This window comes from Magnolia sinica, chromosome 18 (genome assembly GCF_029962835.1).
Source record: "Magnolia sinica isolate HGM2019 chromosome 18, MsV1, whole genome shotgun sequence".
Lineage (NCBI taxonomy): Eukaryota > Viridiplantae > Streptophyta > Magnoliopsida > Magnoliales > Magnoliaceae > Magnolia > Magnolia sinica.
In genome coordinates, this window is record NC_080590.1 from 38,325,519 (window position 1) to 38,469,697 (window position 144,179).

The 144,179-nt window shown below is 39.8% G+C and overlaps 2 protein-coding genes, 1 long non-coding RNA gene and 1 pseudogene across 3 annotated transcripts; 1 reads left to right on the forward strand and 3 right to left on the reverse strand.

The window, feature by feature from the left end:
• Positions 1-12,713: 12,713 nt before the first annotated feature.
• Positions 12,714-39,723, reverse strand: LOC131233878 (ankyrin repeat-containing protein ITN1-like). Its single transcript, XM_058230709.1, has 5 exons — positions 39,649-39,723; positions 39,244-39,450; positions 20,274-20,522; positions 15,317-15,636; positions 12,714-13,492 (listed from the first exon to the last, which is right to left on the reverse strand). The coding sequence occupies exons 2-5, from the start codon at positions 39,272-39,274 to the stop codon at positions 12,881-12,883; spliced, it is 1,212 nt and encodes a 403-aa protein (XP_058086692.1). The 5' UTR covers positions 39,275-39,450; positions 39,649-39,723; the 3' UTR covers positions 12,714-12,880.
• A 17,372-nt stretch (positions 39,724-57,095) lies between these two features.
• On the reverse strand, positions 57,096-77,080 carry LOC131233877 (uncharacterized). Its single transcript, XR_009165387.1, has 3 exons — positions 77,024-77,080; positions 57,409-57,433; positions 57,096-57,280 (listed from the first exon to the last, which is right to left on the reverse strand). It is a non-coding gene; the product is annotated as an uncharacterized LOC131233877 (long non-coding RNA).
• Positions 77,081-79,033: 1,953 nt separating this feature from the next.
• On the reverse strand, positions 79,034-80,170 carry LOC131233094 (uncharacterized). The gene is made up of 5 exons (XM_058229697.1): positions 80,030-80,170; positions 79,720-79,958; positions 79,407-79,616; positions 79,232-79,324; positions 79,034-79,149 (listed from the first exon to the last, which is right to left on the reverse strand). Exons 1-3 carry the CDS (start codon positions 80,166-80,168, stop codon positions 79,446-79,448), a joined length of 549 nt encoding a protein of 182 aa, XP_058085680.1. The 5' UTR covers positions 80,169-80,170; the 3' UTR covers positions 79,034-79,149; positions 79,232-79,324; positions 79,407-79,445.
• Positions 80,171-117,794: 37,624 nt separating this feature from the next.
• LOC131232357 (probable protein phosphatase 2C 33) lies at positions 117,795-136,276 on the forward strand (annotated as a pseudogene).
• The last annotated feature ends 7,903 nt before the right edge of the window (positions 136,277-144,179 follow it).

Sequence of the window (144,179 nt, forward strand, 5' to 3'; positions counted from 1 at the left end):
GGACGGATGGAATGGATTGCACATACATCACGGTGACCCCGAGCTGCTGCTGCACGTGCAGCAGCTATTGGCCCGCCATACATCAAACGTACAGTGTGGATAGGGTCCACACAGCAGTACCACATGCTGCTGACGTCAATATCACCAGCCATATAGCTAGTGTACGTTATACCAGCCAATCCGCTTTCTAGACAAGTGGGTCCCACATGGGCCATTCACATATGCATATATTTATATAACATATATTATATTATATACATGTGTGTTGTTTGTTTGTTTATTTTTTTTTAAAAAATGGCCAGCGCCTTTTATCGTCCGGAGTCCAGCGTACACGGATGGCCTGGATGTAAGACACATCCATCATAGGTCCCACGTGGACGGTGAGTGTGTGGACCCCACACGCATGGTGGTTCCCTTAGATGGACGGTATGAATATAGCATAAGCATCAAGGTGGGTCCACGTGGTGGACAGTGCACTCCACCTGAGATTTAAATCTGACTCATCCGGCCAGGGAGGCCTGGATGGACGGTGTGGGTCCATACACATATGACAGAGGGCCACGTGGATGGAATCCACGGACGGACGGCATGTATGAAATACACACGGGAGGGTGGATCCCACCGTTCAGAGGGCTGGACGGTGAGGATGGTGTGGATCTCACACTTAAATCATTGCAGGCCCCACAAAACTTGGTGACGTCACCTCAGACAACTGTCAGTAGCTAATCCTAGTCCGTGCAAGTTCATCTGGTGGGTCTCACTTGTTGGGATGTGGACCGAAATTCAAGGGGTGCATGGACGGTGTGAGTATCACACATGCAGTGAGGTGGGTCCACGTAATGGCCCACCAAAATTTAAATCAAGCTGATATTTGAATTTCACTTCATCCACATCCGTCCTCAACGGACAGCCAAGTGGGCCTTGATGTACGAGGCAGCGGTGCGGGACCCGTTTGGTGGATGGCCTGGATAACATACATGCATCATGGTGGACCACAAGAAGATGGAAGGAGAGGGAGAGAGAGAAAGAGAGAGAAACGGATGGAGGAGGGACCCCGCCATTATGGGCCCCTCTATACAATGCTTTCATCAAAATGGGTCCCACCACAAGTGGGCCCTCAAATCATCAAAATCAAATCACAAATCACCCACCTTTGATCTTCTTGAACTTCATCTTCCATCAACACATCCTAGAGATCCGGGGGATGCATTTCAACGGTGGAGATGATCTTTGGATGGCGGGATTGGGTGGTAGGGAGGTGGGCCACACCTAGCTTCTCCATGGAAGCCATGGACGTTGGGTGCTTGGGTTGCTTGAGAGAATGATTAGAAAATGAGAGAGAGAGAGAGAGAGAGAGAATATGTAAGGAGAGCGGGATAGGATGTAAGGCCCGTACCCTAGTCCGTACCGTTCTGTTGGCTTCCGTGGTCCTTCCGGGCGAATTTCGGCAATCCTCGACCTGTATCCGACGTTTGCGCACGATCCTAAGTCGGGTCCTGCATACCGAAGTTGGCTCGAACCAGAACTTGTATTATAGCGACCGCGTCGTCACTGCAGTTCCAACGCCATGACTCGCGCACCAAACCGATGCCAGGCCAGGAGATGTGGGCCAGCGTTTGTTCCGAAGAAACGTCGTGCGTTGCGAATTTTGAGGGAATCTCTGCAACATGTCTCATCAATCAATCAATCAATGTCAAGTACAACCATACCCCTAAGTACAACAACCCATCCCTCCTTTCCCATAAGTCAACTCTCTCTTTCCCCTCACCATTCCCCTTTACAAAATTTCAACCACAACCATCCATCTTTTACAAAAAATAAAACAAACCCATACCTCTTCATTACAACCACCACATCACCCATCCCTTTAATATATTTTTTTCTCTCTTTCCCTCATTCTATCTCCTCTCCTAAGCTCCATACGTCTAAGCCTTACCAAGTAATTTCAAGAGCAACAAGTGTGACCCATTTTTCCACCCTCTCATCCCTCATCCCCACCATCAAAATCTCATCATCCACTGTCAAAGGTTAAGCATAGGAGCTAAGGAGGCTAGGGGAGCAAGAAGGAGGCTTAAAGGTGGATGATCTACCGTTGTTTTCGATTTTAAGGGCCCACTTGTTGTGGGACCCACTTGATGTATGCATTGTATTTGGGAGGGCCCAATAGTGGCGGGGTCCCTCCCCTTCACGTGTCATTTTGTCTCTCTCTCTCTCTCTATCTATCTATCTTTCCCCTAGAATGATGTGGGCCCCACCAAATCGTGTTAAATCTACTCCATCCATCAAACGGTGTGGCCCACCACATTTCAGGTGAAATCCACCATCCATTTTGGGATGGTGGGAAGTCCCACATGCTATATAATATATTATGTTTATTTTATATTAATACACACACACACACATACATGCATGGTGGGCCATATACATGTGGCACCCACCATGGTGCATGTGTTGTATCAACGCTGTCCAGCGTCCAGGGACGCTGAACGCGGCTCCACCATGAAGTGTGAATTGTCGTGAGGGGTGGGTAGCTAACAGTGAAGTGTAAACTGACGTGGGGTGTACTAGGCTTGGGGTGGGCCATGCATGCAGGCCCCACCTTGATGTATGCATATAATCCAAGCCGTCCATTCCGTTCCCCAGTTCATTTTAGGCGTTGAGCCGAAAAATGAAGTTGATCCCATTTTTTGGCAGGCCATATCATATGTAATAGTGGTGTTTACTGTTGAAAATCACCTGGATCTTTTTACTTGCCAAAAACAGGCCACATATTGGACTCATTTGGTCAGTCTTGGACCGTAGAATCCAATGGCTGGAGTGAATTCATCTGATGCGGGCCCCACATGGAAAAAAACCACAGAATTTCTGATTTCAAAAAAAAAAAGAACAAGGCGTTGCTGCCGCCGACACACTAGAGACGTGCAGGCATTGCCTGTGGTGTTTGGCGGACAGACAACAGGGACCGTTGGGTCCCAGCCGTGGGCCCCACCATGATGTGTACCACACATCCACACCGTGCATTTTGATGGGGTCCCTTAGGGCTGTGATCCCTCCAAAAATCGGCCGTATACATCGCTCAGGAGGCCCACGTCATAGGAAACAGTGGCGTTGATCGTCTACCATTGGAACCCCTTCTGGTTGTCACAGAAGTTCCGGATCAATATGAAATTTATTTTCCCTCTTCATACGGGTCTCTGTGACCATATCAACGGATTGGATGTGAAATAAACATGACGGTGGGCCCCAGGTCCACGTGACCTTATCAACAGATTGGAGGAAAATAAACATGATGGTGGGCACCAGGTCCACGTGACCTTATCAACAGATTGGAGGAAAATAAACATGACGGTGGGCCCCAGGTCCACGTGGCCTTATTAACAGATTGGAGGAAAATAAACATTATGGTGGGCCCCAAGTACGTGTGACCTTATCAATAGATTGGGTGGAAAACAAACATTATGGTGGGCCCCCATGTCAGTGTGACCTTGTTAAGAGGCTGGATGGGAAATAAACGTTATGGTGGGCTCCACATGGGACCCACTGATGTATGTACTGTAATCCACACCTTCCGTAGTGTGGGCCCCACCATGAGGTATGTACCTCATTTATGCCGTCCATCCTTTCCATCCATATGGGATCCACCATGATGCATATGTTTCATCCCAACCGTCCAATCATTTTGGAGATTATTTTAAGGCCTATGATGGAATAAAAATTATATATATATATATATATATATATATATATATATATAAGACAGATTTAAGATCATGTGGACCACATTATAGAAAACAGTGGGTTTGAACGTCCACCATTAAACCCTTAGGAATTCTAATGGTGGAAATTCTTATCACCACTTATATTTGAGTGTGGTCTATTTGATATACACGTGGCCCGTGTGGTGTGACCCACTTACCATATTTATGACCCATTGTTGAGGTCCACCTTGATTTGTATGAGGTCCGTTGTTGAGGCCGCCTCAATAGATATGAGGCCCATGTTATAAGGCCCATTGTGACGTACGTAAGGCCCATGTGATTAGGCTCGACTTGATGTATTTGTGGCCTGCCCACTGAGGCCGACTTTGATATATATGAGACCCATGGTATGAGTCCCATTTGATGTATTGGAGGCCCATGGGCCGAGGCCCAATAGGAGGTACATAAGGCCCATTGTAGTATAACTCCACCATGGTATATGTGTTGACATTTATAGCGGGCTATGCCTTGGGAGCAATGATAGTTTGATGTCCACATTGTAAGGATAATGTTGGTTAAATGTCTACATTATGACTCTCCATAGGGCCCATTGATAGGCCCATACTTGTAGCATGTAGGCCGTCTAGGCCCATCTTCGTTATGATCAGAGTCCATCACCATATAACATGTTTAGTATAGATCCATGATTCATGATCATACGCATCATATGTATGCTTGATATGAGAAGTGACTGATCATAGCATATGCCTTCGGGCAGATTGTTTATGGGCTCCCTGATAGGCGGAATTACCCTTCATGAGCGCGCGGTACGTGCAAGATTGATGCATGACTGGTAGTGTAATTCATGCACTTTGCATTTGTATGGTATGATTTCTATACGCCTTATCGACATTAGGGTTATGACCTTCACAGACACATTATGGATGGTAGGATCGGATACCGAAAATATTGTTACTAAGCATCAGGGCGCCATAGATGCCCTTAGGTGAAAATTCCTAAACCCGATGGTACCAGAGGATGATTCCAACATCGAAACCGAGTGGATATATGAGCGCACGAAGGCTGAATACCAAGAGGCCACGTCTCCCAATGTGTTGTGGTTGGTTAGAAAGGGGTGTGGCCTTACTCGCCTGAGAGTAGGGGGGAATACTAGGCTGAGTTTGACCAGCTCGTGAATGGATCTGCTATCGATGTGCCGGATAGGTATTGGCAGACTATCGGCTAGGCGGATAGTGAGGTTTCTTACGCTCACTTGGACTGTGCGACTGAGAGAGCGGCAATGCGATTTGGAGTGTACTAAACTTTGGTGAATATTCAGAATGAGAACTGTATTGATATATGATGAGAATTGGCATGCTTGAGTTACATCTCGCATCGCATGGCCGTGTTATGGCCGATAGCATTCATATCTTGCACCGCATAGCCTTGGTACGGCTGTTTGCATTCATGTACTCATCAGCATGATTTCGCATTACTCTGACCTTACATTATGAGCACGCTCATATTGCGCACATACTTACACCACCCTCTGAGCTTTCTATAAGCTTATGCACGATTGATGCGTGCAGGTGACGCCAGGATGCAGCCATATTCTCGCCATGGTTGGAGTCGCAGTCGAGCTTTTGGAGTTTCCATTATTTGCATTATCTTGTATTTCCCCTCAGACGCATTGTACTCAAAAGTTTTTGATCATAGTAGATTTTGTGATGGTGTTCTTGTGGTTATTATTCGTGGGTTATGCTTGTACGGAATCAAAATCATATTTGAAATATTCCTTATAGGATCCCAGGATCAGAACCTGGTGTATAGATGACGGGAGCCGAGAATGGGGTACTACGGAGGCTGTCAGCGCCGGATTCGGCAATCGAAAATTTTGTGAGCCTAGTTTCCGAATTCGGGGCATGACATAGGAGGAATGGGTGATGGGTGTAAGGAATGTTGACTTTGGGGATGTGGGAGAGAGGGGTGCTATGCTTTGTTGGTAAGAGAGGCATGGGTGTTATACTTATTATACTTGAATGATGTGATTGATTTGATAGATTCTCTTAGGAATTACAACGTGTGGTGTTTTTCTCAAAATAAACGCAGGCCCACATCTCTTGGCGCGGGTATCGCCTTAGTCCGCGAGATGCGGCGTCGGAACCACAGCGACGGCGCAGTCGCAATGATACAAGTCTTGGGCTGAGCCAATTCAGATCGATAGGATGTAACTCAAGGTTGCACACAAACACCAGTTTCAGATCGCGGGTCACCGGAATTCGATAGGGAGGACCGCATAAGCCTATGGAACGGTATGGGCTAGGATAAGGGTCTTACAATCGTTAATTGACTTTTATCACAAAAAAACTTATGATCATCTTCATCGACCTTTTTCGATGATAGAAAACTCTTCTGCAGGTTCGATACGTTCTGCACATAAAAATATATACATGTGATACCATCAAACATAGTAATTACAACATCTCCAATCCTCACAATTTTCATGTTTTATCTTCACATATGTAAATTGCACCGCATCACATGACTGATATATGTAAAAATAATATCTGTGTGGAGCCATATGAAACGAAGTGCCCGAACTTAAGATCCATTGATGACTCAAATTCTCTCATGGAATCACTATAGATAGTACATTCCCGTCTTCAGATTAATTATATTTTTCAACTAAGTTTTATTGGTAACCATTTGAATATAATGTTTGATCGTGTGAATCAGGTTTGTAATTTTTCTAATGTGCTTTCTTAAGTTTATAATTTTTGTGTAAGTGACCATTCTTTTTGCAATTCCAACACTTACATGTTTCGTGCCCTTTCGACTTGCATTTTGTTTGATATCTTCTACCAATACCCTTCTCAGTAGATCTTCCTTTAACCATCATAGCATCACTAGAAGATTCCCTATGCATTTTTCTATAAGACTCTTCGGTAATCGACATGAACATGGCTGACTCCATACTGAGATATAAACCGTTGCTAAGATTCATTATCAAATCATCACGAATCTGGTATTCAACAAAGAAGAAGTGTAACCTTTTCTTTATTATCAATCTTCACATCGACCACCTCCAATATGTTAATTAGGGTATTAAACCCATTAAAGTTTTCATGTAAAAGAGGACCCCTACTTTATCTTCAAGTTGTACAGTTGCTGTTGAAAGAAGATTCTGTTTGACATCGATTTTCCTTCATACAAATTTCACAATTTATCCTACAAACCTTTTGCAGTGGTTTGATTGGACACGTTGAACAAAATTGAATCATCTAGTGTAAGAAAAAGGTCTGTCATGACTAATTGATTTTTTTACTCAAATACATCGTCGTTCATCTCTACAAGATATTTTTTTTTCTTGAATCACAATTGCACATCATTCCTTCACCAACACCGTATTCATCTTCAATTTCAACAATACATAATTAGATATGTTGAACTTTAGCACATCGAATCGGGTAGAAATTAATCCAATCATATGAAACATAATTACAAAATAAATGCAAAAACTGATTACACACACACACGCATATACACATAAAAAAACATATAATTACTAATTATATAAATCAATGATTAACACTATACACAAATCTATCACACATATAAATGTTCACACCTTATATAGATTTATTGAGGTGCGTATGCATGAATTGTTGGATGAATGGATTGATTTATGCATGTATACTTCCATGAATGCAAGTATAAATGTATGCGTATACATAAAGGTGTACAAAATGTCATGCCCTAAAATTTGAATACAAAGTGTACACCCTCAAACCTGAGTTATGGAATATGACTTATACATAAAGTGTACTAAAACTTCATATGTTGATTGGTTTAATTAGAGGTGGGAATTACATTCATTCTAAGTTCCATCCAAGTCCATCAATTTTCATTCACACATACATAACTCTTAGCAACATTCAACCATGAACATATAGATATCCATACTTACTCAAATAATATTAATTCTAAACATTATTCATTGCTTTTAGCGACCAACTAAAAATCTACTCATTCCGGTATAAAAATTTCTAAATGAAATAGAACCAATTGAAATTCTCAAAATCTAATAATTATTACTACTATGCGAGATGATAAAATCAACTATCCTAAATAAAATAAGATGTTTAAAAATGTTCTAATGCTGTCAATTCATCTTCGGACAAATACAACCACGATTCACGTGGGTCATGTTCGGGTTCCACTGCATGCTCTAGATTCTGAGCAACTTCATTAACTGTACCTTCATTTGTATGATTTTCATCAATAAACGGGTAAGCTGGTCAGGCTTAGTGAAATACCCCAGCATAGTTTATGCACATACTAATTAAAATAGTACAAGATATATAATGCAATATGGCATGAATGCACATAATATATGAATGCATTAGATGGGGTGATCATTAATCTGCTTGGGTTGGATAATCGTCAACCTGCATCTACTCGTTGAGTAGGCTTCTACATTTCGATAGGCATAAGTATAACTCATATCTAGTAACGATTCTACCAAGATTGATGTTCTTATAAGGAGGTCCCCAAGATCAACAATGCAAAGTATTTATGCGGTGGATGATGTACGATTTCATCATTTCATAGCTATTCATAATTCTTGTCTTATTAGGGATCTAGGTATGAGATTCCATCATGTTCCAATAATCAAATGTGAGATCATAGATTAGCATGTGTCACAATTTCATATATTATCACCAATTAAATTAACAAAACAATACATTAATTGATATAACACATCAATCAAACAACTACACAATCAATTCTACTTTAATTTCCATGAACATGAGACATGTTGGAATTACTCACCTGAGTCTAGTAATGAAAAGTTCACAAGATGATTAGATTGATTTGAATTGAAAATCCAAACAATCATATACACCACATTATTATTTAATCCAATTTTATCACATAGTGGGGGGCCTACCTTTGATTAATCACCTTAGGTGGCTAACCACTATTCAACAAACCTTAAATAATTTATACATTTTTAATAAGTTCTTGATTGAAGATTAATTTAATATTGTAAAAGTTTTTCCTTTATTCTCCGATTCAGCGGTTATTTACTTCTTTGGATTAGATTCAAACTGTTTATTGGCTTCCACTTGATCAATTTAAGAAAAAGCCAATAATTATCTAAATCTAGACTATCTAAAATCCACAATTCCGTTAAGATCATGTTAATAATAACCCTTCTTACGATCATTGTGGCCCACCAGACGATCGAAGTCATCCACAGTTCCAGATGTCATGATAGATTTATCTAAGAATGTATATAAATGGTAGGAATCAAATCTGATATGTAAGATCACCTATCTTAGAATAAAAAATACAAATTAATGTCTATGATTAGGTCTAATTAGGGTAGCCCATCCGATGGTCAGATTGATTTGAAAGTTATAGCTCTTGTATATTTTGGCCTTAGGGATCGTATGATCTGTACAAATTTGACGTGGCATAATCAGATGCACACAAAATCAATCCCTGCGATAAGAAACTTCATATGGAATCTTAACTTTCTATCATCTTTATATTGTATCTATCCACAGATCAATGTAATGAATGCATGGCCGATTCACACCGTTCATTGCATAGATCGAGTTAAATGAAAGAAAGAACATAAACTTGCTGAATCTAAGCTCTCTAAGCTCTCCTTACGAAACATTTCTTAAAAGGAAAGGCTTATTGGGAGGTTGATAGGTATGGGGGGAGGGAGAGAAAAATGGAGAGGGATTAGGTAAAAAGATAAGACTAGAGATTACGATTAGATAGAAGACTAATGATAGGATACTAAAGATAGGGTTTTGGATAAAAGGGAGAGATGGGATATAGAATCTCTCTCTCTCTCTCTCTCTTAATTTTAAATTTAAAATAATAATAATAATAATAATAATAATAATAATAATTATTATTATTATTATTTTAATTTATTAAAAACCATGGGTGTTACACAAAATCTCAGGTCACTAGATTTTTCGGGAGGAATAGTTGCTGAAATGGAGGTAAGTAATTGTTAGAGAGGAGAGGGGTGCCATATGATATTCTATCATTAGTTGAAAGGAGTGGCATGGAGTGTAGAAAGAGGAAAGAATAGGTTTATTTTAACTTATGGGAGATCATTTCATTTTTCAGGTGAAATTTACTTTACACATCAACCCACAATTATTGCTATCGAAGCTCAAGCCATACCACATGGTAGGATGCACTTGAAGTGTCATCTCTTATGTGCTTTAGCTTCATTTTTCGGCAACAGACTTGTTTTGGCTTCTTGACCTCCAAAACACTATGGTTTGGGCACTGGTAAAGTTCTTTAGAGTATTAGGTTGGGATTTGGGCTTGATTCCTGGTTCTAAATTTAGCTTGAATTGTTGTGCAGAAGCCCAATTTTCAGTCCAATCAAAAATTCAATCAATCCAACCAAAGATTGGAATTCGGGCTCATTGCCCACTATAATGTTTTGGACAATTTCGGTTCGATCGAAAGTTTGCACTTTGGTTCAATTCGGTCTAACTAAAAATCTATTCGGTTCGACTAGACTTAATGCATAAGTGCGGGTTTTGTTTTTAATTGTGTACATAGAGTATATCTCTTGTAAGCACAGATTAGGGTTAATACAAAACATTTAAGAACAGGAGAGGGCTTGAGGTTTTGGAGGGAGGAAATTAGAGTTTTTAAATCTGTAAGTTATTCCATCTCTCGTAACTTTTTGATGTAGTGGATTGTTTGTCGCTTGGTGTCGTGGTTTTTCCTACAAGATTTTTTCCATGCATATGAAATTTGTGTTTTATTTGTGGTTGGTTGAATTTTTTTTTTCTTTCCCTATTGTGTCGTGTAATTTCCTCTGAGGTTATTGTTGCATCAGAAAAATCATGTTAGGCCTTGTTGCATCCCCAATATGAATTTGGTCTGAATTTGCCTTAGATTTAGCCTAATTTTAGGGTGGGCTAAGGCTTAGCTTTGGCTTGGGTATAGACTATGGCTTGGGTATAGGCTATGGCTTGGCTTTTGGGTATTTAGGAAATATCAATGCTTTAAATGTTCGTGATCTTAAGTTGCTTGCTTGGGTGGGGTGTCTATACTAGTGCAGTTGAAGATTATTGTTGGAAGTTATTCAAAGGTAGATAGGTAGTTGTCTTGGGAGAGGATATTGTAGGGCAGAGACCCTTTCTTGATCCTGCCCTCTTCTCGAGGAGCATGGGAAAGAGGTTATGTTGGTGTTGGTGTGGGGAGGATATGAGTATTTTGGGGTTCTCTTTTAGCTTTGGCTATAACACACCATTTAGCCTCTCAGTGGTTTATGGAGAGGTTTTGGTGGATGGATATTTAGGTAATGGACCTATATTTTGTAAGGAGTGGTGTTTGTTTAGATCAATTGGCAACATGCTTAGGTTTTTCCACTGTGAGTCTTCTTATTTATTTTAGTTGCTGCCATGTGAACATCTTTCTCTTTTTTTTGAATTTTGATTCTATTTTGTCAAGCCTGTGGCCATGTGCTAAAATGTTGATGTGGTGTGTAGATTGAGTTGTGGAATAGCAGATGTTAGCAAGTTGCGGTGCTCTTTTGATAGGGAAGGCTCAACTAGTTTGGATAGATCGACGATGGGGTTTGCGTATATCAGTGGGTCAGGTGTGGCAGTATGTTAAGAGTTGTTGCATCTGAATCAATAGAGTGGATGACCAAATTGATGGCGGCCTGCAACTTTGCTAGGGTTTCTTGTTGGGGGGGCACGGAAGCAATATCAGAGTCGAATCACACAAGTAATAGGAAAACAAAAACAAGCAACTATAGAGAACACAAGAATTTACGTGGAAAAATCCTTGCAGGAGAAAACCACGGCACAAAACGATAAACAATCTATTATGAAAACGAATTACAAGAGATGGGATCAACTTATGCGAAAACCCAATAAAAATATTCTCGAAACTCTAGATTTTCTTTAGAACGAGTTCTCAATACCCTAATCCCATGTTACACCTGTGTACATAACCCCATATTCAGAATTAGAAACAAAAACCCACACTTACGTAGAAACTGCGTGATCTTACCATCGGTCAATCGACATCGATCGAGAATCCTTTGATCAATTGATCCCACAATGTTCAATCAATCGAACATGCTCAAAATTATCTAGAGAGCTAACATGATATTTTAGAGTCATCCCGATCGATCGAGCCTCAATATATGTTCAGTCGATCGAACTTGTCCAAAACTATCCAGAGTGTTAATTGAAATTTTGGAAATTTCTCGATTAATCGAGGCTAGAGTCGATCGATCAAAATCTCCTATTTTTCACTTGATTGAAGGCACCAATTTCAACATTTCTGACCTTTTATTTCTCTTTCGGTTGTCTCCATGCATGTTTTTACTTGTTTTCTTCCTTTCATATTGGTGCTGCATAGTTTATATAAGCTTTTTGTAGAGCCTACCCGAATGAGGTTAAAATCTTAATTGTCAAATTAATTAACAAAATTACGGTTAGCGTGCTTTCATTAAAAAAAAAAAAAAACAAAACAAAATAGTGGCATCTTATTCACATGAGTTGTTTTATCTACTTACAGAACCCTAACCTACTAGGACTTGGACAATGATTCTCAGTAAGAGCATAAGGTAATTCCACGTTTCAAGCTAATTCCAAAGAGAATTATACATCCGCACACTAGCTGCAGTGAAGCAAACCAAACAACCAAAACAATCTCAAGTTACAACACCGCAAGGCCATGTAGCGGAGCATCCATCTCCATTTCAAACATCTTAAGACAAAACCACCAAATTGGATATCCCATCCCCATCCAACACACGTGTCAATATGGCTTATATGAACCAGATCCAAGCACATCCTATCAGGTGGGCACAGAAGCCCGGGGCCACAATGTTTGAAACAAATGCGGAGTGAAAACATTTTATTTTGTAACCATCCATTTATATTTTACAATTAATGTAACCTAGCCGATCGGGAGGAGCTAAGCGGCCTAAATTCTCTGCAAAAACATATAAACGGTGCAGCCCACCTGGCTAAAATTTCCGTACTCACACAAACGTGCCATATATATGCTTGGCTGTAGATAGGCAGGCCTCTTCAAGTGTTTTTTTTATATATAAAAATATATATATATATATATATATATATAGCTTACATACATACACATAAGGTGATGAGCTAGAAAGAAAGTATCTTATACGTACGTTGCGGAACATGTTTGATGATCGACCTGAGAAGATCTATATAGAGCGGAAACTGTGCTAGTGCGAAGAATGTGACAGGCAAACATGTAAGTCCATACAAAGGATAGGATGCATACTTTAGCTTGTCTTTGAGCACGAAGAAATGGCCAGCACAGAAGGAAACCAACATGGAAGCAATCGAGATGAAGAGAGAGGTGAGTCCTATTATCAGCTTCACAGGCAAATCCCTAGCAAAATCTCTCTCTTGGTATCTGGAAGTGAGAATTGCCAAGAACATGATAAGCGAGGTGACGGAGAGGCATAGTGCGATTAGTGAGGAGATGGCAAACACTTCGAATGCTGGCTTGCCTTCTAACGTGGGGCTGCCATTTTCTTGATTCACACCACCAGGCAATGCCGTTGCAGTTGCAAAAGCAACTGTGGCGATGAGAGCTGCCACGACCGAGCACGACTGGGACGTGTTGGTTAGCCAGTTACCACCTTGTTTGATTAGTTTTTTATGCGTCTCGGTGAAGGTCTCTGTCGGAGTCTTTCCATTGTTGTTATGTTGTAAAAAGAAATGGCGAGGCATGGAGTCCTGGACAAACTGGTAGAAACACAACTGTTTAAGTTAAAACACGGCGAGAAATAGAACAAACACAACAACATTAATGTATTTTGATCTATTATAGTATTTTCACATGCTATTGAATTTAATTAGCATGTTCATAAATTAAAACCAGGTGTACAAAGATGGAGCCTATGGTGTTTTCAGAGATCTAGGCCATCAATTAGGCAGGTAATTAATTACTGTGAACATGCCATTCATTGGACTACTGTTGATCAACTGATCGGGCAGGTCAAACTGGTATGGGAAAAATGGGTGAATTAAGAAAAAGTCGACGGTAGAAATAGAAAATTCACCCTCTCTTTTAATTTATTTAATATATTTACACGGTAGTATTGAGCTAAATAAGCTGATTGGTAGGGTCTTGGCCTTCAAGAAGACATTAATTTAATTCGAAGCTTTGTATGACCCACCCAGATGTCTGACATAGGGATGGACGTGATGAGGTAGATCATCGTCTTCCTCGGGGAGCTCATGGAGCTTCTCTGGACTCCTCATAGAGGTTTCTTGAATCCATGAGGAAAATAGGAAAATAAAAATAAATTTTAATAAAATCAAAAATAAATTAATTGATGATAAAAATGAATTTATAATCCTTTAAATAGTGATATCAAACCTAGGAAGAAGTTTGTCCGGCGGCAGAGGTCTTTACAGAGGTCCTCTTGGTAACCTCCTCTTTGCATTTTCTAATGGATATGGGGTGGGTACTAACAACACTGTTGAGGTGTGAGCAGTGTTAGATGAACTGCTCCTCTGTTTCAGTTACGGTTTGTGTTTGGTGGAGTTTGAATCTGACTCTAAGCTAGTGATAGACTCCCTCATGGGCAGGTCTAAGCCATCGTAGAGATGGACCTATTGGATGGCTCGCGTAGCTAGTCTTATGAAAGTGGGGAATATCTGTTTTGCCCACATTGTTCGGGAAGCTAACAGTCTAGCGGATGGTCTGGCCCGAGAAGGCAGCAGTGTCCAAGGGAGCAGTCTATACATGGAGACCGCTGATCTCTCTCCTCCTATTCGGGGAATGATTCTGCTAGATAGGGTGGGACTGGGCGCAATTAGGGAACTCTAATTTTGTATAGGCTTTATGATAGGTGACCATGGGTGCCTTTTTTTGTTCCGTGGGAAGCCCGAATGTCTAAATTTTGTACATCTTTTCTCATGAAATGAAGGTCTTAAAAAAAAAAAAAGCCCTAGTAAGATGGTTCAAAATCAAACTCAAACTCAAACATCCTAAAAAACGTGACTTACTATATATAGTTTATTATTTATAAATGGTCATGATTCCTATTAGACTTCATGGTATTTGGCCAAAAACAATAAGTGTCAAATATGGCCTAACTGTGTTTTTCTCCTAATTTTTCTAAGCTTTTCATGTTGGGCACGACGCTTAAAACTCAAAGGATCAAAAGTTATGATCGAATTAAAACTTACTATTTATAGTAAAAATGGAAATAAAATGAACTTTCGACCTTACATCTAATGGAATCCTGCAAATACGGCATGGGCAACCCGATGTAGTGGGTCGGTTGGCTAAAGTAGCTTCTCCTACCCCCAAATCTCCACTCATTTCAGGATGAGAGCCCAGAAAAAAAAAAAAAAAGGCAGGTGCAAGACTCAATTGTAGGCCATGCACAGGAAAGTGGGGATGGAAATTGCCACCATTAAAACCTTCTTAGGCTCACCGTGGTGTTTATATGCCATCCAACCCATTAATAATGTGTTTCACAGAGAGAGAGAGAGAGAGAGAGAGAGAGAGAGAGAGAGAGAGAGAGAGAGAGAGAGAGAGAGAGAGAGATGTCGGACCTTGAACCACTTGATCTCCCATTGCATTTGAAGAGCGGCACCGGGAATAAGCCAGGGCCGATTTTGGGTCATTGTCGCAGCTAGATGAAGGGCGCTGTTCCCCTCATGGTCCACTTTGTTAAACACAGTCTCTTGCAAAAGCTTCTTCTTTAGCAGAAGCTGGTACACATGGGGCTGCCTGTTCTCCGCTGCCAACAGCACTATGTTCTTCTTCTCATCGTTCATGTCATGTACCGCAATCGGGAAAACTTCTAAGATTTTCTCCACCACCTCTGCCACACCCATCTTCGCAGCTAGTAAAATTGGTGTCTCCTTTGTCCCTGTTAACATAATGGAAACATAATGGCCAGTAGTGAAAGTGTAGGTTTATCTAACCTAATCTTGTAGTACGCTCATATATTTAATTTTCATTTAGTCATTTAAATCGACCCCTATTGTGCATAGGAAGGCATTCAAGACTCAGACCCAATCCATCTAGTAATGTGACTAAGCCTCGGGTTGCCTGCAGTTCATATTAGCCATACCAAGTATGGCTCACCTAATGGATGATCTAGTTTAGTGGCTCATTGTTCTCATAAACAATGGTGACAACCAATGAAAATGAACATGTCTTAATTGTAGTGAGTCAGAAATGATACCTTCTGAGAAATACTTCTTTTTATTAGAAATACCTCAACTGGTGGGGTAGCTAAGTCTAAAAATCAGATGGATGATCATTTGTAACATATACAACAAAATCAGAAATAAGAAAAAGGGAGATTTTGCAGATATACCTTTCAAAAGTTGCAGTACTACCATGTGTGGCTTAGAGTTGAAGCAATGTGTAGCGCTTTGAATGTGTGAATAAAATAAGTGTGCCATGGGTTAAATAAATAAGGGAGTGTGATTAGGAAAGAGGTAAAAGATTAACTTGAAAATAAAAGATTTTAGAATCTAATCAAGCATATTAATTGATATGAAATTGCCAAAGTAAACTTTAAAATTATTTCTTATAAAGTCAAACAAAAATCAGTCAAAGATCGCTATTGATGATTTGATTATTTATTATTAGTATTATTATTATTATTATTATTATTTTCAAAATGAATGAATTCGGTCCAAGTTTTCATGACTTGGTGGATCATCCCAGACAATGCGAAACTCATCAGAGTTGTCCAAAACTGGGCAACGATATAGAAAAGATCCATACCATGAATTGGCCAGTTTTTTGCCCCATCCGAGTCGGACTAGGTTGAGTCCTTGTTGACCTGGAGAGGTTTCAAATAATGAATTACACATTTCATGAATTCAGCAAATAAAACATTGCCAAATTCATGAATTATTTCTTTCCAATCGAAAAACCAGTTACTTAAAAAAATAAAAAATAAAAAAATCTTACTATAAACTCTATTAACAATAAATGAGGAAACAAATGCAAAATTTCATGATCTCCTTCCTCATCTTTTTATCCCCCTTAGTTACAATCATTGAATGTATTCTTGCAACAGAAAAATTTTAGGTTACTATAAAATGGCCTAGCTGGGGTATTTTACTTTACATTCAAATTTTCAGTTTTTACAACTCTCTTCTTGGAGTATATCATGTAAGCAGGTGTCTTAGCTGTGCCAATAGCTCGATTAGGGATGATGCCCCCAAACCTTTTAAACGGCACATGGGGACCTATCATCGATCTCCATTTGAACTATTCATTCATTCACACAATTAGAAGCAATTCATGGTGCAAGAATCATGCTGATTGGGTGATCCTAAACCTTTTGATAGGGCTATTTTTTTTTAGCCGTCAGTTGTTTATGAGCCAAATCATCAAATCAAAGTGTTATTTTAGAATCATAAGAAATAGAAAGTGGGATCTATCTATTAAATGTTTCAAGATGATGATTGGAGCTATTTTATTTCTCCAATTGATCTTGACTGTCTATTTTCATGCTACCAGATGACCTGATAGTCATGATTCTTGCACCATGGTTTTTTTTTTTTTTAATAATAATTATTTTTATTTAATCTTAGTTGTATGAATGAATGATGGTTTGCATCGATGATTAATTACCCCATATGCTATTTAAAAGCAACGGGTCGTTGCTATGAGCCGACCTCATGGGAGCTTCCCATGAGGTCGAGACATCCACCCTCTGCATTTGGTAGGCTCCTTCTAGGTTGTGGGATATGCTAAAATTCAGCTATATATATATATATTGAAAACCCGGGTGGGGGATATCATATATGAAATCATGAAAAATTTTGCCTGATACATCTAAAAGCACTCTGTGAGACTCACTTGAGTTTGGAAATAGCCTAAAATTTGGTGTGACCCCTCATCCAATTGGAACACACACAATGGATGGGTTGAATGTCTAAACCAAATCTCACTGGCCCTACATACAATCAGGAAGGGTTCAATGTGTGGGCATCGGCTCTCAAATGTTGTTTGTGGTGTGGCCCAACTAAGACATGGATTGGCTTGACTTTTAGGTTCATGGCTCACGATGGAAGGGTGTATTGGATTAATGGGATGGATGTATATCACACATCAAGGTAGGGTCCATAAAGCTCATCCTTATGGGAAATGGTACTATGAGGTCGACCTCACAGCAACTTCCTATAAGGTTGAGCTTTGTGGGCCCAAATACAGTAAGGTAGGTTCCCACGTGGGGCCCACCAATATATATATATATATATATATATATATATATATATATATATATATATATATATATATATATATATGTATGTATGTATATATACATATACATATATACATACATACACACACACACATATAGTCATGCTCACCTGCGCACCTACACACATGCACACCTTTACACACATGTCATGGGCATATAATCCGAACGGTCCATGTGATGCGGAATCCCATGAAACTCTAAGGGACAAATTTTCATCCTGGTATAAAATTTTGGTGGGCCATAGAAAAGAGAAATAAAAATCAAGGAAGGAGACTATTTTCATTTGTCATGGCCCACTAAAGTTTTGGATCGTAGTAAATATTAGGCCCGGGGGGTTCCATGAGGTGTTGCTTCACTCGGACCGTTCATATTTTGGAGTCACATCATGTATGATGAGTTCTCGAAAAAGTTTCCACGAGTTGCGCTGGACCCTCACACACACACACACATATGGAAATGGTTCTATGTTCTAGAACTCATGGGAAGGGTTGAGCTGTGTGTGCCCCACCGTGATGCGTGTCAACATCTGTCCCATCAGTCAGATGCACCATTCCATGGTGGACCTTCGGCTTAAAAATCAAGTCAATCCATGACTTTTGTGGGCTACACCACGTACAAAAGTTAAGAGGGGTTACCCTCCCATTAAAACATTCATAATCATTTGCTGGGCCTATTGAGATGTCATTCACAAATCCAGCCCATCCATTATGTGTGTCCCACTTGGATGAGGGATCATAACAAGTTTTAGAGGCATCCAAATTTCAGGTGGGCTCCACCAACTGCTTTTTTATATTTTAGGCATGTCTTCATATGATTTTAGATGGTATGGCCCACCTGAGTTTCTTATATGGCGGATTTTTGGGATATCTCATAATTTAAAGGGGACCCATCAAATGCACGGTGTCGATGTTCGACACACATCACGGTGGGGCCCACGCAGGCATAGAACCTTTTTCCTATATATATTTCCCTAGGGAAAAGGTTCTATGCGGTAGACTTCATGGGAACTTCCCATGAGGTCGAGCTATGTGGACCCCACCGTGAAGTGTGTCGAACATCGACACCGTGCATTTGATGGGTCTCCTTTAAATTATTGGATATCCCAAAAATCAGCCGTATACGGAACTCAAGTGGGCCATACCATCTAAACTCATGTGAAGACAAGCATAAAACATATAAAAGCACTTGGTGGGGCCCACCTGAAAATTGGATACGTTTGAAACTTGGTCTGACCCCTCATCCAAGTGGGACACACAGAATGGATGGGCTGGATTTGTGAAGCACATCTCAGCTGGCCCAAAAAATAATTATGAATGTTTTAATGGAGGGTAACCCCTCTCAACTTTTGTATGTGGTGTGACCCACACAACTCACAGATTGACTTGATTTTTAAGCCCTAGGCCCACTATGGAATGGTGCATCTGATGGGGTAGATGTTTGATACGCATCATGGTGGGGCCCAAACAGCTCGACATCCCAGGGAGTTCCCATGAGCTCGACCTAATAGAACCTTTTCCCATGGCTCATTAGGTAGCTAGTGACTCAGAACTGTGGGCCTCACTGTGATGTATGTGGAGTATGCCTACACCGTCTATCCATTTTTCCAGCTTATTATCGGGCATGAGCCCAAAAATGAAGCAGATCAAAGCTCAAGCGGACCACACCGAAGGAAGAGTAAGGATAATAACACCCACCCTTGATCTTAGGGCCCACTGTAATGTTTGTTTGCCATCCAACCTGTTGATAAGGTCACACAGACCTGGATGAAGGGAAAACACAAATATCAGATTGGTCCAAAACTTTTGTGGCCCTCAAAAAGTTTTTGATGGTGGGTATTCAATCACAACTTTTTCCTGTGGTGTGGTCCACTAGAGCTTTAGATCTACTTTATTTTTGGGTTCATAAAACACATACATCATGGTGCCCCCATAGCGCCCAGCACCAACTAGCTTGGCGGTGTTGGAGTCACCACCCAATCCGCGTCCAAAATCTAGGTAGTTTGAGACTTTCAGTGGATGGCCATGCACCAGAAATCATCCCGACAGCGAGAAATCTTCACCATAGAATATTGTCTTTTGTTGGTTCAATGGTAGGTACGTTTCTATATCTTCTTCTTGAAAGTTTCCTTATCGCCTACTTACAAAAAGTTTTCGGAAATTTCGTTGATTTTTTACGGATGGTCCAAAATAGCAATGGCTTGGATCACAGAAAATGAGCCCAATTTCACAAATTGAAAACAGGAAGGTATTGTGCAATCTCGGTCTCTTTTGTATTACCTCCATCTTTTTCCTTCATAGATGCATTTTCGGGTGTCGGACTTGGACTCTGAGACGTGTGAGAAGGATCTTCGTCCGGTTTGATGTGGGGAATGATGGGCGTTGCTTCCTCCTGTGCTGTGAGTAGAGGGTTCCTCCCATCGTTGCCGTACTCCCAGTTAGATGCATGGGAAACAAGTTCTTCCATTACTTGAAATGCCCATGTGTGCTTCTGTTTCTTTTCTATGATGTCGTTTATCCTCCAATACCCTAAAAGCTCAAACATGGAATTTCAATTTAATAATCGATAACAGTAGAAAAAGAAGTGGGACTATTTTATGAGAAAATCCTCAAGAAACCTGAATTTTTGTAAAATGGCCTTGACCATTTTTTAATTTTCAAAATGATACATCATAGAAAACATCATTGGATTTTTTTTTATATTATAAAAATCCCAAAAGAATTGGTTGAATTGAATGAGGAAATATACTTACTGAATTTTCAGTAAATTAGAACTTCAATCATATGTAGTTAGATATTATTAACAAAGACAGTTATGGTTTCTTCCTGTCTCTTAATCCAATCCAAGATGGTGAGGTATCTCATGCTATGGTTTTGATTTCTTAGAATTTACATGGATTGTTCTTAAACTCTTAGCTATATCTTCCTCTCAATTCAACTTTTTAAAGATTCTTTTTAGGGTTTGTGTTCTTCAAGTTTCTTAGATTTTTGTTTTTAAATTCTTTTAGGGCTTCTTTGGATGCCTGTAAGTTTTATTAGTTGTAAAGGGTTTATAGGTAAATCACATGCGGTGTTATATATGGCCTCTCCAAGACAGCATACATAGGTAAAGTATTAGAGAAATTCTCTATGACCGACTCCAAAATTTGCAACGTGCCTTTTAAGGACAATGTTACTATCTCGGGGAAGATATCCCTAGACTTTGGAGGAGTGGCAAATCATGAAGAATCTTTCCTTCAAATCTGTTATAGGGAGTTGGATGTAGGTTATGCTTTGTACAATGCCAAATATTGCTTATGTAGTGTAAGAGTTCAGCCAATATAAAAGAAAACTAGGCATGAATCATTAGATGAAGGTTAAACAAAGATGAACAATCTCATCTTGGTATATGGGCAGGAGGATCTATCTGTAGTTAATACACCAAATGTAGACTTTCTGACAGATCCTGGTGCTATGCATTTGATAAGTAGGTATATCTTCTCGATGATAGTTGGTGCTGTGAGTTGGTGTAGTACCAAACAAAAGTACTTCTTGGATTCAACCATGGAGGTAGCTAGAGTATGTGATCTTGAGTGATGTGATCGAGGAAGTTACATGGCTTAAGTACTTTGCCTCCAAGTTACGAGTTTTCTTAGGGGTTGATAGGTCATTGCCTATATACACTATGAAAACAATGTGTGATTGCAGTGCACAACTGAAGGAGCTTCAATACCATACGAAGGATAAGCACATTGATAGGCAATACCACATCGCACATTGATAGAGGTTATGTGGGTAGCATCGACAGATAATGAGGCAAATCCTCAGAATAGAGGTTATGTGGGTAGCATCGACAGATAATGAGGCAAATCCTCATGATAGAGGTTATGTGGGTAGAACTACAATTAGTAATAGTACACGGTTCTATGTTATGTGGTTATGGTTTAGATAAAAACAATATTTTCTTCTTAAAAAAAAAAAAGAAAAAAAAAAGAAAAAAAAAAAAGCTTTTGTTCTATTCATCCTTTTAATGCTCATGTATTTAATATAAGATTGAATGTAGATGTCGATTAGCTTTATGGTAAGTTAGAGATTGTTGGGGTTGTTCCCTAAAAAACCAATATTTTATTGATTCTTTACTTAATTTTATGCATTCATTAATCATTCATTCATTAGGTTAGTTAATATGTGCAGAACATATTTATTTTTATGAGTTTGTGACATTAACATCTATTGTCCATAGGTAGATTAGACACAACTGTCAGTGGGCTGAGGAGAGTTGTGATCCATGGATCTTAGTGCCTTAAACATGACCACAGTCCTTGGACATGACCATATAGGTCCCTGGACATCCTATGCCATTCATATTAGTAACATTATGTGAGGGGACTGAATTTTATCGGGATGAATAATCTCCTGTTGGGTCTGTGATGCAAGGGAGGACGTGAGGTCGAACACTGTCTTCCTCAAGAGGATAATTATTCCGAATCCATGGAACTTCTTTGGACTCTCATAGAGACTTCTTGAATCCATGAGGAAAGAAAGCAAGAAAATAGAAATAAATTCTAATAAATTTGAAATTAATTAATGAATAATTGATAATGTATTTCCTTACACCATTACTAAAGAAAAAATAAATCAAAATTCATAATTATCAAAAATAACAAAATTTCAACTCTAATAAAAAACCTAATTCTAATAAAACTTTTCTAAAGGCTAATTTCTAAAAATAAAAAATTCTAAATAAAATTTCTCTAGAAGAGTCCTAGTATAATTAAAAGTTATTTCTAAAAGGAAAGAAAATATAAAACTCTAAAAATAGAAAATATATTTAAAAATTAGAATTACTAAAAATAGTAAAATTTTACAAAAAAATTGTTTTTGAGCTGAAAGTGGCGTTTTCTGACGAAATGGACAGATTCGATCCAATTTGTAGGTTGGTTCACCTCGGATGGCCCGTTTTAGTAAAGATTAATAGGTTGTGCGCCCCGTAACAATACCCGGATCAAAAGTTACGGTCAATTTACGGTCCACCTTCTTTTGGCCCAACCATGTTAGGAAAGTATCTGTGACATGTTCGACATCAGTCTGACTTGGTGTTGGTGTGTCTTTGCTTTACCCTTCATGAGTATGTGAGTGTGACTGGATGGTTTCTTAAATGGGACCTTTTATCACTTACAAGAATTGTTTACAAGTATCTAGACTAGGAGACCTATCATGCCCATACTAAAAGAAACTTGTCGTTGCACTAGCTCCCTTAAATCCCTTGACCTGAGGATATGCGGATGGAATGATCCTAATGCATATTAGTTTGGCTCATTTTACAAGGCTACTACATGGTCGCTAAAAATATGGATATGACGGGGTGGTTTCATCATGTCATTGAAATTCACATGATCTAATATAGGATTCACTTGGTTTGCCTAGGACATTTGTAGGTATGTAGGCAGATCGTCTAGTTTAGAAAGTCTAACAAGTGTTTAAAAGGCTAGCCAACACTTTTATAATTTTTGATTGATTCATCATGAATTTTCAACTATTAATCTTAAGTTTTAACCATCAAATTTTTGATAGACCATACTTGATGATGATCCAATGACTAAGATCTATTGATCAATTCCTTGAGGTGGCATATGATTACCTGAGGATAGTGACTATGAGTAGTGGAGGAATTTAGATATTTGGGGTGCATGGATTATGAAGGTAAAATAAGCTTCCTTCACAATAATGTACGTAAAAGTCTGTCGGGTATAACAACATATTATGGTGCAACTCCTGAAAGTCCAGCCACTCTTTCTACATAGATCCCATCAAAGTGTTGGAGTTATGCCTTGGAAAATCAATGTGCACCTACTCTACTAGCTCTATGGATGTGATAGGGCCTACCTTAGCCCTTGATGCTTTTAACCATGGGTCCTTTAAGATAAATGTGATAAACTTTAACTAATATCTAATGTCACTTTTTTTTTTTTCCCAAAAGGAGAGTATATATTCCAAGAGAAAACTATACAACTCATTTGGGCTAGGAGCCAGGTGAACAAAGAGGCTCAGGCAGCGGCCTATCATAAAAAGGAAAACAAAAAAATAGAATACTATCTAGTGGGGCCGAGCCCTGATGGAGGGGCCACTTGGATGGCTCCAAGACCCACCTTATCAAGGAAAATCAAGCCTCTAATCTTGGGCGGGAGTCAACAACGTGTCGAGTCAGGAAGGACTGTTGGGGGTCGGATCCTAAACGGGTCATCCCATCTGCTGGGGCAGTTCCCTCCTTGAGGACGTGGCTGAACGTGAACGTCCTGGCTGCCCTCAGACTATCTATCCTTAGGAGCTAGTATTCCCAATGCCAGCTAGGCTCCATCGATCCATTAAGGAGAGCCACCACAATCCTAGAATCTAATTCAACCTCTACCTTTCTTAAGCCGAACTCTGAGCAAAGCCGCAGGCTGTTGTACACTGCCCTAAGCTCGGCTCTAGTGTTCGAGCCGATGTCATAGCCCACTGAGAATGCGAATGCGAACTTTCCGTTGTCATGCCTACATATGCCACCACCTCTTGATTTCCCTGGGTTACCCAAGGTAGAACCATCAACGTGAGGCTTAACAAACCTGCTGCTTGGCCTAGCCCATTTCACAATTTTTGGGGTGGAGTGGGGAGAGGAGGGAACCCGGATGCCAAGTCTCTCAAGCCAAGACTGGAAATAACGAGATCATCCTCTATTCGAGGTGACCAACGACCACATTCTCCACTTAACCTTGGCAACCACCGAAGAAGCCAGTGGCTGAACCCCGTCAAATCTGGTCGCGTTCCTAGCTAGCCATAATTCCCATAAAATTAGGCAGGGAGCGAGACCCCGAAGGAGGGAGATGTGAGCTGAAGACGCAGGGGGAAGCCACCATCTCGACACCCAATCCGAGACTAACAAGAATGGGGAGCGGGCTAGGACAAAAACAGATGAAAAGAAACCCCATACCCTGGACGCCAGATTGCAATGAAGGAAGATATGATCTAGAGATTCAACTGAGGACCTATTGCCTTGATTATCTAATGTCACCTTAAACTTGCATGAATATAGGTCATGTAAGGATTAATTCCTTTGTAGTCCTTGGGAACATAAGATCGGACACAATGGTTATTGATCGGAGAGAGTTGTGGTCCATAAATCTTAGTATTTTGATGTGTCATGACCATCACAGATACTTAGGACACTTTTGAAGACATCATTCTGTGCACTACCAAAAAAATGGGCAAAGGCTACGGACTTAATCCGTAGCCTTAGACCTAAGGCTACGGATTAAGTCCGTAGCTAGTCCGTAACACGACCGTCGTCGTAGGTGCCATAACGATAGGTCTGGAACCTATGGCTACGGATTAAATCCGTAGCCTTAGGTCTAAGGCTACGGATTAAGTCCGTAGCCTTTTCCCCTGTAGCAAAAAAAATAAATAGCTATAGATATTATTTGTAGCTGAAAGTCCGTAGCAATAGGCCAAAATTTAAAAGGCTACACCTATCTGATTATTGGCTACGGATTAAATCCGTAGCTATATGTTAAATAGCTACAGATATAATCCATAGCAATTATATCTGTAGCAAAAACTTCAAACAGCTACGGATATTATTTGTAGCTGAAAGTCCGTAGCAATATTCTAAAATTAAAAAGGCTACACCTGTCTGACTAGTGGCTACGGTCAGTATCCGTAGCAATTTTGTACATTGAAAAATTAAATCACCTGTTCATTCAAATACCACCTGTTCATTCAATTACCACCTGTTCATTCAAATACCACCTGTACAATCATTCATTCATTCAATTACAATTACAATCCTTCATTCATTCAATTACAATTACAATCCTTCATTCAATTAATTATAATTACAATCAATTACAGTTACAAATACAATAATGCTGAAAATACAAATCTTGGGCTTCATTAGAGAAATGTGCTCGACTTCACCGAATTTCAGCAGCTTCGTATATTCCATCATCCTACAAACAGTCATGTCATTCATAAATTAGAATGCCCATTAGAGAAAAGAAAGACAGTGAAAGAAGTGCATCACGTATAACCACTTTTTTTTCTTAATGAATTAAAAAAAAAAAACTCAAAGAGGAATGAAATTGACACAAAAGAAAGGGTCTCACCATATGATTATAGGTTTAGGTTTGGTTTAGGTTTAGGTTATAGGTTTAGGTTAAGGTTAGGCTATAGGTTATAATTAAATTTAGGTTATAGGTTAAGGTTTACGTTATAGGTTTTGGTTTAGGTTTAGGTTAAGGTTTAGGTTATAGGTTATAGCTTTTGGGAACTTGATTACAGGTTAAGGTTTAGGTTTAGGAAATCGGGTTCGGGTTCGGGATCGGGTTTAGGTTTGGGCTTTCAAGTTTAGGTTTAGGTTAGGGAGTTGAGATTAGGATTAGGTGTAGGTTTGGGTTTAAGAATTTGAGAATACATTTAGGTTTTAAGTTTAGGTTTAAGTTAAAGGTTTTAGGAAAGGTTATAAGTTTAGGTTAGGTTTATGTTTAGGTTTAGGTTTAGGTTATAGGCTATAGCTTTAGGGAATTGAGAATGGGTTATGGTTTAGGGAAAGGTTAGGTTTAGGTAATAGGTTTTGGGATTTGGGAATAGTTTTAAGTTATAAGTATAGGTTTAGGTTAAGTTATAGGTTAAGGTTTAGGGATTTGAGTTTAGGCTATAAGTTTAGGTTTAGGTTTAGGTCTAGGTTGAGGTTTACGGAATTGAGTTTAGGTTATAGGTTTAGGTAATAGGTTTTGGGATTTGGGAATAGTTTTATGTTATAAGTATAGGTTTATGTTAGGTCATAGGTTAAGGTTTAGGGATTTCAGTTTAGGTTATAGGATTAGGTTTAGGTTTAGGTTTAGGGATTTGAGTTTATGTTATAGGTTTAGGTTTAGGTTTTATGTTTAGGTTTAAGTTTATGTTTGAGTTTTGGGATTTGAGAATGGGTTCGAGTTTAGGTTATAGGTTTTGGAATTTGAGAATGGGTTCGGGTTTAGGTTATAGGTTTTGGAATTTGAGAATGGGTTCGGGTTTAGGTTATAAGTTTTGGTTTTGGTTTTGGTTTAGGTTATAGGTTTTTGGATTTGAGAATGGATTATGGTTTAGGTTTAGGAAATCGGGTTCAGGTTCGGGATTGGGTTTAAGTTTGGGTTTTCAAGTTTAGGTTTAGGTTTAGGTTAGGGAGTTGAGATTAGGATTAGGTGTAGGTTTAGGTTTAGAGAATTGAGTTTAGGTTATAGGTTTAGGGAGAGGTTAGGTTTAGGTAATAGGTTTTGGGATTTGGGAATAGTTTTAAGTATAGGTTTAGGTTAGGTTATAGGTTAAGGTTTAGGGATTTGAGTTTAGGTTATAGGATTAGGTTACGGTTTCGGTTTAGGTTATAGGTTTTGGGATTTGAGAATGGGTTCGGTTAGGTTATAGGTTTTGGTTTTAGTTTTGGTTTTGGTTTTGGTTATAGGTTTGGGTTTAGGTTATCGGTTTTTGAATTTGAGAATGGGTTCGAGTTTAGGTTATAGATTATGGTTTTGGTTTAGGTTATAGGTTTTGATTTAGGTTATAGGTTATAGGTTTATGTTAAGGTTTAGGTTTAGGTTAAAGGTTTTGGGATTTGAGAATGAGTTCACGTCTAGGTTATAGGCTTTGGTTTTGGTTTTGGTTTAGGTTTAGGTTTAGGTTTAGGTAATAGGTTTTGGGATTTGGGAATAGTTTTAGGTTATAAGTATAGGTTTAGGTTAGGTTATAGGTTAAGGTTTTGGGATTTGAGTTTAGGCTATAGGTTTAGGTTTAGGTTTAGGTCTAGGTTAAGGTTTAGGGATTTGAGTTTAGGCTATAGGTTTAGGTTTAGGTCTAGGTTGAGGTTAGGTTATAGGTTTAGGTTTAGGTTTAGGTTTAGGTGTCGGTTTGGGTTTTGGGGATTTGAGAATGGGTTCGGGTTTAGGTTATAGGTTTTGGTTTTGGTTTAGGTTATAGGTCTTGGGATTTGGGAATGGGTTCAGGTTTAGGTTATAGGTTTTGGATTTGAGAATGGGTTTAGGTAATAGGTTTTGGGATTTGGGAATAGTTTTAGGTTATAAGTATAGGTTTAGGTTAGGTTATAGGTTAAGGTTTATGGATTTGAGTTTAGGCTATAGTTTTAGGATTAGGTCTAGGTTGAGGTTTAGGGAATTGAGTTTAGGTTATAGGTTTAGGTTTAGCTTTAGGTTGAGGTTTAGGGAATTGAGTTTAGGTTATAGGTTTAGGTTTAGGTAATAGGTTTTGGGATTTGGGAATAGTTTTAGGTTATAAGTATAGGTTTAGGTTAGGTTATAGGTTAAGGTTTTGGGATTTGAGTTTAAGCTATAGGTTTAGGTTTAGGTCTAGGTTGAGGTTTAGGGAATTGACTTTAAGTTATAGGTTTAGGTTTAGGTTTAGGTTGACGTTTGGTTTTTGGGATTTGAGAATGGGTTCGGGTTTAGGTTATAGGTTTTGATTTTGTTTTAGGTTATAGGTTTTGGGATTTAGGAATAGTTTTAGGTTTTAAGTATAAGTTTAGGTTAGGTTATAGGTTAAGGTTTAGGGATTTGAGTTTAGGCTATAGGTTTAGGTTTAGGTCTAGGTTGAGGTTTAGGGATTTGAGTTTAGGTTATAGGTTTAGGTTTAGGTTCAGGTTTAGGTGTCGGTTTGGGTTTTGGGAATAGTTTTAGGTTATAAGTATAGGTTTAGGTTAGGTTATAGGTTAAGGTTTAGGGATTTGAGTTTAGGCTATAGGTTTAGGTTTAGGTCTAGGTCTAGGTTAAGGTTTAGGGATTTGAGTTTAGGCTATAGGTTTAGGTTTAGGTCTAGGTTGAGGTTTAGGGAATTGAGTTTAGGTTATAGGTTTAGGTTTAGGTTTAGGTTTAGGTGTCGGTTAAGGATTTGGGAATAGTTTTAGGTTATAAGTATAGGTTTAGGTTAGGTTATAGGTTAAGGTTTTGGGATTTGAGTTTAGGTTATAGGTTTAGGATTAGGTCTAGGTTGAGGTTTAGGGAATTGAGTTTAGGTTATAGGTTTAGGTTTAGGTTTAGATTGAGGTTTAGGGAATTGAGTTTAGGTTATAGGTTTAGGTTTAGGTTTAGGTTTAGGTAATAGGTTTTGGGATTTGGGAATAGTTTTAGGTTATAAGTATAGGTTTAGGTTAGGTTATAGGTTAAGGTTTTGGGATTTGAGTTTAGGTTATAGGTTTAGGTTTAGGTCTAGGTTGAGGTTTAGGGAATTGAGTTTAGGTTATAGGTTTAGGTTTAGGTTTAGGTTGAGGTTGAGAGAATTGAGTTTAGGTTATAGGTTTAGGTTTAGGTTTAGGTTTAGGTAATAGGTTTTGGGTTTTGGGAATAGTTTTAGGCTGTAAGTATAGGTTTAGGTTAGGTTATAGGTTAAGGTTTTGGGATTTGAGTTTAGGCTATAGGTTTAGGTTTAGGTTTAGGTCTAGGTTAAGGTTTAGGGATTTGAGTTTAGGCTATAGGTTTAGGTTTAGGTCTAGGTTGAGGTTAGGTTATAGGTTTAGGTTTAGGTGTCGGTTTGGGTTTTGGGGATTTGAGAATGGGTTCGGGTTTAGGTTATAAGTTTTTGTTTTGGTTTAGGTTATAGGTCTTGAGATTTGGGAATGGGTTCAGGTTTAGGTTATAGGTTTTGGATTTGAGAATGGGTTTAGGTAATGGGTTTTGGAATTTGGGAATAGTTTTAGGTTATAAGTATAGGTTTAGGTTAGGTTATAGGTTAAGGTTTAGGGATTTGAGTTTAGGCTATAGGTTTAGGATTAGGTCTAGGTTGAGGTTTAGGGAATTGAGTTTAGGTTATAGGTTTAGGTTTAGGTTTAGGTTGAGGTTTAGGGAATTGAGTTTAGGTTATAGGTTTAGGTTTAGGTAATAGGTTTTGGGATTTGGGAATAGTTTTAGGTTATAAGTATAGGTTTATGTTAGGTTATAGGTTAAGGTTTTGGGATTTGAGTTTAGGCTATAGGTTTAGGTCTAAGTTGAGGTTTAGGGAATTAAGTTTAAGTTATAGGTTTAGGTTTAGGTTTAGGTTGAGGTTTGGGTTTTGGGATTTGAGAATGGGTTCGGGTTTAGGTTATAGGTTTTGGTTTTGTTTTAGGTTATAGGTTTTGGGATTTAGGAATAGTTTTAGGTTTTAAGTATAAGTTTAGGTTAGGTTATAGGTTAAGGTTTAGGGATTTGAGTTTAGGCTATAGGTTTAGGTTTAGGTCTAGGTTGAGGTTTAGGGATTTGAGTTTAGGTTATAGGTTTAGGTTTAGGTTCAGGTTTAGGTGTCGGTTTGGGTTTTGGGAATAGTTTTAGGTTATAAGTATAGGTTTAGGTTAGGTTATAGGTTAAGGTTTAGGGATTTGAGTTTAGGCTATAGGTTTAGGTTTAGGTTTAAGTTAAGGTTGAGGTTTTGGGTTATAGGTTAAGGTTTTAGGTAATGGGTTTTGGTTTAGGTTATAGGTTATAGGTATAAGTTAAGGTTTAGGTTTAGGTTTAGGTTTAGGTTTAGGTTTAGGTTATAAGAAATAGGTTTAGGGAATTGAGAATAGGTTAAGGTTTAGGTTTAGGAAATCAGGTTTGAGTTCGGGATGGGGTTTATGTTTGGATTTTCAAGTTTAGGTATAGGTTTAGGTTAGGGAGTTAAGATTATGATTAGGTGTAGGTTTAAGTTTAGGGAATTGAGAATACATTTAGGTTATAGGTTTAGGTTTAGGTTCTACGTTTTAGGTTAAGGTTATATGTTCAGGTTTAGGTTATAGGTTTAAGTTAAGGTTGAGGTTTAGGTTATAGGTTAAGGTTTTAGGTCATGGGTTTTGGTTTAGGTTATAGGTTATAGGTATAAGTTAAGGTTTAGGTTTAGGTTTAGGCTATAGGTTTAGGTTATAAGACATAGGTTTAGGGAATTGAGAATATGTTAAGGTTTAGGTTTATGATATCGGGTTTGGGTTCGGGATGGGGTTTATGTTTGGGTTTTCAAGTTTAGGTATAGGTTTAGGTTAAGGAGTTAAGATTAGGATTAGGTGTAGGTTCAAGTTTAGGTTTTGGTTTAGGTTAAGGGTATGGTCCCTGCAAAGCAAATACAAATATAAATACGGCCATCCGACATAAATGCCAGGCCCTTCCAATGCTGTCCGTAAAAAATGGACGGCTTCATCATGGTCATAATAGCGGTTCCCTCTTTCTAGGGAACCCCGCTCTTCCGAATAGCTCCGACGCACATCCGGGTCTGCTCCATTAATTTCGATCAAATACATAAACATGGCTTATCCAAATGGCCAGGCCCCTCCAATGCTGTCCATAGGAAATGGACAGCTTCATCATGGTCATAACAGCGGTTCCCACCTTCCAGGGACCCCCGCTCATCCGGATAGCTCCGACGCACATCCGGGTCTGCTCCATTAATTTCGAGCAAATTTAATGGAGCAAATACGTAACCACTTGGTCCCAAATACTTACTTTATAAAAGAAAATCTCCCATGTTTTCTCAAATTTTCTATTTCGATCTTTTTTAGCTCAAATCCATATCAATGCATGAGAATCATACATAAACATGGATTTTAAGCAAAATACATGAGAGAAATTACAACATAGATATCATGCACACGATATCACATAATGTACTGTTTAATGAACTACACATGTGCATTCTTGACAAGAGACGTACCAGATGTTTGAATTTGAAATATGCAGCTCCAACCTTCCCACATGCAATATCCACCTGAAAGAATGCACATAACCGTCATGCTTGAGTAAGAAGGGAAGTACAGGCTCCACCAATGAGGTCAATCAATCACAGTGTGAAGAGCATCGCACATCAGTGTCTTATGAATATCTTTTGCAGTCTTGAGTTCCAAAAGGATGTTAATATATGTTTTCCAGAGCTAAGATTTTCTTGACGTAAACAAGTGTAAGTAGATCCATTAGAAAGAAATCCCAGATGAATAACCATATTTGGTTGTATCAGTGTTGGAAGGTCAACTAGTAACTGCCAGATAAGTCCTAGAATATAGAAGACATGCATAAAATCAATAAAAAGTTATGAAGAGACTTAGATCTAGGTTGCTCCCTACGGTTCCAAGTTCCAATCGCATGCAGCGGCAACAAGTTTAGTTATAGGGGTACCTTGGTAGGCACACCTCTTTCCAAAGAAAATTGCACTTGTGCCTTGTGTGAGTCCCTCAGTGCAAAGGACATTGCCAATACATTTCTTTTCAACAGGTAAGCACCCCAGCTTACAACTTGTGCACAGTTTCAAAGTCAGCTGATAAACTACAACTAATGCAGTATCCTGGAAACTGTCGTGTACTAAAAAAACTGGCTCAGTCAGATCGACTCCATCCAACTTAGCTGACTTTAATCAGTAACTTGGTTAAAAATTAACCAGAATTGGTTAGAGCACATTCCATCCAAGGTGTGGTCCATCAGATCAACAAGCTGGATCACCGGACCATGCCCGCACTTGTAAATAGGTATAATTGATTTCTTCTACATGACCATTTAAGGCTATTGACATTGACAGCCATTAAAGTATTCCAAGAACTTTTTTTTAAAGTAGTACAAGAACATAGATATGAACTTTAAAAGTTAGTAGCACTAAGTGATGAATAAAAAGGAATGAGCTTTCAAATCTAGTACACAAAGAATTGAGATACCATACCTTGAAGTAGCAGACATGAGAAGGCATTGGTAGCATCAAGGGACATGTGGGATAAGGGCTTTTAAGTCATCTTCATAGCCATATGACAAAAGGAGATCTGCCTGGAATCAAATATAAATCAAGTATTATTCTTGCAAAAGAAACCACACACAAAAAAAAAAAACCCACATTCTATAGTTGAATAAAAGAGGAGACAAGTAGGTAAAACTTAACATCAATAAAACCTTGATACCATCCAATATAATTTGAAATGCATTCAAATAAAAAAGATAAATATGGAGAAGCTTTTCAAAATTAACAAGATTTAAAAATTAAAACAATTCAAGCTTCGACTAATATGAAGCATGTGTAAGTGTCAAGTTTCTAAACCAAAAACCAAACAACAAGCTAGGCACCATATAAACCTCTTGGACAAAATCAACCTAACACTAAAGTTTGGAGATGCTAAGCACAAAGTTATATCGTGCTAAAAACAAGAGTAAGAGTGATTTTCTTAGACAGTGGTTGGTAAGTGTGTGAAATGGAATGAACTGAAAAGGCATTTAGAAGAATTCAACATACCCCAAAACCAGTGTCTAGTGCAGTCCTGACAGTCCCGTTGGTAATTGAGTTGACAGAAGCAAGTTGTTTGATGAGCCTCAGTAATGACCGGTGTTTACTTACCTGGAATGGACCAGACTGTCGGATTGGTTGAGATCAGAACTCATCACTGAAACAGGACGGGTTTTGGCTGGGACTGAAACTCCTCAGTGAAATGGGTCAGTTCACTAAAAATACAAGAATACCATTTTATTTAGAACATGAAAGTTTACCAGTCAAAGCTCAAACACAACATGCATTCACAAGAGACAATACAGGTCAGGCAACCAGATCAAAATCTAATTGAACTTGAACTTAATGATGTTCTATAAGGAAATAATCGATACTTAGCATGCATTTGACTTAACACAACACAACATAGATCAATACCAGAGGAAAAAATATGCAACAAGACCATGTAAAAGAATAACAAAGAATCCACTAATCTAAATTGAAGAAGCCCCATACCTGCTAGTAGCTTACCTCCAACAAAAGAGGGTGTATTTTGACATGAATGGGCAATGTGGACACAAAACGCAAACATAACCATGAGACTTCATCACTCCATGAAGTTAAACATCTATTAGATGTCTTTCTCCACAATAAATCCACGTAATAAGGGCCAAGTGAATAGCCAAGCAACATGTGAACAACAGATTGATGTTTAACAGCAGCGTCAGTTATAACTTGTAAATGCATACTCATACTCTTCACATGATCTTTAGCAACTTCACAAGTAGATATATATTTTTTTAAAATACCTAGTATGTCCAAGATTATTATTTTTTCATGCATACTCATACTCTTCACATGATCTTTAGCAACTTCACAAGTAGATACCACATTTAGTAGCATCTCAAGCAAGAGATTGGCTGACAATTATTTTAAGGAAAAAATCATGTGTAAAGGAAATTAAGAATCAACATTATCCAATTTGTATTACATTAGAAACTTTCAAGCAATTCCCTTCATTAGGGGAAAACTATATATACATGTCTATTGGAAGATATAGACAGTTTTAGGTGCTAACTTGGTTGAAATGTGAAAAAACAAATCCCAAACAAATGAATTAATTTCATATATTATCGAATGCTGAGAATTTATCAAAGCCAAATAAAAGGTTTTTTTTTTTTTTTTTTTTAAAAGGGTCAGCATATTAAGAATTTAGTTAAAAACTGTCTAAGAAAATCATCTCACATGCAAATCCATACCTAAGAAAATAACATTAAGTTTCATAAGAGGGAAGTATTTCAGCATTCATTGAGTATATCCATAGGAGCTTTCCAGTTGTGCAATGAACAATGGTCCATTACCAACTCGACAGTAAATGTGGCTATACAGTCAGTGAATCCTGACTGTCCAAATGGTTGGCACTAGTATGGATGGCCCATGGTACAAAGGCCAATCTAACTGAAAAAATAATAGCAAGCAGTTAAAAAACTTCCCCCTTTCTAATACAGAGTTAAAAGGACTTGAATCAAGGATACAATATCCTCAAATACTATTACCTACATGGACTTGAATAAAAAAAAAAAAAAAAAAAGAAGATACAATGGAATATTGATTTTTGGTTGAATGTAACCATGGTTATACTTTCTTTCTTCCCATTGTAATTGTTGGCCACGATCTTTCCATCTTGGAGATTTTGGTTCATGCCAATCTAAAGTGTGGCCATATATTAGTAGTCCAGATCACTAAATCATGGGCCCCAATTGTACGAACCAAAACCTAGAACAATATGGTGTAAGCATTCTTTAATAAATCAAGTAATAACCCCAGCCAACATGCACACAATGAATGGCAAAACATAGTAAATAGAAGGCTAGTTATATGAGCAAAGAACCAATGTCATCTCTTACTCAAATGGACATGCCTTAACAGCTAAAATACACCATTCACATGATCTTGACCATTGGATTGAAGGACTTCCAACGGTTATAAATGAACAATTACAAAAGATTCGGCCAAGGGTCCACATTCAATAGACAAAAGTCACCAAACAGGTACTTGGGAAAATCTTCTCTTTATCCATGAGATTCCCACCACCTCTCTTCTCGACATTTCTTCAAACAAGCAATGTGCATCATCCATCTTCCCACAACTTGTGTATAGTTCAACTTGTGTATACTCAGTTACCACTAGCATTCTTATGGTAATTATGCGGAGTTTAAAAAGTAACTCATACTCCTCATTTGTGGCACTGATGTACGGGTTTCTGCATCAAATGGTGAATCCATTGGAACTGTGAATATTTAAATTCACACTAATAGAGCAATCCCAACCAATGAGAACCAAATACCCAAAACAAACAATAGGGGACTCAAGTACAATTCCACATACAACAAGGAATAACCCAAGGAAATAAGCAAAAGTAATATTAAAGTAGCACCAAAACAAGAGCATTAAAAACAAATCTCATGAAATGCACAAAGATATTAGATGAAAATGCACAAAGATATTAGACGAAAATGCACCAAATATCATTATTAATCATTCTAATTTCAGTACAAAATCTCATGAAATTTTATGATATTTGAATCAACACAAAAATTGAAGCAAATTCAAAACTCAAGTGGGCAGATTGAACGCCCACCATTGAGAAATTCTTGAGGCCACAAGTTTTTCATCATGCTAAAGTTGTCGTGTTTTAAATTCATGCCAATGAGAATGACCTTGTGAGCAATTTGAATGCACATAGACATTACAATAGACCTCAGAAAGGTTTCAACAGTAAGCTATTATCTCCCACTTTTTCCCATCGAATGGTCTACTTGAGCTTTGGAACCACCTCAGTTTTGGGCTCATGTATGGCACTGCAAGAAAAGTCCATATGGTAATGCCACCAGCCTCACTAAGCCACGGAAGTTTTCGATTGTGAAGATAAATTTTTTTCTTCCATCTTTTATCTCATGAACAGGTTGGATGGCATATAAACATCACAATAGATCACTGGAAGTCTCCCTTGGTGTGGCCCACTAAGTTGTGGATCTGCATGATTTTAGTGCATCATGTGGCTCATAATCCAAGATAAAAGCTGTGAAAATGGGGAACTGATTTAGGAGGAATTACATATGTGGCGCCATGTGTCTGCTGATGGTTCAATAATCTAGACCATTCATGTCCATTTCGTCCATGGTTAAAAAGACTGATCAGCGACTCCCATCAACTCATTTGGCCCTGAGTCCAGTTCCCACTCGCCCAAGTCAGAGCTGACTCAGTCTGTCTTGCTTGAGTTAAGGGTAACTCAGATTTGACTTGTGTTGTCAAACCGGATTGGGTCCAACTGAGTCAGCGTTGACTCGTCAGAGTAGCACTCCACACAGATGATTCCTAAAACCATGATTCCACAGTTGGGATTTGAGCTAGATATATGCAAAATTTATAGACATTATGTCTACAGTTCATTTGAAGTGCTCTATGACAGATCAACCACCATAAATAATTAGAAGAAAACGGAATAGGGTTTGGACATTCAATATTCGAGAGAGAGAGAGAGAGAGAGAGAGAGAGAGAGAGAGAGAGATACCAAGGACGACGAGGGGCTGACGGGAAGAAACCCTTTGTTTTTACCTGACGGGAAGAAACCTTCCGTCCACAACGAGAGTGGCAGCGAGATGGGAAGAAATGCTCTGTTTTTTCCTGACAAGAAGAAGGCCTTCCGTCCACAAGGAGAGTGGCAGCAAGATTGAGTGAGCGAGCACGAGAGAGCGAGAGGGAGAGGGAGACGGCGAGGGAGAACGAGAGAGCAAGAGCGAGAGCGAGAGCGAGAGGGAGAGGGAGGGTTTTTTGTTCTTTTGGAGCGAGAGGGAGAGGAGAGACAGAGGGTTTAGGCGGCCAAAATTCTAATGACCGCCAAAACGGTTTCAAGGGCAGGCGTTCAATCCTTCACTGCTTTATACAGTGTGGTCCACTTGATTTTTTAATCTGTCTTATTTTTTGTCTCAAGCCTTACGACAAGGTCACCAAGTGGATAGACGGTTTGGATATAACTCATACGCTATGATAGGACCCACACAACTTGGTGACGTCAACACACCAAATCACATGTGTGCGCCAATCCGCTTCTAAGCTTGGGCCATATTTTGGATGGTGATCTTTAGGGCTACGTGGGGGCCACCATGATGGATGTGTCTTATCCATGCAGTCTATTCATTTATGCAACCATGGATAGGACAGGAAACTAAAAATGAGGCAGATTGAAGGCCCAAGTCAACCACACCACTCCAAAATAATTTTCAACAATCTGCACATAATTTTCAGTGTTTACTATTATGTGGTCCACTTGAGGCCTCAATATGCCTCCTTTTTTGGGCAAATACACTAAAATACGATATCAAAACAGATGGACGGCTTAGATAAAACAAATACATTACGATGGGCCCCACTGAGACCCCTATGAGACTGTAAAGTGTGGTGGTGGGTAGTAGGCTATAGCTACGGATTTAATCCGTAGCTATTTAGCTACGGATTAAATCCGTAGCCATAGACCTCTATAGTCTGTAGCCTTTGTTCATTTTTTTGGTAGTGGTGAGATGTACGGTAATCCTTTGTAAGGGGATTGACTTGAATTAGGATGGATGATCTCTACCATAAGAAGCCAACTTGGTGTTAGTAATGCCTTCATCTTTACCTAATAAGGGAGTATAAGTGCGCCATGGATATGAGATCTTGGTATTGGACCTTTAGACACTTGCATTGGAGGATCGAATTTAAGTCAATAGTCAAGTGACCTATTAGTTTAAATTATGGTCATAGTGATTGAGGACTTATTGTTACTCGAAAAATAATCAATCCTTAAACCTGAGGATGTGTAAGGATCATGATCTTAATTGAATAGTTTTAACTCACTGCACATGGTTTCCTAAAGGCCAGTTTTAACTCACTTTACGTAGTTTCCTTAGGCCAACATGGGATCCATTGGGTTTACATTTAGACTTGTTTATAGCTTAAATTTGATTAGATTAAAGACTTATAAAGTGATTTTTTCTATGGGCCCGATATTTAAAAGGTTTCAATAAACTTTACAAAGGTTTTCAACTATTAAAGTTATGTTTTAACCATTAAAATTGTTATGATCTCTTAATGATAACCTAATAGCTCAGAGTTGATTGTCTACTACTTAATCAACATGGGATTTGAACATATGATGGATGGTCTAAATAATGGAAAGATTTGATCAAGAATATTATTTCTATTCATTTTTCGTGTTTGGCCATTTTTACTAACTAAATATGTAAAACATAACGAACCAAAATTTTAAAGATATGGTGAGAGAGTAAGAGGTTGTTTGGATGCCTGCTAAATCCTTTAGGGCCTGTTTGGTTTGGTGAAAGCACAACAAAAATATAGTAAAAGCATAATAATGAGCAGGAGTCTATTTGAAATATTGGCTGAATTGCATATCAAATTTCACATAAAGCTCAACCTCATAAAAAGTAAAAACTATATGGGCCCCACCGCGATGTATGTGTTATATCTAAGTAGTTCATTCATTTTCTTATATCATTTTAGGACATGAGCCCAAAAATGAGGCAGATCTAAAGCTGAAGTGAGCTACACCACTAAAAACAGTGGTTTCAACGATGACATCATTATTCCCATTGCTTCCTTTGGTGTGGCCACTTGAGCTTCCGGTCTGACTCATTTTTGGGCTCATGTCCTAAAATGACATGGCAAAATGAATGTACGATGTGAATATAACACACATTACGGTGGGGCCAAAAGAGTTTTGCCAAATAGACATTGTGATTAGATACGCAAGTCTTGGATGGTTTTTTAAGTTCTTGAAGAGGGGCTTGCAACTAGTGGTCTTCTCTATTCTCTTCCCAAACACACACTCTGGGTGTGTGTGTGTGTGGGAGTGTGTGTACGCACTTAATAGCTTAAAGCCAAATAAGATAAATGGTAAATCCTTTATACCTGAAAAGAATTCTCGGTATAAAATGTTTACAACAAAATTTTTTAGAGGCATCCAAATAACCCCAAGTAACGAATTTCCAATAAAACATGATATGGTAGATACCTAATCCAAGTAGAACTAGCAACATCTTCATGGCGAGCTTGAACGCAAGGAAGCACGTGCCATAGTTGAGCGGAAGCACTTGAACTGGCTTTGAAGACGGAATGGGCAGTATTTTTTGGTTTTCTATGCCAACACGTTTAACAAAAAGATGCCCTTCGGGTCCGCCAACACCTTCTATTAAAACATGCCCTTCACCTCTGCCAACAACTTCTTCAATGAAAAACATGCCATGGAGTCAGTAAACAGAGGATGCTGCATGCCTTTGTATAAGGCCTTGGGGCGACTCAACTCGTTTGGTCCTCAGTCAAGTGGCAGCTCGGTATAGTGACGGAGCTGAATCATTTGCCTACGTATACAAAATGAAGATAATTCCTTCTATGTGATGAACCATGTAAACATTTTTACCTGAAGGCTGTGGGTCCAAATGAAAGTCTCCGTGGCTGTCATGGCCACGCTGTTCTACATCTCTTCCTGTTTATATAGTAACAAAATGCATTAGAAAAAAAAGAGAGAGTATATATTAATGCAGCAAACAAAAAGAGGAGTTGTAGAATGTCACTTGCCAATTCCATGCACTGATTTCTTAGCTTCTGTGCCGTCGGACTTGGCACTCTTGGATTCTCTCCTGCACTTGGCAACTGGATAAATAAAAAGGAACAAAGAGAAGGTGAGAAAAAGAAGAAATGACATTGTGGGTCCCACGTAGTGTGTGATGTAGAGCGGGTCGCAGACAGTTTTATGGCTAAGATGGATCAAAAAAGGCTAGGTCGATGATAGAAGTGATCCGGACCGTCGGACCTTAAATCAAGCATATCTTGCAATCTGGAATGAGTTATCAGATGTAAAATATATGATTTTGGGGTAGAACGAGCTACTTCAACCACCCAACCCCGCTATACCGGGTTATGCAAGCTGGATTTATGAAATACCATCGGATTGACAGTTGTTTCTCTTTTTTAATTCCATTTTTACTATAAACAGTAGGTTATATTTTGATTATAACTCTTTAACTGTTGGACTTTAGAGTTGCACCCAACGTGAAAAGTGCTTAGAATTATTAGGAGAACAAAGTGGTGAAGCCAAATAGGACACTTATTATTTTTGGCCGAAAACCTTGCGCACTAATGGAAATCATGACCATCTATAAATAGTAAGTTGCGAATTTTAGGAGTTTTAGTTGTAGTTTGATTCTGAAACCTCTCCCATTGCTTAGTATCCCTGTTTAAAGGGTTGTGAACTCTTTTATTTCAATCATCAATCAAATTATGAATTTTATAGAATTTATTTATATTTTTCAACTTTTTCCTTGTGGATTTGAAAAGTCTCTGTGAGGAGTTCAGGTAAGCTATGTAGATTCGAAGTAGTTATCTTCGAGGAAGACGGTGATCGGCCTCATCACGTTCATTCCTGCATCTCAATGACATCCAACCTGAAAAACATGGTTGTGCTACCCACCTTTTGATACAAATAAAAAATTAGGCCTGTTCAATGGTCAAGTAGGCAATCCGACCTAAAGTAATGTACACCACCCAAAAACAACAAATTCACGTCTAGTCCACCTGATGCTTGAATCGGTTTCAACTTTTCATTTGACTGATCATTATGGTAGGGTACACCTTTTGAATGATTTGGATTCTTACATGAATCATGTATCCCACTTCTCTTTTTACGAGGGAAAAAAAAGAAGGTGCAGGCATGTGGTCGTAAAAAAAGGTGCAGCATGTGGTCGTAAAAAAGGTGCGGGCATGTGGTCGTTTCAGGTGCTGGATGGACATGCTCCAAAACCCTCAGGAAAGCTTCCAAGAACCAATCCTTGAATTTTATTTTCTTTTTCTTTTGTTAATTGAAACCAGATGAGTCGGCCTGACCCTGTTTTAACTCGTTTAGGTCCAATTTCACATAGTTGTTTAACAAGGGAGTCCAGTCAGTTCGGGTCCACCATTTTGGACGTGGTTAAAAGTAGATTGGATTAAATTTAATAGTAATATCATATAATTGAGGTAACAAGGGAACAAGCTTGCTCAGGTCTATGATCTAGCGTATCCATTCAAGTGGGCCAACCATGTGAATGCCTGTATCTAACATGGCCATGACCCATTCCCACTTGAAAATTCTGCCATGTTAGGAAACAATGAATTTCATGCCAAACATTGGAAATCAAAAAGGGTTTTCCTTTTATTCAATTATTTTAACAACTTGAGTTGTTTGGACAGAAAAAGAAGTAGATTCCATTATACATTCACAACACTTTTCTATATTTTAAATCCTAAGAATAAGAAACTAGGTGTGATGTAGAGCGGGTCGCAGACACTTTCATGTCTAAGATGGACTAGAGAAGTCCGGTCGAAAGTGAAAGTTATCAAGACCGTCAAAACCTTAAAACATGCATATCTCGCAAACCAGAATGAGTTACTCGACATACCTGAATGATTTTGGGGTAGGACGAGCTACTTTAGCCAACCAACCAGGCAAAGCCAGGTTGCCCATGCCGAATTTGTGAGATTCCATCATATTGATGGTCGAATTCCATGTTTATTTCCATTTTTACTATTTTTAGTAAGTTTTAGTTTTATTATAACTCTTCATCCTTTGAGATGTAGGGGTTGTGTCCAACATGAGAAGTTCTTATAAAAATTAGGAGAATAGCGTGATTAAGCCACATAGGACACTTACTATAAATAGTAAAATTATTATTTATTGTAAGTTATGAATTTTAGGGAGTTTTAGTTGTAGCTTAATTTTGAAATTTCTTCCAATGCTTGGTATCCCTATTTAAAGGGTTGTAGACTCGTTTATTTCAATGATCAATTAACGAATTTTCATGAATACTATTTCTATTTTTTTTGCTTTTTCCTCATGGATTTGAGAAGTTTTCGTGACGAGTCCAAAGAAACTTCGTGGATTTGAAGTAGTTATCCTTGAGGAAGACGGTGATCGATCTCTTCACACTCATCCTTGTGTCAAGGTGGATATTGTGAGAGGAATATAATTAAGATTTCTCACTTCCACACTTCAATAATTTTCATGAAAATCATTATTTTATTAAATTTTCTTTCTTTTCCTTGAATTCCATGGATCCGAAGATACCCTAGGGGTGGCAATCGGTCATGTAGCTTGGCTCTGCCTTAATACCACTGCCTTATAGGACTGAGGTTTTGGCCTTAAACATCCTGAGGGCTGGACCCAGGCTTGGACCCAACCCAGCCCATTGGCTGATCCAATCATCAAGTTTGGTCACTATTGCACTGTAGACATAGACTAAAGTCATAGTGAGCACTCCCATTCAACATCCATGTGTAGAGTAAAAGTATTTTTAAATCCCAGCTCATGTTTTTATGATCAAAGCTATTCATAGAGCCATCTTGAGCCTGGCCCATTGCCACCCCTGTACCTGGTTCCCCCCTGTACCCGAATCCTGAAAGACAAGATAGGGTTCTGAAAGGACCTGAATTGGATCTATTCGAAAGGACCAAATCCTATATTATATTGAGTCCAGCAACTCTAGGACCTGACCTGAACCCAACTACTTGAGCATGACTCGTCCTGGACTCAACAAGACTCTACTGGCCCAATAAAGTCCTTTATTTATTTATTTACTAAATGAAAAAAAGCAAACAATAAAGCCTTGTTGCGTTCGGCATTGTAATTCTATTTATTTTATTATGTACAAAAAGTTTAATATTAACCATCAAATCATGTATGGTTTGTATTTAAGTGTGAAAATTGTAGTCAAACACCTTATCTATGGTATAATTACAATTATGCACCTATAATTACCATACGAATTTTTTTATCAAAATTTTTATATACTTGGTTAAGGGTTAACAAAGAAAATTCATTTAAAACACAAAAATATCTGTTTTTTTTTTTTTTTTTTTTTTTTTTTTTTTTTTAAAGAAAAAAGAAAAAAGAAAAAGGCAAAAAAGATTGAGTTGACAAAAATGGTTGCCTCACTCTGTAGGGGCAGGACTATTCACTTGCATAGATGGATGATTTTGTGTGGAAGAGATCTACCCCCTCCATTATGTCGCCACCCTATATTAGGCCTTGATCTCGAATATCACAATGATCCAAAACTTAGGGGTCGTCATCATAGGGAATAGTGTAAATTCTTCCTGAAACCTTTTAAAATTCACATGGCCCGGTCTACCTAAGTTTCAAAATAGCATGGTTTCGGAAGAGTAGCTCCATTGCGGTGAGAAGAGTCACATGAATGGATTGGATGGCATATATAAATTACAGTGGGCCGCACACAACTAATGGCAAGCATCTCATCCCAACTCTTAGGGTGTTGCTTGGAGCTAGGCAGGGGATGACTCGACTAGGCAAACTCGACTTGTTTGACTCGTTGAGACCCCACTCAATCCGAACCAAGTAGACTTTATCTAATTTGGTATCAAACCGAATTGAGTTCGGGTCACCTAGTAACTCGACTCGACTCGACTCGACTCGACTCGACTCGACTCGACCCGACCCAAAATCCAACTCAATATTGACTAGACTTGATCCAAAACTCGACTCACACACACACACACACACACACACACACACACACACACACACATACATACCAGATTTGACATCATTTCAGATATGAGACGCCATGTAGGCAATGGAGAGGCTGCAACCTAGGTTTTGAGTTGTGATTTTAGCCTTTGCATAACCGCTGCACCTAACCCTGCTTGGTGCCAACATAGTACCTGTGACGGGGTTGGACTCGGTCGGGATTAGTCCAAGCCAGACCCGGACTTGGATTGGGTCAGGCATGATGGACTCAGTACCGAGTTGGGTCAAGTTTGGGTTAAGTCTATTTCAAAACTGGATCCAGTTGGGTCGGTCCTCTAGCTCTAGTGTTGCCTACCTGGATTTGGTTCAACCTGATTTTTAGCTTCCATGGTGAATACAAGTGAGCATGATGGGCAGCGTAGATCTCATGCATGTCCTGTACGTAGTGCAAGTACGTTGTCCTGTACGTAGTGCACGCTTATATGTAGGCATGCCCCCATAACAATCTGTACCGAGGCAAGCAATGGATTTTTAGGCCCCATCGTAGAACACCCAAGCTCTTTGGGGCCAGCAAGTTGTATAGGTGAAAACTACTCTGTCCACCAGGTGACGACCCTTATTTCACTGGACAAATGAAAGATGAGGGGCATAAAAAACTAAGCTAGGTGACACCCATGAGAACAATATAAATTTTGACTTAAACACAAGCTCACGTGGTGCGGTCAGCATGAGTTTTGGACCAGGCTAATTTTTAATATTTCACGGTGAGTCACACCTGATGAAAGGATTTGATAAAAGATATGCAGCATGGTGGCCCAATACAAACCCATGGTTGGCGTCCCATCCGGTTCTTGCCTGTGGTACGGATCACCTGAGTTATGGATCTGACTTTTTTATTTTTTATTTTTTATTTTTATTTATTTTTATTTATTTTATTTTTAACTCTGGGTCATATCATCAAGGAGCTCACCTATAACGGACAGAGTGAATTTCATATACAGCATCATCGGCCCCAAAAAGAACTTAGGTGTTGTAGGTTCCACGTAAAAAGATATAAAAAGGGGCATTGATCGGTAGGAATTGGGTCTGTTAGCTTTACACACGAGTATAACACTGAAGCTTCATGGACCATCATATTGTTTGAAGCCCCTTAAAGCTTGGCCGTGCAGCAAAAAAATCAACTAGAAACCATAAGGTGGGCCACGCCACTGAATAATATGTATGGGATGCAAACCATTAGTTTATGTATAGGGCCACAATGGTGTTTATATTTTATCAAAACCATTCACCCAGTGTGACTAACCGGGGCGAAAGGAAATAGTGATAGTAGCTTTACCTAACCGGATGGGCTAGCCCGATTGCGTGGCGAGACCAAATGGGGTCAATCTTTCCATCTAAGGACTCCCTTCCAACCACCTCCAAGGGATATCTGTTTATGGACAAAGTAGGTTTGGGCTACCTAAGAGAGGTCTAATCCTCTCAAGGTCTTTTTGCTTTCCTTAGGCGTCCCTCTTTTTTGTCGTTGGCCCCACTGGAAATAGTACTGGCACTGTACAGCCTGTGCTAACTCTATTATGGAATGCAAATTACTTCTTGAATAATAATAATAATAATAAAAGTTTTAACCTAAACCTGGGACTGGACACAGCTCGTTAAGTTTTAAGGAATAATTTTACATTATTTCCACTGGTGTGACCCATCAAAGTTTTATACAGAGCTCATCTTTTGAATAAACAGTCAAACATAAGAGTATCGGACAATGGATATAATGTCAAACATGCTGCGCTTGGTGGACAACTATTGAACGGTTAAAAATTTAAAATATGCAATGGTGTTATTTCCAAGAAGCAAGTGTCCTCGGATCAGAGGCTAGGATTGTTCAACAATCTAGCTTTTAGGATTCTCACTTTTTCCCAAATTTACCAGTTTTAACTTGAGTTAATGCATACCATATATACAACTTTATACTACCAGCGCATCAAGTGTCGTACAACTCTGCTCATCCTTTATTTTATTTTTAAAATTCTTTTCTTAGTCTGGACGTCTAATGTCAGAAAACGAAGAATGGCTAAACACAGCTTTTCCTGGCATTCATTTGTTTTGTACGCCGCATTGGCACATGTATGGAAATTGTTTGAGGCGGGGCTATGAACATGAGTGGGTTAGCTAAGCTAACCGCATGGCTTTAAACAGGTAGATTACATGGTTAAAAAGACTTGGGGACTCGACTGACTCGTTCCTCCTTGAGTTGAGTTGCAACTCAACTGAGTTGGGGTTGAATCATACCAAATCACCCAAGTCGGAATTGACTCAGTGGCGACTCGTAGTGTCAAACCGGAGCAGGTCCCACCAACTTAACTCGCTCGGACATGTTTTTAAAATAATGTTAGATTACTTACCAAAGATGGCACCCAGCTTCCACGAAAGATTGATGAAATCCCAGCAAGTAATGTAATTTTCTGGTAATCGGCATTTGCTATCTCTATCAGAGTCGAGTGAATGGGTGTCGTTGAAAAGTGTCTCTTCTTCAAATGGATCAATCAGTGTACCTATCAAACAATGCCAAATTAGATTACCGTCAACCCGAGAGAGAGAGAGAGAGAGAGAGAGAGAGAGAGAGAGAGAGAGGTTCTTGACTTACAGTGGTAGATGATAAAATCAAATATCCCAAGTGGGCTACCACTCCTGAAAAAGGAAGGATGGCTGGCCATTAGATGCAGAGCTGATTGTCCTTTCTCATTGTGAGAGTTAATCAGCGATGGGTGCTTGTAAATTATACTCAAGGCCAGATCTGCCAACCACAAAAGAACCATTATATATATATATATATTAAAGGAAGAATGCATGTCCATATATGTATTGCATGCATTTAATAAGTATATGGTAGAAGTTTGATGATTACCAAAGTACTCCCCCATGATAGCACAATGTAGAATGGTATTGCCATCAGTTCTTCTACAAAGTGAAATATCATCACCATTGGGGCACTTGGAATGAAGGGAAATGAATGTCTTCTTCTTTCCATGAAGAACCGCCAAGAAGAGCGGCGTCTCACCGTTGTTGTTGCGGGACTTTACTAGCGTGGGGACTTTTTTGGCCATATACACACACATCTCCGCCATCTCAACGGTGGCAGCAAGGTGGAGTGCAATGTTCCCTTGATCGTTCTTCATCCCTAGGATTCTCTCGAGGTCTTTATGGGCGATGAGATTGACCAGCTCTATCGCTGTCGCTTCTCTTCCACTATAGATGGCAACATGCAATGCTGTATCTCCTGATCTTGTGATCTTGGCCTCTTGGGCCCTTGGGTTGTCCTTGTAGACTCTCATAACTTCTTCCCAATTTTCATTGATGGCATTTTTAAACATGTATTTGATGGTGTCCTCCTCCATTTGGGAATGGTGGAGGACAGAAGCTTGCTGCAGGGAATGCGTATGGAAGTGCTACTTATCTTGGACATGTCTAATGCCTACGGAATTACCTCAACGTTATTTTAATTAAAAATTCATTCGCAACCCCACGTGCTCCTCTTCAGTCTAGTTGGTTAAAGAGCATAAAATCGGACGTGGATTTCCTGCCAAAGGCTTTCCCGGAAAGTTACTAACCTGTAAACCTAGGTGGGGTCCACTGTGATGTTTGTGAGAAATCTACCCCGTCCATCCGTTTTGTGATCTCATTTTGAGACTAAAAGTGAGCAGGATCCAAGACTCAAGTGGCCCTCACTAAAGGAAAAGGTGGGTAGGGAAATTCCTACGGTTGAAACTTCCTTGGGGTTTACAGTGATGTTTAAATTCCATCCATACCATTCATAACGTCATTCCTACCGGGATGAACTGAAATCATAAATGTAACCCTGATTCAAAACTCCTGTGGCCCCACAAATATTTAAACTGTAGGCGTTCAATCATCACGTTTTCAGCCTGTGAATCCGGCTCATTTTTGGTTTTAAATACTAAAATGAGCTCACAAAACGGATGGACGGTGTGGATTTCTCACAAACATCACAACAGCCTCCACCTAGGTTTCATGGGCAGGAACTTCCTTCCAAAGGCTTTCGCACGAAATCCGCGTCCTAGGCAAGGTGGCCCACAGCCTGTTAAAGGGTCGATTTAAGAGTATCTACGAATAAACTAGGAAAACTTGATTCCTGGGACAAAGGAAAGTGGGTTCTTCTCTGGACGCGCATTGCACACTGACACTGGAGCTCTATGGGCCCAATTAATTTTATCCACGCCGTCCATCAATTTTTAAAGCTCATTTTAGCATTTGATACATCAATGATGTGTCTGAATACACCAATGGTCCGGATTAAAAAACCATAGGTTCATATGTACAAACTGAAAATCGAGAATACTATTTTGATCCTTAGTCAAGGACCATTTAATTACCCTAGCCGGCGTTACGTACAAGTAAAGAATATCATAATTAATGCCTTTACGACCTTTTTTTTCTTAGTTTGTTGGCTTTTTCCGACTTTCACTGTCCATTTGTTGGCCCAGCATTGGGTAATTAGGATTTATATGTTTAGTGCCACTTACGGTAGCATGCGAGGAATGTGATTTGGGTATTGAAGGATGCGGATTAACTACAACAGGCTATCACAGGAAGGTTAGTTTTTTAACGTTAACACTTCCAAAGACACTACTCACCGACACGGGCGTGGATTGGGGCCCACTGAGATGTATGTGTTTTATCACCGTCCATCCATTTTAACAGATCATTTTAAGAAATGAGCCCCACAAGGAGGCAGATCCAAGGCTCAAGTGGGCCATAACATAGGAAACAGTGTGGATTGGATGCCTAGTGTTGAAAATTTATTTGGGGCAGGTAAGTTTTTCATAAGCTGATATTTGTCTTTTCCTTTCATCCAAGCCTACGAGATGATTTGATCAGGTTGGATAGCGGTGGACAACCCACTCCAACCCTTAGTAGACAAGCTAATTAAATTAAAACGAATCAACTCCACCAAACTTAATCCAAAATTCTAGCTCCAATCGTAGACTCAATTCGGTCAATGAAACCTAATCCTAGCCTTGGAACCTAAACCTAAAAAACAGTCAAACTCACTGAGTTGACTCATCAAGTTGACACATTGAGTCAACCCACCAGACCAGTTCCTCTAGTCAATCTACGACCCAGTCAACTCACCAAGTCAATTGAAGCCTTGAACTAACTCTTATCCAAGCACATGTACCCAAAGCCCAGTCACAATCGGAAACATCAATAGAGATAGAGCCTCCATACAAGTATTGGAGCCCACTTGCCAAAGCAGGGGACTTCGTGTGGCTCTAGCGGCACCTAGGGTGCTACGAACCACGTGGCACTTCCCTTATCTTGGTATGTATTTAAGACAACCTCAAGTGCAAGGTTGCAATATAATAATAAATTGGTGAGATCGAGGTCGTACCCATATGGACTTGCAATTGTGCGATTTTTGGAATACTTTAGAACTATAACTAAAACTAAACTAACTAATAGTATTTGCTTTAAGGAATAATTGTGAGGGAAACTATTAAGGATAAAATACTAAAGCGCCAAGGATGCGCTTATAGCTATATATTAATGTTTAATTTACATGATTCAATTGGATTACTCAATTGAAATCGAAGTTTTCACTACCAAAAATTCGAGCAAAGGCTACGGAGGATAGAAACTTTTAGCTACGGATATAAACCGTAGCTAGTTTACTACGGATTTAATCCGTAGCTAAAACCTCCTTAATTTGTAGCTAAAGCCTGCCTTCCACCCTGATCTTATTAGAGGTTGGTGGTGTTTGAGGGGCTCCATAAGGCCCATTGGAATATATATGTTTTATCTAAGCCGTCTATAAATTGTGATATATAATTTAATTGGATGATCTCAAAAAGTAGGTAGATTTAAGGTCTAAGTGGACCACACCATAAGAAATAATAAAAAATAAATTTGTATCATTAATATTTTATGTGGTCCGGTTACAGCTTCGATCTGACTCATTTTTTGGATCAACCCTTAAAATGATCTTTTAAAATGAATGGACGGAGTGGATACGTAACATACATCACGGTGGGCCCCACAAGACCTAAAGCTATGCATATACAAGTGCCGTCCGTCACCTGCCTGCCCCTAAAAGAGTCCCACGCGTGCCCATCTCCCAACCCAAATCCCTCACATCTCTCTCGTGCGCCCGCCCCTCTCCCAAAACCCAAACCGAGCATTCTCGCGCCCGCACCTCTCCTTCTCTCTCTCTCCTCTTTCTCTCTCACAGTTGCTTTCGGATCTCTCTAGCTATAGCAACCTGATAACCCATTAGGTATCTAGATCTGCTTTTGGATCTATTTCCTGCACTTTGCAAGGTTTTTTGACTCGTTATGGTAGGGATTTACTAGATCTGGAACTAGGGTTTGGATTTCAGAAGATGAAAGTGAGAAGATGCTTTTTCTTTTTCCATTTTTCATCTGTGGATTTCTTGTGTATTTTTCAGGACTTTCTCCTTTCATAAGCTGAGAGAATAAAAAGACAGATCCGGATCTCATTCCACGCTCTTGTTAAAGCAGACGCTTCCTCCTCTCCTTGAAGTTCTCAACTCACTGTCCTTCTCCTCCCCTTGATTCCACAAGTAATTCTCGTTTTCCTTCTTTTGTCTTCTCATTTTTTTTTTCAAAATTAAATTAGTCATTTGATTGAGATTTCCCTAAATTTTGTTAATTGAATTCATGTGATTGTTTCTTACATTTGTTGGGACCAAACGATCAATCTCTCCACTTGATTTTCTTTCCTATGTTGCCGATGACAATTGACTGACTCTGATTTGAATTTTGCGTGTTCCGCCCATTCATGCTCACAGAGTCGAGGGTTTATTAATAGATTCTTTAGGTGGCTTTTTATGATGACATGTTTTTGCAATTTTTCCTGTTTGTAGGAAATTGCAAACGTGGACACCTATTGCTTTTGTCATGTATTGGTCGTGTGTTACTGTCAGTTTTGCTTCATAGCTCCATGCCAGTGTATTTCCAAGAGCAGGGGGTTTCATACTTTCCTTATGCTTGCCCTGTTCTTTTGTTGGAGACCCTGGTTTTTTCGTTGTGTCCTTACATTACATTGTATAGAGCATGTTCTACTATAGGTTCCTGTGCTCCCTAGCTTAAGTGTTTATTTCAGCTTTATAGATACAATGACAGGTGGTGTGTGCTCCCACTTTCTTTGAAAAAGCAAAAACATGATGGAATTGTTAATGTGAAGCTTTCACTTGGTATCTAGGTTCAAGCCTAACTAATCCTTCTAGAGTGCCATCTGTTCGAGGAGCTATACTTATGGAAGGGAATGGTGTCATGCCAAATGTAATTCTTAGTTTCCTTTTCCTGTGGAAATTTTCTTAACCATGAGGTCTTCTCCTTTGTCTTGGATTTGATTGAGATCCATGCACTGCTAATGGTTCCACTTAATTCCTGGTGGAACTTTGTTCACTGGATTGATTTTTAGGCAAGCAGAACTTTTTATACTTTTTGTAACTTTCTAATACCAAAAGTAGAAAAAAGGTGCATGCATTAAAAACATAGGGTGTAAATCCTTTCTATTTAAGAAAGTCTTTCTAATAATTAAGGAAGGTAAGTAGAAATTTGTGTAGGAAGGCTTTTTCTTTTTCTCTTTTGTGGGACTCTTCTGCAATTCGAAATGATTTATATGCAAGAATAATTGTGAATATTTCAAAGTCTTGGTTGAGTTTGTGACTTGTAACTTTAGTTCTGATTAATAAGATATAAATTGGCTATCATTCTCAGCTGTTCAGGCAGTTTTCGTTGGGTTTGTGACTTTACTATGGTTCTGGTTAATAAGATATAAATTGGTTATCCCTCTCAACAGTTCAGGCATTGATAGTTCCCAGTTTTATGAGCTTGTAAGAATTACAACCCAAGTGCAGTATGGCATGTAATGAAGGATGTTGTTTCTTTATTGCAGGCCCCTGTTTACATGCTACCACATTCACGGACATGTTCAATAATAGCAAAAGGAGTGGGTAGTTCAATTGCAAGAAGAGAATCATTGCATGTCAGTTGCTTTCCATTTGTACAACTTCTCTCTATTTTTCGTTCTAACATAGAATCCATGTTTACCTCCATTTGTACAACTTTTCTCATCTTTTCTTTTTCCTTTTTTATTTTCTTTTTCTTTGGTAATTTACCTTGACTGTTTTTTCTGATAATCTTGTAATTTGAGACAGCTAAAAGCCTTTCAAAAGTTAAAATCAGAAAAGGCTTTGGAGGGAAAGGAAGTGTAAGTAATAGAAGCATTGATTAGACATTGTGTTTTTGTCATTCTCTGTTTGCACAGTCTTGATAAGTAGAGCCTCTGAATTCTAGCAGAGCTTCTGATGAAAACATACAACCAAGGGTGCCCCTAGAATCTTGCTTGGCAAGCTTTTCAACTCCAGAGGAAGTTCATGGTTTTTATAGCTGTGCCTTAAAGTCCAAGACTACAACAATCAAGTAAGCTTGGCGATATTCCTCACCTGTTCTGTGTTTGCACATGCATTTATGTGTCAAAATACTTATAAGATGGTAACTTGGATAGTTACATCACAACAAGTATTTGCATATCTATGTTTAGTTGTATTTGCATAAGAAAATTTCCTTGTCTATTTATTCTTGTACTTTTATCTCATGGTATTGTGAAAATTGTTTCTTTAGTTTTTTTAGTATGAGATTCGGTTTTCGAATGATAGCTTCATGAACATGGTAAATACAAATGTGGTACTTGCAGCCAGGGTTTGTTACTGTCTAAATAGATTCGATGCATGAGCAATCTGGTCTGCATCTTTCTCAAATAACACCAGGGAGAAACAAGTTCACAACTAGGACTTTTTATTTGGGCGTTTGATTTCCTTCCAAATCCAAAGTGGGATAAATCAACCCTTGATTTGGGCTGAAAATCAAGACATGGACTGTGTTACTGTTGTGCACATTGACATTTAGTTGCCTTCCCAAAATCAACACTGAATCAAATGGCTATCTATTTTCACTTGCTATTTGGTATATCCATACAGTAGTTCTAGTTTTGATTATATCATTGCTAGCTTATGTTTCATGTGGCACTCTTAGGCAAGTTATGTAAATCTTTCTTGGATGGAAATCCTGTTTGAACTTTTTTTCATGAGCATGGGACGAGTTTTATGTATGGAGCAAGTGATGCTTGAGTTTCAAAATCCATGATTACAGAAACATGAGTTATTGTCAAATGAAACTGTTTCTGGGCTGTTAATCAAATAAATAACAGTGTTTTATGCACCATAGTGCATTGATGTATATAAGGTTTTAAACTTCTATTCTTCAGTTCTCTGTCTCTTGATAACAAAATTTACCTAGCAAGGGATCTTAGCAACACATACAATCCTAAATATGGACATTTAAGATGATAATGTTGTGTTGAACCATATGTTTGTGCACACACATACATTCATTTGTATATGTGCGAATATGCATACGAAGAACTATGCATATTGAAAGAAGTAAATTTTTTTAAAAAAAATGGATAATCAGAATATAATATTAGAAAGCAAACAGAATACAGAAACAGGTCCATAACACAGCTCCAGTTCCACAAAACTATCTAATTTGGTAGTACCAAACTGCAATAGGTAAGGGGACAAAATAGATGGTTCTATTTGGGGCTATTTATTTCCAGTCAAATCTAGTAGGTAAACTAAAATATCTGTTTTTTGCTTTATTGGTTACTAAAATATCCGGTTTATGGCAGAAACTAATCAAATGGTAGAAACTTGGCCTTAGAGTCTCAGTTCCAATGATCTTAACTCTTGGCCTTACTGGGATGTCATTCTCTAGTGAGTAGAGCTCATGATTTGATTGGCTCAAGGTGTTTCTATTTGATCGTCATTCTCCTTTTTTAGGTAAATTATTTTGATGGATGTATTTTATACAGGTGCTGATGTTGGTGGATTTTTTGGCAACCCTGAGCCTGAATTGCTAGTTCACTGGTATCAGCTAGGTGCTTACTATCCTTTCTTTAGAGGCCATGCCCATCATGACACTAGAAGGAGAGAACCTTGGCTGTTTGGTTAATATATTTATTTAGTTTAAAAGAATGTTCAAAATGAAAATTTATACTTTGCACTTATATTGCATTGTGCATATTAAATTGCTAGCCTCTGTATTGGTTCCTCATAGCCTCTTTCTTGATTTTATTTTTTTGATATCTCTCTTAATAAAAGTTGCTGTCATATATTAAAACAAATAAACATAAATAAATCCATAGCAATATTTTTCTATCTAAGACACTAATTCTATCTCTATGTTCCTTTTCTATTTATATGCATCCTGTGTTATGCTAGCTTTAATGTGTAGATGTGCATTCAAATTTTAATACTTGATTCCTATTCAGACAAAGTAGAGATCTAATTCCTTCAAATTTGTATATGCACCATATAGGCTAGATGGGATGTACAAATATACCAAGGTTTGGTTGGTTCACCAAATGTAGCCAATCATTATGCAGAAGTACAGCTATACCAGGAGCGAACCTAGTAAGCAATTCATTCTAGATTAATAAACTTTGTGGTGTAAACTGTTTACATCCTCAAATGAAGAAATGTCAGGGTTATTTGTATTTTCATACATATGTACATAGGCATGCACATCTATTCCCAAGTCTGCATGCTTGTAGTGTGTAGTGAGTGGCATAGGTTACATAGTGTGTAGGGTAACTTTTAGATTTTTAATTACAATAATAGGAAAAATAGGGTAAATACTAAAAATAAAGATACTTCAGATTGTTTCTTGTGCAAGTCCTATTCATCAATACTTCAAATTGTAATTATTCTTCACTCTGCTTTCTGCTTTTTTCCTTTCCTTTTCTTGCTTTTTCTTTTTTCTTTTTCTTTTCTTTTCTAGCTTACTGTATCTTGAAGAGAGTCTTCAGTTTCACTACCAGCTTCCACTCTTCAATAGACAAGTCGTCCCGATAATTTGATTTAAGTGTGTCAATAGATACTCAAATTGGCCTTGCAGTCCACATCATGCATCTTGCATTCTGTTGCCTGCTTGTACCGGACATTGGATTGTGGCTCCGTGTAAGATATAGAAGCAGAAATATATCAGTTCTATTTTATTTGTATATGGAAAAGCAGAACATTCTGCCACTAGTGCTGAATCTTTATGCTGAGTATGAGTGTATGACTACATCTTGCTGTGCTGGAAACTTCCTGTGGACGAGATCCTGAAAATGCAGTGAGTATCTCTGGTTTTATGGTTTTACTTGTACAGTCATGTATTGATTACTCAAGCATGACGGTTATGCGCATTCTTTCAGGTGGATGTTGCATGTGGGAGGGTTGGAGCTGCATATTTCATATTCAAGCATCTGGTACGTCTCTTGTCAAGAATGCACATGTGTAGTTCATTAAACAATACATTATGTGATATCGTGTACATGATATCTATGTTGTAATTTTCCTCATGTATTTTGCTTAAAATCCATGTTTATGCATGATTCTCATGCATTGACATGGATTTGGGCCAAAAAAGATCGAAATGGAAAATTTGAGAAAACATGAGAGATTTTCTTTTATAAAGTAAGTATTTGGGACCAAGTGGTTATGTATTTGCTCCATTAAATTTGCTCGAAATTAATGGAGCAGACCCGGATGTGCGTCGGAGCTATCCGGATGAGCGGGGGTCCCTGGAAGGTGGGAACTGCTGTTATGACCATGATGAAGCTGTCCATTTCCTATGGACAGCATTGGAGGGGCCTGAACATTTGGACAGGCCGTGTTTATGTATTTGATCGAAATTAATGGAGCAGACTCAGATATGCGTCGGAGCTATTCGGAAGAGCGGGGTTCACAGGAAAGAGGGAAATGCTATTATGACCATGATGAAGCTGTCCATTTTTTATGGATAGCATTGGAAGGGCCTGGCCATTTGCGTCGGATGGCCGTGTTTATATCTGTATTTGCAGGGACCATACCCTTAACTTAATCCAAAACCTATGACCTAAAACCTTAACCTATAACCTAAACCTAAAACCTAAATGTATTCTCAAATCCCTAAACCTAAACCTACACCCAATCCTAATCTTAACTCCCTAACCTAAACCTATACCTAAACTTGAAAATCCAAATATAAACCCGATCCCGAACCCGAACCCGATTTCCTAAACCTAAACCTTAACCTATTCTCAATTCCCTAAACCTATATCTTATAACCTAAACCTAAACCTAAACCTAAACCTTAACCTATACCTATAACCTTAGCCTAAACCAAAACCTATGACCTAAAACCTTAACCTATAACCTAAACCTCAACCTTAACTTAAACCTAAACCTTAACCTAAACATATAACCTTAACCTAAAACCTAAAACCTAAACCTAAACCTAGAACCTAAATGTATTCTCAAATCCTTAAACCTAAACCTAAACCAATAACCTAAACTCAATTCCCTAAACCTAAACCTAAACCTAATCCTATAACCTAAACTCAAATCCCTAAACCTTAACTTATAACCTAACTTAAACCTATACTTATAACCTAAAACTATTCCCAAATTCCAAAACCTATAACCTAAACCTAACCTTTCCCTAAACCTATAACCTAAACTCAATTCCCTAAAGTTAAACCTACACCTAATCCTAATCTCAACTCCCTAACCTAAACCTAAACCTAAACTTGAAAACACAAACTTAAATCCAATCCTAAACCTGAACCCGATTTTCTAAACCTAAATCATAACCCATTCTCAAATCCAAAAACCTATAGCCTAAACCTAAACCTAAACTAAAACCAAAACTTATAACCTAAACCCGAACCCATTCTCAAATCCAAAAACCTATAACCTAAACCTAAACCTTAACCTAAACCGCTAACCTATAACCTAAATCAAAACCTATAACCTAAACCAAAACCAAAACCTATAACCTAAACCCGAACCCATTATCAAATCCCAAAACCTATACCATAAACCAAAACCGAAACCTATAACCTAAACCCGAACCCATTCTCAAATCCAAAAACCTATAACCTAAACCTATAACCTAAACCAAAACCTATAACCTAAACCAAAACCAAAACCTATAACCTAAACCCGAACCCATTCTCAAATCCCAAAACCTATAACCTAAACCTAAACCGTAACCTAATCCTATAACCTAAACTCAAATCCCTAAACCTTAGCCTATAACCTAACCTAAACCTATACTTATAACCTAAAACTATTCCCAAATCCCAAAACCTATAACCTAAACCTAACCTCTCCCTAAACCTATAACTTAAACTCAATTCCCTAAACCTAAACCTAGACCTAAACCTAAACCTATAGCCTAAACTCAAATCCCTAAACCTTAACCTATAACCTAACCTAAAGCTATACTTATAACCTAAAACTATTCCCAAATCCCAAAACCTATAACCTAAACCTAACCTTTTCCTAAACTTATAACCTAAACTCAATTCCCTAAAGCTAAACCTACACCTAATCCTAATCTCAACTCCCTAACCTAAACCTAAACCTAAACTTGAAAACCCAAACTTAAACCCAATCCCGAACCTGAACCCGATTTCCTAAACCTAAACCATAACCCATTCTCAAATCCAAAAACCAATAACCTAAACCTAAACCTAAACTAAAACCAAAACTTATAACATAAACCCGAACCCATTCTCAAATCCAAAAACCTATAACCTAAACCTAAACCTTAACCTAAACCATTAACCTATAACCTAAATCAAAACCTATAACCTAAACCAAAACCAAAACCTATAACCTAAACCAAAACCAAAACCTATAACCTAAACCCGAACCCATTCTCAAATTCAAAAACCTATAACCTAAACCTATAACCAATCCCAAAACCTATAACCTAAACCAAAACCAAAACCTATAACTTAAACCCGAACCCATTCTCAAATCCCAAAACCTATAACTTAAACCTAAACCTAAACCTAAACCTTAACCTAAACCTATAACCTATAACATAAATCAAAACCTAAACCTAAACCTAAAACCTAAACCTATAACCTGTAACCTAAATCAAAACCTATTACCTTTCCCTAAACCTTAACCTAAACCTATAACGTATAACCTAAATCAAAACCAAAACCAAAACCTAAAACCTAAACCTATAACCTATAACCTAAATCAAAACATATAATTAAAACCAAAACCAAAACCTATATCCTAAACCCGAACACATTCTCAAATCCTATAACCTATAACCTAAACCAAAACCTATAACCTAAACCAAAAGCAAAACCTATAGCCTAAACCCGAACCCATTCTCAAATCCAAAAAACCTATAACCTTAACCTAAACCTTAACCTAAACCATTAACCTATAACCTAAATCAAAACCTATAACCTAAACCAAAACAAAAACCTATAACCTATAACCTAAACCCGAACCCATTATCAAATCCCAAAACCTATAACCTAAATCGAAACCAAAACCTATAACCTAATCCCGAACCCATTATCAAATCCCAAAACCTATAACTTAAACCAAAACCAAAACCTATAACCTAAACCCGAACCCATTCTCAAATCCAAAAACCTATAACTTAAACCTATAACCTAAACCAAAACCTATAACCTAAACCAAAACCAAAACCTATAACCTAAACCCGAACCCATTCTCAAATCCAAAAACCTATAACCAATCCCAAAACCTATAACCTAAACCAAAACCAAAACCTATAACCTAAACCCGAACCCATTCTCAAATCCCAAAACCTATAACCTAAACCCGAACCCATTCTCAAATCCTAAAACCTATAACCTAAACCTAAACCTTAACCTAAACCTATAACCTATAACCTAAAACCTATAACCTAAACCCGAACCCATTCTCAAATCCCAAAACCTATAACCTAAACCTAAACCTAAACCTAAACCTTAACCTAAACCTATAACCTATAACATAAATCAAAACCTAAACCTAAACCTATAAACTATAACCTAAATCAAAACCTATTACCTTTCCCTAAACCTTAACCTAAACCTATAACCTATAACCTAAATCAAAACCAAAACAAAAATCTAAAACCTAAACCTATAACCTATAACCTAAATCAAAACCAAAACCAAAACCTATATCCTAAACCCGAACACATTCTCAAATCCTATAACCTATAACTTAAACCTAAAACCTATAACCCAAACCAAAACCTATAACCTAAATCAAAACCAAAACCTATAGCCTAAACCTGAACCCATTCTCAAATCCAAAAAACCTATAACCTCAACCTAAATTTTAACCTAAACCATTAACCTATAACCTAAATCAAAACCTATAACCTAAACTAAAACCAAAACCTATAACCTATAACCTAAACCCGAACCCATTATCAAATCCCAAAACCTATAACCTAAACCGAATCCAAAACCTATAACCTAAACCCGAACCCATTATCAAATTCCAAAACCTATAACTTAAACCAAAACCGAAACCTATAACCTAAACCCGAACCCATTCTCAAATCCAAAAACCTATAACCTAAACCTATAACCTAAACCAAAACCTATAACTTAAACTAAAACCAAAACCTATAACCTAAACCCGAACCCATTCTCAAATCCCAAAACCTATAACCTAAACCTAAACCGCAACCTAATCCTATAACCTAAACTCAAATCCCTAAACCTTAACCTATAACCTAACTATAATGACCCAGGAAATTTTGTGCCTTGACCCGAGTACTACCTCTATTTTCCTTAGAAGCTATTTGTGGGGTAATTAGCATTAAACTCGATTGCTTATGAAATTAGCATTAATCACTTTAAATTTGATCTGCATGACTCAAAACTTGTAGAATCATTAGTGCCAGGTTACTCTGAAATATGGGATTCATCGCTAAATCCAGTTGATCTTGGAAATTTTTAGAAACTTTGGACCGGACCTGGACCGCGCGTCGAAAGTCCGATAGCGATGATCTTAAGCTGTATTGGTCACCATGTTGGACTTGGTCATCACCTCAAAAATTAAGTCCAGATGATGTTCTGAGTCGATTTGATTGAGTCCGGAGTGAAGAGTGTGAGAACGGTGGAAATTAAATGTACTTTTATGAAATCTGAGTCGTGTCGCTTGCGCGATGATTTTAAGCAATCTGACCATTAGATTCTGACCCAATTTCACCCTCTAATCAGGGAAGGTGGCCCAGGCATGTCATGATGCTTGTGGACCTGATCGAGTTTCGGTAACCGTTGAATTGAGTGTGGTTTGCCACGGCTGATCTGTAAAACCGATCGATACGAAAACTCAGTCTGACCTAGATCCATGGTCAGTGAGCTTAAGTCCGACATTTCGTGGAAAAAGGCCCACCGGAAGTATTCCGTTGGATCGAGAGAGGTTTGTTTTGGTTATAACCTAAGTATACCTTGGCCCTGGGGTTATTTTTATCAATGTTAGGCCTATAAAAAAACCTTTAAACCCTAGCTCTCTTTTCCATACGAATTTCCTAACCCTAGCTAAGAAAGAGAGAGGAAAAGAGAGAGAAAGTGAGAGAGAAAGTTGGTGAATCATCTTAGATTCTTTCCTGTTCTTCTTCATCCTTAAACCATCAGTTTGAATCGTTATTCCGGCGATTCTAAGTTCATCCTTGGGTAAGTTAACCTAACCCTAATCTGTGTTAGAGCTTAGATGAGTCTATGTGTTGTTGTAGCTCATTTCTATTCTTGCCTTAGGTTGTTCTGTCGCCGTTGACGAAGACATATCATCTAAAATCAGTTCGGTGTTCTATTTCTGGTTTAAGGTGCGGACTTTAATTGTATAAGTTATGGTTTTCAAGGCTTTCAGTATCAGCTAATGGTTTATTCTTATTATGGATGAGATTTTACATGCCAAATGCTATGTTTATTATGCGTTCCTGATATGCATGTGTTATATTGAGATTTGTGTATTCTTTGTAGAGGTATAAAGTACCGTATACGTATAAATTATGAACATGTGATTGCCATGATTATTTGTCATGTATTTATGCTAGATGTATGTGTGACAACTCCTTGATAAAAGGAATTGTCCAGATGTGTGTATTCCAACATACGTCATGTATGTTGACATATGTATTCTAAGTGTTTGTAGAAATGTCTGAATGTTCTGATATGTGATATATCAACCTAGTATGGGCGTTGAGAAGTGATTCTCAACTCTCCTATTAGTGTGTATGATTTCCTTCATACAAGTTACATTCCTTATTGTTTAATTTCAAGTATTACTTATGTGAAAATCCATGTTAAGTTAATATTCTTCAAGTGCTTACATACCACATGATTTGAGTTGTTATTCCATTACTATTCTAAATTCTAGATATGAATATCTGTTCTAGTGGAATATGTTTGGGACTATGAATAGTCCAGGAAATTGGTAATTGGCCTTGAGATTGTGGCTGAGGTTGCTTTCGCCACAAAGGACGTGATTTGACAAACCCGAGTCGTATTAGAGTTGTCGACAGTGGTTTGGCCACACGGAGTGTTTGCACACTCTATGTCATTCAACCCAACGTGCGCTCGTGCTAGTCGAGTTCGTCAAGTAACCCGATTCTTCGATGTATGTTCACCATGTATGGACGCTATTGCTGGAATCTAAGGTACCAAACTTACCAGTGCAAATCCTGTTAACCGTTGTACCTTGATCCGCTAAGACTCATAAGCCGGACATGGTGGTATGGGACACCGTGGTCGAGCTGTCGGCCTACGCTGGGGTGACGAGCCTCCCCGTAGTGACCAGTGAGCAACCAAACTCGTGAGCCGATTATGGCAGTATGGGACACTATATTCGTGCTGTCGGCCTACATTGATTGGTGACGAGTCCTTTGTAGTGACCTCGAGCATACCTGGATACCGCATTGAGGTGACGAGCCTTAGTGTAGTAACGAAGGTATGATAGGCATGCATTGATTGGTGACGAGCCCTTTGTAACGACCTGAAACTATATGATCGTACGAAATGATCTAGGACTGACGACCCTAGAATGGATCACTGTTTGGACATTGATATGAGGAAGGTATCTTAGCTTCCCAATCCTGCTATATGAAAAGGACTAATAACAACTTGGTAATCATGTTCATGCACCGCATTTGCATGTGCTTTGTAGACGTGCCGCACTTTGAGGCGATGTCATGCGTAACGTAAGATGAAGACACTGAGGGTGTACGCGTGAGGGCACGCATCATTCTACATACATCCTTGCACTAACAAGAGTACTTAGGACATGTTTGATTATTCTGCTTTATCATTGCTGCTTGATTGAATTAATAACATGTTAACCTTTGCTTTATTATTCTACTGAGTTGATCACTCACTCCCACGTTCTGGGACAGTGTTTAAACACCCACTAGACTCTGTCTTAGTTGCAGATGTGGATGCGGCTCCTTCATGCAGTTTTTAGACGGGTTTTAGTGAGCCTTGTTCTGAAGCGCGAGATTCTGGGATTTCTTTTGGGTATAAATGATGTAATTGATACTTGTAATTTTTGATAGAAACACTTGTAAGTATGACATGGTATGTCTATGTATTTCAGGGATTTACACATGTTCACTTATATTTCTTTAAGTCTTCCGCTTGCGTTCTTCACTTATCTCTGAATTATATTTGCAGTTTGGCTTAATCTATTCCATGTTTTATGTACTCATACAAACAACATACATCCATCATTAAATATGTTGCATAAGTAATGTTTTGGAACTCGGGAGCTGAGTTATGCTCGACCCTGAATTTCAGGGCGTCACAAGTTGGTATCAGAGCATGAATTGGATTAAACCGGACCAGGGTTATGGTTACACACCGCACGCTGTCGCCACCTTAGTGTGTTTTGAAAAGGCCAAGCTATATGTCCTAGAGGGGGGGTGAATAGGACAATGCCAAATAAAAACTTATAACAGCGGAATAATAAAGAAAATGATAGCTAAATTAAATAACAATGCAGGAAAGAAAAACAACCTCAAAATTCAGATCTTGAGAGGTTGATACAAATGTTATTCTAAGGACAACCTTACACCAAAAACAGAGTTTATGGTAGGACAACCTTATTTCTAGAAAGGTCTTTATATCAAGTCTCAAATCGAAGAGGAATACAGAATTAAATATAAACTGTAATGAAATAACTTGTAATTAAAAATGTATTGTTCTAGAGACAGCCATACACCATAAAAATGGCAGGGCAACCTTGCTGGAACAACTTTCAAATGAAATTGAAAATCAAGCTTATAAAGGATAGCAGAAAGTAAATTCTAAGCTATTACAACATTCTCACAAAGCTTGAAATAATTACAACATTCACCACCATACATACATCCCACAAAAAGAATAAAAAATTAGAAGAATAAAACAGTCAACCACAACTTAAGGGATTATAGTGGTTCACCTATGTGTTCACCAACTGTTAAACAACAGCCACACAAAATGCTACTCCACTCCTAATATCCTCACACAGGGGATATTAGCGTTCACTAAAAATAGGTTTTCCCAGGTTCACCCAAAACCCTTACAATTGTGTCTTTGTATGTGGGCTTACACAATTAAAAAAAACCCCACTTCTGAGTTTTCCTGGCTTTCCTCAGATAACCAAAATAACAAGATTTTTCTGGCAAATCTTGAAAGAAATTAAAATAATAGAAAGGAATTTACAATATGTAAAATACCTGAAAATCTCCTTCGTTGTAGCAGCCCGGTAGAACCAAATCAAAGTAGATGATTGAATGTCCAAGTTCAATGTCCAGTACTCGATTACAATGGTTCTAGTTCTAATAGATTTTAAATTAAACCAAATAGGGCTTGCCTTAATTGATTTTGATTCCAAAGAAAGGGAATAATAATTTCTCTTTATCAAATCAGATTGGAATATAAGAAACAAAATCAATTAAAATAAAGCTAAGGAAAGAGAATATTAAATAAGCACACTTAACTTAGATGGAGCATAGAATTATCTCTCAGAAGTTCGACGAAGATTGGCTTGAATACTTTAATTAAATCGATAATTTCTTCTGAGATTCGTGCACTATTTATAGGTGAGAAGATCGGGTCTTCGACTGGTCTAGAGTGCTCTTCGACTAGTCAAGCCAAGATATTTGAAAAATCGGCGGGATATGCTCGCACGTTCTATGATCGGTCGTAGCTCTCCTACGATCGTCGTAGGTCACCTACAATCGTCGTAGGTTTCCTTCGATCGGTCGAAGAACCTATAAAACTCGCTGGACTTCGAGTCGTAGATTTTACGACTGGTCGAAGATCAGTCGACATTGTTCCTACGACTGGTCGAACAGATTCCAGGACTAGTCGAAGGCTAACAGATTTTATCCGAAATTTGTAACAAACTTACGACTGGTCGAGGAATTTCTTAGACTGGTCGAAGCAAGTCTAGGACTAGTCGAAGAAGGCCTAGCACTAGTCGAAGAACTGACCAATCACATGAAAAATAACATTCGACTTATGTATCCAAAATGACCTACTTCTAAGGTCATCCTATGGTCAAATAAACCTCAATCATGAAGTATGGACATTGAAGCATTAGGAACAAGTGACCTTGAAGTATCAGTCTTGAAGTCTTGATGTAGTTGAACTCTTCATGTAACTCAATCTTGAAAATGGCTTGAGTTTCAGCTTGAGTCTTGAGTTCAGCTTGAGTTTCAACTTGAGTCTTGAGATCAGCTTGAGTTTCAGCTTTGTACTTTCTTTTCATCTTGAGTCTTGTTTTGTGAGCAGTTCTTGCATTCAAGATCTTGAGTCTTGTACTTGAGAGCTTTACTTGTTGTGAGCTTAGCTTGTTAATGAATGTTGATCCTTGAGAAAGCTTCACTTATGCAAGTTATATATAACAGAGTATAATAGTGATTTTGGCACTACAAATATGACAACAAAGAGGGATAGAAACTATAGCACTTACATGTTTGGGTGCGAGTTTATCATAGAATGTGTGCTTGTGTCCTGTTGCTTCTATCGGCGAAAGTTTACTAAAAATGATCGCCGAGATCGAGTCTGTCCCACTCCTGATCACACACAACGACCCAAAATCTCTTCTGGACCATCTATTAATGAGTCTAGATGGTTTATCTTTCCATCTTAACCCTTTAATTGTCAAGAAATCTTTGTTTGTATCAGATTTCCATCCGAATGGCCCGATAGGCGTTGAACCAAGCAAAGGGGCCGATCGGGGCATTTCCAGTGGGGCCCAGGGGGGACCCACCTCATTTAGAGCTAAGGGACCATGAGGACCTCGCCCAAATGGCGAGCCATCGCCCGACAGTCCAGAGACAGGCGATGTCCTCGCCGGTTCGGCGAGCCCTCGCCGATCAGTGGGCCAGGCCGGCTCGGGCCGACGCTCATGTGGCCTAATGTGGCCCACCCTTTCACGGTTTGCTGATTATATCCCTTTCTAAGCCCTACTTCCTTCACAATTCACTCTCCCAAGCTCTCCTTTTCTCCAAGTTCTTCTCAAAACTCCACCAAATCTCTCCTCAAATCTTCTTCTTCTTCCATTTTCATGCACACCCCTTCAACCCATTTCAAACCTCACCCCCCATTGTTGTTTACACTTTCTTTTCTTCTCATTTGGGCTCTTAAATCCTCCTTTGGGATCTCAAGTGTGTGGAAGCTTCACCATCCTTCCTATTTCTCTCTTTCCCTCATTTCTCATGGCCCTCTTTGAGTTTATCATGGCCATCTTTTCCATCTCCACTCTTCTTTCTTTGATGGGGAAGAAGAGAGCGCCCGTGGATGAAGCCGGGCCTAGCCACTCAACCCGTGCACGGAGGTCGAGAGGTGCCGCCGCGAGCACGACTGCCACCCATGAATTTCAAACCAAGTAGGACCTTGATCCTCGAGCTCCCATTGGAAGAACCTTGTTGGCAGAGTTATCGCATGGAGTCTATGAAGGCCGTAGGGTCCTTTTTGAGGCTCATGTTGATCCGCAGCTGTATGGCGAGTTTTTATTGTTGGAGCGCCTGGAAGAGGCTAGTTGGTGTCCCTTGTTTGAAGGCGAGTATCGCGCTAATGCAAGCATTATTCGAGCTTTTTATGCCAATATTTGTGATCCTTCGCTGGAGCCTCTGCAGTTCAAGATTCCTTGTGATAGTGGTCGGGAGGCCATAGTCAACGTCGCTTTGATATCCCGACTCCTGAATGTGCCACTTGGAGAGGTGCATACTAGTGAGAAGAATTTGAACAGTATGCGCAAGAGGGATCGTCGCACCCAGCTCTTGTGTGGTCGTCTGGTCGAATGGCAGCCTAATAGAAGTCTTCTAGCTACCAACATGACGGACGACTTTCGCTTGCTTCACCACATGTGTATGTTCAATTTTATCCAAGGTGGAGCAACTGCAGCGAGTGTACGCGCTTGATGGTAGATTTTCTGTATCAGGTGGGGCAAGGAGCGAAGTTATGTGTGCTGACGTACATTCTGCGCCAGATTATTCTCATCGCTCGTTCGAGTAGGAGGATCGACTCGCTTCCATTTGGCCGACTTATTTGTAAGCTTGCACATGAGTTTGGCTATTAGCTTGGGGCAGAAAAGCCGGTACCTATTCGTCACATTAATCTGACGACCCTTAAACAGATGGAGATTGGTCCTCGTCCACAGGCCTCAGAGAGTGAGGATGAGTCGGAGAGTGATGAGGATGAGAGTTATGCTAAAGGTGGAGCTAAGATTGAAGAAGAAACAGAGCAGGATGAGGAAGAGGTTGAGGCATAGGATACGAGTGATAGCTCTCCTCCTGTTGCACCAGAGCAGAGCGCAGATTAGGCTGCCAGAGATGCCCGTCTCACACGGCTTGAGGAAGGGCAGGCTGTTATACTCCAGGATATAGTGGATCTTCGAGGCCTTGTGAAGCATAAGTTCAAGAAGGTGACTCGAACTCTGAAGTCTATCCTGTGTTGCTTCCAGGATAAGGGTGCCCCACCTCCATCTCTTGATTTCAACGTGTAGTTGTCGTTGTATTCATCCTTTACTTTGTTGTGTTGTTTCTTTCTGGGTGTAGCCGTTGTTGGCTTTGTAGTTAGAAGTTGTTTGTTGTTGTTTGAAGTTTTAGATGTTGTAGTTCACATGCTTTCCCTGTCGTGATTCATGTAATTCTACACTACTTGTATTGCGACAAATTTTGTTAAATGGAATGCATGTTGTTTATCTTTAAAATTGTGCTGTGATTGCTGTTGGATGGATTATATGGACGTAGAATCTTACAGGTTGCATCCTCTGTTGAATGTAGGGTATGCCTCCTAAGGGTTCGAAGACTTCGGCCCGTCTCTCCTTGGTTGAGTCGCTTGCTGGGGTTCCTCCCCTAAGCGATAGCTAGACGGATCCACAGTCGGGCCCGTCTCATGCTGGTGTTGGGCCGACACCTATGGCTCCTCCAGTCACGCCTTCGGTTCCTGAGCTGAGCCGTGCATCTTCGTCTGCTCCGCCTTCAGATAGGTTTGAGCAGATGATGCTGTTAATGCAGCAGCAGCAGATTCAGCAGCAGCAGCAGCACCAGTAGCAGCAGCAACAGCAGTTCCTGTCTTCCATGGCTGGCATCTTTTCTCAGTCAGTGGGGGCGACTCCACCTGCTTCACCTATGCCCCCATCTGGGAGAGCTAATGTGAGTGGCACTTTCGAGCGATTTCAGTGCTTACGACCTCCTACATTTGCGGGTTCTCATAGACCCGAGGAGGCTGAGTACTGGATTGATCACATCTCTAAGATGCTGAGACCGCTGCACTGTTCAGTGGTTGAGCAGGTGGAGCTTGGCTCTTTCATGTTTGAGAAGGAGGCCAGTTTATGGTGGGACAGTGTTCTTCACACTATCGAGGAAGGATATGAGTGGTCGTGGCTGGCATTTGAGGCACACTTCCACGAGAAGTATTTTCCGGTTACGTACCGATATGAGAAGGAGAGTGAGTTCCTTCGCCTCCGCTAGGGAGGGATGTCGGTGACGAAGTATGAGAACCGGTTCACTGAGCTAGGTCGTTATGTTCCCTTGATTCTGGGTGATTAGCCGATGAGGATGCGGTAATTTTTTGAGGGATTGAGGCCTGAGATCCGATCGAAGATATGCTGTGCTAGCATTTCTTCCTATGCGGAGTTGGTGAGTATGTCCTTGCGAGCTGACCAGGACGGGGACAGGTCGTCCCGTATGCATGCACCTATGGTTCCTAGGCTGCGACCTGATTTTCAGAGTGCACCTTTTCTCAGCAAGAGGCCATGGGCAGATTCTCCTCCGAGGCGTTCAGCGCTGCCCGCTCAGCAGATGAGAGCTGATCTACGCTGTTCGTATTGTGGAAAGATGGGGCATTTGGATCGTTTTTGCTTTTCGTGTATGTGGGCCAGTGGTTTTACTCCACCGCAGAGGATCAGCCGTCCAATGTCTCCGGTTATTTCACCTCCACCTCTTTGTTCAGCGCCAGCTCATCCATCCTTCAGACCTGCTGTACCTAGCTTTAGGCCACCTCAGCGGCCCATGGTTCCTCCGCCGAATCGTCAGCAGCAGGCTCGAGTTCATGCGCTCTCAGCTGAAGCGCCTATGTCTGACTTGGTGCCGAGATCCTTCAAGGTTACAACGCACATTGAAAGTAGTCCCGTTTCTATGTTAGTGGATACAGGGTCCACTACCTCTCTTATATCATATGCGGCAGTTAGGCGTCTGGGTTTGAGCACTCTTTCGATACAAAGAGTGACGCTCATTACCGTTATGGGGATCTCCTCTGCTATGAACAAGCGTTGTATGGATTGTTGGGTTGATCTAGGAAGTGGATCGATTCGTGTTGATTTCTTTATCGCACCTCTTTTTCCTTACGATGTTATTATGGGTATGGATTGTCTCACGAGGTTACGAGTAGAGATTGATTGTGAAGCAAGGTCGGTGACAATCCATGGACCTGAGGGTGAGACAGTTACTTTCCCAGTTAAGGTCAGTTACCCTTTTCGTCTTGATTATTATACTTCTCTATTGGAGAGTATGGCTGAATCGGTGTTTGAAAGCACGCCTGTAGTTTAGAAATTTGAAGATGTGTTTGAGTCGATTCCTGGATTACCTCCACAGTGTGAGATTGACTTTACTATCGATTTCATGCCTGGTGCGGCACCCATTTCTTTGCCCACCTATCGTATGCCTCCAAGTGAAATGGAAGAATTGAGGAAGCAGATAGATGGTTTATTGGATTTGGGCTTTATTCGGCCTAGTGTGTCTCCTTGGGGAGCACCTGTCTTGTTTGTGAAGAAGAAAGATTGTTCCTTGCGATTATGTATTGATTATCGCAGGTTGAATCAAATGACTGTGAAGAATAAGTACCCTTTGCCTAGGATTGATGATCTGTTTGATCAGTTGAAAGGGGCACGGTACTTTTCGAAGGTTGATTTGTAGTCAGGGTATCATCAGTTTTGCGTCAAGAATGAGGACGTGCAGAAGACCGCTTTCAGGCCTAGCTTCGGTCACTATGAGTTCCTTGTGATGTCGTTCGGTCTTACGAACGCACCGGCCGTGTTCATGGATCTGATGAACCGGGTGTTTCGGCCATTCTTGTTCCGATTCGTCATTGTCTTTATCGATGACATCTTGATTTATTCTGTGAGTCGGGAAGAGCACGAGGAGCACTTAAGAGTGGTCTTGGATTCTCTTAGGAAGAATCAGCTTTTTGCTCAGTTCAAGAAATGCGATTTCTGGAAAGAAGAAGTCAAGTTCCTGGGACATGTGGTGTCCAAGGAAGGAATAGCTGTCGATCTTGCCAAGGTAGCTGCAGTTCAAGATTGGAAGCAGCCTGGTTCAGTTACCAAGGTGAGGAGTTTTCTAGGTCTAGCAGGCTATTATCGACGCTTCATTCGAGACTTCTCAAAGATAGCGAGACCATTGTCTCAGTTGACACGTAAAAATTTGAAGTTTGCTTGGAATGAGATGGTCGAGTTAGCTTTTCAAGAGCTGAAGGACAAGTTGACGTCCGCCCTTGTGCTAGTATTGCCAAAGTAAGGGGTTAAGTATATGATATATACTGCCGCCTCTCGCGTTGGCCTGGGTTATGTCCTTATACAGGAGGACTGGGTGATTGCTTATGCTTCGAGACAGTTGAGGAAACACGAAGAGAATTACCCTACACACGACCTGGAGTTAGCAGCTGTCATTTTCGCATTAAAGCTCTGGAGACATTACCTCTATAGAGAGGAGTTCGAGCTCTTTTGCGACCACAAGAGCCTTAAGTATATCTTCACGCAACGTGATTTGAATATGAGGCAGCGCCGATGGATGGAAACATTGAAAGACTTTAAATTCGATGTTTCTTACCATCCGGGCAAGGCGAAGCTTGTAGTAGATGTGTTGAGTCGCAAGAAGGCTATAGAGTTTGCGGCTCCACTGATGATAGCAGAATGGGACATGTTGGAGTTTGTGCAAGACTTTGAGCAGAAACTTACGGTGGAAGAGCCGTATGAAGTTATCGCACACATTTGTGTACAGCCTCTCATCGATGAGAAGATCGTTACAGCTCAAGCAGATGATGAGTTTTTGGCGAAGATGAGAAAGCGGGTTGGTACAGATGAGAACTCCGAGTGGAGTATTAGTTCTGATGGGGGCCTACGACTTCAGGGCCAGTTATGTGTCCCAGACATTCCTGACTTGAGATGGGAGGTTCTCGAGTTAGCCCATAGTTCTAAGCTTGCGATGCATCCAGGTAGCACGAAGATGTATCAAGATATAAGAAGATCATATTGGTGGGACAACATGAAGGTTCACATTGCTAAGTTTGTATCTCATTGTCTCATGTGCCAGCAGGTCAAGGCAGAGCATCGCCGACCTCCTGGGTTGCTGCAGCCCATGCCCATAGCAGAATGAAAGTGGGACTTCATCTCTATGGATTTTATTTCAAGGTTGTCGAGAACGAGGAAGGGACATGACTCTATTTGGGTGATCATCGACCGATTGACGAAGTCGGCTCATTTCTTACCGATCAGAGTCACAAACTCTACAGACGAGCTGGCTAGATTGTATATCAAAGAGATTGTGCGTCTGCATGGAGTTTCCTTGGAGATTGTATCTGATAAAGACACGCGTTTCACATCTATCTTCTGGACTCGTATACAAGAAGCGATGGGTGTGAAATTGAAGTTCAGCACCGCGTTTCATCCGCAGACAGATGGGTAGACGGAACATGTGAATCAGATCCTGGAAGACATGTTACGAGCTTGTGTCTTAGATTTCAAGGACAGTTGGGATGATTGTCTCCAGTATACAGAGTTCGCGTATAATAACAGTTTCCAGGCGAGTATCAGCATGGCTCCCTATGAGGCATTGTATGGTCGCTCGTGCAGGCACCGCATTGCTGGGCAAAAGTTGGCGAGCGTAGTTTGATTGGCCCAGAGTTGGTGCAGGCGACTTCAGAGAAAGTTGACATCATTCGACATCGACTTCTGACAGCGCAGAGTAGGCAGAAGAGTTACGCTGATATGAGGCGGTGACCGCTTGAGTTTGAGGTTGGAGACCATGTATTTCTTAAGGTCTCTCCTATGAAGGGAGTTCTGCGGTTCGGTAAGAAAGGAAAGCTCACGCCGCAATTTATTGGTCCATTTCAAATTCTGGATCGAGTGGGAGCGGTAGCATACCGCCTTGCTTTGCCCACACCACTTGCGGGCGTGCATAACGTATTTCATGTTTCTATGCTAAAGAAGTACGTTCCTGATCCTTTACATATCATTAGTTGGGAGCAGGTGCAGTTGAGCGAGGATGCCACATATGTACTGCGACCGACGTGTATCCTTGACAGGAAGGAGCAGGTATTGCGTAGCAAGGTCATCCCTCTTGTGAAAGTTCTTTGGACGCATCATAGTGAGGAAGAGGCTACTTGGGAATCTGAAGCTGAGGTTAGAAAGTGCTACCCTCAGATTTTTTAGGAATATGAGAAGGTATGAATTTCGAGAACGAATTTTTCTTTAAGAGGGTTAGATCGTAATGACCCGGGAAATTTTGTGCCTTGACCCGAGTACTACCTCTATTTTCCTTAGAAGCTATTTGTGGGGTAATTAGCGCTAAACTCGATTGCTTGTGAAATTAGCATCAATCACTTTAAATTTGATCTGCATGACTCAAAACTTGTAGAATCATTAGTGCTAGGTTACTCTGAAATCTGGGATTCATCGCTAAATCCAGTTGCTCTTAGGAATTTTTGGAAACTTTGGATCGGACTTGGACCGCGCGTCGAAAGTCCAATAGCGATGATCTTAGGCTGCATTGGTCACCATGTTGGACTTGGTCATCACCTCAAAAATCAAGTCCAGATGATGTTCTGGGTCGATTTGATTGAGTCCGGAGTAAAGAGTGTGAGAACGGTGGAAATTAAATATACTTTTATGAAATCTGAGTCGTGTCGCTTGCGTGATGATTTTAAGCAATCTGACCGTTGGATTCTAACCCAATTTCACCCTCTGATCAGGGAAGGTGGCCCAGGCATGTCATAATGCTTGTGGACCTGATCGAGTTTCGGTGACCGTTGAATTGAGTGTGGTCCGCCACGACTGATCTGTAAAGCTGATAGGTACGAAAACTCAGTCTGACCTAGATCCATGGTCAGTGAGCTTAAGTCCGACCTTTCGTGGAAAAAGGCCCACCGAAAGTGTTTCGTTGGATCGAGAGAGGTTTGTTTTGGTTATAACCTAAGTATACCTTGGCCCTGGGGTTATTTTCATCAATGTTAGGCCTATAAAAAAGACCTTCAAACCCTAGCTCTCTTTTCCATACGAATTTCCTAACCCTAGCTAAGAAAGAGAGAGGAAAAGAGAGAGAAAGTGAGAGAGAAAGTTGGTGAATCATCTTAGATTCTTTCCTGTTCTTCTTCATCCTTAAACCATCAGTTTGAATCGTTATTCCGGCGATTCTAAGTTCATCCTTGGGTAAGTTAACCTAACCCTAATCTGTGTTAGAGCTTAGATGAATCTATGTGTTGTTGTAGCTCATTTCTATTCTTGCCTTAGGTTGTTCTGTCGCCGTTGACGAAGACATATCGTCTGAATCAGTTCGGTGTTCTATTTCTGGCTTAAGGTGCGGACTTTAACTGTATAGGTTATGGTTTTCAAGGCTTTCAATGCCAGCTAATGGTTTATTCTTGTTATGGATGAGATTTCACATGCCAAATGCTTTGTTTATTATGCGTTCCTGATATGCATATGTTATATTGAGATTTGTGTATTCTTTATAGATGTATAAAGTACCGTATACGTATAAATTATGAACATGTGATTGCCATGATTATTTGTCGTGTATTTATGCTAGATGTATGTGTGACAACTCCTTGGCAAAAGGAATTGTCTAGATGTGTGTATTCCAACATACGTCATGTATGTTGACCTATGTATTCTAAGTGTTTGTAGAAATGTCTGAATGTTCTGATATGTGATGTATCAACCTAGTATGGGCGTTGAGAAGTGATTCTCAACTCTCCTATTAGTGTGTATGATTTCCTTCATGCAAGTTACATTCCTTGTTGTTTAATTTCAAGTATTACTTATGTGAAAATCCATGTTAAGTTAATATTCTTCAAGTGCTTACATACAACATGATTTGAGTTGTTATTCCATTACTATTCTAAATTCTAGATATGAATATCTGTTCTAGTGGAATATGTTTGGGACTATGAATAGTCCAGGAAATCGGTAATCGGCCTTGAGATTGTGGCTGAGGTTGCTTTCGCCACAAAGGACGTGATTTGACAAACCCGAGTCGTATTAGAGTTGTCGACAGTGGTTTGGCCACACGGAGTGTTTGCACACTCTATGTCATTCAACCCAACATGCGCTTGTGCTAGTCGAGTTTGTCAAGTAACCCGATTCTCCAATGTATGTTCACCATGTATGGATGCTATTGCTTGAATCTAAGGTACCAAACTTATCAGTGCAAATCCTGTTAATCGTTGTACCTTGATCCGCTAAGACTCATGAGCCGGACATCGTGGTATGGGACACCGTGGTCAAGCTGTCGGCGTACGCTTGGGTGATGAGCCTCCCCGTAGTGCCAGTGAGCAACCAAACTCGTGAACCGATGGTGGTGGTATGGGACACTATATTCGCGCTGTCGGCCTACATTGATTGGTGACGAGCCCTTTGTAGTGACCTCGAGCATACCTGGATATCGCATTGAGGTGACGAGCCTTAGTGTAGTAACGAAGGTATGATAGGCGTGCATTGATTGGTGACGAGCCCTTTGCAACGACTTGAAACCATATGATCGTATGAAAGGATCTAGGACTGACGACCCTAGAATGGATTACTGTTTGGACATTGATATGAGGAAGGTATCTTAGCTTCCCAATCTTGCTGTATGAAAAGGACTAATAACAACTTGGTAATCATGTTCATGCACTGCAATTGCATGTGCTTTGTAGACTTGGCGCACTTTGAGGCGATGTCATGCGTAACGTAAGATGAAGACGCTGAGAGTGTACGTGTGAGGGCACGCACCATTCTACATACATTCTTGCACTAACAAGAGTACTTAGGACATGTTTGATTATTCTGCTTTATCATTACTGCTTGATTGAATTGATAACATGTTAACCTTTGCTTTATTATTTCACTGAGTTGATCACTCACTCCCACGTTTTGGGACGGTGTTTAAACACCCACCAGACTCTGTCTTAGTTGCAGATGTGGATGCGGCTCCTGAGGCAGAGCAGGAGTTTGATGATGATGAGGCTGCATTTTCCTTCATGAAGTTTTCAGACGAGTTCTAGTGAGCCTTGTTCTGATGCGCGGGATTCTGAGATTTCTTTTAGGTATAAATGATGTAATTGATACTTGTAATTTTTGATAGAAACACTTGTAAGTATGACCTGGTATGTCTATGTATTTCAAGGATTTACACATGTACACCTATATTTCTTTAAGTCTTCTGCTTGCATTCTTCACTTATCCCTGAATTATATTTGCAGTTTGGCTTAATCTATTCCATGTTTTATGTACTCATACAGACAACATACATCCATCATTAAATATGTTACATAAGAGATGTTTTGGAACTCGGGAGCTGAGTTATGCTCGACACCCGAATTTTAGGGTGTTACACTAACCTAAACCTATACTTATAACCTAAAACTATTCCCAAATCCCAAAACTTATAACCTAAACCTAACTTTTCCCTAAACCTATAACTTAAACTCAATTCTCTAAACCTAAACCTAGACCTAAACCTAAACATATAGCCTAAACTCAAATCCCTAAACCTTAACCTATAACCTAACATAAACCTATACTTATAACCTAAAACTATTCCTAAATCCCAAAACCTATAACCTAAACCTAACCTCTCCCTAAACCTATAACCTAAACTCAATTCCCTAAAGCTAAACCTACACCTAATCCTAATCTCAACTCCCTAACCTAAACCTAAACCTAAACTTGAAAACCCAAACTTAAACCCAATCCCGAACCTGAACCCGATTTCCTAAACCTAAACCATAACCCATTCTCAAATCCAAAAGCCTATAACCTAAACCTAAACCTAAACTAAAACCAAAACTTATAACATAAACCCGAACCCATTCTCAAATCCAAAAACCTATAACCTAAACCTAAACCTTAACCTAAACCGTTAACCTATAACGTAAATCAAAACCTATAACCTAAACCAAAACCAAAACCTATAACCTAAACCCGAACTCATTCTCAAATCCAAAAACTTATAACCTAAACTAAAACCTATAACCTAAACCTAAACCAAAACCAAAACCTATAACCTAAACCCGAACTCATTCTCAAACCCCAAAACCTATAACCTAAACCTAAACCTTAACCTAAACCTATAACATATAACATAAATCAAAACCTAAACCTAAACCTAAACCTAAAACCTAAACCTATAACCTATAACCTAAATCAAAACCTATTACCTTTCCCTAAACCTTAACCTAAACCTATAACCTACCTAAATCAAAACTAAAACCAAAACCTAAAACCTAAACTTATAACCTATAACCTAAATCAAAACATATAATCAAAACCAAAACCAAAACCTATATCCTAAACCCGAACCATTCTCAAATCCTATAACCTATAACCTAAACTTAAAACCTATAACCTAAACCAAAACTTATAACCTAAACCAAAACCAAAACCTATAGCCTAAACCCGAACCCATTCTCAAATCCAAAAAACCTATAACCTCAACCTAAACCTTAACCTAAACCGTTAAACTATAACCTAAATCAAAACCTATAACCTAAACCAAAACCAAAACCTATAACCTATAACCTAAACCTGAACCCATTATCAAATCCCAAAACCTATAACCTAAACCGAAACCAAAACCTATAACCTAAACCCGAACCCATTCTCAAATCCCAAAACTCAAACCTAAATCTAAACCTAAACCTAAAACCTAAACCTAAACCTATAACCTAAACTCAAATCCCTAAACCTAAACTTAAACCTAATCATATAACCTAAACTCAAATCCCTAAACCATAACTTATAACCTAACCTAAACCTATACTTATAACCTAAAACTATTCCCAAATCCCAAAACCTATAACCTAAACCTAACCTTTCCCTAAACCTATAACCTAAACTCAATTCCCTAAACCTAAACCTAGACCCAAACCTAAACCTATAGCCTAAACTCAAATCCCTAAACCTTAACCTATAACCTAACCTAAACCTATACTTATAACCTAAAACTATTCCCAAATCCTAAAACCTATAACCTAAACCTAACTTCTCCCTAAAACTATAACCTAAACTCAATTCCCTAAAGCTAAACCTACACCTAATCCTAATCTTAACTCCCTAACCTAAACCTAAACCTAAACTTGAAAACCCAAACTTAAACCCAATCTCGAACCTGAACCCGATTTCCTAAACCTAAACCATAACCCATTCTCAAATCCAAAAACCTATAACATAAACCTAAACCAAAACCAAAACATATAACCTAAATCCGAACCCATTCTCAAATCTCAAAACCTATAACCAAAACCAAAACCTATAACCTAAACCTGAACCCATTCTCAAATCCCAAAACCTATAACCTAAACCTAAACCTTAACCTAAACCTATAAACTATAACCTAAACCAAAACCTATAACCTAAACCTAAACCAAAACCAAAACCTATAATCTAAGCCCGAACCCATTCTCAAATCCCAAAACCTATAACCTAAACCAAAACCTATAACCTAAACCAAAACCAAAACCTATAACCTAAACTTGAACTCATTCTCAAATCCCAAAACCTTTAACCTAAACCTAAACCTTAACATAAACCTATAACCTATAACCTAAATCAAAACCTATAACCTAAACCAAAACCAAAACCTATAACCTAAACCCGAACCTATTCTCAAATCCAAAAACCTATAACCTAAACCAAAACCAAAACCTACCTAAACCCGAACCCATTCTCAAATCCCAAAACCTATAACCTAAACCTAAACCATAACCTAATCCTATAACCTAAACTCAAATCCTTAAACCTCACTACAAGAAAAACCACTTTTAGCAACGAAAATTTTCGTCGCTAAAATCCAGATTTTCGTAGCTAAAACAATTTAGCGACGAAATTTTTCGTCGCCAACTTCGTCGCTAAAAGACCGACGTACATGCCATTTAACGGCGAAAAAATTAAATCGTCGCTAAATAAAGACTTGTAGCGACGAAAATTTTCGTCGCTGAAAATCAATGTTCGACACTTTTAGCAGCGAAAATTTTCGCTGCTAAAAATTTGCTACTTTTAGCGCAAAACTTTTCGTCGCCAAAAAACTACGAAAAACTTTTCGCAGCGAATATTTTCGCTGCTAAAAGAACTGCGCAAGACTTTTTAGCAGCGAAACTTTTCGCTGCTAAAAATTTGTTACTTTTAGCAGCAAAACTTTTCGTCGCCAAAAAACTACCAAAAACTTTTCGCAGCGAATATTTTCGCTGCTAAAAGAACTGTGCAAGACTTTTTAGCGGCGAAATTTTTCGCTGCCAAAAGTATTTGTTTTAGCGGCGAACATTTTCGTCGCAAAAAAACTATCCAAGCCTTTTTAACAGCGAACATTTTCGCTGCTAAAATACTGTACAAGACTTTTAGCAGCGAAAATTTTCGCTGCTAAAAATTCGTTACTTTATAGCAACGATAATTTTCATTGCAAAATAAACTGTACAAGACTTTTAGCAGCGACAATTTTCGCTGCTTAAAATTCGTTCCTTTTTAACGACGATAATTTTCGTTGCAGAAAAAACTGTACAATACTTTTAGCAGCGAAAATTTTCGTTGCTAAAAATATTTCCGTTATTTGACGACGAATATTTTCGTTGCTAAAAACTTTACAAGCCTTTTTAGCAGCGAAAATTTTCGCTGCTAAAAATTTGTTCCTCTCTAGCGACGATAATTTTTGTTGCAAAAAAACTGTACAAGACTTTTTAGCAGTGAAAATTTTCGCTGATAAAAGTACTTCCGTTTTTTACGACGAATGTTTTCGTCGCTAAAAAAACTTTACAAGCCTTTTTAGCAGCGAGTATATTCGCTGCTAAAAATTACAACACTTTTAGCTACGAAATTTTTCGTTGCTAAAAGTCTTTTTTTTTTTAAATATACTTTTTAAAATTGCGCTTAAAATTCCTGATATACACCTGTTAACAATATATTTCATCATATTCATCCTGATATACACCTATTATACAGATATTTCATCATATTCACATTCACATCCATCTAATTAAATTAATTCAAACCCAAACATAAACTACATTCATCCAAACACAAATAATCTAATCCGCACCACATTCATTCAAAACTTAACATAATAAACAAATATAAAAAAAAATCACGCAGATGAAGGCGGAGGCACTGGGGCATCAGTGGGTAAGCGTGCAGCGATAACCTGAAACATCTCCATCATCCGTCGCTCATGCTCCACCCGCATCTCCTCCATCCTCTTCTCTTGCTCCTCCCTCTGCCTCGCTAGCTGATCGTTCATCCTCCTCTCTTGCTCCTCCCTCTGCCTTGCCAGCTGCTCCTCCATCCTCCTCTCCTGCTCCTCCCTCTGTCTGTCCAGCTGATCTTTGATGTCATCGACAACGACCCGTAACTGCTGAACCTCTCTCTCTGCAGTATCAGCTCGGCGTATGGCGCTATCGCCAACGATGATGGATCGACTGGAGGCAGCTCTAGCGGGTGCCATGAGCTTAGCACCATGGCCAAACCCACGCACATATCCAGAACGGATGCCAAGCACCTGACTCAAGATCTCTGGCTCACTCCGCTGAGTACCATCGGGAGTGGGCTGACTGCGTAAGGTGTTCATCTCCTCCTGTAATGAAAACATATGAACTTTCATAATAAATGACATTATTATAATTTAATGCAAATAAATTTTACAATGTAAGGATCTTTATCCAAATCTCGCTGGCTCTAGGATGTACCCAAGATCCTGTCGACTGCCGACAGTGAGTCCCTTTGTAGAAGTCTACTGGTCCGGGCTCCTGGCCAGTGACGGAATCTCGCTGCACAATCGAAAAGACAATAGACTTAATATAAATGCATGGAAAGAATATATAAACATAATAATTATCAGTACTTTCTTACCATGTCGTGACGAAGTCGTACAAATGACTTTGAACCAGCTACGTGGTTCACTTCTAACTTTCCTCTATTGTCAGAATTTATTTTGCTCCTCTTCTGAACACGTTATTCATAATACATTGTTATTAATTGCGAATTTAATTATTACGTTAAGATATCATAAATATGTAAATATTACTTGAAAAGAATCAGACGAAAACCTATCGCAGAGTATCCGCTAGTCCTCATCAGTCACGTGCAGCGGTGCGGACTGTACGGCCTCCTCGTGGCTCATGCACCGCTTGTATTGCCGGTGTAACTTACTGCGGTAATCCTTGAACCGCTCCTTCATCATGTCGTCGACGGCATGAGAGATGTGCGGAACACTCAAATCCAAGTCAAATTTATCCTGCAGTTTTGTAAATAATAGATTAAGATAATAAACTTATTTAAAAAATAACTTAACTGTAAATAAACTTTTATAAAATAAATTTTAATTTAATAAAATTTACCTGAAGGCGCTGACGGATGAGCTGCCGCACATCATCTGTCACGTCCCCCCAACGGGGAGTGGTGGGGGGGATCAGAGATCGGCATAAAACACCGACCTCCGACGTAAACAACATGGCATTGTTCCCAACAGGTCTAATGCAGTCCTGTGGGAACTCTACCGTCACCCTACCCTCACGCGTAAGTCGCTCTAAAAGCAACCCACGCGTGGGTCCACGTCCTCGTCGGCTAGTCGATGATGCTGTTGCAAAAGAAATATGTAAGTTTAAACATAAATAGAAATCATTAAAAAAAATATACGCCTAGACTTACATGCAGTGCCCGGTGTATGCGCGACTGAGGGATCAGACGCCTGCGATGCAATATGTGACGGCGATACTGGCTCCGTCACTTCACGAGTAGAAGGGGTAGATCCTGTGCGCGAACGACGTACTCTCCCACCTGGTGCCATCACTGAATATGTACGAGCTACGAACTTATAAATTTAAACAATGTCAATACAAGTGGAATATACTAAAACATTATACAAGTAGTGTTGATGGTACAATGCATGTGTTTATGCTTAGAGAGATGATTAAAATATGATTAGACCATTACACTATAATGCAAGCAGAATATAATAAAACTGTAAACTTTAATTTAAAATCATTGGAAATTCCATTATACATTGTCATTCTATATTAAATACACATATTTCGTTGTAATACGAAACAACTTTGAGGTAAACTATCTGAAGTACTCCCTGCGCAAGCTATCGTATACTTCAGAAGCATATGTCAAGTAGTGTGAAGCACTCGACATATTTATAACCAACATGCCAGTCACAATAGGAGATATCTGGTCTCTTGGGACTCCATTCAGATGTGCAAGTGACAGAGTCGCATCTTCCATATCTCGTTTCCCGCGGTTATATATCTCCATCAGCTCTGGAATTTCTTTGAGATAGCATAATCTTTCCTCTGAGTCATCGTCGATATATTCCACTCTACACTCATCGACCAGACCGAGTATCTCTATGGCCCTACCAGAAGAAGATAGGACCGAAACATCCATCTGCAACAGCTGATGAAGTATGTTGCGTGATTCTGCTACGCTCCGCATGATCAGAAATTAACTCAACTGCAAATGTAGACTATAAACAAGTCAATAAAAAGAATTACTCATGACTTGTAATTTTCATGTATACATGGAATACATAAATTATTCGAATTGAAAAATTACATGAAATCATGTGTACATTTAATAATCGTCGTCTGTATCACTATCGCTTAGAGCTATTTCTTCACCATCACTATCACTGATCAGTATTTCATCCTCATTGTCCATAACGGTGTCATCAATGAAACCGCTATCATCTGTAACAATATCACGTATTATTGAGGCATCAACATGATCAGGTGGCACATCATCTCTATCTAATTGCACCACATCAATATCAACACTTGAATCAGCCCCTGTATCCCTAGATGTCATGTCTTCTTGATATGCTTCTTCAACCATAAACGCGTCATTTCTCCTGTCCTCGCTATCTTCAACTTCTGGTATGGAAACGTCAAATACGTTCCTGGGCTTTATTTTCTGCACCATGTGCCAAGAGCCGCCTAACTTGGTATCAGTGAGATAAAATACTTATTCGGCTTGGCTGGCAAGGACAAATGGGTCGTCCTTAAACCACTTCCGAGATAAATTTACGCTTGTAAAGTAGTTGTCAGTCTGTATTCCAAACTTCTTATTTCCAATGTCCCACCAATCACATCTAAATAAGTACACTCGCTTTCTCATACAATAACTCAGCTCGATAATATCTGTCAAAATGCCATAAAACTCAATTTCATCCTCCTCATTTGTTCCCTTCACAACCACCCCACTATTTTGTGTGGTCCTGTACTCTCACGTTCTTCGGTGTGGAATCGAATCCCATTTACAATACAACCTGTATATCTAGATACACGTCTATCAGGGCCATATGCCAGTAAGTATAACGCATCAGACGCATCTGCAGAGTTGCTTGTGCGCAACATCTTCATCTATTATCATGTACAGAATATAATTGTTTAGGGATTTTCATAGGTTGAAATAATGTGCAATACAACGAAAATGCTAAGTGTGGTGAAATATAATGTGAAATCTTACACGGTTGGCGAACCATTCTGGAAAATGATCTTGATGCATTCGATCATAATTTGTGGGAAATTTAGACTTCATCTCGTCTATGTGTTCGCTACACATAAATGGCACGTCATCAACAAAAAATATTAAGATCATCGTATGTAGAGAAAATAATAATCGAGGGAAGACTTACTCCAAGTACGACTCTATTTCTTCACAATTATGCAACACATACCACCGCGCCTTTGTTAGATCCCCAAGGTCCATATCCTGAAACGTCGGGGATCCTAAAGGACGAACGTTATGTGCAAATACAGATATGGGTCCTTGTTCATGCTCCTGCCCTTCATCGGCATTCCGATCTTCTCGGTTGAATCTAGTCTCTATGCCACGAAGATACATGGAGCAAAATGTAAGGCACTCATTATCAATGTACGCTTCAGCTATCGACCCCTCCGGTCGTGCCTTATTCCTCACAAATTGTTTCAGTGTGTGAAGGTATCTATACACAAAACCACTATGTTATATGTATGAAAACATGGATATGTAATTTATTGAATGAATAAAAATTTTAACATATTAGTACCACCTTTCAATTGAATACATCCAACGATATTGCACTGGGCCTGCAAGCTTCGCCTCGTGCGGTAAGTGAATCGCTAGGTGTACCATGACATCGAAAAATGCAGGTGGAAATATTCTTTCAAGTTTGCAAAGGATTACAGCAATGTCCCTCTCCAGTCGTTTAATAACATCTACATTCAACGATCTCGAACACAAATCCTTAAAGAATATTCCCAACTCAATCAGTACCGCACTGATATCCTTGCTCAAGAATCCACGAATCGCAACCGGCAGTAGGCGTTGCAGAAGGACGTGACAATCATGACTTTTCATTCCTGTTACCTTACAGTCTGTAACGTTTACGCGCCGAGATATGTTTGACGCATACCCATCAGGAAACTTCACCGATCTCAACCATTCACATAAACGCTTTCTCTCTAGTTTTGTCAACATGTAACAGGCTGCTGGTATAGTATATGAATTTCCATGTGGTTGCAAGTGCAACTCTTTCCTTAAACCCATTTCTTGTAGATCCAATCGAGTCTTATAACTGTCTTTTGTTTTCTTCTCTATGTTCATCAATGTTCCAAAGACATTGTCACATATATTTTTCTCAATATGCATGACATCCAAGTTGTGTCGCAATTTCAGATCACTCCAATAGGGCAACTCAAAAAAGATGCTCTTCTTTCTCCAATTATAGTCCAATACTGTACGTTTCCTCTTCTTCAAGTGCGATGTCTTACCAAATCTAACCGGTGAAATGTTACTCAGTTGTTGCATCACGTCTTCTCCAGATAGCTCTTTCGGAGGTGGCCTATGATCTTGTTTACCATCAAAGATCATCGTCTTCCTACGCCAACTATGATCGCTCGGAAGGAAGCGACGATGGCCCATATAACATGTTTTCCTACCATGCTTCAATGACAAAGAACAAGTCTCAATACCACATGTAGGACAAGCCAACTTGCCCTTCGTGCACCACCCAGACAAATTTCCATATGCGGGAAAGTCATTTATTGTCCACAAGACCGCTGCATGCAATCGAAATGTCTGTCCTGCAAATGTATCATACGTTTGTACACCTTGACTCCACAACTCGTTTAACTCGTCTACTAACGGTCGTAAATACACATCAATGTCATTCCCAGGTGACCTGGGTCCAGGAATAAGCAATGACATCATGAAGAACGACTCCTTCATACACAACCAAGGAGGTAAATTGTAGGGCATAAGTACCACTGGCCACATACTGTACGAGCTACTCATATTACCAAATGGATTAAAACCATCACTTGCAAGGCCTAGTCGAACATTGCGAGAATCTTCTGCAAACCAGCCATGTTGCTTGTCAAAATTTTACCAGGCTTCAGCGTCCGCAGGGTGCCTCAGTGTACTATCATCATGAACACGTTTCTCCTTATGCCACCTCATATCTTCAGCCGTCTTACGAGACATAAACAGTCTTTGCAATCTGGGTTTCAATGGGAAGTACCTTAACACCTTTCGCGGGATTTTCTTACCCCCGGCTCTGTCATTCTTCCACCTAGACTCTCCACATTCTTGACACTCTTCAGCCTTATCGTGCTTTTTCCAATATAATAAACAATCATTTATACATGCATGTATGAGTTTATAACCAAGGCCCAAGTCTCGCATCAATGTTTTTGCCTCGTAATGAGACTTTGGCAATGTCTCACCGTCCGGTAACACTTCTTTCAACAACTCAAGCAACATGTCAAACGATTTGTTACTCCAACGATTTATTGTCTTCAAATGAAGTAACTTTGTAAGAAAATTCAACTTGGAGAAGTTTTGACACCCCGGATAAAGTGGACGTTCTGCCTCCCTCAACAACCTACTAAACTTTTCTGATTCGACATCACCCATTGGAGGAATATCATGGCTACTGCTTGTCGCTGCAAAATCAGTATCCGCAGTTGTTCCCCTGAACACATCCCTTATAATATCTTGCATTTCGTCAACGTCTTCATCCTCGTCATCCGACACAATTGGGTCAACAAGGACTTTGGAGGGCTCAACTCTATGGGTCATATCTTCACCATGATAAATCCACCAAGTGTAACCCTGATCGATCCCAACTATGAACAAATCATCCTCTACTTTGTCTAAAGTCTTATATATCATGTTCTTGCATTTTCGACATGGACACCTAATCCTATTCCTTGAATCTGCCCGATTTCGCACAAATTCCATGAACTCTTGAACCCCTTGCTTATACTCTGGGCCAAACCTGTTCTTAGCTCGCATCCAACTCTTATCCATGTCTACAATGAAATGACTAAAGTCAGTTTACGAAAATAGCTTTAAGATTAGGCTAGGTTTTGTGTTTAGGTTTAGGGAATAGAGACTAGGTATAAGTTTAGGTTTAAGTTTAGGGAATTGGAGTTGAGATTAGGATTAGGTGTAGGTTTAGGTATAGGGATTTGAGTTCAGGTTAAAGGTTATAAGTTATAGGTTATAGGTTTAGGTTTAGTATTTGAGAATACATTAAGGTTTAGGTTTAGGTTTAGGTTTACGGATTTGAGAATAGGTTTATGTTATAGGTTTAGGTTTAGGTTTGGGGATTTGAGAATAGGTTTAGGTTATAGGTTTAGGTTTAGGTTAAGGTTATAGGTATAGGTTTAGGTTGTAGTTATAGGTTTTGGGATTTGAGAATAGGTTTAGGTTATAAGTATGGGTTTAGGTTAGGTTATATGTTAAGGTTAAGGTTATAGGTCTATGTTAGGTTAAGTTTATAGGTTTAGATTTAGGCTATGTTATAGGTTTTTGGTTAAGGTTTAGGTTATAGTTATAAGTTTTAGGATTTGAGAATAGGTTTAGGTTATAAGTATAAGTTTAGGTTAGGAAATCGGGTTCGGGTTCGGGACCGGGTTTAGGTTCGGGTTTTCAAGTTTAGGTTTAGGTTTAGGCTAGGGAGTTGAGATTAGGATTAAGTGTAGGTTTAGGTTTAGGGATTTGAGAAGCTTTTTAGGTTTAGGTTTAGGTTTAGGTTTAGGGATTTGAGAATAAATTTGGGTTATAAGTTTAGGTTTAAGTTTAGGGATTTGAGAATAGTTTTAGGTTGTAGGTTTAGGTTTAGGTTTAGGTGAAGGTTATTGGTTTAGGCTAGGTTAGGTTATAGGTTTTTGGTTAAGGTTTAGGTTATAGTTATAGGTTTTGGGATTTGAGGATAGGTTTAGGTTAGGTTATAGGTTATAGCTTTAGGGAATTGAGCATAGGTCAAGGTTTAGGTTTAGGAAATCGGGTTCGGGTTCGGGACCGGGTTTAGGTTTGGGTTTTCAAGTTTAGGTTTAGGTTTAGGCTAGGGAGTTGTGATTAGGATTAGGTGTAGGTTTAGGTTTAGGCATTTGAGAAGCTTTTAAGGTTTAGGTTTAGGTTTAGGGATTTGAGAATAGGTTTGGGTTATAAGTTTAGGTTTAAGTTTAGGGATTTGAGAATAGTTTTAGGTTGTAGGTTTAGGTTTAGGTTTAGGTGAAGGTTATTGGTTTAGGCTAGGTTAGGTTATAGGTTTTTGGTTAAGGTTTAGGTTATACTTATAGGTTTTGGGATTTGAGGATAGGTTTAGGTTAGGTTATAGGTTATAGCTTTAGGGAATTGAGAATAGGTCAAGGTTTAGGTTTAGGAAATCGGATTTGAGAATAGGATTAGGTTATAGGTTATAGGTTAAGGTTTTAAGTCATAGGTTTTGGTTTAGGTTAAGGTTATAGGTATAGGTTAAGGTTTAGGTATAGGTTTAGGTTTAGGTTATAAGATATAGGTTTAGGGAATTGAGAATAGGTTAAGGTTTAGATTTAGGTTTTGGATTTAGGTTTAGGTTTTAGGTTTTAAGTTAAGGTTTAGGTTTAGGATAAGGTTGAGGTTTAGGTTATAGGTTAAGGTTTTAGGTCATAGGTTATAGGTTATAGCCTTAGGGAATTGAGCATAGGTCAAAGTTTAGGTTTAGGAAATCGGGTTCGGGTTCGGGACCGGGTTTAGGTTTGGGTTATCAAGTTTAGGTTTAGGTTTAGGTTTAGGCTAGGGAGTTGAGATTAGGATTAGGTGTAGGTTTAGGTTTAGGCATTTGAGAAGCTTTTAAGGTCTAGGTTTAGGTTTAGGGATTTGAGAATAGGTTTGGGTTATAAGTTTAGGTTTAAGTTTAGGGATTTGAGAATAGTTTTAGGTTGTAGGTTTAGGTTTAGGTTTAGGTGAAGGTTATTGGTTTAGGCTAGGTTAGGTTATAGGTTTTTGGTTAAGGTTTAGGTTATACTTATAGGTTTTGGGATTTGAGGATAAGTTTAGGTTAGGTTATAGGTTATAGCTTTAGTGAATTGAGCATAGGTCAAGGTTTAGGTTTAGGAAATCGGGTTCGGGTTCGGGACCGGGTTTAGGTTTGGGTTTTCAAGTTTAGGTTTAGGTTTAGGCTAGGGAGTTGTGATTAGGATTAGGTGTAGGTTTAGGTTTAGGCATTTGAGAATCTTTTAAGGTTTAGGTTTAGGTTTAGGGATTTGAGAATAGGTTTAGGTTATAGTTATAGGTTTTGAGATTTGAGGATAGGTTTAGGTTAGGTTATAGGTTATAACTTTAGGGAATTGAGCATAGGTCAAGGTTTAGATTTAGGTTTTGGATTTAGGTTTAGGTTTTAGGTTTTAAGTTAAGGTTTAGGTTTAGGTTTAGGTTAAGGTTGAGGTTTAGGTTATAACTTAAGGTTTTAGGTCATAGGTTTTGGTTTAGGTTAAGGGTATGGTCCCAAAGCAAATACAGATATAAACAAGGCCATCCGACGAAAATGCCAGGCCCCTTCCAATGCTGTCCATAAAAAATGGACAGCTTCATCATGGTCATAATAGCGGTTCCCTCTTTCCAGGAAACCCCGCTCTTCCGAATAGCTCCGACGCACATCCGGGTCTACTCCATTTATTTCAAGCAAATACAGATATAAACACGGCCGTCTCCAATTTGCCAGGCCCCTTTGCTGTCCATATGAAATGGACAGCTTCATCATGGTCATAACAGCGGTTCACATCTTTCAGGGACCCCCGCTCAACATCCGGATATCTCCGACGCACATCCAGGTATACTCCATCAATTTCAAGATGATACAATTAAATCCTAAATTAGTTACTCATCCAAGTTTGGATAGATTGTAATACTTTCATATTCCCACTTAAACGTCCACGCCGAAAATCCGGCAGCATCTCCCCATGCCTCTCCAGATAAGTTGATCTTACGTTACATTCCGATGCCAAATATCTAAAACAACGTAAAGATATTTGGCATTGGATACAGAACGGAAGAAACATATCCAGAGAGAAGTAAGGAGATGAACCGCGGAACAGGCATGAACATTTAAGTAGATTATATGAAAGCATACTATCCATCTAACATTGAACTGTCCAAAATGGGACAATTTGAGCGATTTCTATGCCACCAAAAACACACCATATCTATGTATGGCCCCATAGAAATCCTCAAACGAGTAACTAATTATCTAACTTACAAATCTAAAAATTACAATATAGGCACCATACACCCATGCTCAAGTGAAGCAAGTCGAGCATTATTCACACATGTTCAAGTAAAGCAAGTCAAGCATCATTCGCACATTTTCAAGTGAACCAAGTTGAGCATCATTCACACATGTTCAAGTGAACTAAGTCAAGCATCATTCATAAAATGATCAATTAGATTGATTTAAGCATCATAAGCAAATGTTCTAGGAGGCATGAAAGTCCAATCCCAATTCCAATTCAAAGCAACCACAATCCCAACTAAGTGAAAATCCAGTTTCAACTAAGCTCACTAAGAAAACCAAAACCCAATTCTATAATGGCATTAGCTACCAAACACCCAACTGAAAATCCAAAACAACCCAACCAAAAAAACTTAAAAATCCAACATAAGTGCTAAAAAAAACTTAAATCCCATACAAAAATCCACCACACCCACCAAAATCAAACAACAGAATTCACAAACCCCCTCCCCAAATTACTACAAAACCATAGCAAAAAAGAAGGCCATGCAAGCCCCCACATTCAAAACCAAAATCCTTATCTTGTTGCAAACAAAACAAAGAAACCAATCCCCAAAAAGTCCAACGCAACCCAACAAAAAAAAATAAAAAATCAACCACAACCACCCAAAAAACAAAAAACAGTCAACAGTTTGCTCATACATTAGAGCTGTGTGGAGCCCACTGTGATGTGGACATGCCATCAAACCGTCCATTAGATGCATCCCCAAGGTTAGGCCTTGATCCTAACACCCACCGTTGAAATTTCTAGATGAAATGTGAGGTCCACTGTGTTGTTCTTATGTCATCAAAGCCATACATTAGATGTATCCCACCAGGATGAAGGGACACACCTGAGTTCGAGTCATTTCAGATGATTTAAGTAGGCCACAACAAGTGAATATATACAAGTTTTAAGCTTCATTGTACATCACTTCCTTTTTTCTATATCATCTGATTTTCAATAGGGATGATTCTTGGAATATATCCACTGATCAGATTGCTGTTGTGTTCCGGTTTGCAATTAGGGATATCAGTCTTTCCACGATGATACACTTAACTCTAGAAATTAATACTATAGGTGGGCCACCTCGGGTCACATAGACACGTGGACCATTGGATTGCAGATGGCCCCAATAACACCCAGAACAGATAGTACTGTGGGTTATGCCCAACTACGGTGGAACCTATCTTTTCTGCTCGGAAATGAAATCTGGAGGAGTGGAGAAATGAAATCCAAGGAGGATATTTGCTCAAAAATCAGAAAATTTGGGCTGTTGTATCAGATTTTGGGGGTGAAACCGTGAGAAATTCAAAAGCAGAAGCATGTACACAACCCAACAAAAAAAAAATGCGTAAAAAGCTATGCTATAAATCTACTAAATCCCCACCATAACCAGTAAAAGAAATAATGATAATAACTGGCAAAGCGTGAGAGAGAGAGGGGGACAGAGATCGAGATACCTGATGGGTTATCTCGTTGCTTCGGCTGGAGAGAGCCGAAGGCAGCCGCGTGAGAGAGAGGATGGGTAATCTCGTTGCTGCGGCTGGAGAGAGCCGAAGGCAGCCGCGTGAGAGAGAGAGAGAGAGAGAGAGAGAGAGAGAGAGAGAGATAAAGAGAGAGGGGAGAGGGAGGGGATTAGGGCGACAGAGATGGAAGAGGGTTTTGGGTGAGACAGCGCCCGTGAGAATTTTTGGGGATTTTTCTTGGCGCCCAATTTTAAGCGGGCGCGCCCGAATTTTAGTGTGGGTGTGGTACGGCTCTGTGGGCCCCACCATGATGCGTGTCAAACATCTACCCCATCAGTCAGATGCACCATACCATGGTAGGCCCAGGGATTAAAAATTAAATCAATCTATCACTTGTGTGGGCCACACCACATACAAAAGTTGAGAGGGGTTACCCTCCATTAAAACATTTATAATTATTCGTGGGCCCACCATGATGTATATGACATATCCGTGTCGGCCATCTACTTTACCATGGAATTTTGAAGCATGAACCAAAAAATGAAGCAGATTGAACGTTGAAGTGGCCCACACCAAAGTAAACAGTGGCCCAAGAAGTTTTTAGCAGTGGGGTGTCCAATAGATGTCCACCAAACATATATTAGTATTTAACAATCAAGTTAGTAATATTATTATATTGATAAATTATGGAAATGACCTCGGATAATTGTGTAAGCAGAATATCCAAATCCTACTCATTTTGGGTCAGATACGTCAGGTAAATGGATATTCCACTGCCAGTCAAATGTATGGCCCACTTGATCAATGGATGGATTATGAACATTCAAGTGAGAAAATAGAGATTTTCAACAATTTTCGGGCTGGATCAGTCTTGGACTAAACCAATTTTTACTGTGCCTGAGTTTGGGTCTACTGTTCTTGGCCTATGTCGGACTTGCGCCAGGCCTGTGCCTTTAGTCTAAGTATTAATGATCCAAAACTTTTATAGTCCCCAAAACGTTTTTAATAGTCAATGTTCATTCTACACTGTTTCTTCTAATGTGGTCCACTTGAGATTGAGTTATACCTCATTTATTTTAGAAAGATAGATGAAGGAAAATCTTCAAGCTCAGTTCAAATAGGAAAAATAGAATAAAATTAAAAAATATAGAATCTCGTCATTGGTACCACACCTGGATTCTTAGCTTCAATTGTAAGTGTAAATGTTGTACTTGTGACATACCCTTGCTGTAACTGGGAAAGTGAAAAATAATTTTCTGCTTGTTGCAGGTGACTAAGGCACCGCTTTTTCTTGCCTTCACATCTAGAGTCGTTTGTTTCAATTTGTAGGTGAATGAATGTGTGTGTGAGAAGGTTAATAAAGCATCTTAGTTCATGAGTTACACAGAAAACAAGTTAAATTAGATAAAAGAAAAAAGAAAAAAAAAATCATAGACCACTAGTGAATTGATTGCTGTACCATTTGAATTAGTTTCCAGTATCTGATTCTCCGAGGCAATCATTCTTGAAGCTGAAGCTCAAGGGAACCTGTTAAAGAAAGAAACATTAAAATTTTGAAATCTATGGGAGAAAGAAGTGCGCCAACTCCCAAGACTGAAGTATTCCAGCAGTCATGCAGGCATGACATCAGCAGTTTTGGTTTCACATAGGTAGGCCCTTACGTACATTGCCACAGTGGTATTTAAGGCATTGGCATATCATTATAATGTCCCAAAAGAACATTCCCTACTAATGGATGGAACACCAACACCAAATCTGAAGCTTTCAAGCCATGCAACATTCATGAATCAGGCAAAATAATCAAGACCAACACAAATGGTTGAGATGAATGGTTAGTACAGCTTTCAGGCCATACTTTCTCCAGTTTGATAGACAAGGTGATTTGCTTGCAAGCAGAAGCACCCAATGTTCTTTGAAATACATTCATTAATGAATTGCTGCACATGAATAAAATTTCAAATTTAGATGTTCTCATCATAGGCATTGTCCAGACCCTTTCATGAGCTTGTCATTTCTAAGCTTGATCTTAAAACAGTCAATAGTTTCATGAGCTGGATTGCTGATGGAACATAAGCTTGCCATTCAAAATCTCAATATTTTTCTTGTGGTGTGGTCCACCTATGATTTATATCCGTATAATTTTACTTTTTTTTTTTGTAAATTACTAAAATGATCTGTAAAAATGGATGAACGGAATGGATGAAACACAAACATCATGGTGGGCCCCACGAAGCACCGACCACCAACCACGGGATGGTGTTAGGGGAGTGGCCAATCCGTCTCCTAGTTTTTAAGTCTTGTGGGGCCCACCGTGATGTATGTTATTTATCCACTCCGTCCATTCATTTTAACGAATTATTTTAACAGTTGATCCAAAAAAGGAGTCAGATCTGTGTGTCCCACCATGATGTATGTATTATATCAACACCATCCATTCATTTGGAGAGATCATTTTATGGGATGATCAAAAGAACAAGTCAGATCCAAATCTCAAGTGGCCCCACCATCGAAAACAATGGAGACAGTGACACCCACTGTTGAGACTTTCCCAGGGCCACTATGATGTTTATTTGAGATCTAATCTGTTAATAAGTTAAAAAAAGACATGGATGAAGAGAAAAATCAAATATCAGTTTGATCAAAGACTTTTGTAGCCCACATTGATGTTTATTTGTTATCCAACCTATTCATAAGTTCACAAAGACATGGATGATGGTGTTCTACTTGATTTAAAACTTTCGTGGCCCTTAAGAATATTTCAACGATAGGTGTTCAATTGACATTGCATACTAGGGTGTAGTCTACTCTTTATTTATGCTTTTGATCTTGTGCTCATGCCCTAAAAGTTCTTGGTAAAATGGATAGATGGTGTTGATAAGCTAAATAAATTTCGATGCCCCCAGAGTTAACTCAATAGGCTTTTGATCATATCCAAAGATTAAATAGACCAACAAATAAGGGGAACGAATTGGCTACTCCCCCAGACACCATCCAATGGTTAGTGGTTGGTGCTTTGTAGGCCCCACCATGATGTATTCATTTCATCCATGTTGTCCATCTATTTTAACAGATCATTTTACGGTATGAGACCAAAAATAAGATATATCCAAATCTTAAGTGGACCACATTACAGGAAACGGTGTTGAATGAGCGTCGACCATTAAAAATATTTTGGGGGCCATAAAAGTTTTGGATTGAGATGATTTTTGTTTTTCCCCTTCATCTAGGCCTGTATGACCTACTAAAACAGATTAGATGCCAAATAAACAGTACAATGGGCCTTAGGAGGATTTTAATGATGGATATTCAATCACCATTGTTTTCATGTGGTGTGGTCCACCTGAGATTTATATACCTCTCATTCTTGGGCCCCACCATGATGTATGTTTTCTATCCACACCTTACTTCCATTTGTGAACCACATCTCGGTGGGCCCAAAAAATAATTATGAATGTTTTAATGGAGGGTAACCCCTCTTAACGTTTGTATGTGGTGTGGCCCACACAAGTCAAAGATTGACTTGATTTTTAATCCCTAGGCCCACCATAGAATGGTGCATTTGATTGATGGGGTAGATGATTAACACGCATCATGGTGGGGCCCACACAACTCGACCTCATGGGGAGTTCCCATGCGCTCCACCGTATAAAACCTATTCCCTTTTTTCAAACCCTACCCCACCCCCACCCCATACGCACGGCTGCCTAGCTCCCTTTCCCTTTCTCCCTTTTCTTCTCTTTCTCTATACCTACCCCATGGTCGCCACCCAGCCTGCTGCCCCTGCTCGCCGCGCGCCCGCCCTACTGCCGGTCTGCCCGAGGTCCCGTACGCTGCCCGAACGCCCACCCGATCTCGCCCGATCTCGCTCGACAAGGTGAGTTCTTCTTCTTCTTCTTCTTCTTCTTCAGTTTTTGCACATGGGTTTGAGATTGAGAGTAGAATAGTATGTGGAGCAGGAAAACTGAAGAAATAAAAAAGATAAAGGAGGTAGAGGAGATAGATTATGTGGATGTAGATGTCTGTGTATGAACCCAAAATGGGTATTTACGCAGTGGGTTGTTTGGCAACTTCGATTGGATTTTATTTATTTATTTTTTCTCAAGTGTACGAATCTAGGATTTGGAATCCTAGAGATTTTCATTATGTCTCATTATGTAAGTTGTTTGGCAAATTGGATTTTCAAACTGTGGAATCGGAAATTGTGATAGGCAGTTTGGGTTTTCAGCCCTTGCTTATAAAAAAAGCAATGGAGTCATTTGAAATATGACTGTTGGAAAGTGTTTTGAAAATGCTTCGATTTTGCCACCCTGCTTTGAGGATTTCAAATCTACCAGATTTCAGTGGTGCCAAACACAAGATTTTGGCCTTAGATTTGGATTCCAAATCTTAAAAGCTTAAAAAATTCAAGGTGCCAAATTACCTCATATTGGAGTGTGGGATTTTGATGGTTTTTCAGGAAAAATACATATATTTGATTTTTTTAATAACAAGATTATGTAAATGTGGGGAAATGTGGGTATTTGGGCATGGAAATGAAATGTGTTCGTTCCCATACATATGGTTTTCTAGTGTTCATTCCCAAACTAACCCTCTCATTAGACTGAATTTCTACCAATCATTCTCAAATTACCTTCATCCGTTAGCTTGAAAGTTTACAGCCATGCAGTCCCTATCAATACAAATTTTGCCAAAGTGCCATTAATACTAGATTGTAAGCTTTTACCCTCATTCCCAAAATGACTTATTGTTAGGTTTCAAATTAGATTGCAATCTAATGTTGTTGTCCATCGTGTTCGCCTTTTGTTTGGTTTTCTTGATATCCTTGCCAAAGGGGTGTAATAGTTCCAGGTAGAACTTCATTCAAGACAAATGACATGATCCTAAACTGAGGGTATCCATAGCATCTTCAGGTCTTCAGTTTGAAAATGTGGTATCCAGGGTTTGGTGATCTAGTGTGTTGATCAAATGGGCCTTGCCTAAGATCTTCAAATTGGAAGGTCCTAGCTGTTTGATCTTTAGCCTATTTTCATTTTCGCCTACATATCTATTGAGTTAATGCAAATATCCCTCATGGTGATATTTGCCAGCTTCTTCTCGCTGTGAATGCTAAGGTTTCATTATTATTTTTTGTCACTTCCTCTTGGCTAAACTGAATTCTTTAGGACTGAAACTACAAAATCTGTGGGTACTGTTGCTAAGATGCAGTTAAAGATCTGTGGAGGATGCTAATGTTGTCTATGTAGATATGCAACATGCTGAGAAAGAAACACGATATTAACGATCTGAGAGCTGCTGGTTATGCTAGCCTTTCTGGTGACATCTCAAAGGATATTCCACTAATGCAAAAGGTAAATCTTTCTGAAGCTTTACCTTTCCTTCTCGTTATATTAACTTAATTAAGGGCTCTTTAGTATCTAGGACAGCCATGTGGCTGTCAACGCACCCTTTACATTTTTCTCAAATTTTCACTGCTGTTCAAACGTGCATGTCATTAATAGGCCTACTCAACAATGTGAACAGAATCCCATGGATCTACATGGTCAAGATCTGTGGACCTCTGTAGAAAAATTCAAGATGCGTAGTCTACTTCTATTTGCCCATCTAATCAACTAGTAGAGTGGAAATTTATTAAAACCACCCCTCTGATTCACAAGGAGGATCACCCACCATATATGATCAATGGCTTAGATCATAATATCTAAGTGAATGGATGGTCTAGGATAGCCCTTTCTCTTGCTCTCTTCACCCAACCTCTCTTCTTTCCCATTCAAACTCAATTGATGCCACACACACACAGAGAGCTGTGGGATCCACCCATTAGTGGCGGCCCACAAGCCCTATGGCCAACAAAATGGTCTAGTCATCCTGCCACGTTGTTATATACCCAAGGTTCCACATATATGACATTCAAGGTTGTTGAGCCTTGTGTTAACTATATAGATTCCACAGAGAATCAACAATACCACAAGCAAATCTTACACAATTGCATGTTGACATGTGTCATACTTGTTAGGCAATCCTAACCATCCCATCTGTGGGTTGGAAAAGCGCACACCATACAATCTGTTAGTTAATAGTATCTTCTCAGTGCAATCTGTTGGTTATGCTCCTTTGGTACTTGGGTCAGCAATTTGGATAGTTCGGATTGCCATACAACTATGCCATGCATGCAGTTGAAGAAGAGCCACTCCCATTTTTAAATGGTGCAGAAACTAACTTGGGGGTGTAGCCCATGTTTCTAAGTACTTATATTCGTATTCCATATTATCTTCTCTTCATTAAAATATATCTTTGTGGGTGGATTCACTTTTCAAGGAGAGGGCCTTAGATAGGAATGATTGGCAATACATGATTTGTAAAGGTGACTCCAAATAGTTGGGACAAGGACATGATGATGATTGGAGTAACAATGTAGGGCATCTAACTGCAGGTTATTTTAGCTGATTTAAATTTGTAGGGAACTGTAAGAAAGGTCCCATGACTTTGTATCATCATTTCTAGAAAATGAGTCATGTAACACGCCTTTGAATGGTTAGTTGTCATGCAACCTATTCATAAGATCATACGGGCATGGGCAAAGGGGAAACATTAAAATAAGCTTGATCCAAAACTTCTATGGCCAGAGCATTTTATGAAGAAGTCAACATCTTTTAATATTCATATATTTCTTTTGTTAATGATTTAAATAATCCCTTCTCTTCTCTAATACAATATATATATATATATATATATATATATATATATATATATATATATGGACACACACACCTGCACATGCACACAAACATATATGTTGAGGTGCATATGAAATAGACACACACAACATCCATGTTGTAATTACAGTTATCTATAATGGCATTTATATTTCTAAGGTCGATTATAATCTTTATATGCCATTCTACCCATTCATAAGTGACTCCAACATCCATGTTGTAATTATAGATATCTATAATAATAATAATAATTTGTTCATTATAGTGCATAGACAATAGTTATCATTGTGGTTACAGTGATTCATTATGTGACAGGTTTTTAGGTGAGATGAGCGAGTTTCAAAACAAAACCAGTCTGCAGTTTTGAGAAGCGATTCCTAAGATGTATGTGTGTTTTAATGGCCATCTGCACCTTGAAAGCATTCAATGGAAGGTAAAGAAAGCCTAAACCATTGGAGTGGCCTGGCCATTTGGACAGGCCATGTTTATGTATTTGCTCAAAATTAATGGAGCAGACCCGGATGTGCGTCGGAGCTATTCGGAAGAGCGGGGTTCCCTGGAAAGAGGGAACCGCTATTATGACCATGATGAAGCTGTCCATTTTTATGGACATCATTGGAAGGGCCTGGCCATTTGCGTCGGATGGCCTTGTTTATATCTGTATTTGCTTTGCAGGGACCATACCCTTAACCTAAACCAAAACCTATGACCTAAAACCTTAAGTTATAACCTAAACCTCAACCTTAACCTAAACCTAAACCTAAACCTTAACTTAAAACCTAAAACCTAAACCTAATTCCAAAACCTAAATCTAAACCTTAACCTATTCTCAATTCCCTAACCTAATTATAACCTATTGTTGTTTATAACTGTCATCATGAGGGCTTTTCAAGGACTCGGACAATGTTTGTATCTATTATCTTTATATGCCAAGTTGAATCTCCTGTCATCAGCAAGTAATCATGCAAGAACATTATGTCCTCAATGCATGATGAAATCAATTTCCATCAGCATACCTGAGACTCGAGGTTTGCTAACCCCTCATGTATCCTCCACTGGTCCACATGCACCTCTATTTGGGGCTCCACATGCCAACCTGGCAAATGTTATCTATGTATCACGTGTGAACCAGTGTAGATCATCTAGCCAGAAACTCAAGCTATTCAACTGTCAGGTCAGCTGCACAGGAATAGGCAGATTTGGTGGCCTTGAAAACGACTGTCCAATGTTTTTGTTCATTTGTGGCTGGCCTGAGTGGTTTTCTGGACTGGCTTTTGGCTGGATAATCTACACCATTTTCCACATGATACATGGCCTGGTTGTCATATGCACGTGCCCAGTTAGCATGCATAGCCACATGTGGAGGTGCCTGTGGGGCTAGAACCTCGAAGTAGAGAGCAAACATCTCTTTATCTATTGAAACTTAATGTATAACTGCTATGAATTTGTTCCGCTTCATTTTATGGGTTTTGTATTTGGAATGTGCTGAGATAATGTTACTGGATTAATTATAATCTGGGTATTTTTCATTTTCTGTTGTTTTTATGGGTCTTTTGTTGTTTTTTATGGGTACATATGGTCCATTTAAGCAACGCCACTGGATGATTGTTTCGGATTTCATACACATTTACCACATTTAGAAATGGTGACTTTGATACAAAAAAAGAAAAAAAAAAAAAGAAAGAAAGAAAAGAGAAGAAAAGAAAAGAAAGGTAACTAGTAAACTTCTTATTGTGTTCTAGGTTTTATCTTTCTCCAGCAGTTGTTTCATGAGAAACCCTTGTTTGGATTCTCATGTTGATGGCCAGAAAAATCGGATATGGATAATTTCTGATCTGGGTGTTTCATTTCGAAACTTTTCCATGGGGTACTCTTGAAAGTGTGCATGGGGGTGTAAGAGTGCTTGTGTTCTCACATTTCAAAAAAGAAAAGAAAAAAGGAACCATTAATCAGTTTAGCTTGTGTTTGGCTCAGCCTCTGAGAACATTAATATGTGATTTTGGATTTCTACTCTTACACTATTAGTAGAAAATTCAAAAATAGTTAAATGATATTCATGTGGATTTGAAAGAACTCTTTTGTTTTTTCCTAATACAACACAAAACATCCCCATTTTGTGATTTTTGGAAATCTACTAAGAGTAGAAATTCCAAAATCATAAATTAGTATGGCCACAAGTGCAGCTTTTCACTCAATTTTAAATGATGAAAACGTGTCCTACTATTATAATGAGGACAGAGCCCACAAAATGTAGTTATGTTTCTTTTGACTCCAACTGAGTGTAAGGTGGTTTCAACATGGAGATCATTTGAATGCACAATTCAATTGAACTGTGTTTGGCTCAGCCCATTAGAAGAATAATTTATTTTGTTCGGATTTAAATACAGGCTTATGGACAAAAAAAAAGCTCTCAATTTAAATACAGGCTTATGGATCATTTTGATGGCATGAGAATGTTCAGATTTGCTTACATTGCAGTTTTAGAAAGAAAAAACTTACCAACAGAATGTGGTTTAATTGGTATGCCAACAATTTATTTTGTTCAAGGAGGAGGTTATTCCAACAGAGTATTATTGTTTAAGAATGAGGCTCTCCCGTCCTGTCCAGCAGAGGCAAAGGAACTTTATTAAACCATTTTGGTTTGTACTTGTAAAGCAAGCTGCTTTTATTCTCGTCATGGATGATTTGTTTGGATGCACATAGTTGATTGCAAGAATATGATGTTATTAAAAAAATCTCGTCTCTTGATTGAGCTGAATATTTACATTCATTTCTTGTGTGTGTGGAAAGCATTTGATATATGGGTGTTCAGTTGAACATAATTGCAATAATTCGATCTGTTGGGTCATCCATGTAATCGAAAATTACAGTGAGTCTACGACTCTAATTTGCAATAATTGCATTCTTTGGTCATAGCATTCACTTCTAATTCCATCCTTCATCGCCTTGCCATTCATCTATCTCAACATCCTTGTTTAGCTACACTCATTATATACACATTTTGTTGTCTAACATTCTGTTCTATAAAAGCATGGCTGATCTGACAGCTGTCCTATTATTATTAGTTGAAGGATGAACTTTATTAGAAGGCACTCAGGTTAACGACTCATGCTCAAATCTCCCTGATTACCTAACAAGCAACTATACACATTGAGCTTCTACCAATTGGAGGGTAGTGGCTTCAAATTCAATATTTTATTTTTATGTTTTTTTTTTTTTGGGAGAAGAGTGCATATCTTGATTGTCCCCCCTCCTATTTTTAAACTAAACAAATCTTTGATCATAAGTTTGATAATTGTTGTGTTTAGTGTCTTAGATGTACTCTCTCTCTCTCTGATGATGTGTTGTCACCACGTGTGCAGGCTTTGAGGGGGGCTTTTCTGTTGCTAGTCAAGGAGTAGCTCTTGGTGTTTGTCCCATGCTTGCTATAGGTTCATAAAATGCCTTTCTTACATGTTTTCTTCTACTTGCGGATGTGGTAATGTCTTCTGAATTCGACCCTACTTAGTGTAAGTATGAAATTCCATAGAATTTAATGGTATCGGTGTTTGTTTACTTTTTAATTGTCATTTCTATAAAATATTGCACTTTCTTAGCAACTCACTGCAGTTCTGCATTACTTCTTTCTTCACAGGGCACTTGAACTTATATTAGGAGTAAAGAAAATTCAACAACTGCAAAGGAACCATTATTCAATGGGAAAACTGAATTGGACCAGCTCAACAAGGTAATCTCTAGTCCATCAAATTTTTTGTTCATCTCTAATCTTTGCCACATTGGCTCAATATGTTCATCAAATTTTTTAACTGAATTGCAGACATAAATGTGTTGCCTTTAGTTTCATATGTTTATCTCATAAACTGGAAAATTAGAAGAGAGATTCTTCTACGTGTAATGAACTTGAGGAAATGCACCAGCCAGTAGACAGACCAGGTAATGGAGGATTGATGTCTGGTAGGCAGCTGGTTATGAGTATTATGATATTACTACTGCTGTGTTATATATGAGATGGAATTAGCGGGCTCGTGGCTGTTATATATAAGGAGGATAAGCATTTGCTTGGCCTAATAAACTGTACATGTGGGGCCCACCTTTTTTCAGATTTGGAGCAGTTTGGAACACAGCAAAGGTAGAACCAGGATCTATTGTTGCTGTTTTCGGCCTTGGGACTGTTGGCCTTGCAGTAAGTTGCCTAAAGATTTCTTTTGTATTTTGTCCCTGACCTGAGAAGTAACACTGCCTGATTTTTGCACAAGAACATCCAATCAATCTGGTTCATCTAATGAAATTATGAAAAGCTGGGATCTCATACACATCTTCCATATTGGCATGTGTGGCTACATGTGGATGGGCACAGCTCCACACACGTGCAGGCTTAGTAATCATCTGTTTCAGGTTAACTTAAGATGGTATTGATTGCACCAGTAATTTAGCACTTTGTGGATATAGGGTAAACATTTCTCAACTCATTTGATTGCACCAGTAATTTAGCAGTAGTTCATTTTTCCCATATCCAATTGGATATCCTTCTTTCTAGGACTCATCCATAAAGAAGGCTTACTGAATCTAGTTCCTTGTTATGTTCATTTCAGTTTACTGCAGGATCCAGAAATTCATAACATTCTATCTGACCCCATCTTGTGTGCAATATCAAACTGCAGGTTTTTGCCCATAGAAGATAACCTGAGGAGAAGGAAAATGGACAGAGAAGTGCAAGCTATCAGTAGCTTTTGACCACTTTTCTAGTCATGTAGCAAAAGCTAACGATTTAGCGGCGTCCAGCACAACTGTCAGTAAAGGTCCTGGCCGTCGGTAAAGCCTTTACCGACTGAGGCTTTACCGGTTGTTAGCTAACCGCAAGCAAAGTATTTGCCAGCGGTTTTCTTGGTCTTTGCCGGCGGTTTTGACCGTAAGTAAAGGCCAGTTTTCTTGTAGTGACCTGTCTTGGCTTTGATACACATACTCATGGGCAGTATAGGTGCATGCTGGATGACTTGGATTAGTTGGACTTGGATGGTTAGTCATATTTACTTGTGTCTGTGCTTGTTGCTTGATTCAATTTGTTTTGTTTTCCAAGTTAGTGAACTTTATTTTCTGAATAGAAGTTATAAGTTGTTGAGTATCTTAGGTTTTATGATTTTACTTGTATATTCTTGTATTGATTGCTCAAGCATGACGATAAGTTGTTGAGAAATTTGTTTAGAAATTTTTTATAGTATATACGTTTGGGTTTAGATGGATGTGAATGTGAATATGATAAAATATATTATATAACAGGTGTATATCAGGAAGAATATGATGAAATATATTATATAACAGGTGTATATCAGGAAGAATATGATGAATTATAATCTAACAGGTTCAGGAAATTTGGAAATTTGAGATGGAATATTTTTTTTTAAAAAAGAGACTTTTACCTCCGAAATTTTTCGTAGGTAAAAGTGTTTTTAGCGACGCATATTTTCATCGCGAAAAGTCATATCCAGGTTTTTAGCTACCAACATTTTCGTAGCTAAAAGTAATCTAAATTAGATTTCCAAAGCCATTAGCGACGAAAATATTCGACGCAAAAAGTATGATCTAAGTTTTTTAGCTACGAAAATGTTCGTAGCTAAAAGTATTTCGAAAATAAATTTGCAGCCTTTAGCGACGAAAATAATCGTCGTGAAAAGTATCATGTAGTTTTAGCTACGAAAATGTTCGTAGCTAAAAGTAATCCATTCCAAATTATTGATAATAAGTTCACCTTCATGTTTGCAACCTTTACGACAAAAACTAACCGTCTCAACCAGGAGTTTTAGCTACGAAAATGTTCGTAGCTAAAAGTAATCCAAACCGGTGTTGTATGCAGTCTTTGGCGACGAAAATAATCGTCGCTATAGGTTTCATCCAGGACTTTTAGCTACGAAAAGTTTCGTAGCCGAAAGTAATCCATATGCAGTCTTTGGCGACGAAACTTTTCCTCGCCAAAAGTTGTATCCCTGATTTTTAGCTACGACACTTTTCGTAGCTAAAAGCATTCCTGCAAAATTCCCCCTGTTACCTTTGGTGACGAAAATATTCGTCGCTAAAAGTCTCATCCAGGGTTTTTAGCTACGAAAATGTTCGTAACTAAAACTAATCCATTCCCATTTATAAAAAATAAGTTTGCAGCCTTTAGCGACTAAAATAATCGTCGTTACAAGTCTCATCCAGGAGTTTTAGCTACGAAAATGTTCGTAGCTAAAAGTAATCCATATGCAGTCTTTGGCGACGAAACTTTTCCTCGCCAAAAGTAGTATCCTAGATTTTTAGCTACGAAACTTTTCGTAGCTAAAAGAATTCTTTGGCAACGAACATATTCGTCGCTAAAAGTCTCATCCAGTGTTTTTAGCTACGGAAATTATCATAGCTAAAAGTAATTCATTCAAAATTTTGAAAAAATTGTTTATGCCCTTTAGCGACGAAAGGTTTCGTCGCTAAAAGTGACAATCACAATTTATTGCCGCGAAAAATTTCGTCGCTAAAAGTATCGTTGCTAAAAGTAAACTTTTAGCGACGAAAATTTTTTTCGTCGCTAAAAGTGACTTTTGGCGACGAAAATTTATTTCGTCGCTAAAGGTTTCGTCGCTAAAAACCCTCTTTCTTGTAGTGCCTTAACCTATAACCTAACTTAAACCTATACTTATAACTTAAAACTATTCCCAAATCCCAAAACCTATAACCTAAACCTAACCTCTCCCTAAACCTATAACCTAAACTCAATTCCCTAAAGCTTAACCTATACCTAATCCTAATCTCAACTCCCTAACCTAAACCTAAACTTAAACTTGAAAACCTAAACTTAAACCCAATCCCGAACCTGAACGCGATTTCCTAAACCTAAACCATAACCCATTCTCAATTCCTTAAAGCTATAACCTATAACCTAAACCTAAACCTAAACCTAAACCTAACCTAAACTTATAACCTTTCCCTAAACCTTTAACTTAAACCTAAACTTAAAACCTAAATGTATTCTCAAATCCTTAAACCCAAACCTACACCTAATCCTAATCTCAACTACTTAACCTAAACCTAAACTTGAAAATCCAAACCTAAACCCGATCCCGAACCCGAACCCGATTTCCTAAACCTAAACCTTAACCTTAACCTATAATCAAGTTCCCAAAAGCTATAACCTATAACCTAAACCTAAACCTAAACCAAAACCTATAACCTAAACCTTAACCTATAACCTAAACTTAATTATAACCTATAGCCTAACCTTAACCTAAACCTATAACTTAAACCTAAACCAAAACCTATAATCATATGGTGAGACCATTTCTTTTGTGTCAATTTCATTCCTCGTTGATTTTTTTTTTAATTCATTAAGAAGAAAAAAAAGTGGTTATATGTGATGCACTTCTTTCACTGTCTTTCTTTTTCCCAATGGGGATTCTAATTTATGAATGAGATGACTGTTTGTAGGAGGATGATGTAATTTTAGTAGCTGTTGAAATTTCAGGGTGAAGTCGAGCACATTTCTCTAATGAAGTCAAAGATTTGTATTTTCAGCATTATTGCAATTGTAACTGTAATTGATTGTAATTGTAATTGATTGAATGAAGGATTGTAATTGAACGAATGAATGATGTAATTGAATGAATGAAGGATTGTAATTGAATGAATGAATGATTGTACATGTGGTAATTGAATGAACAAATGATTTAATTTTTCAATGTACAAAATAGCTACGGATATTGACCGTAGCCACTAATCAGACAGATGTAGCCTTTTCAATTTTGGCATATTGCTATGGACCTTCAGCTACAAATAAGTTCCGTAGCTGTTTGAAGTTTTTACTACAGATATAATTGCTACGGATTATATCTGTAGCTATGTAACCTATAGCTACGGATTAAATCCGTAGCCATAGGTTCCAGACCTATTGTTATGGCACCTACGACGATGGTTGTGTCACGGACTAGCTACGGTTTTAGTCCGTAACCATAGGTCTATGGCTACGCATTTTATCCGTGGCCTTTGCCCCTTTTTTTGGTAGTGTTTATCATATCCAACCAGATAATAGAGTGGTTGAATCATCACTCAAAAACTCAAAACATATTTGAACTTCAATTGAATTGGTTCCAATATCATGCACCAAAGTATTGATCGTAGGGAATTTAAAGCATCTATTATGCTCATAGTCTATGATAAATAAGTAAATTTTACAAATCAATCCATTGTAAAAGACAATATAAACTATTCTTAACTTTCCTAGCCATCTAATGTGCCCAAAGTCGATAATTGATTAAAGTAAACCAGAAATAAATATTCATTCGAACTAAATATCAATGTGAATTGTTTAAAAATAGGATCAAATACTTCAATCAAAGTAAACTAAGCATTAAAAATAATCACAAGTTTTACCTTGTAGCCGTAACTAAGAGATTAACCAATCAAAGACATGATTGAACTAAAACTCAAAATGAAAAACATAAAAAACTAACTAGAACCGAAAGATTGAAGAATGAAGACTCCTTGAAGGCTCCATAACTCTTTCCTCTATCCCTTTTACCTTACTTTGTATTTTAGAAAGCCTAAAACACCCCTTTAAATAGGAAAAGTCTGGACCGGCTTGAAATCAACTTCAATTTACACACTTTGGTTACGCTTCGGATACAGTCAATTGTGAGCTTCGGCTGCACTAAACATGTCTTCTTTCACACCGAATAAACTCTTGGTTGTAGCTGAATTAACTCCAAAAATCATAGTTTGTTGCTGGACTGTTCTGTGCACATTCGGTCGGACCACACAGTATAGTTATTCTCTTGTAAGATCTTGTGATTTTGCCAGTCTTTTCTCTCTCCTTTGCACCTGATTTTCTTGGATTTTTGGCACTTGAATTCTTCATTAAACACCAAATCTTAAAATCTTCAATTGGTTATTCTTTGAGCATTTAATATTCTAGTTAATCGTTCTTTTCACCTTAGCTCTCCAAATTACCTTGCATAAGAAAATATACATAACTAGATCAATGAAGCACATTTATGCTTATAAAACCAATGCATAACAAGAAAGAAATATACAATATTTCACACTCAACACACCCTCAACCAGGATTTTGCTAGTCTTAAGAAAAACATGCAAACAACTATTCTTCAATATCCAAATTTCAAACCTTTCTCATAAAACATCAATATTCTGTGTAATTCTATACATACGAGTAAAATTCAAAGATACAAAAATAAAATATCGTCAATATAGAACCTAATATCACTAATAAACCATTAAATCAAGTTCTATTTCATCAATTGTTTGAGCATAAAAATAATGAAGAAAGATTGAAAGGATAGAAGATCAAAAGAGAATTGGAGAAATGAGAAAGAAAGAAGAAAATCAAATATCATAGTCAGTGGTTGTGTAGGTCTCGCAACCAATAGTTGGTTGCGCGGGCCGCGCAATCTACTTCTTCCATTGCGCGGGTCGCGTAACCAAGATCAAAAACAGATTGTTATGGACAGTCAAATCTGGTGCAAGGTGGGTCCCATGGCTCAAAGATTGAAGGTTCGCACATGTAAATGCCTATAAATACCCCACTACCCCTCTTATTTGAGAGTGAGAAGAATTTCGAAAGAAGAGTAGAGCTCTGGAGGAAGACTGAAGGTGAGAGGGAGAGCAGTTATTGGTTACGCGGGCCGCGTAACTAATAACTGGTTGCGTGGGCTGGGAACCAGGCGATTGTATGGCCAGTAATGAAAGGGGCCAAGGTGCTATCGAAATCGCCCAGTTCGCTCTTTGTCGCTCCAAGCTCTCCTTTTGTATAAGGGACAAGCTCAAAAAGGGGATTGAATGATCAAACCAACACAACATTCCTCCTAAGGAGATGACCAAAGCACAAGTTGAAATGCTGCCGAATTCAAGATTTGACATTCGAACTTTGTCAACTTATGTATTTTAAATAATCTATCTTAGAATTAAGGGATATTAGATGATGTAAATGAACTCAGTATTGTTAATACAATGATTGTTCTATACATTCTCTCTTTGTTATGTTCTAATAAGATAATTCCCCAAATCAAATGCATTTATTTCTTGTTTGAAACAAAATGGCGACTCCACTAGGGAATAATTTATCTTATTTGATATTAATATTGAGGGTATTATAGAACTTTTTATTGTGATTTGGCATCTTTTGATGCCAAAATGATGACTCTCAGTGGGAACATCTGTGAGGCCCATATCCTAATCCGTACTGTTCCGTCGATTCCCGCAATCCTTCCTGTTGAATTTCGACAATCCGCGACCTATGATCGACGTTTGTGCTCGACCCTAAATCGTATCCCATAGATTTGAGTTGGCTTAATCTGAGACGTGTACCATTGCGACTGTGCCGTCGCTGCAGTTCCAATGCCGCGTATTACGCACCAATCTGATACCCTGGCAGGGAAATGTGGACCCGCGTTCCGTTCGAGAAAACATCGGGCATTTATAATCCCAAAAGAATCTTTATAACATGCCCCATCAATCAATCACTCAAATCAATTAATCAATCACCTCATGTCAAGTACAAGAGTAACCCATGCTTTCTTTCTCCATAAGTCAAGTAACCACCCAAGTCAACTCTCAAGTCAAGTACACTATCACCTCACATTCATTACTCACCTCACATCCATCACCCATCACCTCTCTTACAACCATCACTTCTCTCTCTCTCTCTCTCTCTCTCTCTCTCTCTCTCTCTCTTTCTTTTCACATTTTCCAAGCAACAAATCTCAAGCAAGAAGTGGTGATGTCCATGCATTTCTAAGGAGAGAAAGTGCATATATGTGGCCCACTTTCCACCCCAAATCCTTTATCCTAGCCATTCACTTCTCATCACCCTCCATCAAAGTGGAGCACAAGGAGATCGACGTTCCATCGGACCAAGAAGATCGAACGGTGGGTGCTTTTATAGGCTAGTTTTCATGTTTGTATGGTGGGCTAAGTGAGGCCTATCGATTGATGGTATGGATTTCATTTTGGACCCTAAATGTGGCAACGGCCTACCTTAATTCTCATGATCATTCCATGATGGGGCCATTCTCCATGGACCCCATCATGATGTTTATTTTCCTTGCATGGATAGGGTCATCTAGACCTTCCATTTCGGTGGAGAAAGGATCTCCACCGTTGATTTTGATTGGTGGGCTCATACGAAATGGAACCCACTTGATGTATGTTGTGAATCATGCAAGGCAGGGCCCATAGTGCCGGGGTCGCTCCATCATCACATGTCTCCCTCTCTCTCTCTCTCTCTCCTTTATTTATTTTGTGGCCTACATGATGAGTGTATGTGGTGTCCAAATCGTCCATTAAGTGGACCCTATGGCCGTCCAAGCCATGTGGGCCCTACCAATTGATGTTGGGAAAAAAACAAATATCATATTAATACAAATCCGGTGGGCCACGTCCATATGGGACCCACCTGGATGAATCATCTTCACACCATCTAGAGTCTTGGACGCTGGACGTGTGAACAGACAGTGGGTTACTAACAAAAAAATAAATAAATTTTAAGCTATTTGGGTGGGCCACTCATATAGGCCCCACCTTGATGTATGGATTCAATCCAAGCCATCCATCCTTTTTCCCAACTCATTTTAGGTGTTGAGCCAAAAAATGAAGCTGATTCGACCTTCCGGCGAGCCACAACATAGAAAACTGGGATTTTTACCGTTGAAAAATCACCTGATGTTTATATACTTCAAAACACTTCGAATATTGGGCTTGTTTAGCTTGTCTAGGGCCATGAGAGCCAGTGGACGGGGTGGATCTACCTGATGCGGGCCCCACCTAGGAAAAACCCCAGAAAAACTCAAAATAAAAAAAAAAAAAAATATAGGCAGCAGCACCTGCTACCGTTGACATCCAGAGCAGTAGGCACTAAAGCGCTGTGTGCTGCCGGACCGGCCCCACCATGATGCACGTGGTGGCCCCACCGTGATGTGTGTTGAACATCCACGCCATGCATTTGGTGGGCCCCCTTTAGGCTGTGGGCCCCCTCCCAAAATCAGCCGTAGGTGGAACTCAGATAGTCCACACTATAGGAAACAATGTTGATTGAATGGCTGCCATTGAAACCCAATTTGGGTTCACAGAAGTTTTGAATCATTATAAAAATTTATTTTTCCTATTCATACAAGGCCGTGTGACCTTATCAATAGATTGGATGGCAGATAAACACTATCTGGTGGGCCATACGTGGGACCCACCAATCTGATTGGTTGGTGTACATTACCCAGCAGCAAAGCTGCTTTATTGACGTCAGCAAGTACTACGGTCCCCACCCTGTGGATTGTTTTATATCCAAACCGTTCATCCCTGGACGGGATTTAGGTGGCCACTTTGATGAAGTGTTGTATGTCCACGATCCACACGTGGGACGTGTGGACCCCACGTCGACTTACGATCTTATCTGCACCATCCATCTGCGAGTTGCCAGATCCAATGCTCCTGTGAGCCACACCATAGCAACAACAGAGATGCTGTTGCACTTCAAATTCTAGGCCCGCGTGTTATACGGGCCTTTCACGCACCTGACCCATCCAGTGGGCGGGACCCACTGTAATGTACATGTGCAACATCCATCCCGTCCATTGATCAGGTGGACCACACCACAGAAATAGTGGAGGATTGAACGTCTATTATTGAAAACCGTTTGGGTCACGGAAGTTCTGGATCAATTGGGAATTGTTCTCCCTCTTAATCTAGGCCTTTATGGCATTATGATTAGATTGATTGGAAAAAAAATAAACTTCAGAGTGGACCCTGTGAATTATTTAACCATGATAATTATTATCTCCATTACTATTTGTAGTATGGTCCAAATGATCCCTCCATATGATTTTTTTGGGGATGTATGAGGCCCACCTTGGTATATATATGAGGGTCATATGATTAGGCCCATCTTAATGTATTTATGGCCCATCCATGAGGCCCGTTGTTGAGGCCCACCTTGATGTGTATAAGGCCGTTGTTGAGGTCCACCTTAATATATATGAGGCCCATTGTGATGTATGCAAGGCCCATGGGTTATGGCCCATTGCAATGTATGTAAGGCCCAATTAGTGTGGCCTATTCGATATATATATGAGGCTCGTGTGATTAGGCCCATCTTGAGGTATTTGTGGCCCGTCCATTGAGGCCTACCTGTTGTATATGTTTGAGGCCCATGTGTAGAGCCCACCTATTGTGTATTTAAAGACCATGGGTAGTGGCCCATAGTGATGTATATTAGGCCCATGTGATGTAGCCCATAGTGATGTGTATTAGGCCCATGTATGTGGCCCACCTATGAAGTATATTTGAGGCCCACTTGCAATGTATTTGAGGCCCATGGGCGAGGTCCAATGTGATATATTCGAGGCCTAGGGACAAGGCCTGATGTGATGTATATGTGGCTCATTGAGATTGTATGAGGCCCATGGGACATGGCCCATTATGATGTACACAAGGCCCATGGGCGCAGCCCATCGAGATGTATCTGAGGCCCATGGGCGTGGCCCATTGTGATACGTTTGAGGCCCTTGTAGGAAGCCCAATGTGATTGATGAGAGGCCCAATGTGAAGTATGTGTGGCCATTAAGTTGTGTATGAATCCCTTATATAGGCCACCCCTTGGGAGTAATGTTGGTTAGATGTCCACATTGATGTGCAATGATGGTTAGATGTCCTCATTGTGACCTTCCCGTATGCTTTATTAGGCCCATTCACACTATTCTCTAAGTGGGTTAACCCAAATAAGTGGGCCCCATTCGCCATAGACGGATGCTCCGTGCCATCAGATTTAATATAACCATGGTCGTGGGCCGATCTTTATATTGTGGTTGTTGAGCAGTCCATTTATGGACCCTGCCTTGTTTATATGCTGATTATCAGTGCTGATTATCGATACTAATTATCGGTACCGATTGTCGAGGCCGATTGTTGAGGCCGATTCTGATTGCCGAGGCCCATTGTGATGTATTCGAGGCCCATGGGACGTGGCCCATTGTGATATATTTCTGGCCATATGATGAGGCCCGACTTGATGTATATTAGGCTCGTGTGAGTGACCCATTGTGATGCATATTAAACCCATGAGATGCGACCCACTTGATGTATATGTGGCCCATGAGTGAGGCTCATCGTGATGTGTATTAAGCTCTTGAGTGAGGCCCATGGTGTTGTATATTTGGTCCTTGTATGAGGCCATGAGTCTACTGTATGTTAGGCTCTATATGGGCCATTTCTTGGGGGCAATGTTGGTTAAATGTCCACATTGTTGAGGTTGATTGTCGATGCTAGTTATTGATACTGATTATGAGTATGTGACCACATAACATCATAATACATGCCCATACGCATCATCTGCATGTTTGTTATGAGATGTGGTTGACCATTGCATATGTCATTGGGCAGGTTATTATGAGACTTCTTGATAGGCGGAGATTATCTCACATGAGCGCACGGTATGCATAGGATTGATTCATGATTGGATTGTTTGACTCATGCATCTTGTATTGTGTAGTGTGATTACTGTACGCCCTTGTGACATCAGGGCCATAGCCTCCATAGGCATATCGTGGATGGTCAAATGGGACACCGAAAATGTTTAGTTCGAGCATCGGGCTGCCATAGATGGCCCTGGGTAAAAATTCCTAAACCCTCTTGGTACTAAAGGATGCCCTAAAGTCGAGACCGAGTGGATATATATAAGCGCCCAAGTGCCGAATACCAGGAGGCCGCGTCTCCCACTGTGTTGTGGTAGGTTGGGAGGGGGTGTGGCCTTACTCGCCCGAGGGAGTAAGCATAGCTAGGCTGAGTTTAACCGGCTCAAGGAATGGGTTCGCTATCGATTAGCCAGGTAGGTATTGACAGACTACTGGCCAGCTGAATAGTAAGGTCTCTTCCACTTACCCAGTTGTGCGCTTGATGGGGCGTCAGGTAGTGTTAAGTGTACTAGACCCTGGTGATGATCCCAGAGAGGAACCATACTGATATGTGGACTTATTGAGCAGGAATTGCATATTCGTTCATTCATTCATTCACTATCCACTCGGGCTGGTGGTGCACAACTATTTGTTACGTGTATCTTCGCATGGCCAGGATTTCGGTTGGGCGCACGACCAACCTGAGACCAGGAGTTTACCACATTAAGACTAACTATCTAAATTTAGGTATGGGATTGGTTTAGATAGAAGTCCCCTGTGATGGATCCCGTAGCCTGCGATACTACGTACTATCATCCCGACCTCACACTCCAGCTTGGTCATTTCATTCACATCGTATATTGCATCCGTTTGCATATGGCATTTTGGGTCGTTATGTTTTCTATACTTATATGGCCTAGACAGACTTATCAGGATTTACATATTGCATTGTATGCTCGGCATCTGATATTTGGCTCTCTATGACTCTTCATTTGTATAGCCGATCCGCATTACATACTTTGATATTATATGACTCATGGACTTACCAGCATATTTCCGCTTACTCTGATATCGTATGATTCATGATCTTATTAGTATTTCCGCTTATCCCGATGATGTATGATTTATGAGCTTTACTATATACTTGGCACTTACCTTATACACACTTTCACCACCCTCTAAGCTTTCTATAAGCTTATGCACGATAGATGCGTGCAAGTGGTGTTAGGTTGCAGCAGCGTTGAGCTTGGAGCGTGCAGTAGTTTTCTGGAGCTTTAATTTTTGACATATATATTTCTCTTTCAGCATTGTATTCAAATGTTTATATTAGTGGATATGTGATGATGATGTTGCCTTTATGATTTGAGTATACTTGTGGTTATGCTTCTTATGAGACAAATGTACATTGAAAAATCCTCCTTGTAGGATCTGAAGATTGGAACCTGGCGTATAGACGCTGGGAGCCAAGAATGGGGTACTATGGAGGCTGTCGGCACTGGATTCGGTAATCGAAAATTTTGTGAGCCCGATTTCTGAGTTTGGGGCGTGACAACATCCTCCCCTTTATCTCTAAGATATATTATGTAATTCTTCAAATACTAACTATAATTTAATTATATGTTTTATATATGAAGAGATCAAACTGCAAATTACGACCAATGACAATTTCTGCAAGGAAGGTGAACTTCTATTTCACTACGATAGGATTCAAGGTGGAATATGTGCTGAACCAGCCTCCAAAGCATAGGGCTCAGCCTCCTGCAAGCAAAAAAAAACTCAACTCGAGAAATATTTAGAGTTGTATCTGCTTCGCTTTAAGCACCGAAAGGTGATAAGGACTGGACTGTTGTGATGTCTGGCAGGACGAGAGCTCGGAATACAAGAAGCCCCAGAATGAATCCACCTTCACCAAGAGTTAGAGGACCAATAACACGTAATGCTGCCAAGAGGAACCCCAAACTTACCCCTCCTACGATATATTCCGAGTGAATAACTCCACAGTTAACGCTGCGCGACTTCCCAGTTTTGGTTGCCCCAAGAGTCAGGTGGACAAAAGAGCAAAAAGGTAAGGCATTACTAGTAGGCTCACCGATGTCTGTATCGCCCCAATCAATCAATGGCAATAGGAGTGCAGAGAAGTTGAATGATACTCCATCTTCCCCTCTCTTCGTAAGTCCTATTACGTCGATATATTCCCGCCCCACTCCAACTACAGCTTCGTCGAAGAGCGGAGAAGCCACAGTACATATGGCCGGAATGAACTAGAAGAATATGCCAACTACGGAGGACCATATGAATGAAATGGCGGAAGTACAGAGAACACTAATGAAAGAGTGCAGAAATCTCAGAGAAGCTTTAGCAACTCTCACACTCAATGTAGCCTAGATAGCTGCTCCCCCAATGATGGGCACAACGAATGGGCAAAAGAACCAACCCGAAGGCTTTCAACCACCTGGGGAAGGATCACTTGGATCTGTCTTAGCAGCGAGAACTGTGATACAAGAGGAGGTGAGACAAGTTATTGAGGAAGCTGTCAGAGTAGAAAGGGAGCGTGAGAATATTGGCCGTTTCAGATATCGAACGTCGTACTCAATAGAGGTAGAAGACATCCTGTTCCCATCCAACTTCAAGCATCCAGATTTTCAGAAGTTTAATGGAGAAGGGTCACCAGAGGAACATTTAATGCACTTTATTACTAGTATGGAGAATTTTTCTACGATACCTCAGTATTGCTTGCGATTGTTTGGATCATCTCTAACAAGCAAAGAATTTCAATGGTATTCTAGTCTGGCCCCAGGATCAATACACACTTGGGAGCAAATGCAGGATGCCTTCATGTCAAACTTCTTCTCTTCAGAACGTGATTTCAGTATTATAGAATTGGCTTCTGTACGACAGAGAGGGGGAACCGGTAGAGAAGTTTATAGACAGATGGAAGACATTAAGAGCCTCATGTAGACAGCTGCCGAAAGAAAATGAATAGGTCAAGATGTGCCTGAACTCCATGAAAACGAGAATCGTGTTCAGACTCACTAGTGTAGATATCAGGACTTTCCGTGACCTAGCCACTAAGGCCGATGCTTTAGAGCCGATGACTCGGAAGATGCCAGTATTTCACTATGAGACAACGAGGAGGGGATCCAGCAGGATGGCTGTAAATACCGTAAATTATGAAAAGAGAAGTCATGATTCAAGAGATTCAGGAGGAAAAAATTCTGAACGGAAAGAAGAATTGGACCGGTCGAGAAACAGATACAGTGAAAAAAGGCCCAGAGTGCTCAATTCTCACGAAGGGTTTACGTTCGATAGGGAAGATGTTGTCCCTATGATGAACTAATTGCTAAAAGCTAGTACGATAAAATTACCAGCACCTAAGCGCCCTGAAGACGTGACAAGAATGAGAGAGAGAGATTTTTGCCGCTACCATTGCTTGGTGGGACATCCGATGAAAAATTGTTATACATTGAAATGTATAATACAACGGATGATAGACAAAGGTGAAATAGTGATCGGAGAAGAAAAAGAAAGGGATGCAACGATAATAGTGAATATGCTGACAATCCGGGAGAAGGCCCAAGAAAAGAAAGAGAAAGAAGATTGTAAGATGACAAGAAAGGTAGTGGTAATTATGCTACGATCAGGAAAAAAGATAAGAAGCCCTACAAAGCAGAAAATAGGAATTATAAGAAGGGAAATTGTTGAAGGACAGAACAATAGTGATAAGAGAGGAAAAGAACGAGATGGCAAAAGTGACATACGATGTGGTAAGTCATTTGAAGGGCATACCGGTTCGATTAAGTGTCTATGATGCGCTTAAGTTGTCAGAAGAATTTCGGCAGAACTTGGTTCAAGCGATGTCCAATCATGATGTCAGAGAAACCCTACTGGCAGAGATAGAAGGCGAAGAATATAAAGAGCAAGAAGACTGCCTGCCAGTCGTTTCCTTCTCTGATGATGATTTAGTTTATGACACATGGCATAATAGGCCACTAATGATAGAGGGCCATATCCGTGGCAAAAAGGTTAAACGGATTATGCTTGATAATGGGTCTGCAGTGAATCTCTTACTACCCTCAATGTTGAGTAAACTGGGTTATCGTCGTTCCAATCTAAGTCCTAGCGGAATGATGATACAGGGCTTCAATTAAGATGGGCAACGTGCACTTGGTAAAATTACAGTGACGTTAGAGACAGGAGAGCTAACTACTGATGTCGTGTGCTACATTATAAATGTAGTGACGACATACAATCTTCTCCTAGGAAGGCCTTGGATACATTAGGACGACTTCGTACCCTCTACTCTGCATCAATACTTCGAATACTATAAAAATGGGATACAATATAAAGTAATGGCCGATGCAAAGCCTTCTTTGTAGACTCTAGTTATTATAAGGGGTTTGCTAAAGAAGAAAGAAAGAATGATGAAAATAAAGTCCTCAAGGGCATTCAAGTAAAGATGATAAAAGAAGAAACAGAAAAGGCAGAATCATCCAGAGCTGCAGAAATAAAGAACAAAATTCTATTTTGTACCGAAACATCTGAGACAACCAGTGCAGCCGCTGTTAACTCTGTTATTGCCTGAATAGTTAAAAATTTTACAGTCCAATTATACAGTGCCATTGCCATATGCTAAAAGAGATAAGCCATTTTCGGCTATTCCGGGAAGGTTTTAGGTCAGGGCTAGCGCAAAATACTCGGAACCAATAAAATTCTACGCCCCAATAGAAGCAAAGATAGGGGAAGAGGCTAAGAATAATGTGTATCGCGGTAAGCTGACACTGCAAGATCTTAAAAAATATAGCCCGACAAGCAAGAAAATCATGAAAAACATGGGTTTCGATTATGAAGAACCCACCGGCCTAAATCATGGGAAAGGAATTTAGATTCCTATTGGGGTTGGTCAGGAAAAACGAGAAAAATTTTAAGGATTGAGGGCAAAATCATCAGTGAACATGGTCATGGAGAAGATCCCAAAATAGTCGAGCATCTCGAGATGGCCCCAAAGCAAATGGAAGACGGGGGGCAGCCAACGATAGATAGTTTACTAGAAGTGAACCTGGGTACAGAAGAAGAGCCAAGGTACACATTCATCAACACCGGTCTTTCTGAGCAGGAGGCTGAGAAATACGTTGAACTTCTCAAAAAAAATAGAGACGTCTTCGCTTGGACATATCTAGAGATGCCGGGTCTGGAGCCGTCAGTGGCAATGCACCGGTTGAACATTTCTAAGGAGAAAAGGCCGGTTAAACAGGCACAAAGGTGATTTCACCTGGACTTGGTTCCCTTGATAGAAGAAAAAGTGAATAAGCTGATAAAAGTTGGGTTTATCAGGGATGTCAAGTATCCCAAGTGGATATCAAACATTGTCCCGGTAAAGAAGAAAAATGGACAAGTCAGAGTGTGCATTCACTACTAAAAAAATGAGCAAAGGCTGCGGACTATGTAGGTTTTTAGCTACGGATTTAATCCATAGCTACATTACTACGGATTTAATCCGTAGCTAAAACCTACTTAATCTGTAGCTAAAACATACCTCCCCCATTGGACTTTATTAGAGACTGATGATGCTTAAGGAGCTCCATGGGGCCCATTGCAATATATTTGTTTTATCTAATCTGTTCATCAATTTTAAAATATTATTTCAGTGCAAGAGCCCAAAAAGTAGAAAGATCAAAAGTTTAAGTGGACCACACCATAAGAAACAATGAAAATTATATTTATATCGTTAATATATGGTGTGGTCCATATACATCTTTGTTCTGACTCATTTTTTGGATAAACCCTAAAAAGGAGCCTTTAAAATGAATGGACGGAGTGGATAGATAAAATACACAATGGTGGGCCCCACAAGTTCGAAACTAAATCAAGATGATGATGTGCGTCACCCCTAAAACTCAATACTACCCGCACTCCTCTCCCGTGCGCACCCAAATTCCCAAAACCAAAACTCCCCCGCTCTCTCTCTCTCTCTCTCTCTCTCTCTCTCTCTCTCTCTCACCCTCTCCCTTTCCCTCACCCTCTCGCATCTCTCGCACTCCCTCATCCTCTCTCTGTCACTCAGTCCCATTTCCCTCTCTGTCTCTCTCGCGAGGGTTTTCAAAACCCCATGTCGGCGTAAACTCACCATTGATCTGTGAGCATATTCTGTGCTAGGGTTTTCGAAACCCCTTTCATCCAACCCTCGTCACTGCCCCGGCTCATCCACCAGCCGCAGCCCCTATGACCATAGCCTTTGTCAGCAGCCACCGCCCTTGTTCGTGTTTGTGGCGATTCTGCACATGGGATCGTAGAAACTCATGATTTCTGCATTCGATTGAAAATCGAAGCAAGGAGAAACACGATTTGAGAGAGAGAGAGAGAGTCTTTACCAAATGAGAAGATTGAGAAGCCACTGGTCAGGTACGGACATGCCGCTCTTGCGAAGAAAGGGGAAGACTATTTCCTGATAAAACTGGATTGTCAGAGGATTCCTGGGAACCCTGTGGCATCATTTTCAGTGTTTACGGTAATTTGTTCACTTCTCTCTGTTACTCATATCTCCAGAGTACTCTTGTATATGAGGAAAAACACAATGCTTAGGTTGGATCAGGGACTTTTCTGTTTGTTAAAAATTGGACATGCCTTTCAGTGATCTAGCTGGTTCATCTGGTGGTACTCACTGTGGAAGGTTGATGTGGCAAAGAATTGTAGTTTTCCTTGCGATGGTCCTCGATGAGGTGGGACTTGTGATATTTCAACTTCAGATGCATGTACAATCTTAGCTGTGCAATAATTTTCCTGGACATGGGCAGTTGCAAAGAAAATATAGCCAATGTCATAATGCAATGGCAAGATGTACTCCAACCGGATGGCTGGGACTCTTTGATGGAAGAGATTTTTGGTCCATTTCCCATCCTCAGGTGAATGATATGGATCACTAGAAGATGAACCTCACTTGTACGAATTTCTAGAGTGAATGAAAATGCTAGCATTTTGGCCGGCCACTGTGTACTAGCCCCATATATATACCCTTCAGTTCTTTAAACTTGGAATTGGTTGACAGATCTTTGATGGGTACAATGGCGTATCTGCTACTATATTCTCAAAAGAGAATTTGTTGAATCATGTTATGAGCGCGATTCCTCAAGGAATTGATAGGGAAGAGTGGCTTTAAGCCCTTCCTCGAGCACTAGTTGGTGGTTTCGTGAAAACTGACATAGACTTTTAGCAAAAAGGCACGTGTTGAATACATACTCCTTTTATGCTTCGTTATTCTTCCTTGCATCTTATGCTATTTTGTGTTATTGGTATCAATGTTCATAACAGGGGAGACTTCTGGGACTACAGTTACCTTTGTTGTGGTTGATGGATTGACTGTGACAGTTGCATCAGTTGGGGATTCTCCATGCATTTTGGATACTCAGGGTGGTGTGGTTTCTCTTCTGACGGTTGATCACAGGCTTGAAGAGAATGCTGAAGAGAGAGAACGTGTGACTGCAAGTAGGGGTGAAGTGGGTAGGCTCAATGTTTGTGGGGGTACCGAGGTAGTGCATCTGTTGAACTATTTAATATTCCTGACTGAAATGTTACTTAGTTGGAAAGTGATCCTTCATATATCTTGCAGTTTGTTCTTTTAAGGAGTCTTTAATTTCTTATGTGACACACAGGTGGGCCCCCTTAAGGTGCTGGCTTGGTGGTTTATGCCTTTCTAGATTGATTGGTGATACTACTGTGGGTGAGTTCATTATCCCGATACCACATGTTAAGCAAGTGAAGGTGAGTTCGCACTGAGTGTTTCACATTTGCCTTCTAATGCTAGTGATTTTGATCTTCATGAGTCATAATGGTTTTGCCCTTTTGCCCTTTTGACCTGTTTATTTTGGTGTTTAGCTTTCAAATTTCGAGGGGAGGCTAATAATTGCTTCTGATAGCATATGGGATACCTTATCATCTGAGACGGCTACACAATCTTACCGTGGATTACCTGCAGAGCTTGCTGTGAAGATGGTTGTTAAGGAAGCTCTAAGGTTAAGGGGCCTGAAAGATGATACAACCTGCATAGTTGTTGACGCCATTCCTCCTGACTATTCCATTTTACCATCATCACCAAAAAAGAAGCAAAATGTGCTAAGTTCGCTTATATTTAGGAAAAAGTTAAGTAATTCTGTGAATAAACCGGCGAACAAGCTTTCTTTTATTGGAGCTATTGAGGAACTATTTGAAGAGGGCTCTGCCATGCTTGCAGAAAGGTATGACTTCATAACCTATCCTGTTATGATGTTGTGGCAAATATGAATGTGAGTTAGCTGTAAGACCCGTATTCTAGACCGTACCATTCTGTAGGCTTCCGTGGTACTCCCGGTCAAATTCTGGCAACCCTCGACCTGTTACTGACATTTGTGCGTGGTCCTGAGTCGTGTCCCTTATATCTAAGTCGACTCGAACCGAGACTTCTATCCTTGTGACCACGCCATCGCCGCAGTTCCGATGCCGCGTCTTGCGCGTCAAGGTGATACCCAAGCTAGGAGATCTGGGCCCACGTTCAGTTCGAGGAAAACGCCGCGCATTACAAATCCCAAGAGAATCCATCACATCAAATGTCAAGTACACTCCCATCACTCACCATCACTCACACCTATCCCCAAGTACAACCACCCTCCCCAAAAGTCAGCATTTTCTTACAACAAAGTACTTACTTACATTACTCACCATCCCTCTCTCCCATCACTTCTCTCCCACCATCTCTCTCTCTCTCTCTCATTTCTCCCAAGCTCCATGGGAGCAACTCACGTCCATGGCTTCCATGGGAGAGAGTAGCATGGCCCACCTTTCTACCACCTGATCCCACCATCTTAAGCTCATTTCAACCATTGAAATTGTCCCTTTAAGACTCTATCATGCATTGGCGGAAGAAGGAAGGAGAGATCTCGAGGTGGGTGATTTTATTTATTAGATTTGATGAATTGAGGGCCCACATGTGGTGGGACCCATTTGATGCATGTATTGAGGGGCCCATAGTGGCGGGGTCCCTCCATCATTGCCGTCTCTCTCTCTCTTGATGTGTGGGCCATCCGATGATGTATGAATGTGATCCATGCCGTCCATTACGTGGGATGCACCATTGTCCAAGTGAGGCCCACCTCACTGCCATGTCTGGGGCCCATCGTTGCTGTTTGTTTGGACTGCCCCAGACCGGGAGGAAATCACAAATATCAGCTTCCATTCAAGCTAGTGGGCCACCACGTGGACCCACCTTGATGCAAATGTTCTTCTGCACTGGACGGTGGTGTGATACCCACCTTGAAGCTGTATTATATGTATGTGTTGTGCCCCATGCTGTCCAGCAGCTGGGAGCCCATGTGGCGTATCTGGTTCACCTACGTGGGACCCACTCTTTTTTGCAAGGAGCGGTTGGTGTACTGCAGCTATATAGTTGCTATACTAACGTTAGCAGGTGGTTCTAATTTTTTAATCTCCACCATCCATTTCATAGCAACAAGCGCTATGGGTCCCACCAGCCAATCAGCTAGAGGGTGGATGCCAGCAGGTCCTCTGGACCATGCATGAGGTATGTGTTATATACCATACCATCCATCCCTTATTTTTAAAGAAACAGATGTATGAGCCCACCCCACACGTGCTGCACGCGTGAGTGGGACCCACCTTGATGTATCTATTCTACATCCACTCTGTCCATATGCCACAGGACGGTGGGACCCACATGTATGCTGCTGCATTCACGTCAGCATGCTCAGGCGGTCCCATCATGAGATATGTGTTATGATCCAAACCATTTGTCCATTTGCGGCCCCCCACCCACTGTACGTGTGCAATATCCGCACCGTTCATCCGCTATGCAGGCCTTGCCTTGATGTATTTGTAGCCACGTCATCCATCTAGTGGAACGTGCGGACCCCACCTTGATGTGTGTTTCATATCCAGGCCGTCGAGGGCTTGGACGATGCTGTATGTAATGTATTATATATTATATAATATATTACATGTAATATATAGTGTTATATTATATATTATATAATATAATATATATTATATATTATATCTGGTGGGCCCCACGTGGGACCCACCTTTAATATATGTATTTTGCATATGCACCGTCTATCTGGACGGTGCCAAGAAGGCACGCTGTTGTGTGTGTGGGACCCACATGAAGTATATGTTATATCCCAACCGTCCATCTGCTTTATCCAAGCTGTCTAGATGCCTGGACGTGATCGAGGACCCACCAATGTGGCTGCTGTATTGGAGTCAGTCAGTGGGTCTGATTTGAAGTATGTGTTACATTCACACATCCATCAATTTGGCAGGAGGGACCCACCATGATATGTGTTTCATTCACGCCATCCATCAGAAGGTGGGACCCACCATGAAATATGTGTTTGCCACACCGTCCAGACCTTGGACGGTGGGGCCGTCATTTGATGTATGTGTTATATCTCACTATCCATCAGCAGCATTTTGTTACTGTGAAGACGTCAGTACATTCCATGGGTCCCACCTTGATTGTATGTATTTTGTATCAGCTGTCCATCTGACAGGCTATGTGGGGCGCACCATGATGTATTTGTGATCCACACCATCCAGCCATTAAGTGGACCACACATTAGAAAACATTAGAGAATTGAACGACTACCCTTGAAACCCTTTTTAGGTCACAGAATCTTTAGATCTGTATGAAATTTGTTTTACCTCTTATTCAGGGCTTTGTGACCTTATAAACAGATTGGATGGAGAGTATACGGTGGGCTCTACCTTGATGTATTTATGGCCCATCCGTGGGGCCCCATCCATGAGGCCCACCCTGATGTATTTGAGACCCATCTTGCAGGGTCCACCCGTTGTATATTGAGGCCCATCCGTTGTGGCCCATTGTAATGTATTTTCGGCCCAGATGGCAAGGCCCAATGTAATGTATGAGTGGCCGTTACATTATGTATGAATCCCTTATGTGGGCCACTCCTTGGGAGCAATGTTGGTTAGATGTCCACATTGATGGGCAATGATGGTTAGATGTCCTCATTGTGACCTTCCCTTAGGCCTTGTTAAGCTCATTCTTACCGATTTCGATTGACGTGACCGATTTACCAATTTCGATTATCAATTGATTCCGATTGTCATGACCGATTGTCGATTCTGATTAACATGACCAATTTGTCGACTCCGATTATCAACCGATTCCAATTGTCAAGACCAATTGCCGTTTTTAATTGATGTGACCAATTTACCAATGATGATTATCGATCGATTCCGATTGTCATGATCGATTGTCGATTCTGATTGACGTGACCGATTTGCCGACTTCGATTATTAATCGATTCCAATTGTCATGACCGATTGACGATTCTGATTGCCGTGACCGATTTGTCGATGCTGATTATCGATCATTCTGATTGTCATGACCGATTGCCAATTCTGATTGATGTGACTGATTTGTCGATGCTGATTATTGATCGATTCCGATTGTCACGACCGATTGCCGATTTCAATTGACGTGACCGATTTGCCGATTTCGATTATCGATCGATTCCAATAATCGAGGCCGATTCTGATTTGTCAAGGTAGATTATATAAGCCGATTCCGACAATCATAGCTGTTTCTGATTTATCAAGGCCGATTCTGATTTGTCGAGGCCGATTGTATAGGCCGATTCCGATAATCAAGGCCGATTCTAATTTGTCGAGGCTGATTGTATAGGTCGATTTCGATAATCGAGGCTGATTCTGATTTGTTAAGGCCGATTGTATAGGCCAATTCCGTTTGTCGAGGCTAAGTATCGAGGCCAATTCTGATTCGTCGAGGCCGATTGTATAAGCCTATTCTAATTGTCAAGGCCGAGTGTCGAGGCCGATTCCGAGTGTCAATTCTGATTGTTGAGGCTGATTTCAATTGTCGAGGCTGATTTTAATTACCAATGCCGATTGTCGAGACTTATGCGATGTTTACGCAGCCCATATTTGAGGCCCATTGTGATGTGTATTCAACCCGTGTTTAAGTTCCAATGATATGTATATGAGGCCTATGTGATGAGTTCTATTGTGATGCATTTGAGGGCCAGGCGATGGAGCCCATCGTGATGTATGTTAGGCCCATTATGATGTGTAATAAGCTCTTGACTGAGGCTCATGGTGTTGTATATTTGACCCTTGTGTGAGGCCATGGATCCATTATATGTTAGGCTCTATGTGGGTGATTCCTTAGAGGCAATGATGGTTAAATGTCCACATTGTCGAGGCTGATTGTTGATGCCGGTTATTAATATTGATTATGAGTATGTGACAGCATAGCATCATGATACATGCCCATACACATCATCTGCATGTTTGATATGAGATTTGGTTTACCGTTGCATATGCCATGGGGTAGGTTGTTCATGAGACTCCCTGATGGGCTGAGTTGCCCCACATGAGCGCACGGTAAGCGCAAGCTCATGCATGATTAGACCGTGTGACTCATGCACTCGCATTGTATGATTATGATTACCATACGCCCTAGCGACATTAGGTTTGTAGCCTCCACATGCATATCATGGATGGCCAGATGGGACACTGAAAATCTGTTTTACATGGGGTGCTATAGATATCCTTGGGTGAAAGTCCCAAAACCCTCTTGGTTCTAGAGGTTGCTCCAACATCTAGACCAAGTGGATGCATGAGCGCATGAGGGCCGTATACATGTAGTCCATGTCTCCCACTGTGTTGTGGTCGGTTAGAAGGAGGTACGGCCTTACCTGTTTGAGAGGAGGGGGCAATGCTAGGCTGAGTTTAACCAACTCGAGGAATGGGTCCACTATCAACGAGCCGGGCTTGATATTGGCAGGCGAATAGTGAGGTCTCTTCCACTCACCTTCTTGGGCACGATGGGGCTGTAACCTGGTTTGGAGTGTAATAGACCCTGGTGATTCCCCAAAGAGTAACCGTACTGATATGTGGACTTATTGAGTAGGAATTGCATACTCATTCATTCACTATCCACTTGGGCTGGTTGTGCGCAACTATTTGTTACGTGTACCTTCGCATGACCATGATTTCGGTTGGACACGCGACTAACCTGAGATCAGGAGTTTACCACGTTGAGTCTGATTATCCAAATTTAGGTATGGGACTGGTTTGGATAGAAGTCTCTTGTGATGGACCCCGTAGCCTGCAATACTATGTATTATCATCCCGACTTCACACTCCAGCATGGTTATTTCATTCGCACCGCATATTACATTGCATTCGCAGTACTTAGCATTTTGGATTACTATGTTTCTGCACTTATATGGCTTAGACGGACTTAGCAGTATTTACATATTGCATTTGCACCCTCGGCATTTGATATTTGGCTTTCTTTGACTCATCATTTGTATAACTGATTTGTATTACGTACTCTGATATTGTATGACTCGTGGACTTATCAGTATAATTCCGCTTACTCTAATATCTTATCTTGTCAGTATTTCCATTTATTCCATTGTATGATTTATGACATTGTATTGCATACTTGGCACTTACCTTGTGCACATACTTACACCACCCTCTAAGCTTTCTATAAGATTATGCACGATAGATGCGTACAGGTGATATTAGGTTACAGCAGTGTTGAGCTTGGAGCGTGCAGCCGTCTTCTGGAGCTTGATTTTTGATTGATGTATTTTCCTTTCAGTATTGTACTCAAATGATTATATTAATGGATATGTGATGATGATGTTGCCTTTGTGAATTGGGTAATCTTGTGGTTATGCTTATTACGAGTTAAATGTACGTTGGAAAATCCTCCTTATAGGATCCCAGGATCGAAATCTGGCGTGTGGACGATAGGAACCGAGAATAGAGTACTACGGAAGCTATCGGCACCGAATTCGGCGATCGGGATTCCTGTGAATCCAATTTCTGGGTTTGGGGCGTGACAGAAGTTGGTATCAGAGCATAGCTTGGGAATACCTGAAGATAACATCACATCTCTGCTGATAGCTACCCTTCATCCTATGATTGTTGAGAACTTAGAATAGTTAGATCCTCGAGTTCAAATAACTTAGAGATTTTCTAATATAGCTCCCTACCGTCAAGATTGTAAAGCTGTATAGTAATTAAGTCCGATCATTTCTGATGCAGGATCCAAGGTTCAGTAGAGTCACAATAATGTTGATGATGCGTCTTGGGAGGGCGAGGTTAAGATTAGAAAGTGCTATCTTCATCCTTTGGTAGATTGATTGTGTCTTGACTTATATACTTGATTATGTTTTCTCTTCCCTTATCTGTTCTGTAAATTTCGAGGACGAAATTTTTATTAGGTGGGGAGAGCTGTAAGACCCGTATTCTAGACCATACCATTCCGTATGCGTCCGCGGTACTCCCGGTCAAATTCTGGCAACCCTCGACCTGCTACAGGCATTTGCGTGGGGTCCTGAGTCGTGTTCCTTATATCTAAGTCGACTCAAACCGAGACTTGTATCCTTGCGACCGCATCGTCGCCGCGGTTCTGATGCTGTGTCTTGCGCGTCGAGGCGATACCCAAGACAGGAGATGTGGGCCCGCGTTCAGTTCAAGGAAAACGCCGCGCATTACAAATCCCAAGAGAATCCATCACATCAAATGTTAAGTACACTCCCATCACTCACCATCACTTACACCCATCCCCAAGTAAAACCACCCTCCCCAAAAGTCAGTATTTTCTTACAACAAAGTACCTACTTAAATCACTCACCATCCCTCTCTCCCATCACTTCTCTCCCATCATCTCTCTCTCTCATTTCTCCCAAGCTCCATGGGAGCAACTCACGTCCATGGCTTCCATGGTAGAGAGTAGTGTGGCCCACCTTTCTACCACCCGATCCCACCATCTTAAGCACATCTCAACCATTGAAATTGTCCCTTTGGGACTCTATCATGCATTAGCAGAAGAAGGAAGGAGAGATCTCGAGGTGGGTGATTTTATTTATTTGATTTGATGATTTGAGGGCCCACATGTGGTGGGACCCATTTGATGCATGTATTGAGGGGCCCATAGTGGCGGGGTCCCTCCATCACCGCCGTCTCTCTCTCTCTTGATGTGTGGCCCATCCGATGATGCATGAATGTGATCCATGCCGTCCACTACGTGGGATGCACCGCTGTCAAGTGAGGCCCACCTCGGTGCCATGTCCAGGGCCCATCGTTGCTGTCTGTTTGGATTGCCCTGGACCGGGAGGAAATCACAAATATCAGCTTCCATTCAAGCTGGTGGGCCACCACGTGGACCCACCTTGATGCAAGTGTTCTTCTGCACTGGACGGTGGCGTGATACCCACCTTGAAGCTGTATTATATGTATGTGTTGTGCCCCATGTTGTCCAGCAGCTGGGAGCCCATGTGGCGTATCTGGTTCACCTACGTGGGACCCACTCTTTTTGGCAAGGAGCGGCTGGTGTACCGCAGCTCTATATTTGCTATACTAACGTTAGCAGGTGGGTCTGATTTTTTAATCCCCTCATCCATTTCACAGCAACAAGCACTGTGGGTCCCACCAGCCAATCAGCTGGAGCGTGGACGCCAACAGGTCCTCTGGACCATGCATGAGGTATGTGTTATATACCATACCGTCCATCCCTTTTTTTTAAAGCAACAGACGTATGAGCCCACCCCGCACGTGCTGTACGTGTGGTCGGGACCCACCTTGATGTATCTATTCTACATCCACTCTGTCCGTATGCCATAGGACGGTGGAACCCACATGTATGCTGCTGCATTCACGTCAGCATGCTCGCGCGGTCCCATCATGAGATATGTGTTATGATCCAAACCATCTGTCCATTTGCGGCCCCCCACCCACTGTATCTGTGCAATATCTACACTGTTCATCCGTTGTGTAGGCCCTGCCCTGACCTATTTGTTACCACGCCGTCCATCAGGTGGAACGTGCGGACCCCACCTTGATGTGTGTTTCGTATGCAGGCCGTTGAGGGCCTGGACGATGCTGTATGTAATGTATTATATATTATATAATATATTACATGCAATATATAGTGTTATATTATATATTATATAATATAATATATATTATATATTATATCTGGTGGGCCCCACATGGGACCCACATTTAATATATGTATTTTGCATATGCACAGTCTATCTGGACGGTGCCAAGAAGGCACGCTAATGCGTGTGTGGGCCACATGTGTGGGACCCACATGAAGTATATGTTATTTCCCTACCGTTCATCTGCTTTATCCAAGCTATCCAGATGCCTGGACGTGATTGAGGACCCACCAAAGTGGCTGCTGTACTGGCATCAGTCAGTGGGTCTGATTTGAGGTACGTGTTACATTCACACGTCCATCCATTTGGCAGGAGGGGCCCACCATGACGTGTTTCATTCACGCTGTCCATCAGAAGGTGGGACCCACCTTGAAATATGTGTTTTTTCACACCGTCTAGACCCTGGATGGTGGAGCCCTCATTTGATGTATGTGTTATATCTCACCATCCATCAGCAACATTTTGCTACTATGAAGACGTCGGTACGTTCCATGGGTCCCGCCTTGATTGTATGTATTTTGTATCAGCCGTCCATCTGAGAGGCTATGTGGGGCACACCGTGATGTATTTGTGACCCATACCGTCTAGCCATCAAGTGGACCACACATTAGAAAACATTAGAGAATTGAATGGCTACCCTTGAAACCCTTTTTAGGTCACAGAAACTTTGGATCTGTATGAAATTTGTTTTACCTCTTATTCAGGGCTTTGTGACCTTATAAATAGATTGGATGGAAAGTATACGGTGAGCCCTACCTTGATGTATTCATGGCCCATCCATGGGGCCCCATCCATGAGGCCCACCTTGATGTATTTGAGGCCCATCTTGCAGGGTCCACCATTGTATATTGATGCCCATGCATTATGGCCCATTGTGATGTATTTTCAACCTAGATGGCAAGGCCCAATGTGATGTATGAGTGGCCGTTACATTGTGTATGAATCCCTTATGTGGGCTACTCCTTAGGAGCAATGTTGGTTAGATGTCCACATTGATGGGAAATGATGGTTAGATGTCCTCATTGTGACCTTCCCTTAAGCCTTGTTAAGCCCATTCTTACCGATTCTGATTGACGTGACCGATTTGCCGATTCTGATTATTGATCGATTTCGAATGTCGTGACCGATTGCCGATTCTGATTGACGTGACCGATTTGTCGACTCCGATTATCAATCGATTCCGATTGTCATGACCGATTGCCAATTCCGATTAACGTGATCGATTTACCGATGCTGATTTTAGATCGATTCTGATTATCATGACCGATTGCCGATTCTGATTGATGTGACCGATTTGTCGACTTTGATTATTAATCTATTCCAATTGTCAAGACTGATTGCCGATTTCGATTGATGTGACCGATTTGCCGATGCTAATTATCGATCATTCTGATTGTCATGACCAATTGCTAATTCTGATTGACGTGACTGATTTGTCGATGCTAATTATTGATCGATTCCGATTGTCAAGACCGATTGGCGATTCCGATTAACGTGACCGATTTGCCGATTTCGATTATCGATCGATTCCGATAATCGAGGCTGATTCTGATTTATCGAGGCCGATTGTATAGGCCGATTCCAATAATCGAGGCCGATTTTGATTTGTCGAGGCCGATTGTATAGGCCGATTCCGATAATCGAGGCCGATTCTGATTTGTCGAGGCTGATTATATAGGCCAATTTCGATTATCGAGGACAATTGTATAGGCTTATTCCGATTGTCAAGGCCAAGTGTCGAGGCTGATTTCGAGTGTCGAGGCCAATTGTTGAGGCTGATTTCGATTGTCGTGGCCGATTTTGATTGCTGATGCCGATTGTTGAGACTTATGCGATGTGTGTTTTGTATCCAGGCCGTTGAGGGCCTGTACAATGCTGTATGTAATGTATTATATATTATATAATATTATATATTATATAATATAATATATATTATATATTATATCTGGTGGGCCCCACGTGGGACCCACCTTTAATATATGTATTTTGCATATGCACCGTCTATCTAGACGGTGCCAAGAAGGCACGCTGTTGCGTGTGTGGGCCACATTGTGGGACCCACATGAAGTATATGTTATATCCCTACCGTCCATCTGCATTATCCAAGCTGTCCAGATGCCTGGATGTGATCGAGGACCCACTAATGTGGCTGTTGTACTGGCGTCAGTCAGTGGGTCTAATTTGAGGTACGTGTTACATTCACACGTCCATCCATTTGGCAGGAGGGGCCCATCATGATATGTGTTTCATTCACGCCGTCCATCAAAAGGTGGGACCCACTGTGAAATGTGTTTTTCCACACCGTCCAGACCTTGGACGGTGGGGCCCTCATTTGATGTATGTGTTATATCTCACCATCCATCAGCAACATTTTGCTACTATGAAGACGTCAATATGTTCCATGGGTCCCGACTTGATTGTATGTATTTTGTATCAGCCGTCCATCTAACAGGCTATGTGGGGCGCACCGTGATGTATTTGTGACCCATACCGTCCAGCCATCAAGTGGACCACACATTAGAAAACATTAGAGAATTGAAAGGCTACCCTTGAAACCCTTTTTAGGTCACAGAAGCTTTGGATCTGTATGAAATTTGTTTTACCTCTTATTCAGGGCTTTGTGACCTTATAAATAGATTAGATGGAGAGTATACGGTGGGCCCTACCTTGATGTATTTATGGCCCATCCGTGGGGCCCCATCCATGAGGCCCACCCTGATGTATTTGAGGCCCATCTTGCAGGGTCCACCCATTGTATATTGAGGCCCATGCGTTGTGGCCCATTGTGATGTATTTCCGGCCCAGATGGCAAGGCCCAATGTGATGTATGAGTGACCATTACATTGTGTATGAATCCCTTATGTGGGCCAGTCCTTGGGAGCAATGCTGGTTAGATGTCCACATTGATGGGCAATGATGGTTAGATGTCCTCATTGTGACCTTCCCTTAGGCTTGTTAAGCCCATTCTTACCGATTCCGATTGATGTGACCGATTTGTCGATTCTGATTGTCATGACCGATTGCCGATTCTGATTGACATGACCGATTTGTCGACTTTGATTATGAATCGATTCCGATTGTCATGACCGATTGCCGATTTCGATTGACATGACCGATTTGCCGATGCTGATTATCGATCGATTCCGATTGTCATGACCGATTGCCGATTTCGATTGACGTAACCGATTTACCAATGCTGATTATCAATCGATTCTGACTGTCATGACTGATTGCCGATTCTGATTGACGTGACCGATTTACCGACTCCGATTATTAATCGATTCCGATTGTCATGACTGATTGCCGATTTTGATTGACGTGACCGATTTGTCGATACTGATTATCGATCATTCCAATTGTCATGACCGATTGTCGATTCCAATTGACGTGACCGATTTACCGATGCTGATTATTGATCGATTCTGATTGTCACGACGATTGCCGATTTCGATTGACGTGACCGATTTGCCGATTCCGATTTTCAATCGATTCCGATAATCGAGGTCGATTCTGATTTGTCGAGGCCGATTGTATAGGCCGATTCCGATAATCAAGGCCGATTCTGATTTGTCGAGGCCGATTGTATAGGCCAATTTCGATTGTCGAGGCTGAGTATCGAGGTCGATTCTGATACATCGAGGCCGATTGTATGGGCTTATTTCGATTGTCAAGGCCGAGTGTCGAGGTTGATTCCCAGTGTCAATTCCGATTGTTGAGGTCGATTTTGATTGTCGAGGCCGATGTTTACGCAACCCGTATTTGAGGCCCATTGTGATGTGTATTCAGCCCATGTTTAAGTTCCAATGAGATGTATATGAGGCGTATGTGATGAGGCCCATTGTGATGCATTTGAGGGCCAGGCGATGGAGCTCATCGTGATGTATGTTAGGCCCATCATGTTGTGTATTAAGCTCTTGACTGAGGCTCATGGTGTTGTATATTTGACCCTTGTGTGAGGCCATGGATCCACTATATGTTAGGCTTTATGTGGATCATTCCTTGGAGGCAATGATAGTTAAATGTCCACATTGTCGAGGCTGATTGTTGATGCTAGTTATTGATATCGATTATGAGTATGTGACAATATAGCATCATGATACATGCCCATACGCATCATCTGCATGTTTGATATGAGGTTTGGTTGACCATTGCATATGCCATAGGGCAAGTTGTTCATGGGACTCCCTGATGGGCGGAGTTGACCTACATGAGCGCACAATATGCACATGATCGATGCAGATTGGACCATGTGACTCATGCATCTTGCATTGTGTGATTATGATTACCATACGCCCTAATGACATCAGTGTTGTAACCTCCACATGCATATCGTGGATGGCCAGATGGACACCAAAAATTTGTTTTACATAGGGTGCTATAGATATCCTTGGGTGAAAGTCCTAGAACCCTCTTGGTTCCAGAGGTTGCTTCAACATCTAGACCGAGTGGATGCATGAGCATATGAAGGCTGTATACCGATAGTCCGCGTCTCTCACTGTGTCGTGGTCGGTTGGAAGGGGGTACGACCTTACCTGTCTGAGAGGAGGTGGCAATGCTAGGCTGAGTCTGACCAGCTCGAGGAATGGGTTCACTATCGATGAGCTGGGCCCGATATTGGCAGGCGGATAGCGAGGTCTCTTCCACTCACCTTGTTGCACGAGATGGGGCGGCAACCTGGTTTGGAGTGTAATAGACCCCAGTGATTTTTCAAAGAGTAACCGTACTGATATGTGGACTTATTGAGCAGGAATTGCATACTCATTCATTCATTCATTCACTATCCACTTGGGCTGGTTGTGCGTAACTATTTGTTACGTGTACCTTCGCATGGCCAGGATTTCGGTTGGGCGCGCGACTAACCTGAGATCAGGAGTTTACCACGTTTAGTTTGGCTATCCAAATTTAGGTATGGGATTGGTTTGGATAGAAGTCCCTTATGATGGACCCCGTAGCCTGTGATACTACGTACTATCATCCCGATTTCATGCTCTAGCATGGTTATTTCATTCGCACCGCATATTACATTGCATCCGCAGTACTTAGCATTTTGGGTTACTATGTTTCTGCACTTATATGGCCTAGATGGACTTAGCAGGATTTACATATTGCATTTGCACTCTTAACATCTGATATTTGGCTCTCTTTGACTCATCATTTGTATAGCTGATTGGTATTCCGTACTCTGATATTGTATGACTCATGGACTTACCAGTATAATTTCGCTTACTCTAATATCTTATCTTGTCAGTATTTCCATTTATTCTATTATATGATTTATGACACTGTATTGCATAGTTGACACTTTCCTTGTGCACACACTTACACCACCCTCTAAGCTTTCTATAAGATTATGCACGATAGATGTATGCAGGTGATGTTAGGTTGTAGCAGTGTTGAGCTTGGAGCGTGCAGCGGTCTTCTGGAGCTTGATTTTCGATTGATGTATTTTCCTTTCAGCATTAAACTCAAATGATTATATTAGTGGATATGTGATGATGATGTTGCCTTTGTAAATTGGGTAATCTTGTGGTTATGCTTATTACGAGTTAAATGTACGTTGAAAAATCCTCCTTGTAGGATCCCAGAATCAGAATCTGGCGTATGGACACTAGGAGTCGAGAATGGAGTACTACGGAGGCTGTCGGCACCGGATTCGGCGATCGGAATTCCTGTGAATCCGATTTCTGGGTTTGGGGCGTTGCATATGACATAATGGTGTTGAGTGTTGCTTCTACCGTCCCCTTTTAGCATAAAATTGCCTTTCAAACCATTACACATTTATACCAGCAAAGGTGGCTTGTGATATGTGACACTTTTGCTATAATCTCGTTTGTTAAACTTTAGGATTTCATATTTATGTTTAAATAGTTTTGTTGTATCAAATTCTATCATTCTTCCATTAGATCTTTGAGAACCAATCACTTACAACCACTTTTTTTGGAAATCAGTACTAAGAAAATGATAGGCACCACCATGGTGATGACCTTTCTCCAAAATTAGGAAGAGAAGCTCACTAGGTGGGCTGGTGTGCACGTTGATTCATACTGTAGGTTGTTCCATTGCCTGATGAGTGGACCGACCTGAATTTTGTGCCAGGTAAATCTCCACGGCGCGACCTTCCATTTTCATTATACTGATGTGCTACAAAAGTGGCATGTTGAAAGGAAGGGTGTTATAGTAACCACAAGTTGTGGTACCTTGCCTGTCGGTGATCAGTTCTAAATATTTAACCAGCTATAACTCTCAATTATTAAATGCTATTATTTATTATGGTTTAAAACATTACAGATTGGTTTGGTGCAATATAAGTGTTACTTGACATTATGAGTGACTTGGGGGCATGTGTCCTTTTTTTTCGAGGCTATTAGATTTTGTTTACCTTCATGAATTCAGTTATGGATACCTTTGAAATAGAAATTTTGGAATTTTGGAATGGACCCTCTTAAGGAGTTGTGTGTTCTGGAGGAAGTCTACACCCAGTGGCAAGTTTTCTATGATGAAGTTTCTTCCATGCCTCATCTTTGGGGGGTGGCTGTGGGGGGAATCAAAGGGGGACGCCAGATTTTGATAGCTTGGTTGGACGATTAGCTTTTTGTAGGAGTGTTCCCTAGGCTTTAATCGTGTAGCTCTTCCTGAAGAGAACCTAATCCAAGATTACTAACCGGCTAACCGCATGGTGGGGAGAAACACAGTCTGGAATATCAAGTTTAGAAGAATCTCAATTAAATCATAGGGAGTATCATATTCATCTTATAGAAATGCTCAACGAACTCGTCATCATTGGATTAGAGGACAAAGGTTTGTGAACATGGATTCCATTGGCTTTTTTTGCTACATGCTCTTTCTTCTCCCCAATGTCTGGTTGGGGAGAGTTTGAAATCTTCATGCAGACTGCAATGGTGGATAAAAATTTGAATCCAGGATCATCTTATACATACAAAGGTTAAGTATTCCTACCAGATGCAGTATGTGTAAAAGGGAAGCAGAATCAGTTCATCACCTCTTTATTCATTTGCCCATAGCTACTAAAAATTGGTGTCACTTCCTAAAGCTTTTTAATATGAATTGGGTCTTCTGAGACCCTTGGTGGAGTGATTGCTAGTTGAGGGAGAGGCCTTTCCAAGAGGTCTCTATTCTGTGGAAGATGCTTCAGGTGGCAATATGTTGGGGATGTGGGTGATGCTTGATCTAGCAGCAAGTCCTATCGGAACTAAGATGATCCATTAGGGCTATCACAGATAGTTGAGGGGGAGCTTGCCACAGTAAGGCCTGGTGCCATTAATGAGCTTCGTTATAGAGTTCCTGAGATCTCAATGCTTCTATATTTGTTCTTCCTTTCCACACCGAATTAGAGCAGCTAATGGATCCTATTCCAAAGCGGTAAAGGATCTTAACAGCTTAGCTTTTTGTTGCCATTTGTTCTTCATGTCCCAACCTTCCTATCAAATTTATTTATTTTTCTCAGTGCTTTAATAAAACAATTAAATTGTTCTATCACCTCTTTTTACATTTTGTGGTTCAGGATTTGAAGATCAAGAAGAGAATTGGGGATGGTCATGAGGCTAGAGGATTATATCTGTTGGATGTAGACCGGTTATTTTCTACTCATGTGGCTGAGTATGGGTTGAACAATCCAAATTATATGCATCATTTGCATGCCCGATTAGGATACATTTTGGTTCGTACGTTCTCTTGCTTCTTTTTTTTTCCTAATAATTTTAGCACCAATGTTTCCTTCACAAAGCTTGCCTTGCCTATTATCTAAACACGCTTGTTCTGCTCATCTCGTTGCTAAAAATAAATCAATTCCTCAATTTGCATTGATCCATTCTTATGTGTGGGGAGGGTCTGCTACCGGATTTTTCTCTATTCAAATTTGTATACAACCACCACCATATTCACCATGGCCACCTCTACTAGAACCTTTATAATTTACATGGCCATGATTGCATTTGAAATGGGTCCCACCTGCTTCAACAGTTCTTGGTAATTGACGCATTTGCTTTATGTTTTGCAGTGGTTTGTTTATCGAAACCTCGTATTTACGCCGGAAAGGTATGTAGTTGTAAGCATACTAGCTACTGACAAATCTCATTCTCCAAAATTTCTTAAATTTACAAATTTCTCATGAGAATTTTAGGTTTCACTTAAGGGCTGGTTTTAATTTGTGAAAAGCATGGGAAAGAAATAGTCTTTCTCGAAAAACTTCATTTCCAAGATACTTGAGGAAAAGAAAGCATATTTTTCTTTTCTTTTATTTTCTTTTTAACACACTCACTCACACCTCACAATGTCATCCTGCTGTCATTTATTTGGGTTTGTTGATTGCTGCAATGGTGGAGGTCTTGCTGAGGGAAAGTCTCGGTGTTGTTGGTTGTCCAATGTTGTTGGATTTCCTCTTTTTCGTAGTTACAGGGGCGTCTCTTTGTGGTTGGAGATTATTGTATTTTCTGTTTTACTGGTTTTACTTTTTATTGCATAGGCTAATGTTGTAAGTTGTAGGTTTCATAGGTCAAGAGTGACCCCTTTTTTGTTTTGGAGCCTACTTGAGTGTTTGTACACCTTTTTTTTTTCAACAAAGTTACAGGTGGTGTGTTCCCACCTTTATGCAAAAAATAATAAAAAATAAAAAATAAAAATGAAAGAGTTAAGTTATGGAAAGAGTGGAAGAACTCAGGGAAATTGAAGTGTAAGGTAAGAAGTGAGGTTTGTAATGAAAACATGATTGCATTTATAGGTACATGTGCCAATATAGTTGGGAGATTTTCAGTAGGTGGGCCACGTTGTTTAGAACATTTTAGCCTAAAAATCAGGTTGTTTAACTCTTAGGTAGGCCATAATATGCCAAAAAAAAGAAGAAAAGAATTGGCATAAAAAAGAAGTCATCTGTGGATAAAGTGTAAGGAGTACTTTGTTTCTTGTGCCACAAAAATCTTGTGGATAAAGTGTAATGAGTATTTTGTGATTAGGTTCCTTCCATAGTTGTCTTTCTGCTCTGGTATTTAGTGTTTATTAATGAGATCGTCATCTTAAAAGAAAAAAGAAAAAAAAAGTGTGTGACTAGTTCCCTGGTCAACAAGACTCAGTTGAGTCAGCTAATTGATGTGGTCTGCTCATTGCAACTTGTGGTCGCTCGCAAGTGTGACCTTTTTTAACTCATTGTTACTGAAGTTGAGATTTTGATCATGCTTTATGTTTCTGTTCTTGGTTTGTGTAGGGGTCAATTCGAAGTACGTTAGCAGAGCTGGAAATGATCTAAGTGGTTCAAGCAGCAAGATTTCAGCAACAAAATCTGGCACTAGCATGGTTATCGTTGTGAAGAGGCTCAACTAGGAAGGTTACCAAGGTCATAAGGAATGGTTGTGCTGAGGCTACAATGCCAGAGCTGCAAACATTTATCCCAACGTCCAATTAAGGTTGGTTTCTCAATTTTTTTGTTTTTTGATTTTGTTTTTGTTTCAGGCAAGCATTCAGCATTCCATGCTAGGCGTCACTTTAGGTGGTCCCCACATTGTAAGGATTTTATTAGACTTTTGGCATGCAACTGGATGATTAATAGCAAGACTTGGCTGTAACTTGGAAACAAATCTTATGGTAGATGCAAATCTGACTGTATATGCACCTTCGGCCCACTTTGAACCATCTTGATAGTTTTGGAAGAAGTGGGCATCTCACACATGTCGAAGGAAATGAACACAAAGAACTTTAAATTAAGAGCAATGCGACATTCAAAACTGTTCTTGCTGAATTTTCTTTATAACATGCAGAAAATGAAGAAATGATCACTCTTTAGATTTGGATGTTGAAATGCTTCATATTCTAGTTGATACAAACATCAATTTCTTTAGGATTAGACCTGTCTCCATCTTCCTCCAATGGTTCAACTGCTTTATGAAACTTAGTTAATACAGCAGGATTAGAAGGTAGCATTCACAATAGTTATCATCGTGGTTATAGTTATTCATTATGTGACAGGTTTACAGGTGAGATGAACGAGTTTCAAAACAAAACAGTCTGCAGTTTTGAGAAGTGATTCCCAGGATGTATGTGTGTTTTAGGGGCCATTTGTACCTTGGAAGCATACAATGGAAGGTAAGGAAAACCCTCGAGTTCCTTTTTTAAATTTTGAAAAGGTATTTGTGCTGAATCCCATGCATTGGCAATATTAGGCATGCTCATGAGCAGGACATGCATAATTTCGTAAAAATTGATGGAGCAGACCCAAATATGTGTCGGAGCTATCCGGATGTTGAGTGGGGGTCCCTGGAAGGTGGGAACCGCTGTTATGACCATGATGAAGCTGTCCATTTCCTATAGACAGCATTGGAGTGGCCTGGCCATTTAGACAGGCCGTGTTTATATATTTGCTCGAAATTAATGGAGCAGACCTGGATGTGCGTTGGAGTTATCCGGATGAGCAGGGGTCCCTGGAAGGTGGGAACCGCTGTTATGACCATGATGAAGTTGTCCATTTCTTATGGACAGCATTGGAGGGGCCTGGCCATTTGGACAGGCCATGTTTATGTATTTGCTCAAAATTAATGGAGCAGACCCGGGTGTGCGTTGGAGCTATCTGGATGAGTGGGAGTCCTTGGAAGGTGGGAACTGCTGTTATGACCATGATGAAGCTATCCATTTCCTATGGCCAACATTAGAGGGGCCTGGCCATTTGGATAGGCTGTGTTTATATCTGTATTTGCAGGTACCACACCCTTAACTTAAACCATACCCTAAACTTATAACCTAAATCTATTCTTAATTCCCTAAAGTTATAACCTATAACCAATAACCTAAACCTAACCCTAAACCCAAACCTATAACCTAAACCTTAACCTAAACCTAAACCTAAACTTGAAAACCCAAACCTAAACTCGATCCCGAACCCGAACCCGATTTCCTATACCTAAACCTTAACCAATTCTCAATTCCCAAAAACTATAACCTATAACATATAACCGATAACCTAAACCTAAACCTAACTTAAACCTATAACCTAAACCTAAACCTAAACCTATAACCTTAACCTAAACCAAAACCTATAACCTAAACCTTAACTTATAACCTATAACCTATAACCTAAACTTATAACCTATAACCAAACCTTAACCTAAACTTAAACCTATAACCCAAACCTATAACCTAAACCTAAAACCTAAATGTATTCTCAAATTCCTAAACCTAAACCTACACTTAATCCTAATCTCAACTCCCTAATCTAAACCTAAACCTAAACTTGAAAACCCAAACTTAAACCCAATCCCGAACTCGAACCCGATTTTCTAAACCTAAACCTTAACCTATTCTCAATTCCCAAAAGCTATACCTATAACATATAACCTATAACTTAAACCTAAACCTTAACCTAAACCTATAACCTAAACCTAAACCTATAACCTTAACCTAAACCAAAACCTATGACCTAAACCTTGACCCATAACCTATAACCTATAACCTAAACTTATAACCTATAACCTAACATTAACCTAAACCTAAAACCTAAAACCTAAACCTAAACCTAAAACCTAAATGTATTCTCAAATCTCTAAACCTAAACCTACACCTAATCCTAATCTTAACTCCCTAACCTAAACCAAAACCTAAACTTGAAAACCCAAACTTAAACCCAATCCCGAACCTGAACCCGATTTCTTAAACCTAAACCTTAACCTATTCTCAATTCCCTAAAGCTATAACCTATAACCTATAACCTATAACCTAAACCTAAACCTAACCTAAACCTATAACCTTAACCTAAACCTAAAACCTAAACCTAAACCTAAAACTTAAATGTATTCTCAAATCCTTAAACCTAAACCTACACCTAATCCTAATCTCAACTCCTTAACCTAAACCTAAACTTGAAAACCCAAACCTAAACCCGATCTCGAACCTGAACCTGATTTCCTAAACTTAAATCTTAACCTATTCTCAATTCCCTAAAGCTATAACCTATAACCTAAACCTAAACCTAAACCTATAACCTAAACCTATAACCTTAACCTAAACCTAAAACCTAAACCTAAACCTAAAACCTAAATGTATTTTCAAATCCCTAAACCTAAACCTAAACCTAAACCTATAACCTACAACATTAATGTAAACTTATAACCTAAACCTATAACCCACAACATTAACCTAAACCTATACTTATAACCTAAACCTATTCTCAAATCCCTAAACCTATAACCTAAACCTAAACTTATAACCTAAAGCTAAACCTTAACCTATAACCTAAACCTTAACCTATAACCTATAACGTAACATTAACCGAAACCTGTATATAACCTAAAACTTAAACCTAAACCTAAAACCTAAATGTATTCTCAAATCCCTAAACCTAAACTTACACCTAATCCTAATCTCAACTCCCTAACCTAAACCTAAACCTAAACTTGAAAACTCAAACCTAAACCCGAACCCAATTTCCTGAACCTAAACCAAAACCTATAACCTAAACCTTAACCTATAACCTATAACCTATACTTATAGCCTATAACCTAACCTTAACCTAAACCTAAACCTAAACCTAAACTTGAAAACCCAAACCTAAACCCGATCCCGAACCTGAACTCAATTTCCTAAACCTAAACCTAAAACTATAACCTAAGACCTAAACCTAAACCTAAAACCTAAATATATTCTCAAATCTCGAAACCTAAACTTACACCTAATCCTAATCTAAACTCCCTAATCTAAACCTAAACTTGAAAACCCAAACCTAAACCCGATCTCGAACCCGAACCCGATTTCCTAAACCTAAACCTTAACCTATAACCTAAAACCTAAACCTAAACCTAAAACCTAAATGTATTCTCAAATCCCTAAACCTAAACCTACACCTAATCCTAATCTCAACTCCTTAACCTAAACCTAAATCTAAACTTGAAAACCTAAACTTAAACTCAATCCTGAACCTGAACTCGATTTCCTAAACCTAAACCTTAACCTATTCTCAATTCCCTAAAGCTATAGCCTATAACCTATAACCTGTAACATAAACTTAAACCTAACCTAAACCTATAATCTAAACTTATAACCTTAACCTAAACCTAAAAACTAAACATAAACCTAAAACCTAAATGTATTCTCAAATCCTTAAACCTAAACCTACACCTAATCCTAATCTCAACTCTTTAACCTAAACCTAAACTTGAAAACCCAAACCTAAACCCGATCCCGAACCCGATCCCGATTTCTTAAACTTAAACCTTAACCTATTCTCAATTCCCTAAAGCTATAACCTATAACCTAAACCTAAACCTAAACCTAAACCTAAACCTATAACCTAGACCTAAAACCTAAACCTAAACCTAAAACCTAAATGTATTCTCAAATCCCTAAACCTAAACCTAAACTTAGAACCTAAACCTATAACCTACAACATTAACATAAACTTATAACCTAAACCTATAACCCACAACATTAACCTAAACCTATACTTATAACCTAAATCTATTCTCAAATCCCAAAACCTATAAACTATCTAGAACTCGAGGCATTGCCACTAATCACTTGCATGTCCTACTTGTAATTGACAAGCAAATGGAGATTTTCCTTTCATGATGGTTAGCTCTGCTTGCACATTTTTCAGGTCTAGATACACGTGGTCAATATTTGTTCCACTTGGGAAGTGGGTACTTGTGGCTACCGATGGTCCTCCTTGCAGAAATCGTCTAGACGTTTATTTTGGCCCTACAAACCATATGGTGAGGCCATTTCTTTTGTGTCAATTTCATTCCTTGCAGAAATTTCTAGACGTTTAAGGCCGAGGTTCTTAAACTATTAGACGTGGGTATCATATACCCTATATCTGATAGTTAATGGGTGAGTCCAACTCAAGTGGTCCCTAAGAAGTCCGGAATCACCATCGTAGCCAATGCTAATAATGAACTCGTGCCAACTAGAGTCACTACTGGTTGGAGAATGTGCATTGACTACAGGAAGTTGAATACTGTCACGAGGAAAGACCACTTTCCATTACCATTCATTGATCAGATCCTGGAAAGTTAGATGGTCATTCCTATTAAAGTTTCCTTGACGGGTATTCGGGCTACAACCAAATAGAGATAGCCCTTGAAGACCAGGAAAAGACCACAATTACATGTCCCTACGACACCTTTGCCTATCGAAGGATGCCATTCGGACTATGTAATGCCCCTGCCACCTTTCAACGATGTATGCTTAGTATCTTTTCTGATATGGTGGGGCAATATCTAGAGGTCTTCATGGACGATTTCTCTGTTTACGGTCCATCTTTCAGCAAGTGCTTGAAAAATCTTTAATGTGTGCTGAAAAGATGTGAAGAAAAAAACTTGGTACTTAATTGGGAGAAGTGCCATTTCATGGTGCAGAAGGGAATTGTCCTTGGATATATTATCTCGTCCAAAGGAATCGAGGTGGATAAGGCAAAAATCGATCTTATCTCTAACCTACCTCCGCCCAAGAACATCAGAGATGTGTGATCCTACTTAGGACACGCATGATTTTATAGACGATTCATAAAGGACTTTAGTCTCCTCTCTCATCCCTTATGTAATTTTTTGTAAAAGGATGCACCATACGAGTGGACTGAGCAATGCCAAGAAGCTTTCACCAAGCTTAAGGGCATGTTAACCACTGCACCCAGCATGTAGCCACCCGATTGGAGCCTTCCTTTTGAGCTTATGTGCGACGCTTCTGATTATGCTCTTGGGGCGGTTCTAGGCCAGAGAAAAGATAAGAGGCCCTATGTCATTCATTACGCAAGTAGAACTTTAAATTCTACCTAAGTGAACTACTCGACTACAGAAAAGAAACTCCTACCCGTAGTGTCGCTTTGGATAAATTTAGGTCCTATTTGATCGGATCCAAGATCATTATCTACACAGATCATGCGGCACTTAAGTATCTTCTTTCTAAGAATGATTCTAAGCCCCGCCTGATACGATGGATCCTTCTACTCCAAGAATTTGATTTGGAAATTAAAGATAAAAAGGGAGTAGAGAACGTAGTGACCGATCATCTGTCTCGCCTTAATACCTTTGATTCCCTTGAGACGACCCATATCAACGACATGTTCCCTGATGAACAACTGTTCAGAGTCTCCTATTCACCTTGGTTCACTGATATTGCTAATTATCTTGCTACAGGTGCCATACCGACACAGTGGACTGCGCAAGATAAGAAGAAATTCTTCACCGAGGTGCGCAACTTTTTTTGGGATGATTCTTATTTATTTAAATATTACCCAGACCAAATCCTAAGGAGATGTGTACCAGATGATGAGCATCAGAGCGTCATCTTCTTCTGTCACTCACAGGCCTGTGGTGGTCACTTTTCTGCTAAAAAGACCATGGTTAAGATTCTGCAGTGTGGTTTTTACTGGCCCACTATGTTTAGGGACACTCATGAGTTTTGCAAGGCTTGTGAGCGTTGTAAAAAATTGAGAGCATTGTCCCGTCGAAATATGATGCCTTTGAATCCCATTCTTATATAGAAGCATTTCACTGCTGGGGCATTGATTTCATGGGACCATTCCCCCAATCATTTGAAAATTTGTATATTTTGCTCACCGTGGATTATGTCACTAAATGGATCGAAGCGATTCCGTGTCGAACTAATGACTATCGCACGGTCATTAAATTCCTAAAAGAAAACATCCTTTCTCGATTCGGAACGCCTCGAGCCATCATTAGCGATGGGGGCTCATACTTTTGTAATAAACCATTTGAGAGCTTAATGAAGAAATATGGTATCTCTCATAAGGTGAGCACCCCGTACTACCCACAGACAAGTGGGCAAGCCGAGATTTTTAATAGGAAAATTAAACATATCTTGGAGAAAACGGTTAACCCTGATCGTAAGGATTGGTCAATCCGATTGACCGATGCCTTATGGGCATACCGTACTGCCTTTAAAACCCCTATTAGAATGTCTCCCTTTAGACTTGTCTATGGGAAAGCTTGTCACTTGCCTGTGGAGCTGGAACATAAAGCGTACTGGGCGATCAAAAATCTTAATTTCAATCTGGACAACGTTGGCTCGCTACGCAAACTTCAATTGAATGAACTTGAGGAAATTCGGAATGATGCGTACGATAATTCGAGAATTTACAAGGACAAGATGAAAGTATTTCATGACCAACACATTTTGTGAAAATCATTCACACCTGGTCAGAAGGTCCTTTTGTACAATTCTCGATTACATCTCTTTCCGGGTAAGCTTCAATCTCGTTGGACCGGCCTTTACATTGTTGTTACTGTTTTTCCTCATGGGGTCGTTGAGATAAGAGATCCCGACAATGACAAGGAGTTTAAAGTTAATGGACATCGATTGAAACCATTTGTCGAGAAATTTGATTCAGAGGACATGTCCATGCCCCTGACTGCTCCTGTTTACTAGGATTGATCTCCTAGTCTGATGGAGGTATAGGTAGGTTTCCTTTTTTCTTAGGACTAGGGTAGTTGCTTTATTTGTCTAGCTGAAGACGGTAAACTTAGCGCTCTTGGGAGGTAACCTAGCTCTTCATTTCTTTTCGTTCTTATCATTAGTTAGTTCAATGTTTGTGGGTAACATTACTGCGAACCCTCACGAGACTACAACTCGTCTACTAGGGTCAACATAGGGGTTTAAAGGCTTGTTGCATACGCTAAATGCAATTGAGAGTACCTACGAAAGTGGTGTAGGTAGGATTTCATTTTTGTTATTTTTATTTTACTTCTGTTGGTTTCTCTCTTATGCTGACCCGGTCTTACGTAGATATCTTTGGAAAGCCTTTTGATTCTTTCGTCCAGGTACTATCTTTCCATCACTCCTCTTATATTTTTGTTGTCCCATGTGTATTGCATGCTTATTTCTTTTACATTGAGGACAATGTAGATTTTAGGTTGGGAGTGGGAGATTATGTTTCCTTATCAGCGTTTTCTTGGTCTTGAGCAAAAATTGTGAAAATTTTTAATTTTTCTGGACTTTCTTGTGAATTCGAAGGGATTGTGACGGCCATCTAGGGCACTTGGAATTTCAAGATACGTGATGTTGGTAATTTAAGACGCTTGGATTCAGTATCTGTTGGATTGCATAATTAAGTTTGAATTGTTAATCCAGAATTAGAAGTTGTAAACATTGATTGAGTTATGATCTCACATGTCACATCTCGCTTTCACATTAAGGTTTCAGTTTGATATTAAAGGATTTACTTGGTACTCACTAAGCATGAAAGGAACTAGCCTGAGAAAATTGAAAGGATTGGGTGAATAATCTTCACCATAGATTTGCTCCCTATAGGTTCAATTTCCCAAAGTAGCCGTCAGAAAGGGGTGGGCAATGGGCTTCATCATAGGTTTGCTCCCTATAGGTAAAGATTTGATTCCTCCCCTTGGCGGTATTTTAATGAAATATATATATATATATATATATATATATATATATACACTATATATATATCATTGATCCGTGAGGAAAGTTTTGGTTATTATGAATTATCTTCTTGTTTACCGATAATATCATGAAATTAAGAAGTGAACCTTAATGATAAACCGAGATTACACGATACATCCATGGAATTCAATGTTTAGAATTGTTCTAATTGACGGACTAATATTTTGAACTTAATTATGAAGTTACCGTGTGCTTGAGTCTAGGAGAAAGTAGTACCCAGCATTCATGAATCTGAGAATTCTCACATCTGGATTATTCTGTAAAAATCAT

Bases quoted from the DNA above. Each gene is read 5' to 3' on its own strand.
- LOC131233878 (XM_058230709.1), bottom strand. From the start codon at position 39,274: ATGAAGATGTTGCTAGTTCTACTTGGATTAG. The intron at 15,637-20,273 runs GTAATACAAAAG...TTATGTTAACAG, and splicing joins TATGAAGGAAAAAGATGGAG to GGACAAAGGAGACACCAATT. The intron at 13,493-15,316 runs GTCCGACATCTC...TGTTTCTACCAG, and splicing joins GGGAGATCAAGTGGTTCAAG to TTTGTCCAGGACTCCATGCC.
- LOC131233094 (XM_058229697.1), bottom strand. From the start codon at position 80,168: ATGGCACCAGGTGGGAGAGTACGTCGTTCGCGCACAGGATCTACCCCT. The intron at 79,959-80,029 runs GTAAGTCTAGGC...CTTTTGCAACAG, and splicing joins GCATACACCGGGCACTGCAT to CATCATCGACTAGCCGACGA. The intron at 79,617-79,719 runs GTAAATTTTATT...ACAAAACTGCAG, and splicing joins TCATCCGTCAGCGCCTTCAG to GATAAATTTGACTTGGATTT.